Source organism: Oculina patagonica, chromosome 12 (assembly GCF_052425735.1).
Source record: "Oculina patagonica isolate OP01 chromosome 12, crgOcupat, whole genome shotgun sequence".
Taxonomy (NCBI): domain Eukaryota; kingdom Metazoa; phylum Cnidaria; class Anthozoa; order Scleractinia; family Oculinidae; genus Oculina; species Oculina patagonica.
The window spans coordinates 11,146,340-11,287,836 of NC_135769.1; the positions used below are offsets into that span (position 1 = coordinate 11,146,340).

Consider the following 141,497-nt stretch of genomic DNA (forward strand, 5'->3'; position numbering starts at 1 on the left):
GTTGCCATTGAAGACTCAGTTAGAACTAATTACCTCAGCAGATATCTTCTTCGGGATGCATGGAGCTGCTCATGCATTTTCCATTTTTATGACACCGGGCAGTGCAGTTATCGAAATGTTCAATTATCGTTCTCAGAATTGGCATATGAGAAAAATATCTAATCTTTCAGAACATTTCTACATTTCTTGGACGAATAGTAATTTGAAAGCATACAACATAAAAACAAGATCTACGACTATTCCTGCTGGGGTTCCCTCCATGCTGTTAAGAGAGGCAATTGAGAAAATTTGTACTCACAGAAACAACACCGCCGAAGGCGCGACTTGATCAATAAAGTTCAAATTTTCCAAGTTCTTTATAGACTATTCCATATCATTCTGCTACATTATTACCTCAAATTGATTCCTACTTAAGTTAACTATTATTATTATTAGGCTTCGTGTGATTTGAATCGAGGACAACGATGCTACATCAAACTGCAGTCAACTCTCTCTAAGACGGACACCTTCGAGACCTGCCCCAACTGTCCGTCTTTGAAAGGTGTCTGACTTATAGAGAATCGAATTAACGTGACACCAGTAATTCTGAGATAATAAAGCTGAGTGGCTGTAGACAATGAATAAACGTCTGTCAGTGTTTTAAGTTTCTTTAAAGTCGCTTATTTTAGCGAAACCTACAAACTGGGACAAAAATAATATTAGAAAAGTGACTCGTTTGTTCGTGCTTCTGAAAAGTGAGCAGTACATTTATGTTGCAAACTGTAACACGTGACTATGTGTTTGCTTATTTAAGCAAAAGTTCACGGCTTCTAGTCTAAAACCTTAACTGTGTACACTTTGCAAGCTGGAAAACGACTAAAAATTAGAAAGACCGTATTCGCTTGTTGAAGCAAAAGTTGAGAGCTTCTACAAATTGTAATACTCTAAGTAGATAACGACTAGTACTTTTTTGCACCCAAACACTTCAACAGAGAAGTAATCCGTTATAGCGGATTGTTTTTGGTGAGTAAGCATACACCCCTCTTTAACAAAACCAGTGAAATCTTTATCTTCACCGGGTTTTCTGAAAAAAGTCACTGGGTTGGCCAATTCCCCACTGGTCGGCTTTTGCGGTTCGTTTTTTTAAATAGGTTTATTCGGCAAATGTCACACCGCACAGTCACTGGGGAAGTATACAAATAGGCGGGTAAAATCAAAATAATCGCTGGGTACCGAGGAGACAAACTTTTCACTGGGTAGGGGAAAATAATCCACTGGATCGGGTTCCACTGGGTCTGTTACAGAGGGGTGTAAGCATGTTATTGGCTATGTCGATACGAAGTTTTGAAGTATTGTACCTTTCATAGTGGTTTGAAATTTTGAAGACACTGATTGCACGTCCATAGGTAGCCTCTTGTCTGCTTTTGAATAGAACTGACAGTTGTTGTCATTTCAGTATCGTTGGCTTAAAGCACTGGTAAACAAGTCAGTGTAGTTAAACAACCTTTTATCTTCGTTGGATTCTTTTCTTAAGTTAACGTGCTTGTAACTTCCCAGAAGATCTAAAGCAGATGATTAGAATAAGAAGAACAAAAAAAGTGCTGATCGATCAAGCGGCGCTACTTGAATTAGCCCCGCTTTCGAATAAGCGCCGCCCTTTTACCGAAAATAATTTAAAAAGCGGCGCTCTTAAAGGGACTATATCACGGAGATTTCGAGGATGTTTGTTTTTTAAATTTTGTGGAAGGATTTATCCCTTAAAAAATTTTTTTTTATATTTTAAAAAAATTTTTTTTTTTTTTAAAAAAAATGGTTTATATTTTTTTTTTACGCGCGGAAAAATTTTTTAATTTTTTTTTTAATTATTTCCCCATTTTTTTTTTTTTTTTAATATTTTTTTTTTTTATTATTTTTTTTTTTTTATAAAGCGCCGCGCCTAAGAGACTGTGAAACATGTGTTCATGTTACCTCTTGTTTTTCATTCCAAATATTTTTTTATTAAATTGTACATACCTAGTACGCGCCTCACTTCTTTCTCGCTATATTCCCCTCAGTGTTTTACCGGTAGTTGAAATAAGCGCCTCTCCCGAAGAAGTGCCGCACCTTTAACAGGGAAAATTAAATAAGTGCCCCGGTGCTTAATCAATCATTTACGGTAAGCTGTAACTTTGGACGAACAAGGGTCTGTCCACGGTTCTTGAAATAGTTTAGACATGCAGGTTTACACAAATTTCCAATTTGTGGATATAATTCTTTGATTTTTTGAGAATATTTTACTTACTTTGCAGTCTTAGTTCATTTAAGTTCACGTCATCATCCATTATTGTGTTGGAATATATTTTTAATCGATTTATGCTATTTACTGACGTCATGATAAGATAGAGAAATCCAAGATAGAGGATTTAATAGCATCATATGACGACATTACGAACAGATACCGATCTTTATATTGTAGAGCAAGCCCCATTCAATGTACTAGCAGCATGGCACATGTGATTTGAAGATGTCTTACAAAAACGAACGCAAGGGAAGTTTTATCAACTCGCCATTTCTCTACGTGATGGTTTGACTTTGCTTCCATGTTTGAGGGCTAACGTATTTATCATTATCGTGATTTTCGGAGCAAACTAAACAAAAATTGCGAATCACTGCGCCAAAACCCCAGCGGTAAATGTGTTCCGCTCGGCGACTCCTATGCGCACTTTCAGGTGAATCCGAGTATTGCTGATCACCCTACTATATAACTTTTCTGTGTTTGCCAAAACAAACATGAGCACAGATTGATACTTCTGTAATCCATGATTAGGAAGATAATGATAAAAAATTAATTATGATGGCAAAGCTAATGTTTGGCTTAAACGTACACGGAGTTCCCCTATTGCTTAACACGGTCGAGTATACACGAAACAACAGGCGGATAAATCTGTCTGCATAAGCAAGCTAAGCTAAATGTTTTATTATTATTATAATCTTCCGAGTAGGTAGCTAAAGAAAGGTTGAAGACAACGGCTTAATGAATTAAATAGGCCGTTGCAAACATGCAGCAAGCCTTGGCCTACATTTTTGTGTTCCAGGGGCTTTTGCGAAAATTCAATGACTGACCGGGAAGTGCCCTGCTCCCTTGCTTGAACTTTCTTTATATCAAGTGAACTAAAACCTCATCAAAAGGTTATCTTGACTCACTAGCTCACAGGTAGAGCTCAAAGTTATTATTGTAAGGAAAATTTTCATAAACGAGTTGTATGATGTAATAATATTTCGACAACTCAGGTTGACAGCAGTTTGACTTACGTCATCATTGTCGTCGTTGTCGTTGTTGTCGTCGTCGTCGACATCTTCATCATCATCGCTCTTCGCGTCTGCCGTAGGTCCTCGGTAGGCGCCGTAGACTTCTTCTTTTATTTTTCCAGTCATTTCGTATTTGAAGGCCTTGTTCAAAAAGAGGTAAAGGACACTGGCCTTTTACAATAAAAGAACACTGTACTGCTTCCAAGTTAACTGAAATCTACCAAAAAGTGTTCCGTAACGAAAGAATTCATTGCAGATACCACCTTGCGCAAGCGCAAACAATATGTAACCCTAGGAAAAAGACATGGCGACCGGCGCTTCGATTGTAGGCAAGTGCAAATGCAAGCGCAATAGAATGGAGAATTGTCAATTTTCTTGTACCTGGCTTGCGATTGCATTTGCCCTTGTTTAACGTGTAAACATTCTAACGCAAATGCACGCGCAACGGAAGCGAGTGAAGTATGGCTTGTTCGCCATCTTGGAAAAAAAAATACAACTGCGTCTGCGTATTTAACGTTCCTTGCGTTTGTGTTCTACGCATGGACATCGCTTGCATTTGCGTTTGTATTTGCGTCGCGCGCAGGCTTAAGTTCGAAAGTAATGACCCTCGTTACTAACGGATTCAGCAGCCTTTTCCAATCGCTACTAAGGAATCTGCCTTTGCTTTAAATATGGAGATGACAGGAACGATAGAACATGTTGAAGAGAACTTAAGACAGAATCCATCAAGAAATTGAGTAAAATTAATTTTAACTGGACAAAAATCGAGTACCAGGATAATTCAAATCCTACTGCATTATTTTTTTTTCTAAAGCTAAATATTTAAGTATTTATCCTTTATAACACCAACAACAATTTCTTATCAGAGACTGAGAAAATGAATTTCAAAGTTCACAAAAACAATGTAAAATATAGGTAAAATATCACGTGTAGTTATATTCTTTTTAGTGAAAACCCCTCCACCCCTTACAGACCATATTATTTCGGCCGGCCCTCCTTTGAGACCATACTTTTTGGCATATTCCCCTTCAAATCTCACCAGCCCCTCCCCAACCTAATAAAAAATGAACTGTCCCTAAGTCTTTTTCTGTATTTACAAAATGTAGAAAAAATGTAGAAAAAATAAACATGAGATAATAATAAACCAAACTGAGGTACAAATTATAAAGATTTTTTTTATTTGTGAAAATTGCATGAGACAGAAAAGAGGGGAACTTGGAACGTTTACTAGTCAAGTCGGAACACAAATTTTCTTATATGCCTTTGTTAACAGCATCGAGGGAACTCCAGCAGGAATTGTCGTCGATTTTGTTTCTCTGTTGTATGCTTTTGAATTTCTATTTGTCCAATTAACATAGTAATGTCCCGAGAGAGTAGCTATCTTTTTCATATGCCAGTTATCAGAATCCAAATTAAACATTTCAACTACTGCACCACCAGGCGACATAAAGATGGGAAATGCATGAGCAGCTCCGTGCATTCCAAAGAAAATGTCTGATGAGGCAACGAGTTCCAACTGACGTTTTAATGGCAACGAGTCTAACTGGACAGTAATAATGTTCACCTTTGACGAAAACTCGCTCTCCATTTCGCTTACGACATCTTTCTCGTTGGCAATTTTCCTGTCGATAATACCTTCTAAATTCCTCGGATGATTCTTGTAATCTCTTCTGAAGATGACAAGAACGTTAAGCTTGTGCCGAGTGCAGTTTCGCAAGCGTACACCAGATGAAATACCAAACCGCTTTAACACAAAAGATCTAAAAGGTTGGATGTATTTAAGTGACTGAAGGTTGATGTCCAATAATGGACAGTTGTCCCGCGGATATCTCCAGACTAAGTTTTCAAACACAACGTCGTTTGACTCTGTAAAAATTTGATCGGTGAGCTTTATTAGCTTCTGGAACAAGACACTCCAGAAAGGATCCAGAGAAGAAGCAGGATGAGCATCCATTAGAATTATGCTAAGCTTTTCTGGTTCTATTTCCATGCGTTGTGTTGTGATATAAATGTCCAACAGGTCAATAATTGTCCAGTACACGTTGGCATATTCCATCCTTTGAATTGCCAAGTACTGGCCTGTCTGAAATGTCCGACTTACTCGAAGTATTATAGGAAGCGAGGGCTTTGCAACTTCCAGGGACATGATCCAAGGGGCTAACGCGTCATACTCTTTGGCTACACGTAATAACTCCTTCGCCTTGTTCTTATCACCATCACAGTACAGTGTGAAGAAACCTTTCTCCAACGTAAAGAATTCATCTTCTTCTTCAGGGTGTTCCAAGTAGGTTTCAAGAACCCTAGCACGGCCAAGTTTTGATCGTATAGTAAAGTGTCTGAAAAACACTATTCCACCATCCATTTCACGTATTCTATGAGCACATGATCTATCCATTTTCACAGGGGTACGCGACGTAAAAGCGAGACTCCCTGCAACACCCTTCTTTGGCGGAGTTGTCGGGGCCGTAACATTCTTTCTTTGGATAAACGTGCTGGGCGTCATAAGATGGCTAGCGCTTGGTCGGATCGTCCTTACGTCCTTTGGCGCTTCCTTTGTCGTTGGAAATATTTTCAGAAAGTAAAGATTGGTGAAAAATATTATTAAACCCAAAAACAGTATTACTAGCAATTTGGTGCTTTTGATGAGTCGTGCTGAAATAAAGCTTGTGCCAAGACCAGCCATATCGATGTCCTCTTCCCTCGGATTACGAGTTCCAAGCTGGACAGATAGGAAATAAGAAAACAGTAAGAACAAATTGTTAGTCTCTTTTGAATTTTAATATTTATTCGCTGAAGTAAATAAAAAACTCATTGAATAATCGTTCTTTTCAGCTAGGCTGCATATTTAGTTTGCTGCAGCATTCCTTTGTCTAACTCAGCAAGGGTGCTGACATGCGCGTTTATTTACGATCGCAAGTATCAACATGCAGGCCATTGAAGGATGAGAATCGAGATTACCAATTATTCGATAGATATTGGGTCTACTGGATATTCTAAATAGCTTTTCTAATGCTTTTTTAGATTTGAATTCATGGTACATTCGATTGAACTTTATTATTGTCAGAAATAGCGAGTAAAATTGTACAGCGACTGCATAGTAAAAAATGTTAAAGGTGATTTGTTAACCATCGTTTTTCGTTTTCGAAATTCTGACTCTGATCTGTGTTTTTGCCCTCGTGAGGCCAAAATAAATAAGAGGACTACATAAACAAGACAGCGAGGTGTTTATATTCGATTTCGCGTCGCAGATTGTACTCTACGCAGTGTAGTTGGGTAAACAACCCAAGTGGCTGGACGGCAAAGTACTAGGCATAGCTTTGGTAAAAGAAAACTGAAATCTGAAAACAACTCAGCTTGGGCTACCGAGACCTATTCGCCTCATACATCTTGTTCTCAGAAACGTCGTTGACTTTGATTTTCATTTCAAATTATTATGTAGTAAAACAGGTCGAGGGATGTCAAGCTAATTCTATCTGACATCGGATCAACACTGTTATCATAGGCAATGAAAGTTTATGTAGGGTGCTCGACATTATTATGAGATACTTCAAAAAAAAATTTTCTATGTACTAACGGAAATATTGGCGTGCGTTTTCTGATAAAAATGAAAAAGTTTGCAAAGGAAAATAAAAATCTTACGTTAAACGCGCTTCGTTATAACTTTAGATATATTTATCAGATTTTCGCTCTCCGGTAGGCAAGACAACATTTTCTTCCACTGAAAATGTGTTAAATGACTCGAGAAAAAGCCATGTTAAAGTGGATGTTCAAGTCGAGCTAGCTACGTGCATGTAAATATACAAATCAGGTTGCAGAGAATTGGAAAGCTATTATAATTCCTTTGTTCGTTGCCGAGATAGCCGGCAGGTTATTCTTTTTACAACTTAAACTGTTATCGAGTTTGCCGAATAGACATTGTTTTTATCTGAATAAATCATGATATCAAACGGTGTCATAGTATAATCCACAACAATGAAATTCGGTAATCAAAATTATGTCATGAATCTTGTGTTCATCCAGCTAGCTAACTGTTTCGACAAGTTCAAATGTTAATCTTGTTTACGAACTCTACTCACTCACACTTCACTGCCTATGCAGGTAGTTTCGGCATTATATAATTTCAATCAACTTTTTTGACAGCAAGAGCAATATCGAAGGATTACGCTTCTGTAATGTATTAGGAAGAGGCGAAAGCCATCTGGCTCACGGCTCTCAGTAGGTCGGCTGACATTAGGACTAGCGGCAATTTTAGCTTAAATCCGTAGCAAGTTTAGTTTGTACCGGTAAAAAGATGTTTCACTTATATTTAAGGTGTAATAAGAAAATTTTAGGGACTGGCGGCAAAAGTTATGCGAAATTAATGGCAAGACCGAAGAAGCTTTGATAATAATTAAAGTAGGCCTTTAACTTGAAAAATACTATTATCGACTTCGACAAGATACTAACTTCCGCGTTAATTTTAGTTTGTAAATACATTGGACGAAATATATATATAAGCGGGTAATTTCCTCTGCATTTTGAATACAACTTACCAAAGTCTCGAAGACGGTTTGGTTAACTCAAGCTACCACAGACCTGTAATATTATTGTTTCAGCAACCTCAATGAAGCTCATCAATAAGTCATGATAAATTATCACGAGTATCCATATGTTTTTACTGTTTGCTGAAAGCGTTGTAAGATAATAAAATAACCCGGCTGTTTTCGAGTTGCATTTTGCCTCGTTTTCAGAATCAGCGAACAAGACCTGACACAAAAAACAATCTTATGAAAATAGCATTATTGACAAGTGTAGTCTTATTCAAGTCGAACTAATTTACACCTTGCTTGTGTCCGCTTGTTCGCTACCAATAAACCACAAAAGTATGATTGTTTTTTCTTTAAACCACTTCCGATTTAAGTCCAGCAACATCAACTCATCTATTTCGCCGTTAGCATAGTTATGCTCATAAGAATCAAGAAGTTGCGTGAAATCAGAAAAAAATGGCAATTTCTTGGTGCCGCTATGAGCGATACCGTAAAGCAAAAAGATCCAAAACAAAAGATCAGTATGCCGATATCATAACCGTGGGTGCCTACCAACCTCGTCTTTCGAAAAGATGTTATTTGCGTCACAGCATTTACAGTTGTTTTTTTACTGTTAAAACAAAAAATTGTGCAAATTTATGTCTTATGCCAGGACATCAATTTTAAAACTTTTTTGCATCACATCAAAGGGAAAGAAATCCATGTAAAACCCCATTGTGTGCTTTGATTACCAGTGATTCTACGTGTTTTTGAGTAAACAGTACGTCCTTTAATCGAATTTTAAAATCGTCGTGGGAAAGGTTTTAATTAATACCGTTTGGAAGGAAGTCCCTACCAGAATTTAAATATAAGTAATTGGAAGTTATTATGAATCAAAATTTAAAAGGAAGTACTTCTGTGCCAGAAGTATATAGATTGTTTAGTTTTACACACGTACACATTCTAACGAGAACTGTTTGTACTCTTAAGTGTTGCGTGTTTAAATAAAATTTGATTTTTTTTTACCAGTAACTTTAATAACAGTTTTCACACGATGAAAAATATTCACGATAGTCTATATTTCAAAAATAAACTCGTGCGTCTTGGCTAACTCTGTGGAAATGAGTTTTACCCACGTTTATCATTTTCACAAAAACGAAATGTATGTTCATCAAGAAAGTTCTGCAACAAGCCTTCTTTTAAAACAGAGGTAAAGGGCAGCATTGGAAGATACTCTCCTTGAAAAGGAGGGTCCAAAATCCCAGTAAAAGAGCATGCAAAAAAGGTTGTACTTTTTGTGCTTTTTATTTCATGTGAACCTTCCCGGGCGACCAACTCTGGTAAGCTTTTCAAAATACCAAATTTTTACTTGTCAAATCACTGAAACTCTCGTACGGGAACAAATCTTGTAGGCAACTGTCGCCACTTTTAGGGCTCATAGTTTCAAGTTTTATTTTGTTTTTAATTTGTCATATCCGATATTCGATGGTGACAATGGCTCACATTGATATTACTAGCTTATATGACAAGTTTGAATTTGCAATGACGCACTGAAATCTCTTCGAGTTTGTGCATGGATTACGCCTCGGAAATGACTACAGGCTATGACTTGACTCGAAATTCAGACCACCCACCCCCTTTTTGATGTCATGTATTGTAAAAATAATAATAATAGAAAACAAAATGCTTCTTGTTTCGTAACTGATTGATCATAACATTCATGACAAATTGTTACATAATTGTTGTGTGCTTCGCAAGAGTTAGGAGCCTGGTACTAGGTTGTCAAGTTGTTAAAACCAAAAGATCTTAGCTAGTTCTCATGTTTTCTCGGCCGTAATACATAATTGCGCTGTAAAGTCAATGAAACCACAGAGTAACAAAACGGTTTTGCAGTGTAATAAAAAATTAGTATGCCTCCCCAAAGTTTGACTTTAGCTAGGCCAGCAGAATAAAAGGTAACCTGGTATAAAAAGCGAAAGCTATATGTAGTCACTAAACATAAATGTAACCAGTTCCATTTTGATATTACATGTATATGTAAATCTGTCAAAGTTACAAGACAGGTGATTGTGTTCCACGAAGCTTAAATACATTTCTTTTTCAAAGGATTATCTTAGACTCTTATCTTTATGAAGATGAAATGCTTTGAATCTAATTTTTTAAGTCTTGCTTTACAAACATTTTTTGCAAGCAAAATTTGCAGCAGAAATGACTAAGTTTGGCCGTTGATGGCAGCGAGAATTATGCCTGTATGATGAAGCATTTCCACGATCAAAATAAGAGTTTATTAATAACTTTCTATTTCACTTAAAGCAATTTCGTTAGGATATCGTGCTATTAAGGACAAGGCCTTGTCTTGTTTTTATTTCAGAGATTAAGCCTTGGGCATGAGTGCAGCGAACAAAAGAGATGTCAAATTGAACACGACACATTTACAATATAACAATAATTTCACACTTTTCACCTTATTCAATGTGTTAGCATACGTGGACGCATCGATATTTTATAATGTCCAGTTGTATGTTCGTTTCATAATGAGAGGAATTCTTGTAATTCACTGTAGTTTGATTACATAGCAAGTGTCATTTTCGAACAATGCTTTCTAAAAACGTAGGGCTTGTAGTGATAATAAGCATTTTCAAAAAAAGGCCAATAATAGTTCGAATAACATAATTCGGAATAGGAATACAGAAGTACGATTTCTATCTTTTGAAAGACCACATGGTATAAAAGAGGTACAAAATTCGAGGCAACTTCGACCTACCTTGGCGATTAAAGTGTACAGTTTATAAAGGAAAGAAATCAACTAGTAGAGTATCTTCCATAGGCTATTAATGACGATGGCAGCTTACAGGAATGGCAAGAATAGCCCCACGTACTTTCTTCTAGTGAATGTAACAGGCGTAAAGTTGAAACTGGCATGAAAAGTCGTTTCGCGCTCGCCGCGATGTAAATTTCTCTACTGATTTAAATTTCAAATTTGTCGTGATGGAAGACTTATTATTATGCGCCTTCCGGAATTAACATGTTAAAGTATATTTCTAGTCTCTCGTGACGAAGCAGTCCGAGGACTGTCAAATTAAATCAGGGCGGCGTTATTTCATGATAAATCTTCTTAGTATAATCCCATTTTTACGACCTGTCACATTTGCAAATTATTCACAGTTCTTAAGTTTCATTAATTAATTCCGGGTTGGTTTAGAAATACTCACTTAACGCGGCCAAAACAATAAAACACGCTTTTACGATCTCATGTTAAAATAACTTTTGAGCCAATCAGCCGTGTGTACTCAAAATCCAAAGTTCCAAACCGTATTAGAATTAATGCTACAGCATTGTTTTACTCGCAGTGAAGGGACGATCAACGGCGTTAAACTGATTGTTTTGAAATGACCGCATGACAGCAAACAAGCCTTGGGCGATCGAAGACCGGGTAGAAGAATACAAAGAGAAAATTAAAATAATTATGCAATTTAATGTTTCTAAAAGGTTGGTAATCATGATGATTAGAAAAGGCTTATAAAAATGTTGTCATTGAGCTGTTACGCGAAAAGCTGGAAATAAATGCATTATGTAAATAGCATTAAATTTGTCAGTAAAACGTTCTATATCTATTGAGTGGCTCCCGCTTTTAAGACTTTTCGACTACAATATTATTTTTTCCAATTATTCATAGGTTCCATTTAAGTTAGGAAATATTCATGAAATCGCAGTAACGCGACGAGCAAAATAAAAACCTTTTTTGGGTATTTAGTTTTCCACACATTTTAATACAAATTGGAACCAATTTCTGACTTTTGCCCTTCTATTTTTCGGCGTTTTTTTACAGCTTTAAAACCACAACTTAAAGAATTCATTTTATCGCAGCGAAGGAGAAAATGGTATAAACCCTTTCATATACCTACAGTAAGGTACTGTATCTATTTTCTTAACTTTTTACTTTAACCACTTGGTGGGCCTGATTAAAACTACCCTGACAGTTTTGCCAACCCTTTTGTAGACTCCAACATACACACGCGAAACCCTACCCTTTTGTTTACCGCCAGCCTAAGAAAGGTACACCTTTCGCGCGAAGCCTTTCCGTTCACTTCAATAAGATTATTGTAATCCCTGGCTAACTTAAATTGCGTGACTCATGATAAGCTTCTTTATCTAAAGCTCTGTCTCAAAAGCTTCTATTTATGCTGCTGTCACGCGAAAGATGGCAATAAATTAAACTTCAATTTGTTTTTTTTACGTTATAGGTCCCTTTCATTTTATAGTTGTTCACGTATCGTGAAGTTTTGATTTTTAAGGCCCATTCTAGGACGAAAAACTTAAAAGTAATTGAACGGAACTCAACCAGGACTGATAACCTCATGTTGTTTTAGGTTGTTTTGTCAGCTCATAATCCTGAAAATGTTATACTGGCGTTTTATATTAGAAACACGCAATTTAACTGGACGAACGAAAACCTAGGCTAGCTGATGCTTGTGCGCCTGAATATGCTTCTCGGTATGTGCAAAGACTGGTCAACTGCCTCGCGAATCGAAAGCATGAGCAAAAACTCAGCTGAACTTGATCTTCTCGGCGGTTATGAAAATGCAAAGTCGAGCTGGTTCAAAAAGAGTGCACGACAGAAACAAGAGTGTGTGATCAACCCAGAGCGAGACTTTGAATTCTTATGAAACTTTGTCGACTCTAGTTCTATCTTAGATCCGACCAATACAGTGGCATCCCGTTTTGTCGATCCTCCAAGGACTCTCCAAGGTAAAAGAAAATTGATTGTGTAATCGGGAGCTCGAGATATCAGGAGCAAAATTGCAGTGCGACTGATTGAAGCAAATACAAGCGAAACGAGTTTCGGTTCGAGTACCCGGGAGGTCCGAGAAATCGAGGGCTCGAGAAATCTGGATTCCAATGTATTTAGCTCGTCCCATAGTCCGTCCCGAAAATAAAGCGATGAAACTGGAAGATGAAGATGTTAAGTTATATCTAAATAACACTGCAACTGAAGCGCATGCAATTTGACATAACACATAGAGCTAGAGACCCGCAATCGGTTGGATCGTGGTCCCTCTAATTCCTTCATCCCACCCATTAATTAAATAATAACGTTGTTTCCGAAAGCACTTACAAGACGAAATGTGCACTCAATCTAACAAACAACGGCAAAAATAAATCAACTATCTAAGAAATGAAGTAGTGAAACAAAAACATACCTACGGCATCTTGGCGAGCGAGAGATCAAAGGACAAGGAAATCAGTCAATCAGAACGAGATAGTGAATTCCACAGGCTAATTATGTCAATAATGGTGATCGCGGTCCAACAAATACATATACTTCGGGCTGATTTCTTAACTATCGTGTAACGTTTAGTAGCAGATCGGCCTGGGAGTTTGAAATGGAGGGATAATGAAAGTCCTTGTTATTGGCTAATAGATCAAAAGGTTAACAAATTCCCGCTTTTGCAGTTTGTAAGATAATTTAGTTGTGGTATAATAACCACGTTTAATCAAATGACTTACTTTATATACACAGCTAAAAAGGTCCATTACTAAATTAGCCAGCCAGAAAGCTTTATTGATTACCGGCTCAATATTTTCGAAGTATTGGACTGGGTAATATTTCTAACTCCCTGTTGAGGACAGGTCTTTCATGCTTACCTCTAAAGAAATCCGTCGAAAACATGTACACCCCAAAAGAAATCCATTGGAAATGTCTTAACCCTAATAAAATTCTTTGAAAATGTGCTAAGCCCTACATCTTATCCTGTAGGACATTTGCTTTTTTTTTCACTTCCTAAGGGAGTGGGGGAAGGGGGGGGGGGGGAGGGTGCCATATTAAATTACCGATATTGCGTTATGCTGTCGGTCGTTCAGAATTGGAGTGCTCTCTGCTCTTGCATTGATCCGTACCAATCCGTACCTAGTGCCGATTATTTGCCAGCTTTATTGCAACATATTTTAGCATCTTGCAGAAAGTGATCTTGTCTGTGATAGTGTTTTTTTAACTTTCAAACTGCCATACAGTCATCACAGTTACTGATTCCGTTACTGTATTTTTTTTGTGACACCCTGCAGGAATGGAATGTATCCATTAACCCGATAAAACCAAACATGTTAATGCTCACGCATAATATGTGTTATTTATAGATATGCCAAGGTTTATGTAAAATGTCATCCCAGAGGGTAGAAGGGGCGTTCCTTTAAGGATAAAAAGTATTTCTCTCGAGCTATTGGCCCTTTTCCCCCTGGTCCTTGTGCTGTCGGTATCTCTTAATACTCTCTTAAGGAAAACTCTATCTGCAGTATTTTTCAGGCAAGTAACTACAGTTGAATCCTGATAACTCGAACCTTTTCCGATTCCCCTCAAGGTCATTTTCTTACTATTTTTGCCCTCGATAACTCGAACTCCCGATAACTCGAACCTTTTTCGATTTCCCTTGAAGGTTCGAGTTATCGGGATTCAACTGTATCCCCTTTTCCCACCATTTAGTTTCGCCTTTTATCCTCCACAACATTGTGTTTGACAACAGTGAGTTTGAGCAGTTATTTTCGTATGTCTCTTTATGGGACGCTTCTTTTGAGGTATGATTTATTGATGACAGATTAAATTATATGGGGAATGGAGTGCAAAGGAATGCAGATTGATTTCGTAAGAAAGTACAAATTAGCAAAAGGAAAACGATAAGAGGAAATTCCACTCAAATGTTTTGTGCAAGTTGCAACTTAAGAGGGCATCAGTTCTGCTCAGTATTCCGTCTTATATATTCGCCTTAATGGCAGAAAAAAAAAGGAATGACAGACGTCACAAATAGGCCGTTCTAAGGGAGTGCAAACATCACAGCTGACAGCAACGGAGCCCGTGTTGGGGGTGGTGGTAGTGGGGGCGGGGGGGGGGGGGGGCATTTGGAAAAAGTTTGGGTAGGGTGGCTCCGCTTGTAGAACCACTTACCACCTTTCAGACCGAGAAAAACTCAAATGTGAATTGTATACGCCAGGAACCCATCTCAAGCCAGAGGTAAAAGATGTGGATGTTTTAATTTTTAAATCCGCTATTTGTTTTCTTACATAAGCAGAAAGAAATAAATTTGACGTAACTCGTCCCAATTTAGCGACCCCATCTCATACCGAAGCAGTGAAAACAGCCTTGCCTAAGGACAAGCGCACTAAGTTCGTGAGGCAAAACGAAAATGGAGACAGCACACCTCTTTAAGCGTCCTTGTTAGACACTCTCAAGGGGATCTATCATCATACGGTCCCTGTAGCTCAGTTGGTTAGAGCGCCCAACCGGTATCTTGGAGTCCATGGGTCGATTCCCGTCGGGGACTCACAATTTTTCTTTGTCCCATGCTCGTGTCATTGTTGAATAACAGTAAAAGTGAGTCCGCTATGCGAACATGTGTGGACTTTTTTTTTTTTTTTCATTTGAATAAAAGGCGACATTATGAATTAATCAATGAGTTACTGTAGCAGTCAACAACTTCAAGTTTCGAATCGAGTAATTCGAGATACAAGGCGAAAAAACAAAGAACTACTTATCAATCAATTTTTTTTACAAGACTGTTGGAAGAACAAAGTTTACTATTACTTGTCTTTAATATGTACTACGCTTCAAGAAACAGACGTTACCATTGCCGCTTGGGATGTCACGCAATGTGAAGAAGCGTGGTGTGACCCTTAGTCACGCCGTTCACGACAAATGCCTTTTTTTTTCATGCGAATAAAAACTTAGAATCCTACAAGAACAGCAGTTATTAGACCAAAAGCCTTTCCTTACCGCTAGCAAGATAGGATACTATTTTCATTAAAAAAAGAAATGTTGCGTGGAGCACGTGAACTGTCTCGCATCGTTTACACAACCCTTACTTTTTGTGTATGAGTTTTTTTTTTCAATGAGTTTTTTTTTAAACCTTTTTGGAATAAGAACGTTTCAATAAGCGTTTTCAAATAATTTCTTAGTAGCTTGCGTAGAAAGGCGGAGAAATATATTTTTTCTGTTCACGAAATATTCACTTGGAGTCGGTGTTATGAGAGGCGGCGAAGGACTTTGAACCGACAATTAAATTATTTTGTCGCACGGTTTGGATACATGCATATTCTACGGTTTGATGTTTTTTTTTATTCTTTTCATGACAATGTTTTAGTTCAGTTCTGAATTCGACATCGGTCTTTTGTTAAATATACTACTTGAGAGAAATGGAGCAGGTGAATTATATCCCGGAGTCCAAGACATGTATAAAACAACATGATCAGCGAACTTGTTTTGATACAACTCGTTGTGCATTCATTGTGTGTGGCAAAGCTGAAAGAAATAAATAACCAGACATTTGATTCGTTTTTATATGCGAATCAAAAATGCTCAAGCCGCACAGAAAAACAAACACTGCGGAAAGTGAGTCAAAAGTGTGAAAAAAAGGAATGTGACTTACGACCGCAGTTGTTCAGCTCATTTCAGCCGTCACGATTGTTATTTCACTTTTCATCTACGCAACCACTGCCTTTGAAGTTGTTCCTTGATGTATATTTTCCAGCCACCACACGCTCTTCGAATAATGTGTCAAAAAAGGCTTCTAGATTCAAGAATAAAGTGCGACTTACTCGATACTGATCGAATTTCTCGGTTTACTGCCTTGGCTGCCCATCTCACCGAAACTTCGGATTATCCGATCACTGTCGAAAACTTCCGAAAGCACTAACCCGAGTTATCACGGAAAGTGACCCCCAATCGGAAAAAAATGCATAACAACAATGTGTAGACTTTAAAGTCCACACAAAAATTCGTCTTCATTATTGATCACCGAGCTTAAAATTTATCATCTATATTATTTACTACATAAAAAAGTTTGTATTTTTTTAATCTCAGCCTCAACGTTCTTCTAAAAATGATTCTTATAAAAAGATGGTTCTTATAAAAAAGAGTGTACTCAGTTTTGCGAGGTGATTTTCTTCCCTTCTGCTTAAACCTCTTTTATGTATTCTGATCAGTGCCTCAGTTTAATACCGAGTTCCAACGCCGCCGCCTACAATTGCGCGTTCTGATTTCCTTTCTAAAGAAATTTATTCATGATTGAAATTTTTGTTCCTTTCACACGACTAGATTCGAAAACATACTATTTTCAAAGCCTGTGCAGATTGATTATCACAAAAGATTTGATAAGAGGCCGGACACACGATCTTGGACCCGTTTTGTCGAGTTCAGAGATTAAAACTTTTAAGGTGATCATGATTCGAGGCTGGCTTCTTGCAAGTGGCTGCGTCGTGGCTGCGTGCAAGTGTCCTAAATTAAAAATGTTCTGTATTCAGTGATAAGATTCCGCAAAGCTAATGCGTATGTCAGGGCTTAAATCCAGGTGCCATTATCACCGTTAGTTTGCAAGTTATTTAAGGGCAGAGAGGGGGTATTGTCATATTAATGTTACCTTCCGGTCACGGAATAAATGCGTATAAAGAAGATGTTGCCATCAGTATAGAAGATCCCATCTCGGACTCCTTGGATATCGCTTTTTGTATTTTATACCATACCGCCTTTTAACGGTATAATAATATGACGCAGACATATTGCTTTTTGTGCAACATGAATGGATATTCTGAGCTTATTTACTGAGTACTAGTTGAGGGCAAACGGAAAAATATATCTATTGCTCGAGGCTATGGCATGCGCTCGCATAATCCGTGCAAAATGAACAAGGGGAATCACTTTTCCGTCCGGTCGGAACTAACACAGTAAAACATTTTTTAAAATACGTCCTTACTTGAACGTGATTTTATTAGAAAGTGCCAACGTGTACGGGACGTGCATATCTTTTTCCGGAAGGGCTTTGACCTTCCGTCTCTACATACGTCAACTTGCTTTACGTCAGCAAGGATGTGCGTTGATAACGATATTACCGCTACTGATAACCAGACAATGTGTAGAAAATAATTAATTAGGAATATGGCCTTAAGGTAGTACTACCAACACAAAATGTCGCTCAAAAATGGTATTGTCGAAAAGTTCGTATTTTTGCGTGAGCTTTGTTTCCCAAAGACACACGCAAGCCTTGCATCTGTAAGTGTTCTCTAGCTTTTGCAGTCTTTATATTAAAACTAGTTGTACCTATCGGTAAGTGCCAACGAGCGAAATACTCATGTTTGTTCATAAGAACAGATATTGAATGGTTTTTGATAGAACTATATTAGAAATGACCACTGATACGGTAAATTGTATTTTAGGTAATATGCGAAAAAAGTGCTATTTCTCTGGTGTTCATAAATGACACAGGCTTGATAGCCGTAGTTTCCAGCGCGCGTATTCTCGCGATCGCGCACTCTTTTAAACACACTACAAAACGTACACAGACGTCTGCTACGCAGGCTACGGGTTTGACAGATTGATAACTCTTGACAAATCTTTATATTCTTTTCAACGTTAAAATGTCACAGCATTCAGCATTCTCATAAGTCAGGGAAACTCTATTTAAAGTCAACAGTCCGCTTTTGATTTTCATGTCTCTCTTCGATCGTAAATCAAAGGACTCCAAAGTCAAAATATTATTTCATCGCTTTGAAGACCTTGATGTTTATTTTTTCGGCGGTCGAATATTCTGTAGGGTATTCTCTTTCGATTTATAATTCCCTAAAGGTGTATTTATCGGTAAAGGGATGTAATGAATGACCACACTGAAAATTTTAACAGCGAGCCGCGTGGACGCCATTTTGGTCATTTGCTCTCTAGCAAGGAGTGAGAGACTGGGAACCAGTTGGGAAGAACAATACAACCCAAATATGGGGTTTACTTACACCCAAATATGGTCAAAAAAAAAGTCCCTTACGCAGAACTTAAGATTTTCTCTGCCTATACACTCATACGCACACGGCTCTATGATTCTGCCGCCTCGACAGCCTCGCCTCTTGGCTCGGCTGTCTCGTTGGCAATAAAGTTATTCCTTAAGTCTTTGGCGTGGGTTTCCAGTTTACCTTAATATCTGGCCGATATGTTGATTAAAATAAATACCAGGTTGGAACCAACAGACAGTAATATTACCTGGACGTTATAATGGTACTGAAAATAAACAAGAGTGAAGTCGGCTTTAGCAGTCCCTTGTCATAAGTAGTCTCCTTAGCTTTTCAATAAGCAGAAGTCTGTGAAAAATTTAAATAAAAATTAAGACGGAACACTTGCGAAGAAGCTTTCTTTCGGTCATTCAATATTTGAATCTAGCTAGAGGAACTAGATATTGTTTCATTGCTGTAGCCCACGTAATGTATGTCTTTGTTTTCGTTATTAATCATGTAGTGAACGTATTCATCGAATGCGTTTGTCCAATACTGACAAACCTGCCTGGCTTATCTCCCATTGATAAGAAACCCTAATTATCTTTCATATGATGCTTTTGATTGCAGGTTTACCAATATTGTATGTCATTTACCGATTTACTAAAGTCTTTATTAAAGAATAGTGTGGTCGAAAAGAAGAAATAGATATTGTGCTAGCACGTATGATGGCTGCTTCCAAACATAAGCTTTAGTGGTTCATTATAAAATATCTTAAGTTGAGAATTCTCCTTTTCTTGTTATCTTTCTGTCTGACAATGTAAAGAAGACTGGGACTTAAATGAAAAAGTTGAATTGAAGGACAAGGGGGGTTAGGGAAAATTTGAAGGGGCTTTTATTGGAATGAGGGCGCCACTGGAGTTCTGACAGTATGTGAATACAGAGAGAAAAAAGTCTCTTAAAACCACTTTAGCTCCGATAAAAACTGAAAAAACGTGCCAGATAGAAGTTTACATATTCTAAAACAATTTATCTTAGATGATCCGAGCCCAAGTGCATTATCACCTGCATATCTGCGCAGAATTACTGACAGACAGATTTTCCACTTATTTGCTTTGAGTACGACTTTGTCCCACAGATGAATTTCGCGAACTAAACGAATAGCTTAGTTTTGTGGTTCACAATACATTTTCCGGACTTGCTTTAGGCGCATTTAAATAGACTCAAGCCTCGCATCAATAGGAGGAAATCTGCTTTGGTTGCGATAGTCTGAAATACGCCTCCATATTCTGCTTCTATTGTGCAAATCTTATCATTGTTTATTATGACCTTGTTGTTTTTAACTATTGTATACTCCGTACCTGGAAGGTCATGCAAGGGTTTGCAAGATCATGAAACACAAACTTCAAAAAGGAAATCAATATTTTATAGATTAATATTACCCAATAACTACCGAACAAACTTTTTCAATAAAGTTATTTTGCCGCAAATTAATGGGTGCATCAATTCTTCGCAAATGCATGCGGCTATTTCAAACATACATGTATACTGTGTTTGCCGACTTTTCAAGCCCCTTTCCAAGTTAAAAGGTTTAAATCAGAATTTATACCATATTTCAAAAATTTAAGTAAAAAATTTCTTCAATGTTCATCAGTCCGTCAGCGTTGTTGAAAAATTATATATTTCAAGTACTATTAATGCTTTATTTTTAATTTGTCTCCGATCGAGCGAGCCTTTAAATTCATAAGAGGGCCGCTCATCATGTTTCATCGATGTATAGTTAAATTATTAAAAAAAGCTAAAAGAGAAGAAATGAACTTCTTTAACTTCTTCATTATACAATAAATTATCTTGGTCTTTATTAGTTTGGCTTGAAAAAAAAATATCGACGCAGTCTTACAATAAAGTAGCAAAGCTACTGTTGAGAACACACTATATTTTCTTATCTAAATATTCTGCTGGACAAAAACGGAAAAGATTGCTCCTCAAAAGAAACAGCTTTACTGTTGTTCAATATTTTCAACAAATGCAAATCGGCGATATTAATTCACGAGGGTTGTCGATCTGCAAAATTCGGACCGCTCAAAGAACCAATCAGAATGAATAAAATTACGTATTGACTGGGCGTCTTCATAAGATACCTTGAAATAATTGTAGTTATACTGACTCGCCATTTGGTTTTTATTCCATCAGAACCCAGATCAAATCTACATTTTGTCAAGACCTTATCAGTTTTTATGCATCCTGCCGAAATCACGTTTATTGTTTTTGGATTCCCTATCAAACTCTATTTATATCGTTGTAAAAACTTTCTGTCAATCAAAATTGTGCATGCGCACTGTACAGGACGTGCATATCTTTTTCCGGAAGGGCTTTATACGTTGGACCTTCCGTCTTTACATACGTCATGACGTGCTTAAAGACTGCGTCAGCAAGGATGTGCGTTGATAACGATATTACCGCTACTGATAACTAGACAATGTGTAGAAAATAATTAATTAGGAATATGGCCTTAAGGTAGTACTACCAACACAAAATGTCGCTCAAATATGGTATTGTCGAAAAGTTCGTATTTTTGCGTGAGCTTTGTTTCCCAAAGACACACGCAAGCCTTGCATCTGTAAGTGTTCTCTAGCTTTTGCAGTCTTTATATTAAAATAAAGTTATTCATTAACTTAGATATAACTATGAAGTCTTTGGCGTGGGTTTCCAGTTTACCTTAATATCTGGCCGATATGTTGATTAAAATAAATACCAGGTTGGAACCAACAGACAGTGATATTAACTGGACGTTATAATGGTACTGAGAATAAACAAGAGTAAAGTCGGCTTTAGCAGTCCCTTGTCATAAGAATTCTCCTTTTTAAATAAGAAGAAGTCTGTGAAAAATTTAAATAAAAATTAAGACGGAACACTGGCGAAGAAGCTTTCTTTCGGTCATTCAATATTTGAATCTAGCTAGAGGAACTAGATATTGTTTCATTGCTGTAGCCCACGTAATGTATGTCTTTGTTTTCGTTATTAATCATGAAGTGAACGTATTCATCGAATGCGTTTGTCCAATACTGACAAACCTGCCTGGCTTATCTCCCATTGACAAGAAACACTAATTCTCTTTCATATGATGCTTTTGATTGCAGGTTTACCAATATTGTATGTTATTTACCGATTTACTAAAGTCTTTATTAAAGAATAGTGTGGTCGAAATTAAAAGAAGAAATAGATATTGTGCTAGCAAGTATGATGGCTGCTTCCAAACATAAGCTTTAGTGGTTCATCATAAAATATCTTAAGTTGAGAATTCTCCTTTTTTTGTTATCTTTCTGTCTGATAATGCAAAGAGGTCTGGGACTTAAATGAAAAAGTTGTATTGAAGGACAAGGGGGGTTAGGTAGAATTTGAAGGGGCTTTTATTGGAATGAGGGCGCCAATGGAGTTCTGACAGAATGTGAATACAGAGAGAAAAAAATCTCTTAAAACCACTTTAGCTCCGATAAAAACTGAAAAAACGTGCCAGATAGAAGTTTACATATTCTAAAACAATTTATCTTAGATGATCCGAGCCCAAGTGCATTATCACCTGCATATCTGCGCAGAATTACTGACAGACAGATTTTCCACTTATTTGCTTTGAGTACGACTTTGTCCCACAGATGAATTTCGCGAACTAAACGAATAGCTTAGTTTTGTGGTTCACAATACATTTTCCGGACTTGCTTTAGGCGCATTTAAATAGACTCAAGCCTCGCATCAATAGGAGGAAATCTGCTTTGGTTGCGATAGTCTGAAATACGCCTCCATATTCTGCTTCTATTGTGCAAATCTTATCATTGTTTATTATGACCTTGTTGTTTTTAACTATTGTATACTCCGTACCTGGAAGGTCATGCAAGGTTTTGCAAGATTATGAAACACAAACTTCAAAAAGGAAATCAATATTTTATAGATTAATATTACCCAATAACTACCGAACAAACTTTTTCAATAAAGTTATTTTGCCGCAAATTAATGGGTGCATCAATTCTTCGCAAATGCATGCGGCTATTTCAAACATACATGTATACTGTATTTGCCGACTTTTCAAGCCCCTTTCCAAGTTAAAAGGTTTTAATCAGAATTTATACCATTTTTCAAAATTTAAGTAAAAAATTTCTTCAATGTTCATCAGTCCGTCAGCGTTGTTGAAAAATTATATATTTCAAGTACTATTTATGCTTTATTTTTAATTTGTCTCCGATCGAGCAAGCCTTTAAATTCATAAGAGGGCCGCTCATCATGTTTCATCGATGTATAGTTAAATTATAAAAAAAAACTAAAAGAAAAGAAATGAACTTCTTTAACTTCTTCATTATACAATAAATTATCTTGATCTTTATTAGTTTGGCTTGAAAAAAAAAATATCGACGCAGTCTCAATAAAGTAGCAAAGCTACTGTTGAGAACACACTATATTTTCTTATCTAAATATTCTGCTGGACAAAAACGGAAAAGATTGCTCCTCAAAAGAAACAGCTTTACTGTTGTACAATATTTTCAACAAATGCAAATCGGCGATATTAATTCACGAGGGTTGTCGATCTGCAAAATTCGGACCGCTCAAAGAACCAATCAGAATGAATAAAATTACGTATTGACTGAGCGTCTTCATAAGATACCTTGAAATAATTGTAGTTATACAGACTCGCCATTTGGTTTTTATTCCATCAGAACCCAGATCAAATCTACCTTTTGTCAAGACCTTATCAGTTTTTATGCATCCTGCCGAAATCACGTTTATTGTTTTTGGATTCCCTATCAAACTCTATTTATATCGTTGTAAAAACTTTCTGTCAATCAAAATTGTGCATGCGCACTGTATTCTGACAGTCCTTTTCAAATGAGAGGAATGAAAAAAAAAATCTTGTATGGAGGTAAATGCAAAATAAATTAAAATTAAGTTGCAATGGCAATAGCTTTGCCACACCTTGCATAAAAAATAACGAACGTAGTGGAACTGACGTTTTTTGGTCGGCATATCACGGCCGTAGCCATTCCGGTATTAGACCTTGCGGTATCAAGCAAATGTTCTTATAAATCAGATATAACTTTTTAAAATTTAAAATTTTCTAGTTTTTGTCAGTGTCTCTGTTGATAATATTTTTAATTTATAATTGTAAAACTGTAAGTAAAGGCTTTAATACTTCTACTGACCCGATTGCAGTTTATTATTGAAAAATATGGCAGCTGCTTACACCCTGTGAAAACGTATTTTTAATTTACACCTCAGGTATATTTAGCAAACCTTGCCTGTGTTTTATTTCAAGTTGGAAAACTGAATCGTGTTCCATAATGCAAGCTCAGTATCGTAAAGATTACTAACACGAGATTGATTTTGATCGTGAGATATGTTTGTTGGTCAAACGAATTATATATCTTCATGTTTTTCTTGTTGTAAAATTAAAAGTACACCTGTACTGTCTTTGGATCGAAAATTAACATCTGCGGAAACAGTACTTCTTTTTGGTTTTATGAGTTATCATGAACAAAAGGGCTTCGTCATTGTGCCGTTTTCAAATGTCCCCCAACCATCGACTATGATAATGCAAAATTTAAATTTCGCTGTTTCTGTTGACATGGGATTAAACTTTTAATATAAAATCATGAGTACCTGTTATGACAGTCGGGCAAATTTGGATCATTTTTCTACATCGACTATTTCCAAAAATCGTTTAGTGCTTGACAATATATGGAACTGAGAGGAAATACGGAAATTTATCAACTTGTGCGTATTATTTGTCGTGGGACGGGTATAATACAAGTATAATGTATGATTGACAGCTTTCATCGACCGGCTAATAACGCCCTCGAAAAGGTAATTGTCTTGATGATGCGTTGAAGGTTTCCTTTCCCCTTTTGACCAATAGAATGACAGTGCTTTTATGGTCAACTAACGCCTTTATATTTGAGTCCTGCCGTGTGGTTTTTGCCATTTCGTTGAGAAATCTTGAAAAAGGGAAACCGACCGGATCTTTTCGCTGCAACACAGACACGGCAACTTTTTAAGGTATTGAATTTTTCAGCCACACTAATCACACAACTAACTTTTTAGCTTTCCCCTGGTTTGTTTTTGAACCATTTTCTGTGTGGCTTATTTTTCAAATTTTGTTTTCGTGGGTATTTCAAAAATCAATTTTTTTTTCCTTCGAGTAGCACTCAAAAATTTCGATTATTCTCCTTCTGTGTGCAAAGTTGTAAAGTGCAATTTAATATCCAGTATAGATTTTTTTAAGGCTCAATTTTGGTAAAGTCGAAATATTTCAGTAACGCTTGATTTTAAATTTTGAGTAGTTTTCTTTTCACCCACAATAACATATAATGAGTCGTTTCGTCTACATGATTCACCAACACAAAATGAGAAATTAACACCTTTACCGAAAAATTAAATATAAAGGAGTCGAGTGTACTGCGTAGAGCTAATTCAAAATGAAAATTTCATCCTAGGAAGTCCAAAATCTTATTTTGAATGAGTTTTTTAAAAGCAAGTACTGCGACAAGAACTCGGTTTCTGTTCTGTTTTTGTGCAATGTCTGGTCGAGCAAAACAGCTGGAACACATGGAACAAGTTCCCACGATATTTAAAGCTTAAATATGTGTTTCATAATTCTGAACAACCCAGAACACAGCAGCCTTTAAACTTCGTGATTGTATCTCTCAATCTAATATCGCAATTTCATCACTAGGAAGATTGAGCTATAATGTTTTTAATGGTGTAAATTAAAAGACTTATTTCCCATTCAAACGCAATTGCAAGGCCTGCTTTTTGGAAATAATTTCGGTATCTTAATGTGAAATAACATACGGCCGCTTATGTTAACAGGATACCGCCTGTTATTGGCAAAATCCATTTTAAACATTCAAAGTTTAAAAGGTGTTTGTATTTGCCGAAACGTAGGTACTGTTTGTCTTTTTATTAGCGTCTTCAGATGGAAGTTCGATAAACGACAGGTCATTAATTCCCAAGTCAGCACTCATTTGTTTTGTTGTAAGGTTTTTCGAGTTGGCAAACTTCGAAAAACATAAAAAAGTTCTCAGTAGAAACATTCGCTTGAAGGAATTTCGTTTCCTTAGTAGGTAATTTTGTTTTATCTTTTGCAATAAGTAAAATAAAATGGCAGCGCGATTAAAAAATCGCATTCGTATTTTCAGCGCCTGTGCGGAAGAGAGTCCGAAATCCCGAATTTTGCGTGTTAAATACAGCTTAACTTTGTAGGAATAATTTGAATTTTTCTAGCCATCGTGTAATATTAATTTTATCGAGCCCTGTGCATGCTGACTAAGGCTGTTTTAGATATTTCAATGTGTTATCTTGTTTAAAGATTTCAACGGATGTTTTACATCTTGCGTATTAATCAATTTCCTTCCAAGAACAAACGCCATTTTCATTAAAATAAATGAAAAACAAGGAAAACTTTTCGTGTTGAAAGTAAAAAAGTTTTAAGGCAAAGTAATGATTATCTTTCGATAAATTTCAATATGTGCTTTAAAGGAAGTAGCAGATATTTTATTCATTGTTTTTCTTTCTACAGAGGTAGAGAGTAGAGTTGATGAAACAATAATTAACTGCAGGTTGAAACATTATCTTTCGTTGTCAATGTGATCTTAATCTTCCTAAAATAATTCATCAGGTAGTTATCGAACTTCAACGCTTAATTAAAAAGAATATCAGATCGGATAACTTCGATGCTTGTGAACTATAAGGACACATAACAAACGAGCATATTTAATTTTGTCAAGAACCTTTATAAAATGCTGAGACACGAGTTGAAGTAAATTTTAGTTCCCTTCTTTCAACGAAGCATTTGCAGTTCAAAAGAAATTCTTAACATTGGCACATTACTAATTAAAGCTTTTATTTTCTAATTAATTTCTATTCAGAGGAAATACAAATTGCTGCAAGGATTATCTTTTTTTAACTAAGAAATAAAGCTTCGCTTTGCCTAAATGTTTAAAATTGAACTGTGCTCCAAGCGGATATTTGGCGACTTAAATAAATGCTGAAGGATATAATAATTGTTCGGTTTCTTTGAAGATTTCGTTTGTTTCCTTCAAAACCACAGGGAATCGATTATTCTAAAAATTCGGCGGCAATATAACTGAGGCCTAATGGACGACTGTTATTCCTTATGCATTCAACAGAGGCACTGCTGACGTATGAAACAGCGGGACGATCTATTATTGACAATGAGCGCGTGTTGATCAACCTAGAACGCAGAATTTGAATCATTTTACCTTAATTCTTGATACAGAATTAAGCACTTATGAGGCAAGCTGGCCCTTTTATAAAAGGCTCTTCCTTTACATTTCCTGTTTATAAACAAGTTAAAAGCTACAAATATTAAACGAAATATCCCACATCTAGAATAAACCGGCAAGCCTTAGAGAAAGGTAGGCTATTTTTGGCTTTCATAAATGGCCTTCGTCTGAAAACAGGCGTGGAAGATTAAAACCTGTTTACCATATCTACAAAAAAGAGCAAAATGAAATAAAAAATTCTGAAAAAGGGTAAAAGCCAGAACCTATATAGGTCCCTGTTAAACAGTGTTATGCTTTAGGTTTTGCTATAGTAGTAATGAATTGATTGTAATGAAGGGGTATAGAAGGGTCACCTGAATTAGCTTAAGTCTCGGCAACTTTCTGGCAAGTCTAGAAATATCGGCTTTTAGAAACAAGGTCTCGAAATCTCGTATTGATTTGAATTGAAAAGGTCTCGGAATCTCCGTCCCTGAGAGTCTCAGAATTTTGCTAGCGTTTGTTATTAGTCTTGTGGAGTGGAAGCTGAACTGCTCATCTTATACTCAATCTGAACCGATCTATTACGAAGGACAATCAAGCGAGTTGTAAGTTAAAAGTGAAACGACTTGATCATGATAAGTAAAACAAAAATGCGCAATGGCGAGTTCCATTTGGTTTCCCATGTTTCTAAATATTTTGATCTCTTCTCTGTCTTGGAAAATATGGCTGAAGCGCATTAAGTTTTTAAGGTAGGCTACGGAAAAGTCTCGGTCTCGAGATTTTTTAAAAAAAAGGGTCTCGCCGTCTCGCAAAGTCTCGAATTTATTAAAGAGAAGATAGGATAACAAAGGAGAAATAAACTTTCAATTTAATACGTTTTCTGGCTGCTTTATGGTTAATTTTGATCTTCAATCAATTGTTCATTCTTTAGAAATGTATTATTTGCAAGGGGGTAAGGAGGCGGTTAAATTGTATGGACGCACACTCAGGCGAGACTCACGGGCGATTGCCATCGGCAAGCTGTCTTGATATCCTTGCCAATTCGGCTCCAACTCTGCTTGACTTCAAGATATTTGGGCTTAATTTTTCTGCTGCTGTTACAAATTTAATTTGGCATGGTTGTTTAATTTTCCAGCTTGTCCGTTTCGACGAGAAGTGTCCTTTGTTTGTAGTTCGTTAAGATTTTGGCAACGTCAAAACAAGTTAATGCCATACAGAGCCTTAATTAAATGCCATTTTGGTGATTGTTAACTTTCATGACCAACAAGTAGTTTCAAACATTTAACACCGAACCGAGTCAGCGTTTACAGAGTTAGCAGACCTAAACTTAACTTTTTTTTCCTTTTGTCCAATTTTGACTTTTAAATTTTTTTTAAAGTTAGACAAATTTTTGCCTTGAAATCGCTAACTCCTTTTTGTTATTTCAGATCCAACACAGAATGAAATCTACAGTTTTCGTACTCCTTTTTCTGTGTTTTGCAAGTCTAGGTAAGAAAGATTGCGAATCTTAACACTTTTCACCGTTAGGGGCTAATGCAAACAATATGACTTTAGACCCTGAGTCCAAAAGAAAGTTGAGGAGGCACGACCTTTAAGAACTGTGGCAGAAGTGTTGCTTAAGAAAACTGCCCTGGGGAAGGGGTTGGCTAACAAAATTATTTGCGGTTAGAAATTTTATTTTCGCGAATTCGCTTAATGTATTAGAACATTCTCTATCATTGGCACTGCTTCAATTTAACAAAATATTATCTGTTTGAGCATTTGATTTGCTTAATATTTTTGTGACTCGAAAATTTGAAAGGGCCTTCAATGCACCAAACATGGTGGCACAGCTTATATATCCAAACATATGTAAATGTCTCCCATCACAACGGAATATATTTTAAGGCCGTCCTGCTTTTTAAGTCGGGGGGGGGGGGGGGGGGGCAATTTTTCCATTCTGATGGCCAACGACAGAGAAGTGAGGAAGATGCAGTCAAGCATTCTAACCTCTTCTCTTCTGCTTTTTTTTTTCAATGCTATCTCGCTCTATTCATTCCTCCTCTCCTTTCCTTCATTCCTTCCTTCCTTCTGATTCTTAACGTTACATTTTGCTCCTCTTTTCAAAGGGCAAGCTCTCGTGTGTAACACGTGCTTCAGTAAAGTAAGTTCAGAAGACTGTGACGAGAATGCAGTTGAAGAGACCTGCCAGGAACCAAAACCGGTCTGCATGATGTACCAGACCACAGCCATAAGAAATGGGAAGTCAGATGAGCGTCACATAAGATATTGCACATCTGAGGGGCGACTTAAAATGCTGCAGAACCTATGTAACATGGAGCCGACTGTGATTCCGAATCTTGGCTTGGTCACGTGCCGTGCCTATACTGATTTTTGCACAACGAAAAACTGTTTAATACGTGCGTAAAACAGCGGATTTTCGTTTCTATATGCTTATTAACTGCCATTAACATCACATGCGTGACAGCACAAATCCATTGTAGAAAAATGTAAAACGCTTATCGCAAACTGTGTGAAGTTTGATCCAAAAAATAAAGTTGTTACTATCGAGTCCTGTTTGTGTCTGCTAAGTGGCCAATTGTGACATAGTAATATGAGAGAACGTAAGAAATGCTCCAAAAACAAACTGCCTTTAAATTGTTGGAATGTACTTTACACAGGAAATGAACTTAAATCAAATGAAAACTATTTTAATGCTAACGAAACAATTGGACACAAAAAGTCATTTTGAGCCCAGGGGTCCGTTTCTCGAAAGCCCCGAAAATTTTTCGAGCCCGTAAAGCCATTTTAAATTATCTGTATTTTACAAACAGAGAAGCGTATAGGCCTGAAACTTTGTATGAAGTAAACCTCTGTTCATATGAAAAATATCATGGAATTAGACAGCTCTGTAACTATAATGTCTGAGATTTTGCTATCGCTTTCCCGGTGCGAAAACTTTTCGGGACTTTCGAGAAACGGGCCCCAGGTGAATTTCGCCCGATCACATGGTTGCCCCTTTTGTTGCATAGCTACAGAGAACGATTGCTTTATATAATAATTTCTTCAGTCATATGACATCATGAAACTCAAACTGGTCGCCCACATTTAAAACTCGAAATGGCAAACGTTTGACTCCAGTTTTTCTCAACATCCATTACCATTCCACCGATTTCACATTTTTTCAGTTTGGGCAAATTTTCGAACATGTCAGTTTCAGCAGTGGTGGTTTTCTTTAAACAAATGAGAATAAAACATAAAAAGGATAGCCTGCTAAAATGCAGTTCTGCAGCGCAGGATAAAAGGAACTTCCTTCATACTCCAGAAACAAGTGAAATAGAGGATAATACATGGTTGCGCGGAGATATGAAATTTATCTTCGAGTGTTCAAATCGATAGCTCACGAGTGAGCGCAGCGAACGAGTGAGATATCGGATTTGAACACGAGAAGATAAATTTCATATCTCCAAGCAACCATGTATTATTCTGTTTATTATATAAACCTACTAATTACGATATTTTTGACGATTTTCCGAAGGTTTCCGACCATTTTCCGAAGATTTCCGAAAATTTTCAAAATGTTGTCCCAAGGTTGTACGAATGATTCCGAACATTTCCGAAGTTTTCCGAAGATTGCCGAAGATTGCCGAGGAAGATCCGAAGATGTTTCGACTTAATATCGATTTACTTTGGCTCATTGAGCATTGCAACATGGCAAACTCTGCGAGATGATTGGTCAAAAATGATATCACACATGTGCGGATATCATTTTTATCCACACATGTGTGATACCATTTTTCTCGATTTGCTACCACTCGCTAAAACACTGCAGTTTATATAATAAAATAAATTAAAACCCAGTTTTTTTACATGAGACAAGAAACACTTCAGTACTTTCCAGCTCTTATACCTTGAAGGGTCAGTGCTTCAAACATTAATCAGTTATTGCTACAATAAAGATATTGCCAAGATGTGAATATTGTTCATCTTGGTATAAGATAGGAATGAACGTTTAATCGTTTGTCTCACGATAGAATCGCTTGGAGATGTTGAAAGAGACATACAGCTTGCTCATACACAAACCTTCTCAGTTTCAGAGCATGCAAACGAAACGGGGCATATTTCTTTATGGAATCAAGTCAAGTTTATCAATCGTGACCCTCACCGATACACACGCAGGGTCAAACAGGCTATCCAAATAAGACTTTATCCTAATAACATCAGGGGCACCCATCGAGAATATAGTTCAAAATCACTTAAAGATAGCACCGTTGAACGTATTTTAGTATTTAAACGGTAGATATAGGCATATTTTTATCCCCTAAAATTTTTTTTATCTGTTCGGATTTTCTAGCTGAAAGTCTAGTGATCCGAAAGTTATAGGGATCAAAACTTACCTTTTCGAAAAAATTCCAGCCAGAGAAAGGCTCCCGAAAATTCTAGGTGACCTTTTTAGAGTAAAAATCCGTTAAAAATGAACAATTATACCACTTTTTAGATATTCGAAAATCCTAGGAAAGGCAGGCCAGCAAAAAAAATTTACAATGAATGTTCCGAAAATTCTAGATCTCAAATCGTCTTCCGAACAGATATTTTAACGAAATATTCCGTTGGGTGCCCCTGATAACATCAATTGAGACAGCGGAACTGAAATTGCTGAAGCATGGATACCTACGATCAGAAAACACAACAGCCGTTCAACTATAAAGTGGACCTCTGAGGGAACATCATCTGTTAGTCGGAATAATAATGAGGATGGAAATGCACCAATAGCAGCGAACCAACGTGGATAAATAGCGACGCGTAAACAATCGACCTCATCGCCTGATGAAGACTAGCAGTATTACAGTCGAAACGTCGCGATCAACATCTCAAAGCGATTCTATCGTGAGACAAACGAATAAACGTTCAATAATCAGTAGAAAAATTTTGGTTATTTTTGTGACGTCACTGATATCCATAGCAACAGTATCGCCCTTTAAAAAATACCCTTAATTTTAGCTTGGAGTGCCTATTTTTTTTAAAAAAAAACGAGTTCAATGCCTCCTCTCCCTTTTCATTATTGAAAAACAATCAGCCTTTTTGCAAATGTAAGAAACGATTCCTCGGAGCAAGAGAGATAAAAATTAACTGTAGTTTTTGGTTGTCGGACATATAGATCAGACATTTTTTGCGATTGGGTTGGTGTATACGACGAATATGTCCATATTAGGTTTGACTTTAAACTACTTTTCGTGTTTTTAGAACGAGGAATATAGTTAGTCGGAACAATAACGTTTTGTCGTTATTTGCGTTTAGGTTAGTGTATATATATGTTATTTGCCGGCCGGGAGGTCCGTATTGGGAAAAACTGTACCTGAGGTCTTGAGTACGGCCCGAGGCCGCAGGCCGAGGGCCGTGCTCAAGACCGAGGGTACAGTTTTCCCAATACGGACCGACCTAGGCCGGCAAATAACATTTTTATTTTTTTTTCTACGGTTTACTGATTATTTCTTCAAAAAAAATGTGCGCAAGCGGTGAAAGCCGTTCTCAAACTTGGCGCGCGAGTGGATTCCACATCTCGGCCATGAAAGAATTCTGTTTGCAGAATGTTTACCCAAGGAGATTAAGATTTCTGCTGATTTAACGTATCAAAATGAGAAATAAGCAATAAGCGGTTGTTTTTTACCTATGTGACAGAAAAAGGAATTATTGCAAAGAAAGGATAATCAGTAAAAACGGCACACATTCAGGAAAAAAAAAAATATAAATGGCTTTATTTATGGTCATACAAGCCAAAACGTTACCTACTCTGGTTAAAATCAATGAAGTGTGAAAACGCCACTCAAATGCTTTTAAATGCCTCTCAAATGCTAAAAATGTCACTCAAATGTCACTAAATGTCGCCCGAATCCATAAAAGGGAAAATCACCTGATCTGTTCATGACAGAAAGTTGTCAAAGCTTACAAATTTATTCATTTACAATCTGCCGAAAGTTTGCCGTGTTTTCGCAAAGCTAAGAAAATCTTTTCAAATACTAATGTATGTAAACTTTTTAAACACGTTTCAAAAGGAAAACTTTGTCCTCAATGATTTTTAATCCGAATCGGAATCATCGCTTATGATCGCGACGCGTTTCTTCTTTCTTGAGGGCCACGAGGTGCTGTCTTCTGAACTCACCGGCGCTGCAGAGGACATAAAATTGAAGGTACATCCTTCGAACTTGCCAATCGTGGCTCCTGAGAAAAAATCCTTCAGTCTTCGAGGAAGAGGCTTCTTGCTGGACTGACTGACACATCTTTTCTGTTTTCATCTCAGAGTTACCAGAGTAACTGGCGGAGGACCGGCTCAGCACCATTGACATTCGTCGCTGATGACCTTCAGATGCTGCCTTGTATGAATCTAAACTTTTCAGGTTTTTGTGTCCGCTGAGTTGGGCTACGTAGTTTTCCGGGAGGTCTGCATCCATTAAACGAGATATACATGTTTTTCTTACTGAGTGGTTACTGATTTTTCCGGATAGTCCTGCGGCTTTGGCTGCGTTTACGAGGAATTTACCGATCGCATTCTTACCGAGAGGACTGTTGCAGTACCATATCTGTGAATCTGGCTTCCTCTTGTGGTTAATGGCCAAAAAGAACGGAGAGTCCGGGTGTTTCATCTTTTCCGAGCGATGAGCGGCGAACATCTTGTAGAGCTTTACAGGGCAACGCTCGTTGTTTGTGGGCCGCGCGGTTGGATTAAATGCTCTTTGGTGCGTACCTTCGCCATGTCTTGTTTTTGAACCTCTCTCAGCTGCCCACACCAGAACTTCTTCATCACGTTCAGGATCTTTTTCAATGACAATGTCTCCCCATCTTAATTTCCGGGACTCGTCTCGAGCTCTGAAGCCAAAATGCAGGGATAAAACCCACCAAACGGTTCGCTGCAGTACCTCTGGGTCGTGGTCACCGAACTGTTTCGTACGAAACAACAAATCTTCTTCACTTTCGGTGATTGCCCTTGCCGCTTGTGGGCGATTTCCCTTGGCGTGTTTCTCAACCAGCTCTCTTCTCTTTGCAAGGAGGACTTCTCTTGACTTTGCAAACTCCATGTCTTGGAAGATATTAAAAGAGGAATGTTTGTCCTTTAGTTGCCGCTGAATACTTCTTTGGAAAGAGGTCAGGCAAGAGGGTTCGTAAACACCGCCATCTTTTTTTCACGTTCATGAAAAATTTGCACAGCAGTACGTTCAGTTCGTTGGCTGAGATATTTTCCAGATTTCTACGCTCACCGATTGACAACCAATATCTGTTCCAGACATTTATGTCATATCCTGTTTTCTTGGTCGTATTTTCCGGTCTCTGTTTTTCAATGTACTCTTGGATTGTGAGCATTTCATCTTCTTCGTTGTCGTTCCTCGCGTTTCCGTAATTTGTGTTGGCTGAAGGTATGTTTTCCTCATCTGGATAATAGAATTCACTTTCGCTATGATAGCTATCGCTGTCAGAAGCCATAACAGTTTTAGTTTTTCTCGTTAGTGTTTACATTTTTCTTTTTTTAGTGTAACAAAAACTTCTCGAAAAGTTGCAAAGCTGGAAAACTCGGAGCGGTCCGTAACCGGGGTCCGGTTGAGAAAAACCGGACCGCTGCGGCGCGCGCAATTAGCCAATCAGATCCAAGGATTCAAGATTCCGGACCGCTGAGATGCTTGAGAAAAAAATAAAGTTCGATATGTCCATGCAGTGTTAGGCGGTACACGTCCTTTGATGTGTCTAAAACGATGAATACAGATAATTCGAGAAAGGTTGTTGGAAAAAAGCACAAAAGTGCAAGTGACAAGACTGAAAGGTAATATGGGTAGAAGTAGACCGTCAGTGCACGTGCTGATTACTAATAATATGGCGACACGACAAACGTGAAACTGCACGTTTTCTTTTTCTTTAGACAGGTGGAAACAAGGTACTTTTAGCCTCGCTGAATTTTAGAAGAATTTTTTAAACCCAAAGACATGCGACAGTAAAAGTGAACTGTAGAAAAAGGCCTCCCGAGAGGAAAAACAAAATCTTCACGTGCAAAAATACAAAATACTACATTTCCTCTAGGCCAATATGCAAACTTCAAGTGAATATCTAGAACACCTTGCGTTCTTGTCGCATGCACTTTTGTGCTTTTTTCCGACAACCTTTCTCGAATTAGCTGTATACATGTACATGTATTTACGTCATTCAGTTTTCAGGTGACACGCATTTGTTGCCCTCGGATCAACACTTTGGTCTTGTCGGATCGTCCATTCACGCGAATGGAACCGAATTGGCCAATTTGTGTTGTCTTGTGTTTGTGTTGTGTTTACCAGCAGTTTTCAACATTGATTTGACGTCCCATTTAACTTGATTTCAAGTAAGACCAAGCAGATTCGCCTACACTAGCATAATTTAAAAGATATACTTTGGGAAGCTGCCTTCTTTGTTAATTATAGACTAGTTGCAAAGTATCCTTCTATCGTATCGTATCTTCTATAGTAATCAGCACATACGCTCTGCGTTACAGCAAAATCCAAAGAGAAAAAAAACATCATTTCAGAATTGAGGAGATCATACAAGAGGGACAGTACCTTTTTGAAGTAAATAGAACCTTGCCATATAAAAAAACTCTGTTTTTTCCTCTGCTGTATGGCCTAGTTGCATCCCTGTTTCATAACAACTCGTTTCTGGTGAAGAAGGTACAGTTGCAGTACAACAGTCAGCCCGATAGTGTAGCAGCGGCTCTCATAAGCTTGTAATTCGATATTTTACTGGTCCTCGAACGAAGCAGTTGCTATTATTTTCGGGGCTAGTGGCATTGTTCCTGTTGTTTGTTCTATTGTTTCTCGAAGGGTAGTGAGCCATTCATGTGAGACCTTTGGCGAATGCTGCTACATGTAGTCAGCTACCTTGCTCCCTAAGGTTAACGCTCTAGCTTTCGCCCCAGCAAAAAAAAAAAATGGGATCACACGAGGTAGAGAGAAATATTTGACCTCGGTGAGATTCTAGCCCACGACCTCCCGACTTGAACACTGTTGCTCTACTCACTGTACCGACCGAGCTACGAGGCCAGGTGGGAGCAGGTCAACCATAGTTTGTTAATTAAGTTAAGTTTATTTAATTAAGTTTTGCCAAGTACTCGCTGTGAATCTTAATGTTAGCGAAGAAATTACGTCTTTCGAATAAGAACGTCTCTCAGGCGGTTATAATTAAAAGTCACCTGAACAAATAAGATAGCTTTGAAAACGTGTCAGCCTATAACCGTTTTACAATAACCTATTTCGCAATCTGTTTTAATCAACTTCAATTTTTGTCCAGCCGTACCTTCTTTGTAATTTGCTGTAATGTTCCTCCTTTTTATATATATTTCACCTTGATTTCACCTCAGTTTTTTGTGGCCATTTTCTAATGTGTTTTAAAATTTTAATCTTAAAACCATGACACAGTTTCTTTAACATAGTAAATGGTTTCAACCCAGGAGTATCAGTAGATCGTATAGTGTAAAAAAAATAGTGTCATCGTCCGGGTGAGAGTACATCTAAAAAAAGAAATTTGGTTGATAACTGACGTTTTGACAACCTGAGAGGAAGTCAAGTCAAGTATCTTCCTTGACTCTGAAGACGTCGGCTTTCGCTCAGACTGTCGAAACGTCAGTCAACAACAACAGTTCTTTTCAGATCTAATCTCACCCAGACGATCACACTTTACGAAGTAAAGCTTCTTTGTGGTTGCTGTTGTTCTTTGTATTTACAATGTAGAATATATGTTATTACTTTTCGACGACCTGAGCGGAAGTCATCTTCAGAGTCAAGGAGGATACTTGACTTGACTCTGAAGATGACGTCATTCACCAACAACAGTTCTTTTCAGATCTACTATCATCCGGACGATCACACTATACGAACAACAGTTTTTTAAGGTTGCTGTTGTATGCTGTGCGAGAAGAGCATAAAAAGTGCGACAAATTCTTGCCTTGAAAGCACCAACTCTTTTTTGTCATTTCAGATCCAACACAGAATGAAATCTACAGTTTTCGTGGTCCTTCTTTTGTGTTTTGCAAGTCTAGGTAAGAAAAATTGTGAATCTTAACATTTTTCACCGTTAGGGGCAAATGCAAACAAGCCTGGCTTCTGGCCTTTAGCCCAATAAACAATAAAATTTAAGGAGGCCAACCCATAGCAACTTATACAGAATGTTGCCAAGAAAAGCGTGCCCTGGGGACGAGGTTGGCGAAGAAAAGTATTCAACTGAGGTTAGAAATTTTCGCAATGTCACGATACCTAACATGTGAAGAGTTATGAGTATAATTTAAACATCTAGTATGGAAATGGACATTATTTATGTGTAACTAGTGTCAGTCCTAAACAGCGGTTGAAATTGAAAAATCCCTAAAAGAAAAAGTGATATTTTTATTTTATTGAAGAATCGGGAACAATTTATTCTTCTTTGTTATCGAAAGTATAGGATTACCATTTTCATCAAAAATGCAAATTTATTAGATAAATTTTATTACAAAATTATTGCATCGCCACTATGACGTCGCTCCTTTCGCATAATGAAGTGTTATTTGAATTTCAAGAAATCCACGAGTCTCTTCATTCATTAGAACGTTCATTAAACACGGACACTGCTTCAGTTTCACAAAATCTAAGCTGTTTTAACTTAAAGGATTATTTTCTGTTTTGTTACTAAATATGTTTATGACTCGAAAGTATAAAGGAAACCGCTCAATGAAACAAAATTGTGGTACAGATTTGACCTGAAACTTAATTTTATCCTTGGTTCAAATTATATCTTCCTTGTTATCTTTTGATTTTGGTTATGGTAATGTATGACCAGGCATGAGTTTAAAACCAACGAAAGTAAAATTTGAGCCAAGAACAAAATTGAATCACAACATGTAGCTAAAGGCCTTTTTCACAACATAACAGCTGTTTAGGTCGTCCGGCCTTCAGTCGGGTGCAACCTTTCCTCCGTAGCCGTCGAGCATTCTAAAATCCCCCTCTTCTGCTTTCATTCCCTCATCTCTCCGACCCTTTTCATCATAACGTTAACCTTTCGTCCATCTTTCCTCAGGGCACGCTCTCATTTGCAGAAGTTGCTTCAGTACAGTAAGTTCAGAAGACTGTGACGAGAATGCGACTGAAATGACCTGCCAGGAACCCACACCGGTCTGCATGATGTACCAGACCACAGCCGTAAAAGATGGAGAGAAAACGTATCGTTACATCAGATATTGTACATCTCAGTGGCTATTTAAAACGCAGCAGGAAGTATGTAAGATGAAGCCGCAGGAGATTCCAGGTCTGGGCTTGGTCATGTGTCGTGCTCATAAAGATTTTTGCACAAAACCAAGCTGTTAAGTGCGTGCGTAAAACAGCAGTTTTTTGTTTGTATAAGCTTGTTAATTGTCATTAACATTACAGGCTTGGCAACACAAATGAATTGTAGAGAACTAGAAAACGCTTATCAGAAACTATGTGTAGTTTAATCGAAGAAAAAAAATTAAAGTCATAATATATACTAGAACTTACTAGCACTTTTTGATTGTGTCTACTAATAGTTATTTGTGATATAAAAATATACAGCTATTTCGAGAAACGTTGTCGGAAAAAAGCACAAAACTGCACAAGCCAATCCCTAAAGGTAGTATGGGTAGACGTATTGAGCTACTGCACGTGTTGAATACTAATGAGATATAAAAACAAAATAAGCGCAATTTTCAGGTTTTCTTTCTTTTCAGACATGTAGAAACAAGGTACGTTTAGACCCTCTGAAGTTCAGAAGAATTTTCCTCACTCAAAGACATGCGACAGTAAAAGTAAAGCTACAGATATAGGCCTCCTGAGAAGAAAAACAAATTCTCCACGTGCAAAAATACAAACTTGTAAATTTCCTCTAGGCCAATATGCAAAATTCCAGTGAATACCCAGACCACCTTTCGGTCTTGTCGCGTGCACTTTGATGTTTTTTTTTTTCGACAACCTTTCTCGAAATAGCTGTATATTAATTTGGGAGAACTTAAGAAATGCTCCAAAAACAAATTGCGTTGAAATTCTTGAAATTACTCAACACGGGAAAAACAAAGAAAAACTATTTTAGTGCTAACGAAAAAATTGGACACAAGAAAGTTATTTCATGTCTAGACGAATTTAGCGAGGTCACATGATTGCCCCTTTTTTGTTGCAAAACTAAAGATCATTTTTTTTATGATAATTTTGTCAGTCAGAGCTCATGAGAGTCAAAATGGTCAATTTAAAACTTGAAATGGCTAATGTTTTAGTCCAGTTTTTCCCAAATTTCACTGCCTTTTTTACTGATTTCACTAATGTTTTAATCTGAATTTAGTTCCAGTAGCAGTGGTTTCTTCTAAACAAATGCGCATAAAATATAAAAAAGTATAGCCTGCTTAACCGCCAGTTCTCCAGCGCAGACTAAAAAGAAACTTCCTTCGTGAACCATAAGCAATGACAAATACACCAGTAAAAGTCCTGTTTATTTTCATGAGGCAAAACAACATGAAAGGTGAAATCCCTTCAAAAAAGTAGGACGACTTTAACGAAAAAGTCACTCGAGGGCATAGCTTTGACCATCATGGCCCAATACGGATTGTACTTTGATCACATTAGGCAATGTCTTTAATCCCGGAGTTACACCCTTTGGTGGACTATACGGGGAGACTCGACCCCGGAATGGACTACCTTTTTCGGTTGTAGGTATATAAAGGGTAGGTTTTGTACGAGTTGGAGTATAGAACAGTATAGTGAAAACTGTCATTTAGATATTTTAAAGAGCCTCTTATAGTATCTCGAACAGACCCACCCAACAGCCGATTCATCTAAGTAATTAGGGGAGTTTTTCACGTAAAATTGAAAAGTGATGATGCAGTACCCCTTCTGTAGGTATGTGAAAAGGGCACTCCCCTCCCCCCGTCCTCAATAACCGGTCTTCAACAAAAATTACCACATATCCCAACACAAAGTCCCTATCTATCCTTGCTCGAGCGATTTTTTTTTTTATTTTAAAGCAAAACACTATCTTGTACTGAAGGGGTCTTCGACCAATTCTATTACACTACCCTGCCGGATTTATTAATATTGGCATACTTTTTTGTCAGCATTATTACTTCCACTCGTATTTTAATGTTTATACGGGAGCAGGAATGGCGCAGTCGTGAGAGCGCTCGCCTCCCACCAAATTGGCTCGGGTACGATTCAGGCCCGGTGTCATATATGACCCTATGTTGGTTCTCGCCCTTTCTCCGAGGGTATTTCTCCGGGTTCTCCGGTTTTTCCTCCCTCCACAAAAACTAACACTCCCAAATTCCAATTTGATCAGGAATACACGGCCCCCAAAGCTTATAGCTTTAATTCTCTCCGTGTCTATATACTAATCAGGCGAAAATAAGTTCACTCCAACTACCATGATTAATACCAGCCTTTATTAACTGAAAAGTAAATACTTATCTGACTTAAAGTGGTTGTCACTAAGTTACAGAAAATATACTTTTTTTTCAGCCATAGCAGTGACCGGAAATTGAATCTACACACACAACATCAAAAATAATATCACAACCCTTCACCTAAGATAAGATGCGCGTAACTTTGGAGAAAAAAAAAACGACCGAAAACAAAAGCAAAAATGCCATCAAAAATTATGGGCAACACGATCATACATGTCCGAATTTGAGCCCAAGAAAATAGTAGCATCAAATTCTTTCATCTCTCATTTGATAAACTGATGACTTAGTTCTCAAATGACCCGTGTCCTTGCCACTGATTGGTTAGATTAGATTCGGGTAATGCCCATCAGAGATAATACACGCATGACTGTATTGCTAAGTCATCAGAATGGAATTTTTGACTCGAGCTCAAAACAGAGTAATGAGAACAAAGAAAAAAATTATGTTTCTCAGCTTATGTGGAAGAAGAAAAAAAATCAATGCTTTAAAACTTTCTTTCAAGACAACATTTTAAAAAACAGTTAAGTTGAACTTTTCAGTTTGGAACACACCAAAGTAGAAATCACACTTATTTGAAACAAAAAAAAGGACTATTTTGAAGGTTATAAGTTTATTATTTAGAAGCTTCGTTCTCAATCTCCAGCAGTTTCTTCACTCCATTGTACATGTCTTGGACACACTGTACCTCTGACAGACCCAGTCGCCTGCGGTTGCTGATGTCAAAAACCCCGGCATCCTCTCCTGTGGACTCAGAATGTTCGCCATGGATTCCACGAGCCTGACGGAAAAAGAAAGAAAAATCGAATATTTTTTTCAATGCTTCAACTCTTACTTTAACCAGCAGTTAGCACACATTTCACAGGTACAAGTAGGACTCGTAACTGGGGCCCCTTTCTCGAAGGTCCCAAAACATTTTGCACCCTGAAAGCCAAAGCAAAATCTCAAACCTTACATAATTACAAAGCTGTTTTATTTACATATTTTAAACATGAAATGAAGTACCATTTATATAAAGTTCCACGCCTATACACTTCTCTGGTTTTAATAAAAATGGCTTTGCAGGCACAAAATTTTTCCAGGTCTTTGGTGAGTTGCAAGTGGCTTCACACATGTAAATCTGGCCCCCGTTGTTCAAAGGGTGGATAGCGCTATCCACAGGATAAATGACTATCCGGTCGGTAGTATTATTTTTGTTAAGACTTATTCACTGCCGGGATAGCGTTATCTCCCCTTTGAACATCTGGGCCCAGGGAGTTGAGTGGGTTCGAATCCTAGTCAAGCTTGAGTTATTTTCAGACTATTATTGCAACTGCCACACCTTTTCTTTTGCTCTACACCCATACACCAGCCTCCCCTGAATAACCTGTTTCTTTCAGCAACTCGATATCAGTGCTATTTAAATATCATTTTTTTTTTTATATACCTGAATGTGGAATTCATCACAGATCTTCTTGAAGTCTGCATGTTGACTGGCGTGCGGAATCTTCACGTGCACACTAGCTCGCATTCCAGTGCCCAGATTTGTAGGACACGAGGAGAGATTCCCACGACAGTCATCGTGTTGAAAGCCAATCTGTTTATCGAGCTCGTTGACGGCGTTACACAAGCGCTGAAACACGGATTTGATGTCGCTTCCTTGCTCCATGCTGATGATTCTCAGGTGATCTTCCTCGTTAACCCACACCAGGAATGTTTTCTTGTCGTTGTGGAAGATTCCTCGACCCTGAGGCCACATTTTGTTGATGCCGGCAGCCTCCAAGAAGCGGTCTCCCTTCTTGAACAGAAAGTGGTCTTCGACAAGCTGCTTCCGGGTCTCTTCGCTCATGCCGGACAGCGGATAGTACTTGCCCGCAAGGTCTCCAGTCAGTGACGTTAGAACATTTACAATCTGAAAATAGTAACAGATATCATTAATTTTTTTTTTGCTTTTGAAAAAAATATAGGGTTTTTACCAATAATATGCAATAAACCTCTGATTCTATGTCTTAAGTAGCGCGACAAGCAAGGGTTCTATCAGCGATTCGAGGAAGTGAATTGACATGGCTACATGTATGATAGATACAGTTATACAATGTTTGACAAAAGTAGTGGACACATTAACTTCGCATTGGAGTTTTTATGGTTTTTTATTCACAAGTTTTTAAATTTCACTCCGTCCAGTGCTGTGTGGTATGATTGCAGCAGTAGACTTCCAGAAACAAACAATATGTACAACGCTGATATGGGGGAGGGGGTGGTATATAGGGGAAGGGGGGGGGGGACAAAATATTGTATTACAATAAACTGGAGATAAAAATAAAGATCTGTCAACACTCTTGTCACTTATTGTAGAAATGGAGGAAAATATCGTCCCGTACTTTTTATTAGATATTAAAACACAAAGACATGGGTCACAATCCCATTCTTTTTATCCTTTCCGCTTTCCGCTTATATCTACTGCATAAGAGAACTTTTTCAGTTTTGTAATATATCTCTTATTAATCAAGCATGCTCGGGAACGTACCAGGAGAATAACGGCCTTCGGTCTTTTTTGTACAGACCTCGCGTGCCGTTAAGACCTCGGGCCAATATTTTCCCAGGAGCGGCCCTCGCTTTAGGTTAATAAGATGTATGAATTACCTTCTTTTCAATTTCCTGTCTCTCTTTGTTGTGAATACTGGGCGGCAAACCGTGGCCCTGTAGATTTCGCGCCACACGGATTCGCGTGGATCTAATGAACTTGTGATCGGGATCCAAATCTGGCGCTTCAACCTTGTCGGGATTCATGTCAGTGACATGCTTGTCTGCCAGTTTGTACGGAGCATGGTATTCTTCTATGATAGGGTCGAACAGCTTGCCAAACAGGGTATAGGCCTCTTGTTCTGAAGCATAAACGCCGGTGGAGGAATCAAGGTTAACCACACCCGAGTTGATCTGGTTCCAGAGAGTTGAGCCTCTGGCTGTCTTCTTGTCCTTGAGCTCATTGAAGCAGTCTTCGGTAAGGTGCTTTTTCAACAGGGATTTCACGTCTGGCTTGTTGAGTGCCTCTGGAAACTTGCCTTGTTCCTCACTGAAAGGACAAATAAAAGGATGTTATTGCAAACAAAGAAACCTTTGATTTTTTTTGGAATGAACAACGCTTAGCCTAAGAGATCTATTAAGAAACCGTCTCCCTTTTAAAGCCCTCTTTAACTTTCTGATCAACGTCTTCTCCATTTTATTTTTCATTAACGCAAAAAATCTCTTCCCTTCTTCTCTGAACTATAACTAACTCCCATCCAATATTCCTCACTGCATCGGGAAAGGTTTTCGGATGAATAACTTGTTGGCTATTAAGCTCATTTACTTCCGGCAGCGTACTCAAACCATTGATGGCGCAAAGTGTTTTGCGTTCACCCCGAAAATGTATTGATCATCGGTAACATGTCTCTGCACTAAGCTCTGATTTAATCGGTTGTTTACAAAGCAATTGTCGGTAAGTCAAAAAAGTTTAGCAATTACAACACTTCTGCCATGGATCATTACTTTTAACGATTTTTTTCTAGTGATAGCCGTGATCTATTGTCATTTAAAATAAACTACTGTTATGTTTGGTCCAGGTCGTTTTCTTTCGAAGATCAACCGTTTTTTTTTTTATCTGATTGGAGCCCTTCACGAATTAAAACAAGCTACGTGCACGAAAACAACATATCTCGAACTTTGGTAAAGTCTGAGAAATGAGATCCATGTAGTGCGATACTTTTCTGTGGTGCTGTTCATTTTTCAACTCTGAAGCAGATATATATATTCAATTCGTGTTTTGGCAGTTCGAAGATAAGGGATTAATAAGGTACTAATTTATTTCTAATTTCCCATAACTGTTTTCAAACAGTTTTAAGTTGACCATTTCACCGTCTCAGTAAAAGGCAAAGTAAAGTTTGAGTTCGATCCTAGTGGCCCGTCAGGTCGGAGCTTATCCTAGTTTCCGAAGCATAAAGCGACTAAGTGTATTTCTACTAACTCCTCCAACCCTAGGTGAGATGCTTGTCCATCGCAGAGTTACTTCCAGCATTAAATTCGCCGGTACTCATTTATAGACCTGGGTGGAGAAAGGCACTGTGCATGAAAGTGAAGTGTCTTGCCCAAGAACACAACGCAGTGCCTCGGCCAGGGCTCGAAACGGGACTGCTGGAACCAGAGTTCAGCAAACTAAGGGAAATCAGAGACAATGTATCGAAAAATAAACAATACATACGCAATGGCAGCTTTTTCAATCTCCAGCAGTTTCTTTACCCCCTCGTACATGTCCTTAACACATTGCACCTCTGACAGACCCAGGCGCCTACGGTTGCTGATGTCAAAAACCCCGGCATCCTCTCCTGTAGACTCAGAATGTTCGCCATGGATTCCACGAGGCTGAAGGAAAAAAGGGTTTAAAAAACACCTTCAAAAATAATAATTATAGTAAGAAAACGCTTTCCTCACTGCTAAAAGAATTTTCTCTGATGTACCCGGATTGACCATTGCATTGTAATATTGCAAAATGTAGAATGAAAAGAGTGAATTGCCATCCACAGAAGAAATGTGATAAGTTTAAGGTGCCTTACTACCCCTTGCATTTAGATACAGAAAATATGCTTATTTGAGACGATTACTCTACGTTTTGTGCGAGCAGAAACCATTGCGAAAAAAAAAAACTTAAAATATTGTTACAGATGGACTCATCAAATACAAGGAACAATTAAATGTACGTTTCATAATAAAGAAATAAAACTGTTGGAGCGATCTGTGTTCACAGTTAGAAATTGAACAACGTTTAAAACACATCTAAAAAGTGAAATTGTCTCAATTTTTGGTCTGTAAATAGAATACCGTACTTCCAAAAACAATTTTGCATGCGAGCGAAGCAACCGCGCGAGAACAAGCGCGAAACACGAGAGCCCAATACCCTTAGTTGCCTTCGAGCTCGTTCGATTCGCCGCATGATTTTGTTCACCCTCTTGACGATCTTAAGAGAAAATAGAAAGGCTGTGAACAAACTATATATAATTCGAAATGTTTCTGCTTGGGTAAACCTTATCCAGCTCACGCTTAGTAGATGAATCATTCATTGCCGTATTCATACCTGAATGTGATATTCATCACAGATCTTCTGGAAGTCCTTATGTTGACTGGCATGGGGAATCTTCACGTGCACACTAGCTCGCATTCCTGTGCCCAGATTAGTGGGACACGCGGAGAGATACCCATGTTCCTTAGTATGCTGAAAACCAAGCTGCTTGTCTATCTCATTGACTGCTTCACAGAGGCGATTGAGAACAGACTTAATGTCGCCTCCCATTTCCATGCTGATGATGCGAAGTTGATCTTCCTCATTTACCCAGACCAAGAACGTCTTGTTGGCGTTGTGGAAGATCCCTCGCCCTTCAGGCCATTCTTTATTGACGCCAGCCGCTTCCAAGAAGCGATCACCTTTCTTGAACAAGAAGTGATCGTTCACAAGCTGCTGACGTGTCTGTTCGTCCATTCCAGTAAGGGGATAGTACGTTCCAGCCAGGTCGCCCTTTAACGACTCCAACACGCCAACAATCTTCTTCTCCAGCTCCACCCTTTGTGCTTTGGAGATATTTGGTGTGAGTGGGTACCCCTTGAGATTGCGAGCAACACGAATACGAGTGGAACGGATGAAGGCTCCTTCTGGATCCAGATCAGGAGCGTCTACCTTCTCCGGGTTCATGTCGGATGTGTGACCGTCTGCGAGCTTGTACGGGCTGTGGTACTCTTCTATGATGGGACTCAACAACGGTGCAAAGAGGGTGTAGCATTCCTCATCTCCAGCGTAAACTCCGGTTCCTGAATCCAGATTCGTTAGGCCAGAGTTAATCACATCGGCAAGGGTGACTCCGCCTTGAGTTTTCTTGTCCTTCAAAGATTTGTACACCTCTGGGGTGAGATGTTTCTTCAGCAACATTTTGGGATTGCAGTCCGGACTCGAAAGCTGATTTGGGAAAGACATGTCGTCGGTAGCTCTGGATATAAAATTGAAAATCAAAATTTAGTGCGGTTTTGATTTGACTACATGGAGTTATGGTAATAAAGAGTGTTTTCCCTCACGTGGCCAGCATCTATGTAAATTTATTAGAACAAAGGGAAGCGTTTACATACGAAAAGACTGCAAATCCTTGGCACACCAACATGGCCGCCATGATGTCATGTGAAAACACTCTATATTAGTGTAACTTTTGCTACCGAGCTTCTCGTAATTTTATTGTCATTTTTTAACCAATTTTCCTGAGGGGTCCGCAACTGTTTCATACGTTTAAATTATGTTGTAAATCTATTGTTTGCGTTCTTGAATGTCAATGGTCCGTTGCTAGAAAAGGTCGCTATCCTTTGTTCTCAATTAACGTTGTGATTGGTTAACTTTGTTCGAACTGCCCCGGTTCGAGTATTCGCATTGTAAACCCTTTTCAAGAAGTTGTCAATACAATTGTGTTGTTTGTATTGTAGTTCAATAAAACCGGCAGCACTCAAAAGTTGAAATGGCCATATTCAACGGGTAGAAATTATTCAGAGTCAAAGCACTGGAGCGACAGTTAAAATTTTGTCTAAATCAGGAAAAATTCCAGGTTTTAGCTTTGATGATCAATCAGGTGTATACAATTTGGGCCCAATGCAACTCTAAATGGATTGTTTATATCATGCTCCCTATGCATGAATAATTCTAAGAGAAAAAAAAAACCATTAATATATTGCGCCTAAATCAAACAGAAAAAAATGTAACCGGCATTTAAAATTTATCGTTAGAAATATTGTCATTTTTATAGCTACTACGATTAATGTAACAATATATAGCAAAATTATCGAGGATAAAAAATATCCAATTGGCTTTGAGAGTAGCAAAGTACACTGTTTCACCTCGAAAATTCCGTCATGTCGAAATAGTTATTGTGTCACGGGTTCATTTTAAATAATGCATTGCGGAAGGCGTGACTTTTCCTGAGTTCGTGGCAGAACATGCACTACAGCAAATTTGTGAAATTTTAAGCAGTAGAGGGAACATTATTGATTTGTTTTCTTTCCATACACAAAATACATCTGTATAGTAATGATTTCGACGAGCTAAAAATAATCTCAGCAGTAAAATTATTGTTATGCAAATTGTACAAGTTCGTCGCAGATGTACATGTCTGTTGCTTTCATAACCCGGCTTAAACGCGAGAATATTGAAAATTTTATATTAGTAGCACAAATAAAGTGTTGGAAAAATGCATCAAATATAAGTTAAGTGGAATGAAAGGGATAATTATACTACTCTTTCGTTTTATGCGAGCAGTCTTCAAATCGCGATCCCACTTATAAAACTCGAGCTTTACTCCGAATTTGAACATTACCACACCGAATTTTTAAATAAAATAAATCTTTTTCTAACCACAATAATTATATTTGATCGAATTGAGAATCGACTATTCTTTCCGTTGGAATATACGATATATTTAAGGAGATGTGAAAAAATTTCCTTCTCAAACCGAAAACAATATTAATAATTACAATATTTACTTTTTGCAAATATATTAAGAAGAAACACGAGGAATAAAATATTCAAAATGATTCTGTCGGTGTAGAAACCACCCTTAATTTTGTATTCACAAAATTCTGAAACGTCGAACAACTCAAAACTCAATCGCTTTTGAACACCTCTAACAGTAATCCTAAAAAACTATGAACGTTATCGGACCGGACCGGTCACTTCGATTAACCCGACCGGCAGGTTGAATTTATAATGAACGCCTCGCGAACTTTATAAATCAATATAATAAGAGAAACTCATTAAATTCAACTCGCAATTTTCGATAAATTTGATCGTTGCGAGACAAAATTTGTTTGACTGTTGTTTGTTATGCTATGTGATAATTTCAAGTCTACAAATTTCCGGCGAACTAGAAAATATTTTAACCGAACAAATCAAGAGCCACACAAGACGCCGGCGGAAGGCAAAATGAACCGACCACAGATCATAAATTACAATTTTTTCAAGATAACCATGTGAGATGTGATAAAATCTCTTACAGCTTACCTGAAAGATTCAACCGATCGACCAAAATCGTACCAGTTTCGAAAAATAGTTACAGAGCAACGGTTTAAGGTTAGACTTCCTTATAGCGTTACGCGACAAGGAAAAAAATGCACATGCGTCTGGGCGAGTATATCTATTGTCTTTTATTTGCATCACCTGACTGGAATATTAAACAACCTGGCGAATATCGAGCTTGTTCGGTTCCGAACGTTTGGTTCGTATGTCCGAGAACCGTTATTCGGGAAACAAATGATTGTTACAGTTTGTTACCGTCTGCCTTTGTATAAGCATGGAAATATTCAGTAAGGCGACAACTTTCTGAAGACTGTAGATGGATTTGCAAATTTTTGTTCTCAATTTAGAGTAAAATACGCGTACATGCATACTTGCGTGACGCGTTACTCGGAATAATTGTCTTTTGTGCAGTGATTTGCCGACATTGTTTGATAAATTTTTCGACCTGTTTAATAGAATAATTGCCGTGAAACATGAATGTATTTTGGAATCCAAAATTACGCACCCTCGCATTACTCTTTTGTCAGGCCCGCTTTTTCTAACCTGTGGTTACCACTAGCATAATCTATATGGGAGGGTATGTGAGGCTCTAGGTGATGGTTTTCGAGGGCCCCGGTTTTGGTCTAAAAAGGGTATCAAATTTTGGGTCAGCCTTAAAATGGGGTAGGTTAAATTTGCATACACTCTCTTTTTCTCCATAAGAATAACAGTGGGTTTACTTTATAAGAATATCGAGGTTGAAATTTGCGAAATTTTAAGAATATTTTAAGAATTAATCCGAGGCTGGGATCTTGAAAAGGATACAATTTTGTGTCTTGAAACTTTGTAAATACAATTATATGTTTCAACTAAAAGATATAAAAATTCTTCCCTTCACTAAACGGCAAAACTAGCCAAAAAAAAACAATAACAGCAAAACAGCACTAGCCTTGACTGATATCCCAGTACATTCTAAAATGGAATGTCATACACTGTAATCTAAGAATATTCACAAGAATATTTTGAGCCTAAAATCGACAGAAAAACATAAGAATAATCAGCCTGGACTGGAAAAACAATATTTTTTATAGAAAAAAGAGTGTATTTTGGTCTAAAATGGGATACAAATGTTTTCTGAAGGCGCTCTGCACACCCTAACCCAAAATTTCGGAGAATAGCACAAAGAAGGGCAAACATAAACCATTTCCAACTCTGTAAATCGTTTCGTTTCCTTTTTCAGCGCTTTCCTGCTGTTATTTAATTTGTGAATCTTCAATCTTCAGTTGAGATTATAAAGGCCGGTTTACACATTACGAGTTGTCGGCCCGATTTGTCCCAGATTTGATAAATAAATGACTGCGCATTTATAAAATTGGCCCGATTTTTTAACAATCTGTTGCAGCGTCACAGATTTTAAAAATTGGGCCAATTTTGATTTTTCATCCTTTCAATTTAGGTCAATTTAAGAAGCAAAGAAAAGCCGGCCGACGAATCGCAGCGTGTAAATTTGCTTGGAACGTGGGAGTAGATGGGAAACCGGCCCTAACACTGAAGGCACTGTACGATCCGAACTTTTTAAATACAGGTTTTTCGTTGCACCTATCAATGTTAAGCCCGGGGGGGGGGGGGGGGGGGGGGGGGGGGGCCGCCCCCCCCCCCCCCCCCCCCTAACTTTCTCGCATTTCTGTCAACTGTGGACTCATTCATTGTGGTGCCGTGATGCGTGACATTTGTATTGAATTGTAATGAAATCGCCCTCTTGAATTCAATTTTCTCTTTGCTTCAAATGTACATGAAAACTGGCATGTTTTCTTTCTAAACACAGACACACGATCAACTTACATAACAGAGTCTACTGCTGGGTTTAAAATGAATTATTCAATATCCCTTTACGGTTTTAAACAAAATCCAATAGTCCTTCATGGCTTTAAGCCAGAACCCGATATTACTGCATGCCGTATATCACGACAGCCGTGTTCAATATTTCCTCGTTATCCTGAGTTATAATAGCTCGGTGCACTCAATATTACAGCGGAACCCTAACGATTATCGGTTAGATATAATCCTGGTTACTTAATAAATTGACTGCGGGATTACTTTTCATTCACTTGCAAAAAGTTTGTTATGTTTTTTAAATTAAACAAATCGAACTGGTCTCCAAGCCAACGCGTGTGACCTTAGCGACCGTGCAGAAACACATCTCGAATATGGACGACAAAAGTATACAGGGAATAAAATATCAATGCTCCCAACTTCGACATTTACCAAATATTTCGTGAATAAGAAGATAGAAAACTTACTTCTTGTACTGTTGTCGACTAAACTTCTCTTTAGAACGTTTCGATTAAAAAAACATGAGTTCGTAAGTTTGACAGATTACACAATGCGATCACGTTTCAAATGTTCGATCTATTTATCGAGTTAAAAAAACCTCGCAGACGCCGAGTTATGGTTGCTTGTAACTATCCCATCTTATAGCGACTGAAGTATTGATAGAATAAATGTTTTCAAGATCATGGATGACCATGGCCTTGCTTGATTTATACGACATTGCAAAACCGCAAGTTCGCTAAATAATATAGTTCCAAAGACCGAAGTTCGACCGTGAGTTTTTGTCCAAGAGCGTTTATAATTTCTTGTATATGTTTTCCATTGTTTGAAAAATTTGCCGCCTAAACAAATTACTTTACCTTTGATTATCTTTCAGACATTTAACGAACGAGCAGAAGCTTTAAAACGTAAATTAACACCGGGCAACTGAGACAAATTTTTACGCAATTTACAAACGAACAACACGAGCGTAAACTTACTGAGAAATGGTCTGTGGTTCTTGAGCTTGTTGTTGACTCGGCTCGTTTTCTGGATTAGCCGAAGCGGAGGTCGAAGGGTTTGCTGGTGAGCTAGCGGCTTGTTGCGCTGGTTGCGCTGGTTGCGCGGCTGGCTTCGCTTTCGATGGAAAAAGCCCCATTATGAAGTGGAAAAACGACGCTGTAAATTTGCATAAATTAAAATTCTGTCTGTCTCGTGTACAATCCCAACGCGGTCGAAATGTTATGAAAAGTAAATCCCTATATTTGTTGTTTCCATTCATGTGTCACACATTCTTTTGTTCCGCAATGAAAAAAAATATACGCGTCTAAACAGCTCGAGAAAATTAACGCCGATCGAGTTCAGCGTCGCAACATGACAATAATTTGCGACGAAAATATCTAAGGTTTTGAAGAAACTATCTAATGATCAGAAAAGGTCAATTGGTTGAGGCAAAACTCGATCTTGCAAACAAATACTCTGCATTGTAATCGTTTTATTATTTCAAAGTACAACACAGTACAAGAGAAGGCTAATTGGCTTTTACTCAGATGGATGTTTTTTTAGTACATGTATAGACCGTGACTTTCTTCTAAAAGGGTGCATCAAAATTTCAGTGCAGAAAGTATACTTCTCATACTATCAAAGGCGTGACATATTGCGGTAATGTTTAAAACAATGACTGCATTCTGTGGTTTTTCGGCATTTACATGCAGTACTGTCAAGTTTATGAATCAACAACGCAATGTTTAAAAAGAACAGGCGAAAAACATGTACAAAATTCGGATCCCAGCACTGACTTCCAAATAGCGGCTTCGTCAACATAAGCTATTCCTAACTGCGAACCGACCGAAAAAAGCAATAACGACAACTAGAGTTTGGTTTACAATACATTGTGTTACAAGCTTTAACCATGCAAAATAATGTTGAAAAGCATTATTGGAGTTATTCAAGCGATTTAGAATGTAAAGCAACCCTTTGTTAGCTTTTGTGTTTCGTTGAAAGGACATATCACATACCCGGCCAAACTTGAGAGGCTGTCAGGGTTATAAAAGGGTTATCAGGTACTGCAATCGTGAAAGTGTGCCGAATTCTTTAATTAAGCGCTCCTTTCCAAATACTGAACATGGATCGTATGAAATATATGTCGACGCGAAATGATTTTTTTTGTACTTTTAACTCTGAAATTCGAATTGAAAAGAATGATATACATGACAATAGAATCAAAGATTTAAAGTCACTGAGCAGAAGAGCTCATTTATTTCAGTCCATTTAAATGCCTTTATGAAATAAACAATCGGGTGTTTAACTCCTGAATCTTCGATTTCAATGAGTTTTTCGAGGGTTATCCCGAACATTTTGATACAGTACACACCCCTAAGACCCCCACACAAGGCTGATCGAGCCTTTAATTTATAACCATGAACCATTTGAATATTAATCAATTTAGAATAAATAAAATTGAAGCAGTAGAATCGAAAATGAACATCGAGGCACTATTTTGTACTTCATACATATCTTGCTTAAACTGAAGTAAAAGAAAGGTAGTCGAAAATAAACTACTCTATCGCTTGAAACATGTGGCGTAAGGCCCGTTTTGCAGCACAGCAAAAATTGATCCGGACCCGATAATTTTTGTAAGGACAACAGTCAATTTTTCACGGGGCCATAAAAGGCGCCTATGACCTGTGAAAACTTGACTGTTTTCAGTTAATTTTTTACAGGGCCCTTTCTTTACAAAAATAATCGGTTCCGGACGGATTTTTTTGACGGGTCCGGGCGAATAGTTTGATGGTTCCGGACGGAATTTTGGCTGCAGTGTGACTGGGTCTATTTAGTCACACATCACTGACGTGACTAAGTAAGGGTCAAAAAGTAATCCATTTGCATTTGAAGACCACTAGAAGCTTTTTGAAAGACCTGTTTCTAAACCTGCATCTTTCCGGCTCATTTTACCCCTTGAAAATTGCAAGTTTACTGAATTCTATCTTCTATCTTTAAACTAAGCTAAACAGCCCGGTGGAATTAGAGGAAAAACAATTTTTCTCTAACACGGTGAAACTGGTCAGCCAAAGATAAGAAAAATCTGAAAATTGAAACTAAAAAAATGTCTTCGTTTAAAACCGGCTCATGCTTTTCAAATCGTCCACTTATACAAATCTGTCACGTTATTGAGTCAGTAAAAAGCGCGAAAACTGAACGTACCTGAATTCCGCTACACTCTTGCAACCGTATTGTCCAGTGTGAAGTGACAAAGCAAGCTAAAATGTTTTTGATTGGGTTTTTATCTCCTGTAGAGCGAGATCTATGTTCGCTCCTTTGTTTTAAAATTCTGTTTTTATTCTACAGTGAATATTTAGCATGTAGCAAAAATCAGGTATTTAGCTTTTCGCAACATTAATGCCACTAATTTTAGCAGCCCAAAAGAGTCGCTTTGCATGCGGAATTATTCCTAGATGGAAAACAGACTACAAAATGTAATGACCGCTGCAATCGCTTTGTGTTATGCCCGCTATGTTAAAAATACAACATGGCGATTGTTTAATGAGGCGGCATCGCTGTTCATTGCAGCGGTCGCTTCAACTCGCTTTTGAGCAAAAGAATGACACGTGGATTAACCACTGCTGTTACAGCTAATACGCCTTTAGCTTATTTTCAGTGAGCGGATAGTTTTGAGTTAGATCCAAAAACATTATCCGGAAAGCGGCTGCTGAGATATAATCGAATATAATGGCTGAGATGTCAAAGTTCGCAAAAGACAACTAAAATAAGAATCGAGATAGGGGAGTCGTGGCGAGAGTGGGGATACAGGGGATTAACCGGCCCATTTCGCATTTCGCACTACCCCTACCCCCCCCCCCCCCCTACTCTGGTACTGAAGACTAGTGATGGGCTGAATTCTTAATATTAAAAGAGCCTATAACGGATTTCTGTTACACCTCAATCAGAGTTTAATTTCAAGCCAAAGAGCAGAATAAGGCTAGGTAGTGGACTGGGCACATGTAACTATTGTTTTTGTCTCCAGCGAACAGAAAAGAATAAAAGAAATATTTGCTAACAACTACCCTTTTCTCGCCTAAAATCCAGCATTCGTCCCTGTTACTCAGGGAAATCGATGCTCACACTTCTAGATGATACAATATACGCAATGTACTCGTATCTCAGTGGGCCAAATATCGATAATAATGTCAAGACCGTACTGCAGTCTGTTGTGGATCGTCACGCGATCATTATACCCGGAGTCATAAGGGGAATCCTTAGTCAAACCTCGCGTAAAAAAATCGACGTCAAAGCCTGTTGCAAAAAAGCCTTAGAGGTCTGGGAGAGACACTGGCCAGAGTAATTTACTGTTTCTTATTGCAATGTCAATACAGTGCGTCGGAACTATGAGTCTTAAGTCAAACGGAAACTGACATTGATTAGCGATGTGTCAATATGCGAGGTATATGAAGTCTATATGAAATAAATTTGAACACGTAAGGGAAGGACCATTTAATTTTGAGGGGAGGGGGTTGGGCAATTTCTTCCGAGTAAGGATTGTTTTAGCATTTGTATTTCCAACAAGTTTTTTGACAGCATAACCCTCTACAATAAATTTTTGCACTTTCCATGTTTACCAGGTGGAGCTTGCCTGAACTTTTTTTTCCCGTGCTATACTTGTGCACGATTTTTTTCTCCTACTTTTCTTGTGCAATATTTTTTGTCGTAATTGCCCAACCCTTCCCCCCATCCCCTAAAAAGTTAAATGGTCCGTCCTTCCCCTCAGGCGCAGAGTACATCTGTTTTGTTTAATTTTAGTCTTTTTCAGTCTTTTTTCTTTGCAATTTTTTCGATAACTTTTTAGTAATTTTTCCTTGACCTATCAGTGAAGTTCCACTGAGAAACAAAGTGACCAAAATCAATTATGAGTTTTAAAAAGGCCACTTGACGTTTTGCTGAAAAATTGTTTATGCAAAAGACCACCGAAACGGTTCCAATCATCATTTTAACTTTAATTTGAATATAAAGTATCACCGACTTGCATGGCCATTGGTCTGAAAAATGGGGCTCACCGAGAGAAATGTCACATTACCCTTTCATATACTGAGGTATGCAAATACAGACATCATTTGAAGTATCATTCGGCGCCGAGGAATAATCCAAACTCTACTGAGTATTGGCTTTGGTTTGACAACTGTCCGCTGGTTTAAAGGATTTCTAAAATAAGATAGTTTGGTAAGACTTGGAATACTACTACTAACAGTATCTTTTTTGTATACTGAATTTCGAAACCTTTGTATCGATCAAGTTGGCTACGTATAACTGGTTTAGTTTTTCGTTAAGCATTTATTTAGAAACGTGCTTTTTTATATGTGGGTGAAATTTCCATTCTGCGATGCTCCCTTTTTAACGCTTCCTAAACAAAAGAAGCATAATTCACACAAACGGTTCACGTAAACGCTCGGTTGATACATACTCTTTAGAAATAATCCGGGCTTGAGTTCAATTTGTTTTATGAAAGTTTCCTTTTACTCCTTTTCAACATTTTTTATTAAATTTTGATGGTGTTTTTTGTTAATTTTAGTTCGTGAAGGCTAATTTTCACGCAAGAAAAACATTTGACAAGAATATCAAACACCATTATTTCTTGTATACTATGTTATAGCTTAGAAAAAAGGCCATCTGTTTATTTAAATGTCACTTTAATGAAGCTACAACTGTTTGTTTCTTTTAAGCAAAACAACCGGAGCATTCAACACGAACTGGTATTGAACCAAAGAAACGGATAACAAAATAGCGTGGAAAACTGTAAGTATTTTTCAGAAAAGTGCCTAGAACTGCGTTATAACAACTGACGAGATATTTAGAATGTGAAATGCTGTGACATCGACTTATAAAGTTTTGACTAGAGCAGAAAAGATTTGGCCAGTGTTTAAGCCGCTAACGGATAAAGGGCGAAACTTTTCACGTAATGAGCTTGAGATTTATAAACTTCTGGAATCGCATTGTGTCTTTTAGTAAGCTTTAGTAGAGAGTAAGGCATGCAGGAAGAGGAGATTTATTGCAATTCACCACAAATTATTTTGTCGATGCTGAAAGCTCGTTTGAGATCAGAACAACGCAACAAGATACCTGAATTTCTGTGTTAATTTTTTATAGGGAAGTCCCCGTGGACTGAAAGCCAACGCAAAATAGCTACTAGAAGGTCACTTTTTAAACCTTTCAGTCTTGCGTGCAGTTAGCTGACAAAATACATTTCTGAAGAGGGGCTTGACATAAACAGGTGTCACTGATTAATTGAACCTCTTTGTATCCATCAGGTTAACCGATATCTGTCGCTGCGGGAACATAGTTGGCCAAGCACACTGCAACTCAATTATATTGATTTACGTCGAACGACAAGTTGCTTTCAAAGTTCTATCCCAAAATATAAATTTAAATACGTTGTATGTTTTTAGCTTTTACAGAAGATAAGATAACCGAAAATAAATATTTAAAGGACTTTCGAAATATATTTATATGGGGAATCGTTGAAACGTTTCTACAAAAAAAAATCCTAGAGGCTTAATATATTGCGTGCGAGGCTGGATCTATTTATACTGCACTTGATGAATATCTGATGCAAATGGGATCACTGGTATTAATCGTTAGTTTCTTCGTAATGCAAGTGTGTGTTGGGAGTACAGAAAGGGAAAAATGAGTTTTACTTTTTGTGACCCAAAGACTGTTTGATTCGATTTTAACAGTTTCATCTTTAGCCGATAAATTGGTGATATTAAACGTAGTAGAGCAAAGGTTTTTTTTTTGCTTTCGGTTAGCAAATGAGTTCTGTATAGTTAATATTCTTGCGGATATTAAAAGAAGGATCAAGAAAGAAGCACATTTTGTCATTGTTAGGAATATTTCTGTAGCTCTTCCCCATTCTAATTCAATTGAGAAATTTTTTGCTTCCTGGTTTACAGATTGGAAAAAGCGTCATGGATCGTGCGGCAGCAACCATTATAGTTATACTACTCATGGGCGTCTTAGGTAAATATGCAATAATGATAAAGAATTCATGATCCTAGCTTGTTTCAGGTGTTGTAGGATTAGTGCCAAGAATTCGAACGGCGAGTGGAAAAAATGATGAGAAGTTTGGTACGAGGGCCTAGGCGAGTCTCTCTTGGGTCGATTCCCTCTGCTCTCTCGAGTCTGGTCTTTGTTGAGCTTCCTGCAGTTTTCATTTGTAACATAAGTTTGTTTTCATGATCTACCATGTACGGAGGGAGGAGTCGAGTGGAGGGAGGGGAGATTAATAGAGAAGGGAGGGGGTTGGCTTATTGAAAATAACATGATCTACCTGAAGATAGGGGATTTAACGAGAGGTGGGGGTGGGGTGGGCTTTATAGAGCGTTTTAAGTCTCTTTTAACCTGGCGCTTGCCTCTCGGGCCTGTCTGCTATTACATGTGCTATTGCTGGTGTCTTAATTACATACACACTTAACTAAAACCAACCGGACACTACTCGGAAATGGAACCGCCATCGGTGTAAAATTCTTTAGCTTTCCTCTCTAATTAACGGTAGTTTATAATGTTTCTTCGGGGCAGTTTATTGAAATACACAATTGACAACCTACATTAAATTAATTTGTTTTATTCAGCAGCAAATACTGATGCTTTGAAGTGGCGGGAGGATTACTCTCTCGGTAGGTGAAGACGTCATTTAGTTCCATTTATTTTTAAACTAACCATTAGGGACGGCGGAGCCGGAGGGGGGGGGCTGGAACGCTTTAGCCCCCCCCCCCCACTACGTTTTCCGAAAAAAATAGACTTACTCAGAGAAGTGCCCCCCCCACCCCACTTCAAATCACTAGTCAGCCCCCCCCCCCCCATCTGGAAAAATGTTCCGCCATCCCTGGCCAGTGAAACAAAATATCGCGCATGATGCATGATGTGCTAACGGAGAAGAAGGTCGCTACTTATCATATGTTTCGAGAAGGGCAGCAGTGGGGGTTGCTGAATATACCGCAATACCGCAAAAAAAAATTCGAAAAATATTGCAATTTCATAGAAAGCCTGTACGACTGGCGGATTCTTTGACGCGGGGAAAGAAAAAGAGGCAAAAACGAGCGGCGGGACAGTGGAAACAAAGACACGGTGTTAAAATTTAAACGTGTGACAACATATACCGTTTATGTTTGCGAAACGACTAGAAACGGTTAAAAGTGGTCGGAAAAAGTGAAGATGCGTTTTTATACCGACAGATCGTCGACCAAAACGCTAAGAAAACGCATCCCGCAGATTTGGAGAATACCGCAACACCGCAATTCAAGATTAATACAGCATGAAAAAATTGGGCAATACAGCAATACTGCAAACCCCAATGTCCCCCTCCTCGAGTTTGCACTGAGCCTTGCACCTTGTGTCATTGTATCATGTTCCCTGGCAAATAATTTTACTTTCAAAGTACGCCTCCCCACCAGGAAGCCAGCAAATCATCAGGACGACTTGAAAAAAATGTTTAGAATAACTCGTGATTAAATAGCATCTCATCCAGGGTGGTAGTAGTCTTTTCAAATCCGTTATAACTTTATAAATCCTAGCTTTCCGTGTTCCAACTGACTCAATCTATTATTCGTTTTTATTACTATTCCAATTTTTTTTCTCTCCATTGGTGTTAAACTCAACAATGTGATCCTTTTTTAATTGTAGAATGTCCATTCAGTTGCCATTGCTCAAAGGCTACGACCGACCCATCCTTTTTGAAAACGGATTGCTCTGAGAATAATTACTGGCTTGTTCCTGTGGGTGTGTCGGAAGAAAGCACGCATGTGTAAGTAGCAAAGACAAAAATCTTCACTATTAGATAGTTCTAGCTGAAACAGAAAATCGCATCGAGGTCAAACGCCTTTTTAGACGTTCGTAACTCTCAGTAGACCAAGGGCTGACATTCTTGTGTAATATTTCAATTATCTACTATCTTAAGTGTTACACCTTTGCCTTTCTTCTAACTGCCAATTACTCGCCTGTAGCTTTTTTCTGGTCGTCCAATACAAGGGTTCGAGTTCAAGATTATTAATTGTCGAGTTACTTAATTTTAGTCTTATAGCATTCCCGGCCGTATAGTCTAAGAATAGGTATCGTTTATTGTAGATAAGGGTAGCCAGGCCTTTGCTGTAAGGCTTGTGTCTAGAGCATGCGTTTATGAAGCTGTGCGAGTCCATAGCGCGTCAGGGAATCCATTGCTATTTATGTTTTCTTGAAAGAAACCTGTACATAGACACACTGTCCAAACATTAATTAGCGCCAGCGATAAATTATGAATTGTTGTTGTGCATTGCCTAGTGAATGAAGTGTGAGAGTGATAGAATGATAGCTCACGTGTAGTTTTTGTAGAAATAATTCAGTCTAATAATTCTTGTCTGCCCTGATAACCCATTGATTATCTAAATTGCAGGAATTTTGCAGACAACAAAATTGTGGGCATATCAAGGAAATACATGACAGTGATAAAGAAAGTTAAAATCTTGTAAGCGTGTTTACACCATGAAGTTGGTTTTCTTAAGGAGCTCAAAAACACTGCCAAGTAAAACTGTAAAACTCTTAAGTCATTCATATACGGAATTCTTGTATCTCAAATTCTTCTCTGTGTGCTTTAGGGATCTCGCGAGAAACAACATTGACTACCTTCCAAACGGTGTCTTTAGTGATCTGATGCATTTGGAAGTCTTGTAAGTAGAAAACGAAGGGATTAATAAACAAAACTACCATCATCATCAGTTTCTTTTCATGTACTTAATATACCACCACCACCACTTACAACTCTAACAACAACAATAGCAACAACAACAACAACACCGTCTTTAACCATTTGCGAGACTAAAAACATTTTATACAAACAACTTCGCATGGTATTATATAGTTTCATTTGGGGAGTTGCGCGACGAGTCACATAACGACTACAATACAAAAAAAATTAATTAAGTGATTATTTTATCTGTGGCCACAAACAAGAACAGGATTGTTTTCTTTAAAGAGTACCAAGAGGACCTTTAAAGGGATTAACTATTTTTCTCCCCCAAGGGACTTATCAGGAAATCAAATTGGCTCCATCAAAGGAGGAGTTTTCAACGGATTGCCGAAACTGTCAACACTGTAAGAAGACATTTTTTGTATCTTTATTCATTTGCCAAGTCCATTCAGCTGGACGATTGCATCAGCTTAGCAAGTTTAACAAGAACGACAACAACAATAACTGTGACAAGTACTATCACTTTTAACCGTTCAGTTTTATTTTAACTTGACATGGTACCAGGTTCGGTACCAGGATGAAATCATAAAGTGTATCTTAAGTTACTCTTGTGGGAGGCACGGTGGCATAATGGTTAGTGCTCTGGATTCCGGATCGAGCGGTCCGGGTTCGAGCCCTGGCTTGGGCACTGCGTTGTGTTCTTTGGCAAGACGCTTTACTTATAGTGTCTCTCTCCATCCAGGGGTATAAATGGGTACCGTCAAATTTACTGCTGGGGGTAACCCTATGATGGACTAGCATCCCATCCTGGGGGAGTAGAAATACTCTTAGTCACTTCATGCTACAGAAACCAGGATAAGCTCCAGGCTGATGGGCCACTAGGATCAAACGCAGACTTTACCTACCTGCCTGCCTACCTACCTACCTACCTACCTACCTACCTACCTACCTACCTACCTACCTACTTACCTACCTACCTATCTACCTACCTACCTACCTACCTACCTACCTACCTACCTACCTACCTACCTACCTACCTACCTACCTACCTACCTACCTACCTACCTACTTACCTACCTACCTACCTACCTACCTACCTACCTACTTACCTACCTACCTACCTACCTACCTACTTACCTACCTACCTACCTACCTACCTACCTACCTACCTACCTACCTACCTACCTACCTGCCTGCCCTACCTACCTACCTACCTACCTACCTACCTACCTACCTACCTACCTACCTACCTACCTACCTACCTACCTACCTACCTACCTATCTACTTCTTAGAATAGTACGCAGTATGAGTTAAAAAAAAAAGATCTGAAAGTTAGATATACACTTTACAGGTACCTGGGCGAGAACAGGATTTCAAAGCTTGAAAGCAGTAGTTTCCATGGCATGCCAGGCCTCCAACATTTGTAAGGATGAAAGCATATTAGTAAAGTATTCTAACAAGAGACTGCATCCTCATCTCTCCTATTTATTTTTTATGGAACCGTTCCTAACACCGTAAAGAGAAAAATGCATGAATCTCGACATCAAGAATACACTACAGCCTCCCGAGAGTTTTCTTAGCGATGTTGCTAAGCTACACGCGTAGAGTTTGCTGTCTTTTGATCTCTTTTATTCATATTGATGGCTTCAAACATCACTTAGGAAACCATGTTAAACTAGCGAGCGCCAGAACTAAATCAGTCTGTCGAGGAATGACGCTTCCTCCCCCTCCCCTCCCCCCTCGAGCGAAAGGCGACCTCTGACCGGCTGATTTCAACAAAATTGCGTTGCAAGTTGCGCTTGGCATGTCACACCCTGTCTCGAAAAGTAGAGGACAGTTCTGCTTCTCTTGCAACTCGCAACGCAACATTTTGCTGTATTGCAGCTGGCCAAAATAGGGTGATACACGTAAAATTTTATTTGCAACTTGCAATGAAAAGTTTGTGGTGTTGTAAGTTGCAGGACAAATTACCTCGCCACCTTTAGAAATACTGTAAGTGCAGTAATGGGTATTTTACTATCACTATTTTCTCGTTTTCCAGGTGGCTGTCTACCAACAGGATCTGGGATCTTCCTCATAATATATTTCACGGTCTCATCCACCTTAAAGCGCTGTCTGTATCTTAGTTCAATTTGTTTTTACTCCGCTTTCTCGAGCAGTCATAAATGTAATTAATCTATTGTTAAGATTTATTCTAAAGAGTGATAAACAAGTATACATGTAACAAAAATAATAACTTAAATTAAACGGTCAAAAGGAGAATACGATATTTTATGAAATCTAGCTAAATTACGAAAACCAATACAAAATGTATCAGTGAACAACATAAAAAAATTTATGGAGGGTCAACAAAGATAAACTGTCGCCTTAATTAAAACAAACAGTGTAAGGCGTTTCTCGTTAAATTTGGACTTACAGTTAGCGATTGTCAATTTAGACGTGTCCAGTTAATTAAAGCATGTTAAAGGAGTTTCATTTGAGTGTCGAAAGTAATTCCTATTTGCTTTGGTTTTGCTTAACTACACTTAGAGATTGGTCGAAAAATACGTCAACCAGAGCACATCGAAAAACACGTTTACTCACGCTTTGCGCCGGCTACTTGTATATTTGCTTCAAGCTTTGATTGGTTCGATAGATTGTCTAGGTTCTTTGTGATTGGCTCAGTGATTATCTTAAGTTGCGTTTATGACACTCAAACAATTAAACAAAAAAACCTCTACGAGGCTCTCGAAGGTACACCAATTAGCGATGATTGTAATTTGTACTTGAAATTTTAAGTCAGTCCTAAATGCGCTTGAGTTAGCAGTCAGCAGGATCTTTGGGTCTATCCGTAAGAATAGACCATTCAAACATTCTCTCCAATATATTTAGTGGACTCAGCGTGAACAAACTGACCAAACTGAACGCGCACTTGCTAAAAGACGCAAAGAGCCTGGAGTTTATGTAAGTGAAATATTAAAGAAACAATGATTAATTATAGACCTATGGCTATATCGTAATCCAGCTTGTGATCGTAATGTATTAAGCCTATCTCATTATTTATGGCGGGAGGCGCGATGGCCTAATTGTTAGCGCGCTGGACCCCGGATCGAGTGGTCCGGCTTCGAGCTCTGGCCGGGGTCATCGTGTTGTGTTCTTGAGCAAGACACTTCACTCTCATAGTGCCTCTCTCCACCCAGGGGTATAAATGGGCACTGGCGAACTAATGCTGGGGGTAACCCTGCGATTATTGATGTAGCATCCCATCCAGGGGGAAGTAAAAATACTTCTAGACGCTTCATGCTAGCTACAGAAACCGGGTTAAGCTCCGGCCTGTATGGGCCACTAGGCTCGACGTAGACTTTACCTTACCTGTAGCCATCATTTATGGCAGAGTATCAAGTCAGAAATTAAATTGCACCCTAGTCAGGTTGGGTCTAATTGGATCTCCAGTATGTAGTTTTGTGTATAAGTTCATGACGTTGTGTTTTGGAACCATATTGTACCGTATCGTCATACATTTGTTTGAGCGGTGTTTGAGTGATCTCGAGAGGAGTGTATTGGAGTTAAATCACTTGAAAACCCGCGCAAACACCGGAAAACGTGTTTAAGCCAAATTGCTATAATCGTCCTGACTTGTTTAAAAATGTACGATCTTGGACAAGTTTTAAAAACAACAGAAAGCAAAACTAGCTAGATTAATACATACGTTCATGCATAAGGAAACCGATAACCTATTATTTTTTAAACTTGCAGATTTTTACAAAACAACGAAATCAAGGCTATACCTGATTACTTCTTCCAAAACGCTACAAGCTTGAGATACGTGTTAGTAATATTTCATCTTTAATGTACTCTTGTTTACTTTTAAGTTTAATAGTAAAAAATATCACGAGTACACTTGAATAGATTTGAAAACAGCCAGATAAGCTGAATGGGCGTAGGGAAGACCTGATGTTTTAGTTTCTCACATTGAAAAGGATTAAACTTTAAAGGACATCTCAATGAGGGAGATTGTTTGAAAAGAAAATCTCATTTAACCGTAATTCTGCTTTTTACTGTTTTAAAATCTGAATTGAAATCTAAATGAATTTAGAATTTTCACCTTCGTGGTCACGATCGGAAAAAAAACCTTTTTGAAATACTTCTATCATTCAGTTACCCTTTAGATGTTTTGGTAACTACATTGGGAAGTATAAAGACGCGAGCGTGGTGCGTTGTGTACTTTGGGTTGTGACAGGATCTGGTGATCATAACATTCTCTAATCGAGTGTTTTTTATTTTCTCACTTTTGCTATCTCAGGTTTCTTAATGACAACAACCTTACCAAGATTGGTTCGAAAGGTTTCAGAGGGGCATCAAAACTTGATATATTGTAAGTATAACGATTTTTCAAAATTGCAAAATTTGTTTTGAAGAGGGTTGACCACAAACGACGTTCTCTGTCGTTTTCCGCCTGGGATCAACCTATATAGGGGGGGGGGGGGGGGGGGGAGGGAGGATTCAGGGACGGACTAGGAAAAAGTTTACCTGGAAATATGCCATATGTTCCGCGCTTTTAAAAAATGTTTTTTTTTTATTATTAATAAAGGTGTTCCCAGCTTGATGTGCTACCTGCAAAACAATCAAACAAACAAACAGACAAAATGAGGCTCAATTTTTTTTTTGAAGTACCGATGATTCCAGGGAATCAAGTTTTCCACGAATTTTCCAAAGAAAAGCAATTAACTGTCCGCGAGTAATCGTTATTAGCGGCACTTATAGAATGAATGTATGTAGGGAAAATAAGGCCACTTTTTTCATTACTTGTCCTTAAGTCGTTTTAACTCGAAAACGCAGCTTTCGGACTGTTTGGTTTAAGAAACTAACACTCTGTTCCGTCAGCACATGGGGAGTTTATATGCAGTCGAAAAAGAATCATAATAGCTGAAACCGCAAAAAACCCAAGGAAATGTTTCAACATCCCCCTTTCCCCTCCCCCCCCCCCGCAATAAACAAGTGAATAAAGGGAAGAATTTCCTTTTGATGCAAGAGAAACCAAAGAACGTGATCGAAATTTGATTCACAAAACAGTTATAAGGTGAACAGTGGGTAGAACATGTAGGTTTATCTCGTATCAGCTCCTGCGAGGGAAGATTATGTTTTTCTGATGGAGGGAAAGCTTGTTAATGTCTTTGATGGAACGCCTTTAAGAAGTCGCACTGAAAAAAACCTTTCTTGTTTCTTTGAAGGACTCTCTCTAACAACTACGAGCTAACGGCAGTGGAGCCTGATTCCTTTAACTACGTTGACTTCGGCAACTTATCCCTTATGTGAGTATGAAACGATCACGCTTTATTGAACACGACATCTAAAAGAGGGTGGTATTTATGAGTCAAACACTTATTGGCTGTTTTTGCCAAAGCATAAAACTGGAGTTAATGTTAAGCTCAACTGAACCATACGCCCCCCGTGGATGTGTTTTTCCGGCAATCTGTACCCCGCTCTTTGAACCGTAGACACGTACTTGTATCCCCCTCTATTTATACTGGCCAATGAAAGATAAGCTTGCAAGTGTTCACAGATTGTCGGCCAATCAGATCCGCACAGCCTTCCACTGTTTACTCCCGAGATCGCAGTCGATCTTCATTCGCAATTCAGTTAAGCTGCTGGTCTCAAGCGTTTATTTATTAAGTGTTGCTGGCGACAACCCTTCAGTCCCACACTGAAGCGATGCCTGGGTTGCCTTAACTTGGGTGAGAAACGGTGGGCACATCCACTTCCCCTCGCTACCATCCCTCCAGGAGCTTGGCATAGGTACACGCCACCCTGCCTTTGTGCCCCGTGACACCCATCTCACGGTCTTATATGCCACTCGCTGACACTAGCCCCGAGTACTGGTCTCGCGCATGGCAGACAGCTCTCGGGTCCAGGACAACACTTATTTCCCCTACCTTCTCCCATATAAATGGTGTCCTTTCGATTGTGCGTGACATTAATGGGGTGTTGGTGGGTTGGTAGGTCGGACAGTAAGTCAGTCCATCGGTTGGACGATCAGTCGGTCAGTAAGTCTGTCAATCAGTCTGTCTGTTTGTCTGTCAGTCAATTGGTCAGTCCGTCCGTAGGTCAATGAACACAATTCAGCGATTCTAAGGTCAACGTTCAATTCGTTAATCAGGCGTTTAACACTCTATCAGTCAGTTAACTCGGCAAACTTCTCGGTCATTTCTCTTGTAAGCTATTCATTTAAGATCGTTGGTCATTTTTGGAATTAAGATAGATCACGTTATAAACCGTTTGAACAGCTGAGCGCAGTAAGTTAGTCTGTCACCCATTAGGTAAGAAGTTATCCAGTTGTGTCGTTTTTTTATAATAATTGTCCTTCCGTCTTCGTCCTCATTTTAGCTACATTTTACAGACAGCTCTTGTGCGAGTTGAAATGAAAACTTTCCGACAACAAAAACAAGTTGGACTTGTTATGTAAGTCGAGGCACTGGATGTACGACATACATATTCAATTTAACAAAAATAAATAAACTCCCCAAAACATTTTCCCTGGTTTAAACAGCAAAATCCTTCCAAAACAAAGCTGGAATTTCATTTAAAAAAATCAGAAGAGACAAAGATAGCTTTGAAAACGATTTCAAACAGATTTGAAGAGTAAGGATCCAAAATTGTGTAAAAAGCTTTAGAACTATTTATTTATTTATTTATTTATTTATTTATTGGTTCGTTCGTTCGCCTGTTTGTTTATTTTTTTATTAATTTATATGTACTCTGGACCTTTCTTTGCAGCGCCCCTACCGATAACGTATACACGTTCCAGGCCCCGGGTGACGATCGTGAGCGATTACGAGAGGGACTGGCACGCAATGGATTCACGTGTAACGATCACGTGTGTACTCCTTGTCATTTCGGAACTTACCAAAAAAGAGCTAGTGACGGCTCCTACGTCTGTGCAAAGTGTCCTCCAGGTATAGTTAGCAGAACATGACCAGGTCTTGAAGAAATATTTCTTAAACTCATTGATAATTCATCAAGTTAAAACAAAGGAAATCATAACCGTGAAGGAGGTTTTGCAAAATTTGGCTGCCGTGCAATGGCGCGAAATGACGTCATCGATATCCTTGCTAGTGAGATTTTGTATGAATTTTATCAGTAGTCTATATAAAAAAGCAGTTGATTTCGCACCGAGATACAAGGTAATCAAAGTACCTCGCACCATCTAACGAATATAGTATAATTTCATAACAAAAACCGTATGATATCTTTTTTTACGTTGAAACACGATAACCTCATTCATCAGGAGAAAAATGTTTACTGTGGTATTTATTGCAGGGGGATTCTATCAAAATACCCTTGGTCATCACGGAACTCTAGCAGGGCAGACGGGTTGTCTGCCATGTCCCAAGGGTACCTATGTGGAGATAGATAAGTTCCCTGGGACGCATCCGTATGTTTGCCGCGTGTGCCCCGCCGGTAAGTCAATTTTCTTTCATTTTTCGAAAGTTCTACGAGATTTTTTGTATGTTTTCGTTTGTAGTATACCTTTTTACGTTAAGGCTTGAAAGTAGCTCTTGATTGTTGACTTGGAACTTGCTTTTATTTATGAGAATTTGCGCAAATTTGTAAAGATGCACAAATAAAAAAAAACTGATAAAAATATATAAATTACGCTAGCTACTAATCTAACTTCCTACGTTACTTACTGACTAACTTGTGATTTGAAAGGATAATTTTAAAATAAATTGTAAATAATGCGCCAGATTGTAGGCGCAGTATTGAAAATTTAAAATTATCATTTAAAATCACTAATTGTATGAGCTACACGGTTGCACGGAATTTTTTATTATAGATTTCTATGTAACTAACTAAGTAACTAACTAACTAACTAAGTAACTTACTAACTAACTAACTAACTAACTAACTAACTAACTAACTAACTAACTAACTAACTAACTAACTAACTAACTAACTAACTAACTAACTAAGTAACTAACTAACTAACTAAGTAACTAACTAACTAACTAACTAACTAACTAACTAACTAACTAACTAACTAACTAACTAAAGGAATGAATGAACGAATGAAAAAATGAATGAATGAATGAATGAATGAATGAATGAATGAATGACAGTAACAGAAACAGTAAATCTTTATTGTGCCTTACACTGCAAAGGGAGTTACTGGTCTAGTTACAATTATAGCAACTATGCTAACAAATTACTTAATAACAAACAATGAAATTACAATGCAAACGTTTACGGCAATAATTGGATTATTAATTATACAACTTTTTATTGCTGTAACTTTCAATTTAAAATTTCTTTTCTTTTCTGAAACATGAGATAGATATATTTAGCTATGATTCTAGAGGTAGCATAACTATCTTATTTAAGAAGGTACATGATTTTTTCATGATCAGTTAAATCTACAAGATAGAATGAAGCTCTTTTCTTATATCATGAATGAATGTGAAGTGCATTTTTTTCTAACTTCAATACATCAGGTTCCAAGACCGATGAGTGGGCAAGCTACCGAGGTTGCTTCTGCATCGACTCGTTTTACCGGAAAGGCCGGTTTACCCGGTGTCAGGCGTGTCCCAAGGATATTCGTGGAGTCCTCTGCAACGAGACTTTGCTGCTCAAAGAAGGATTCTGGTGGCAGTTCAGAGATTACAATGAGAGCTGGGAGTACCAGCGGTTTGTTGACGCCGTGATGGTGCCTGACGAACATTACAATCACAAAGATGTTAATTTTACAGGGCTATTCCCCAGGCCACATCCTTGCCCAAAGGCTTCTTCCTGTTTAGGAGCGTTGAACTCTGTTCGACAACCGTGCAAAACAGGTTATGGGGGAATTTTATGCGAGGTAACAAAAATACTTAGTTAAGGAGCTTCGTGACGACATTTAGATAGTTATCTTCATATTACGGAATCCAATAATGTCCATGACATTTTTTATTGTAAAAATATCGTTGTGAATAGCGAATTTAATTCAATACCAAAACTCCTCACTAAAACGACGTTTATAAGTTGTTATAATTATCGAGAGAACATTCATCAAAGTTACAAGGGGTAGGAAAAAGGTAACTGTTTGTTGTAAGAATTGAATTGCCGTCAGCGCATTTCCTTTTTGTAGTCACCACTGGTCAAAGCATGGACCCCAGATCGAAAGGTCCATCTGTGAGCCTCTGTGTTTTGGGATGATAACGTTTTCACATAGTTTCTTCTAGCCTTTGTTCAGCTCCCTCTTCGCCCCCTCCCCCCTCCCTCAACACACGCATTCCTTAGGAAAAATCAGAGAGATAAGTGGCAATACACAGACGCTCTCTCCGATTAATCATGAAGAGACTTGGCGGCTGTATACAGGCTACCTCCTCCCACCCAGGGATGGAAATAGGTATCAGTAATTTTCTGGGGCAACCTGACAGAAACTAGTCTCACAAATCCCCACCTCGCTGCTCCTTCTACGACCTCCCAGTCAAGAGGATGCAGGGGCAATAATTTGTTATTAATGTTTTTCCTTGCTTCAGGTCTGCGTTAAAGGTTATTACAAGTCCATGTCGAGATGCGCCAAATGCCCCACCTTACCCGTACTGATAACACAAATGTTCTTCATCGCATGCGCCGTGCTCTTGCTTATTTTTATTCTTGTTCGTGACGAGAGAAAGGCCAAGTCCAAGGGACGGACGCTGTCCGATGTGGTGCTGGCGCGCTTAAAAATTGTCATAGCTTTCTATCAGGTATTTCAATATCAATAGTTACTATGCGTAACCATCATAAGAATAATTCATCAGCAAGAGGTAATTTGATTTCCTTGTGAGTGCCGTAGCGTCCAAAGGAAAGCGTTTACAATGACCTATCACAATAAACGAAAACAACACAACGAACCAATCATTTTACACCAATCAAAAATCGGCGCCTAAAACAACGGTGACTTAAAGGCGATTAGTGTTGGTTTGTTATCTAATTGGTTAAGTGGGTGTCGCAAGTTTTCTAATTCAGTCACAGGGTGAAATGTAATAAACCTAAAGTTAGAAATACTTAATAGTATACTGACCAAGCGGATTGGCTCATTGATGCCAAACCGACACCAAACTCAATGCAATTGGCAACTCATTGTTAGAAACTTTTATATCTAAAACAGAAGTTGTATTTTTGTCACATATTCTTTTAGGTCACAGCCGGTACTTTGGACGCGTTCTCGTACGTTCAGTGGCCCGAAACTCTTCTGCAACTCAGCAACTACGCCAAGTTTTTCCAGTTGAACCTGGTTCAAATGGCTCCTCTTCACTGCTTTAAAGACAGCTTGAAAATGAACGCGTACGTTGGATTGTTATTAACCGTGGCCCTGAATGGAGGAGTCATTGTTTTGGCGTTTGTATATTTTCAACGCAAGAAACTTTTCATAATGTAAGGATTCGACTGTGTTCTGATACAATATTTGTTACTTTTTGCCTTTCTCTGTCGAAACTAATAGTGTCACACGAGGCCAATACAATCTAATACAATCAGTGTTTAATTAAATCAAACACCACTTAACTGAAATCATCTTAATACCGATACCACGTTCATCATCATCATCATCATCATCATCATCAGTTCTTTTTACGCTCATGGGACGCATAAGGCTTGATACCATTTACTACATTACGGATAATTTTTCGATCCAGGTATGTTGAAAACGCAAGCGTTTTTCTAGCACACAACTAAACTGTTGATACATAATCCGTATTAAAAAATCGAGAATGTTAGAGTGTTTCGTTCCACTGACGCGCATGTCATTGGCAAATCTGACCGATCTATCCCACTTTGTTTATTGAATATGATTAAAGTAGGGCGGTGAGATTTAGCTGGATCTAGCAGGTACTCTCGTTGGATGTCTCTCAATGGAAAGTATTCGAAGTCCTATCATGATAACTGCCATAGAAACCACATCGATTTCTATGCGTTTGACTTTACAGTTTTTTCTCACTGTTCTACTTAATCCATATCAGAAACTAACATTTTTGTTTTTGTTGACGAAAGGCGTTCACGGGCTAAGGGCCCTTTGTAGTTACAGCCCTTTTATATTATGCATTGAAATTAGCTGTCTGTTAGGGCTAGTATTCTGATCGAGATGTTATTGCATTATTTTGCTGTATAATCTTAGGTGTAAGAAGGATATGACTTCGGAGGAAAAGAAAGAGGAAATCTCGCTGAGCAAAGAGCATTGCTACCGGAGCGCTTTTCTGGTCATGTTTGTTACATACCCAGAGGCCAGTTCCAGGATCCTCCGAATGCTCCCCCCTGCCTGTCAAAAAATCTGCCAGGTATGAGAACCACGCAAGAGTATAAAGAGTACGCAGTAGGCATTGCAATTAAATGCAAGCAGTGTTCGTGGGCAAGGTACTTAACTTTTATGGTCACCGTGTCCCTCTCACCTCAGGTGTATAAATGGGAACGACAAATTTAAACACTGGGTCTGGGGGCACCCTATGATGGAATAGCATCCCTTCCTGGAAGGAGTAAAAATAATCCTCGTCGCTTAATGCTACGTTAACCAGGAGTAAGCGCTAGCTCCGACAAGATGGGTCACTTTGGCTCGAAGCAGACTTTACTTACCATACCTCCGTGACACTACGATTCATTGTGTGTGTACTGAACAGTAGCATTGCTGTTCCTCAGCAGATTGAGGTGCTTGTCCATCTAAAATCACCGCAAGCTTCTACGTGCTCGCATGCAGTATCAACGTACTTTTAAGGGTAAAGCAGGGAAGAACCGCATGAGTCGACTTTTTCAAGGAAAATCAAATGACGATGATAGCCTTATATCCCCTCTGATCGATGATTCAAGAAGAGACCAGCACGCTAGTACTGATTGTAGCTATGTCAAAGCCTATGTCGTATCCTCTCATTACATGAATTAGAGGAAGGCTAGCAGAGAAACAAGCTCGAAGAGAAACACACCTAGTCGACAATATGCTCTTTTATTCCCCTCGAAAGGTATCTCGGTAATTACGTCATGCAATGTAAGACAACCTAGTACCCACTAGCGAGAAAAGCACCATGAGCATAATTTTAATCATAAAAAGAAACTGTTATGTTCTGGTGAGAACAGTAGTCTTAAGGAGCAACATCATCACAGTCAGAGACATAATGATAATCACAAGAAAATGATCAATCAATTCCTTATGACTAGGATTATGAAGATCATAGGCGCGCTTTGGAATATATTCCTAAGCCAGATAATGGCGTTATGTTGGAGCATATTTTTATGAACATTACGCTGCTGCTGGGTACAAGGCCTTAATATGTATTATGCACTAATCATAAATTGGCCAGAATGAATGCACGAATAAACTTTACTAGAGGGTCAAAACCACATATCTAGGGAATATTCCCATACTAATTGGGGACACATGATTAAGAAATACAAAAAGATGCCACCCCTGAATGGGTAAAAATGACCATGCGTTTCTGGCAGACTATTGTAGCCTAAGGGAATATATTGATCATGATCGAGCTGAGTAAACTACTGACATAAAATCAACGGATGTAATATAAGCTGTTTCCAAATGCTAAATTCCTGAATATGATTTCCCTCTTCTTTAGGATCTGGATAGGAAGGACTGTACTTACTACCTAAAGATGGATTACAGCTTGAAATGCTTCAGTAAGGACTACAACAAGTATGTGATCGCTGCCTACGTGGGCTCTATATACCCCGTACTGTTCCCCTTGTTCATTGTGACTGTGCTCTATCTACTCTACTACCGTCCTCACATCAAAAACCGCGACAGCAATCCTGACCCAAAGCGGTATGAGATTGTCGAAGGCATGCGCTTCATGTATGAAAACTACGACGAGCGCTGCTGGTATTGGGAAATAGTGGAGATGGTCCGCAAATTGATTCTGACTTCCGGCTTGGTTCTACTTGGCGCCGAGGGACGAATCTACATTGGCATGGTAGCGATGGCGTCCGGATTCTACGCTGTTGCGCATGCTCAGGCTCAGCCAATCCCTGATAAGTTTGAGCATCTGTTGCAACTGGCGTCTCTGTTGGCCACGTTCTTCAATTTGAGTGTTGGCGTCTTGTTGCGGATTCCGACAGAAATGCTCAACTTCTCCATCGAGAAGGATAGAGATTCCATCGGCGTCACAATACTGTTAGTGACGGCTAATGCTATGGTGATAGGGATGGTAGTCGGTAAGTAGCTCTTTCATTCAGCCGCGCGCGCCTTGCGTGCAAGATTCACTTCACGAATTAAAAGGAATGCGTGTTACAATCGGCACCACTCTATAGGGGACCAAATCTTTTTTTTTACAATATTTTCCTAATTAGCATAAGCGTTTCACTTTCAGATCGACCTAGACTGTCCACAGCCCTCTATTCTTTCGTGTTTTTTCGATCGATGAGCGCGCGGTGAGAACGGCGTGAGAACTGGACGCCAGCGCAAAACGGAAGAAGTAAGGGGGTGGGGGGCGGGGAGCGAAAAAAATAGACGGGCTGTAGACATCTTTGGAAATATTGAATTTCCCGTTTCTCCAGAAACGGAAAATTCCCATTGGTTGAGAGGCGGCAAAAGTGTCATCGCCTTAACAACGGCCGATCATGATTGCTTGCAGGCGGCGTCTTGCGGTTTGCTCGAGTTGTCATCATTGTTGACATGCTGTGATTTGTGATGAATCGATTATTGGAACGCTCGTTGGAGAAATTTCCAAACGTTTCGTCGCGCAAAGACGAGCAGAAAGAGGCTGTTCGCCACCTTTGTTCGAAGGACGTAGTTGGAATTTTACATACTGGCTTCGGAAAAGCCTTATCTACCAGCTGTGTATGCTACGGCGAAACAACTGCAAGAAGATGGGAATGTTGTTGTTCTTGTTGTTTCGCCGCTAAAAAGCATAGGCATAGCTTTTGCGGCATAACTTTTGGCAAATCACTTGGCCGGCATAACTTTTGCCTCGCCGAGGACGTGTGAGGCGAACGTGACATTCTTTTGAATCGCTCGTCACGATCAACTTGCCTTGTTGTAGGATCTACGCACTAGAGATTTCTTTATAAATTCAACATTGCTTGCTGCAAGTCTAGCTTAGCTTTATATGCACAAGATGAACAACACAGTACTTGAACGAAATTCGTCTTCTTGCACTGCAATTCCCAAATCGACCAAGACGTCTGCCAAGTTTCGCCGTAAAACACCTTCGCGTTTTGGCTCGACAAATAAATTATCCGTAGAGATGTACGATGTCTTGCCGAAGTTCCCCAAGTGAATCGCGAATGAACACCCGCGTATTCTGCAAAAATCGGAGGGACCGTTGATTTCGGCTTTCTGCCTCTTTTTGCAGGTTTTTGGGGGGTTTAAGAAGTCGTCTCAGACGACATCCTCAACACTGAAATAAAAACTCACGCGTGGTTGTCACCACACGTGTAGTTTTGTAAACTGTTGCTTAGTCAATTAAACAAGCACTTTACCGCTCAAATTTAATTGGTCCGATTAAATTGAAAGGTCAAGAGGCGGAGTTGTAAATTACAAGGCGATGACAAGGGGAGGAGTCTAATACTTCCACTTTTATTCAAAGATGTCTACAGCCTCTCTATTTTTCTTTTGCTCGCTTCGCTCGCTTCTCGCCCCCTCCCTCCGCGCGCTCGCGCTTCGCGCTCGCTTCCTTTTGCTTTTTTGCGTTGAAAAATCGAGAGGCTGTGGACAGTCTAGATCGACCTAAAAAAATATCATTTCCGAATATTGAAAGTAAATGTTGCGAATAACTTTCGCTGTAAATTTGAGCCCGATGTCACTTTTACTGTGACGCAGGTTTGAAAACTTTATATTTTACGAGGAATGTGTTGGCTCATGAGCACTCTTGCCACCCAGTAGTTTTGCATGCAGTTTTGTACGTTTATATATATCTCCTTGAATATTGCACGCAAAGAGCTGAAAATTTCGCCGTTAATCAAATATTACGAGTTCTGGAGGCACTTTGTGTATAGTATGATGCCTTCTCTACGCAAAGTCATATGCTAATGAGGCAAAATGTAAACAATGACGTCAGCAAAGATCGCCCAATACCTCATAAGACTAATCAAATTAAGGTACGACAATGATGATATAGCTGTCAAAAATATGGCAACATACATAAATATCAGCTTTATTTTGGGTTCGTTGTAAAATAAAAGTACAGGACGCTTACATGGAACGCCTCTCTTACTCTTATTTCTTGTATTCCGTCCATATTCACAACGAATATGCAGCTATTCGGCTTTTTCTTTATTCTGTGCTCAAGCTATTAGCAGCTACTAGGCTTTCCTCAGTTCCGTCTCTAATCAAACTAATTTTTTAAGGGCATCTAAATTTACTGCAGTTTATGTTGCCCACCTAAATGACAGACTATTTTGGAGTAATGATGGGTAATTTATAGAATTCAGACTCGAGGAATAAATACAAAGAATAATTTTCAGTAAAATAACAATTCAATTTGTTGGCAACAAAACGGTAGAGGATAACACATCGTCTGAACTCATCAGGTGCACTGATTCATTTAAACCTGCTGAATTTAGGTGATCAATAATTACTACAGTGTTTTAAGCCAGAGTTTCACATTATATCTGTAAAATGCAAGAACATATTTTTTTTAAATCGGAGAATAAACTGTTAATAACTTTATAACTGTAAAAAACCTAATAAGCAATTAAAGTAACGCCAATCCTTCTCCTTTTAACAGTCCGTTATCTCATGACACTGGGCCAGAGTTTGTACGCTGTTTACAAGAACCCACAATGCAGCTGGCAGTGCTTTCTGAGTGTAATCCTATCCGCGCAGGATTCAAGCCCGCAAACAGAAAACGGAGACGAATTTGCGGTAAGGGGTCTTACACGCATATTTTATGCATTGCAAGGGGAGAGAGTTGAGGTGAGGTTTGGCGGTGACCAGGGGGCAGGCTCAGTGTGCTCCTTTATTATATGGCTGGCTCCGCTAGCGGGCAAGATGAAGTAAACCCTACACAGCGGTCAAACGTCGCGCGCGTGCGCAATTCCTGCCAAAATTCCCCATACAAACTCTAAAATTTTCCAAAAGCTTTCGCTTAAAAGCCAAAAGTTAACGCCGTTCCTGCAAAGTTAAGGTTTGTACAATGGGAAATCTGATAATTGGTTTCCACTGAGTTTCCCAGCTTAAAATTTTCTTTCACCGTACTATTTCTATAACAATTTCCTACAAAAGTTTGCACACTTTCGATTCAAATTGTTAAGAAAAGTTCGAGGCGCCGAAAACCGGACCGCTGTGTAGGTAAACCCTGTGTTGTGATTGGCTACCCGAGACGAAGTCGAGGTCCATCAGTAAACTCACGCGTACGCTTTGTCAATAAACCATATATACTTGATTCTCACCTCCCAACGTACGTGTGTTGTAAGTCTTGTAGGACCATAACGGACAGTGCTTTTAAATTGTCCGGCAACTTGTACATGTTTACATTTCATCGTTTTGGAATGGCTAACTAATTGACAATAGCGAAATAATAACGAAACAGTCACTCTGTAGCCTGGTTTAAAGACGGTTTTGGTACAGATACTTTAATGATATTTTGAAATATAAACTGAAAATCGTCATAGTAGATATTATAAATATTGTCATCTTGCTAGATAACCTGTACTCCGCAGGCCGTTTAATGAAATGTGCAAGTGACGACACCAAAGCTTTCCTCTTAATTGCGCACGACTTACGGCTATAATAGTTCAAGGAATAAAATGGAAGAGAATGTGTTGTAGCATGAAACAGGTTTATAAATCAAGTCATTTTCCAGTTACAAGTACTTTTATAGGAAAATTCATTACCAGACGAGGGAATTCCACGTTAAATTTTACGCGAAAAAACTGATATCGCACGAATCGCGAAGCGATGAGTGCGATATCGGTTTTTCAAGTGAAATTTAACGTGGAACTCACGAGTCAGGTAATGGATTTTCCTTGAATCGCATAGCCTTTTTAGAATAAAAAGAAACCCAATTTCTTTTTTGTTTATGGCTGAATGTTGCAATTTTTAACGCGCGCTCAGGAAGCCATTCCAAATCAACTGTCATGAGCCAGCGAATCGGAGTCAAGCTAAAATCGAAAATCAAGCTAAAACTTTATTTGAACCTCGCGGTTGACGCTAAGCCATCGTTTTCAACGGTTCACACAAGCTTTTAACCATTTAAACAACGGAATAGTAGTATTTTACAGAACATTATTGTTTTTCGAACATCTATTTCAAGTTTTCGTCTCATCAGCACAAGACAAACTTATGAAATATTTTATCTCAGTTCGGCCTGTGAAAGAAGTAGACAACACTCATCCGTAGTGAAAAGCACTGAACATTCAACAACGTCAAGTAAAGGTTCGAAGGAGTCGTGGACCGATAAAGTAGGTACCTTGGAATAACTAAACAATTAAAATTCGACATTTATAAGTTAAAGGTCTAAGTCCATTGCAGACAATTTCTAGCAAAGAGCAGGGCTGCTTTTGAAAAACCCGCTATAAGCGGGTCAATTCGCAAGCACATGGTTCGCTGTGTGTACGTTTTGTTCATTTCCAGAAACCGCTTTTTCGTCGTGAGTATCAGTTAAAGAATGTAAGTAGTCATTCTTTATCGAAAGTTTGGAGCTTTTGACTGCAAAACAATTTCTATAAAACTGTCTTTTGTTTTAATCGAGTCTACAGCACGCACTGGGTCATTGTCACTGTTTTCTTTCGTTTCGTGTAGATTTTATTGTACGAACACGGTATTACTGTCTAACTATCGAAAGTATTTAATACTTTAACAAAATAAACAGCTGTTCTTTTACACGAGATTGTAGTTTTTCTTTCTTTTAACGTTTCTAACATGGTTGTGTAAGCGTAACTGCTATTTACTCACGAGTTTGTCCAAACGGCACGGGCATTTTTATTTTCCGTTTCACTCATGCGGTGAAAGAAAATGTTTAACTTCTGCTCGTAAGAAAGCCGAAATTTAAATTTAAACATGCTTCCTCACTTCGGTCAGGTTTTTTGCTTTGTAAACGGAGAAAATAGTTTTAAAAACATAAATCGATTCCAATTTTGCGTACGTTGCTATATGAAGCTAAGCGTTGCTACGGTGCAATATCGCTCAACCTCGCTCTCAAGTCGCAATTCCACTCTGAATACCCCGCCTCGATAACCAATCAGATGGCGAGAATTCTCCCTGCTATGCGATTCTAAACGTAATTGACGTTTCCCTTCTGATATCAGGTGACCACTATGGAGATGACCACAGATGAAAAGGTGATAAAGAACGTAGGCGCTGGAAGCATTGATGGCAAAGAAACAGACAACGACAGCGCCGTATCGTCTTCCGTATGTGATGGAAGCGAGTCCCCAAGAGGGTCCCTAAACTCTAGCGGAAGTAAGCAGCAGGCCTCGGAAGCGCCGAAAGATGATTCCACTAAAGTTCCGGAAGTGGAATTCAAGACAAGTGATTGTAAAACATCCGCAGATCATCCGACAGCCGCGACCAACATAGCGTTGGACAGCGATGATGTCGTCCCAGAAATAAATAAAACCGAAGCAGTTGTGCTTGATATTCCTGACCCGATGGGTACCGAAGCTGCCACGAAGAAACCCGAAAGTCCACCAAATGGGGACGGTGTCAAAGGGCGGTGCAACAGCGCTATGGATACCGAGGATGGTGTAGATACAGCGTTCTAGATAACTGCTAAAACCTGCTAAAACGCAACAAGTTTTTTCTCATTATATATTGAGATTGCAATTGCTTTTCTTAAACTTGGCTGTTAACGTTTCAACGTATAGTGTAGAGATAGAAGTATGTAACTTTTATTGTGCTGTTTCTGTTTGTTGAGTCTAATGCTTGCGTGCGCTTTGCGCATGCGCATTAGACTCTTTGTTATATGAAAAAAGCTGTTAGCAATCCCAAGGGAATGGTTCGGGATCGATAATCGTTCGCTGTAATGTAGAAAACAATGATCAGCTGCAAGAACGGACTCCGTACGGACACGCACGATTAGTTTCAATTAAAAACAGCCAATCAGCGACACGTGTTCCCACGCATAATTAAAAGTTCTTTCCCAAGTCACGATTATTCAACACTTGAACAGGACGTAATAATTTTCCAGTTAAGACATTGGTAAGCTTTTTGTGAAAATAAATCTTCGTTTTCAGTTCAGTTAAGCACTTGTGTTTTCGTCTTGCTTAAAAAGCAAGACGTCTTTGAGAAAAAATATTTCGACGGCGACTCGCGTTTATTTACACAATGCGACCAAATATTTATTTTGTTTTAAAAAATAGAAAACTTTACCTCGTATTTTGTATTTAAGTCATTCGAATTTTGACCAATTTTTTCTTTACAGTGCAAACAAAAACCTTCAAAAATAAAAGATGTACATGGATAAATGTAAATCAAGTTACGCGACTAAATCAAAATGCGTTTGTTTGGCCGCTTTGCAGTATTACACTGTCCCGGCCTTTGCCATACACTGAAATCGAATTTCATGCTTTTACGACTCTCAGAGATCTTAAGTTCTTCTTACAGCTAGAAAAATCATAAAATGGTTACATTGATATGGAAGTGATGATTCGCGAAATTTGTACATCATGATAAACAGTCTTCGCTCCTGTGTATGGTAGCTCGATAATAATTGCCTAGTTTCCAGCGTTCAAAAGGTCATCATTATATTGACGTGAGCATTTACACCCGTTTTTAGGAAAATCTGTCACTAAGTGCTTACAGTACAATGGAGTAACAGTCACTATTTCAAGTGCTTTTATTGCAAAATCTGTTTCAAGAGTCATCATCAAAATGGTGAAAAATCTGAAAGAAAACGATGTGAAGTTCTTCAACCCTTGTTGTAATGAACATGCTTTTTGTAAATCGTCACGCAATCTTGTCCAAATGTTTAATCGTTTCTGCTTTTACGGACAATACGGAAGAAGTAACATCAACTCCTGTTCATACTTTAAATTTTGTTAAGCATATAACATTTATGACTGTTTCGTTTTCATCCATAATCATCCACGATGCCCCTACCTTGCTATAAGCATTTTAAATTAAACTCCCGAACACAAACCTCTAACCAATTTTAACCGGCTTACGAAAACCGCGCAATCTGTATCACTATGCCATACGGCATTAGACTCATGTCACCCTTGGTGACCTATTTTTTTTCTTTATGGGAGAAGTAAGCAGTCGACAGCCGATTATTGCGAGCTGTTAGTCTTTATGCAAACTATAACCGTTATTTGAAGCGTGAAATAAATATATACTGTCAAGAACGCTTGGTTATACTGACTGAAATTTAATGCAACTTTTTGGTTGACATACCACGGTGGCCTTTTTGAAACTCGCACCTTTGTCACAGTCTGGGCATATCCGTACGTACATTAACTTTGCCCTGGTTTTGTTAGAGGTTCTGGTTGCTTTGTTTGCCATGTGATCGATGATGTAATGTTTGATTTTGCTCTGCTTAATTTGATCGGTATATTGTAAATCACGAGTACGTAATATTCACACATTCTTACAGAATATAAAGGCAGAAAAACTTAGAGTTGTTAATTTGTTTTGAAAGACTGTAAGCAGTCGACTTTGTCTTTAAACAGGCAATTTGCTTTGCTACCTCTCCCCCTACAATAGCTTCACAAGGAGTGTCTACACTCTACTTTTTTTTCAATGGATTATATTTGCACTCCTAAACGGCGATCTTGGCGCAGGTTATGTATTCCCAATTAGCATAATGACCAAATCACCCAAAACTGAAACGATCGAAAATCACGTTTAAGAAAAAACATTTTAAAAATGTCTAAATATTGTTTAACGCGGTGGTAAGTGTTCAAAATGTTAAGATACATCAGTTTAATATTTTCGTGCACATATACATAGGTACAATCTGTTTATGTAGCTAGGATGAAGCGTGGTCAAGTGGGTTAAAGCGCTGGTCTTGTAATCCGGAGGGATTCAGGTACTCCACCCTGTTACACTAGCTGGATTTGTTCTCGATCGTTCCAAGCTCGGTCACGCTTTGTAAATGGCCGACTGGTCTGCTTGCTGTCAGCTGGGATTTTTAACCGTGTTATGTTTATTTAAAGGTTTTTTTTTCTTATGTTTCTTAGCTGTCTTGAAGCTTAGTGCATGAACGACTGTTAATAATAACATGTTTACATTTTCAAAAGGGCCTATTCTAGAAATACATGTTTTTTTAGAGAGCAAATCTAAAACAAGTATTAATAATTACAATGTCATTTTCATCTTTCACATCAAGGGTAATCATCTAATAACCAAAAAGTCTTGAGTAGTTAAATTATGAACCTTATAACATCAAGGGAAAAATTACTTCGAATACTCTCAAAAACCATCCAGGGAACTCTGAATATTCCAAAGTTGAACTGAAGGGGTCCGACCATTTCCAAAGGTGATCTAAAGCCTTGCAAAGAGTACCGAATATGACCCGACGTTTTCCGTTGATGTTTAGTAGAGGGTTGTGAGCAGGAGGGCTTATAACCGACATTTTACGTACGGAATTTTCAAAACGGTCCTACGGCATGCAATTTAATCACTAGTGTCTAAAATCTATCCATGAGAGCACCTTTTGTGTTTTATACTGGCTTCTAATGTGATATTTATGTGTTCTTGAGTTGCATTCATACTGTGATTCATAAACCAACCGCCTTCGAGGGCTCATGAACGACATCAGAAGCAGCGAGCAGCATCGCCTCTGTTTGTGTCCCTTGATGACACTTTTTCTTTTTGTACCTCTTGTGTTTATGATTACTCCGGCCAAGATTGAAATCTACAGCCCCACTTTCCTCCACCGATGTAAGAATGGTGGGCATTTCCACATCTCCGGCATCGTGCTGACTTTTAACAGCGTTCGTTTCAACCAAACCACTAATATCGCCCTGTAACTCGTTGAAAGAGAGAAGTAAAGCCAGGCAGCAAGAAAGGGACCACTTTGGATTTTTGCGCCATTCTTGGAGGTATCGGTATTGAGACACCGCGTACTGAGCTGAAAGCAAACGAGACACAAAATTAGTTTTCGTATATAGCACGAGGCACCATACATGTAAATTATTTTAATTTGGATAATCGGAGTTAACATAAACAATTTCTGTAAACTTCGATAGTTTCCATATTTTTTGAGAATATCGTTATTTAATCCTCTTTTTTTCTTTGTTCGTACCCCAGCGTAGTGATAGGGTGGTTGGTGCACTGTCTCAGGATCGAGCGGTCCGGGTTTGAGCCCTGGTCGGGGTCAATGCTTGTGGTTCTTTGAAAATACACTTTACTCTCACAGTGCCTCTCTCCACCCAGGTGTATAAATGGGTACCGGCGAATTTAATACTGGGGATAACCCTGCGATGGACAAGCATCCCATCTAGGGGAAATAGAAATACTCCTAGTCACTTTATGCTTCGGAAACCAGGATACGCTTCGGCCTGATGGGTCGATTGGATCGAACGCAGACTTTTTACCACCTCGCAGCTTAGAACCCCAAGGGCATCAGCATGGCATTAGTCGAGGGTACTCATTCCCCATTTTTTACAATAATTTTTTTTTGTGTTTACAGCCCGGCTGTAGTGCATCACTGCAGTATTTTGTAGTTTTAACTTCGTATATCATATTCATGTAGTTTAGATACTTTCTTTCCTGCAAAATTGTCAATAATATGTCACTCAAAATATATCTTGGGCCTCGCTTCATAGCCTATAAAATGAGTTCGGGAATTTTCTTTTGAATTTGTTTTACAAATTGCTAGGCGATTTAATTTTAGGTATATTCATTTGTAAAGGTCAATAGATTAAAAGTTTTGTCATCAATTACCACACACGTTTTCCACACAATTAACCGTTACAAAATAGCCGGTTATTAACAACGCTTTTGATGCTGAATTGTGATCGGAGGGGACAGCTGAATGAACATTTTCTTGAGAAAAAGTGTTGAATTTTAATGTGCTTGTCAAGTTTGTTAAGGATTGACAAAAACTCAGGTTGCTTATGGCTGCTCCTGAAATAATGACTCCTTTAGCAGCCTCCCGCAGGCAAACGCGCGATCGCTACACACTGCCTTAAAATTTAGAAGCCTATTAATATGAACTATTAACATTATGACATAATCTTACCAACAATTAGGCTGAAGACCAAGGTATTTGCACCAATGACCAGTACGTTCCACAAGACTCTATCCATGTACGGATCGCTCAAATTTGGTATGTTCTCCGCGGGAATTCTACTTACAGCTCCAACCGCCAAGTTAACAACGGTAACAGCAAGAGAGGTAGACATCAATCTGTTCTCGAAGAAGTCTTGTATTGGTTTAATCCAGGAGAAAACCATTCCATACATCCCAGCAATGACCAATGCTAATCCAATATAAGACCTACTCTCTTTTCCTACCAGGATCAGACCAGATGTGAGGATTACTTTCCGAGACATCTCAACTAGTTCCCAATACCAAGACCGGGCTTTATAGTTTTCAAAGAGGAAACGCAGTCCTGTGGTAATTCCAATGCCAGATCCTGGATCTTGAGATGTCTCGGCGTCTTGTAAGGCTAACATTATTTTTCTTTGCCTCCAAATGGTGATGAATGCTGCGGCAGGGAGGGCAATGATATAGGCAACAGACAAGTATGCCACGATAAGCAGGCTGTTGTAATTCGGCCCTTGGCATCGTATGCTGTAGTCCGCCTTCAGATACTTGTTACACAGCTCTTCTCTATCATCTCGGCATAGTTCCTGGCAAGCAAGTGGTAGTACATTCACTGTCTTGGAACATGTGCTCAAATATGTCACGTAAAGGAAGAAAAACACATTTCTGTTCACCAACTCTTTTACCTGCGAGACTTGTCTGGACTTTTCAACTTCGTCAAGGCTTCGATTTCGTAAAATGAGTACTTTGCGCACTCCGTATGCGACACCAGAAAAGCCAATGACAGCTGCATTTATTGCCATAATCACAAACAAGTTTGTAAAGGCATCGACATGCAATCCGATAAAAAGGCAATTAACGGGTGCTATCTGAAGTATGTCCATCTGGAGTACGCTTGAATACTTGCCAATAACTTGCAGAGAATCTGGCCATTTTATATACGAGAACGCTTCCAGTAAACCATGAGTGACTTGATAAAAGCCAATAACGATTTTGAGTTTGGAGAAAAACACGTCTAGTAGAGGACGCGCTTTGTCCTTCTGGCTCTTTCTCTTTCTTCTCCACAAAAAAGCTGCCATAATTATGACAAAAAATGCCGCAATGATCACTAGCTGTGCCACCATCCATTTCTTTGTTGGACATCGTGTGCACGTCTGTAACTGTTTATAGTATCCTGAACTACAAACTGCACAGAGTGGACCTTCGTACCCACTCTCACACTGGGAGTCCAAACCACCTTTGCAAGGCTTTTCTGTTGGGCACATGTAAGGCGTTGGTATTGCATATGGAAATCGTATATCATCAGGACCTAATTCTGGTAAAGGTGCCATGAGATTTCTAATAAAATCCCTGTAGCGATGTTTGTACGTCTCATTTCGCCATTCCCACCAATAACCAGGTTTCAGAGAAGCATAGTCATCTTTACACTTTAGTCCACCTTGTCCACATTTTTGACACTTTTCAAACAGATGAGTTCGGTAAAACCCTTCAAGGCATTTGCAAGCACGGTATCCAGCAAAGAAATCGGTCTCTGTTCCTATTGCCGGAGTATTAAAAGAGTGTTATGACTTTTAGAGAAAAACGCCTCAAGACAGAAAATAGAGACCTCACAATCTCGTTCCTAGGGCCTACGTTCCTCTTGACCAGCGGTCGGGAAACTCAACGGCTCTGGACGAATCCAAACCGGATCAGAAAATCCTGGTTCCGGTTTTGATTGTGCGCGTGCGCCGGAGAATGTGGTGAAACGAACAAGTTTTCAGCAGCCAATCAGATTCAGACGCCTTGTGGGGGCTTTTCAGAAAAGCCCAGAGGTCTCGATTTCTGGCGCAGACCAGAAGGATCGCCGCCTCTGGGGACAAGATTGGAGACCTCAATTAAATCATAAGGGATATTTCGGGCAGAGTCTGTCAAAGAAAACAGAGAATAAATATGGAAATCACTATAGATAGAGGAACCATGTTTTATCCTTTTACCTCTGCGGATGGTCACATGTCAATAATGACTTCATACCTTGCGGCGAGGACGTCATAGCATCATTTAAGATAAAGATATATGCCTAAACTTATTTTTATGTACTTGGTTAAGAAATATTTTTCTCGGCACAAGCTACGGGGCCTGGAGCCCTGACTAAAAGCGAAGTAATCATTAGTCATTAAAACCAAAATTAATCGGAAAAATCTCGAAATTTGGGTAGGGAAACACAGTTGCCAGTTTGTCGCAAAGTTCGGTCATTATTGCCAGACTACGTTGAAGTCATTATTGTCAGACTACGTTGAAGTCACAAATAAGCAATTAAAATTAAAAATGACAGCGTGTTTAATTTTACCTAGCGGACAAGACTTGCAATCTTGAGCTTGAGTTCCTGGTGCTTCTTCAAATGAAACAAATGAACCATTTGGACATTTCTTACAACTTGTGGCCACGTGACCGACATCATCTGAATAGAATCCTCCTATGGAAAAAAAATAAAACAAAGGAAATTGCTCTTAACTAAAAAGGATATTTATTTTGCAAAAACAAATGAGTTTATGTAGCCTGTTACTTGCACCCGCTTCTAGTGTTACATGCATAGCGGCTTTCAGTCGACATCCATCTTTCGACGTGCTGAACAAACAACACGGATCAAAAGCCGCCAATCACAGCCCACTAGCATGATCTTCTGACCTTGCGGGCTCATTTGCATGAAACCAACAACGGTAGGTATCGGTTTTGATTGGATAATTTCAAACAGTACGTCGAAAGACGATGTCGAAAGATGATGTCGAAAGAAAGATGTGGAAGAATCGAAAGCTATGCACTGAAAGCGGGTGTAAGTCTTTCCTAGCTTCCGGTTAGTGTGTTTCCCGCGCAACTATCACTTTCCGTAAACATTTTTGGGGGCTTCTAGGTGGAGAAGGCGCGGTTAAATCCTTCTTTCGCTAATGACTCTCAACGAAGGAAGGAAATTTCCTCGCCCTCCGCTCCCTCCGTTCTGTTTTTTTTTTTTTTTTAACTGGATTGGTGGGTTCTCCCTCACCCTTGCTGGGATAAAACTTTTAGGTGTTTTGTATTTGAGCCTTCTAAAAGAAACGAAAATTAATTTTCATTATCCCATCAAAGAGACCTTTGCCAAAGCAACACATACATATTTATTTATATGCATGGTATTTAATCTAGGAGGAACAGGACAAAAAAATTTATTATGGCAAAATTTAATAAAAAGGCTATTATTAAGTATATCAAATACCTGGCGGGCATGATATACATCCGCGTATTCCTTTAGAGGAAGAATTAGAAAATGTTCCCACGGGACAAGGACGAAGGTCGAACTCCAAATCCGATTTATTATTAGCATGTATTTGAAATCCCGAAGCCATCATAGCGTCCACAAATTCAAACACATTTATATAACCAATAACTAAGTTGATTGTAATAGCTGCTGCGCTAGTATCGACAGGATTCCTAGAAAAACGAAAGAGAAAATAGATAGATAGAGATTATCCTTTTATGTGTGTTAGATGTATGAAATGATAAAACGTTACCACGAAACGTCATAAATTTTGTTAATTAATTGATGAAACATATCAAAACACTTTGTTATGTACTGTTTTTTCGTTACGCGAAAATGTAAAACCGCGGTTCATTTTGATTTATTTACTTACTTATTTATTTATTTATTTATTTATTTATTTATCTATTTATTTATTTATCTATCTTTTTACCTGCTATTATCTGGCACTTATTTACAGAACAAAAGTGGTCTGTTTCTTATGTATTTACTAAAATTACTAACAGATATATCGTGCAGCGACTCTGTCCGTAAGAGTAATATTCTAGTGTTCCAACCATTCTATTCTGTATGACGCTGAAAAAGGAACAGAGCAGCAAACAATAGTTTGTGTATTCCATATGTTATAAAGAAAGCTTTGTATTAGAATATCATACTACTCTCCAGTTTAGAGCACCAAGAATATTATTTTCAATAAAAATCTTTATTTTCATTGATAAGATATACAGTTTTACTGCCAAGGATAGTGCGTAAGAGCAAAGTGAAATGAAGTATTCTTCCCTGAATGTTCTTATTCGTAAATTGTAGATTGGGTGCTGGAAATCGCTCTGGCTTGGCACGAGCTTGAACCAGGCTCAGTAGATCGCCAGAAAGATCATGGAGTCTTCCAGACTGCTTCTTCGCAGGGAGGATGGGCGAGGTGCCAACCGCTCGATGTCGCGAACCAGAGTAATAGTGCACAAAGTGGAAGGAAGACGGTCACTAGACTCGGCACTTAGCAAATGAAACGAAGAACACTGCGCCGCAAAGCAGAAAACAATTGAAGAGAATTTCTTTACTAACTTTAAAATAGGACGCAGGTGACGATCACCAAAATCTTTCAAGTTATTTCTTGTAAGCTTTTTGAACGGAGTTTTATAGTTTGCCAATGAACATACATGTATAGAGTGCATCACAGTATATTATGTATACAATAAAAAGGATACGTCACAGTTGAGAATCTAGACCATGGAGGCCAATAAATGATACAGAACTCAATTTCTTTAGCTCCGTACGTAGCAAATAACTTTAAGAAGAAAGAATAAAAAAGAATCAGTTAAGAAAGTCATTGTCTTTGTCTGTCCACACAGAAAAAGTTCGCATGCCTTTGCATAGGTAAAGTGTACGTAATATCGCGCTCGAGCCGTGCCCCATCTTGCCGGAGATCTAGATTTTCGCAGTTTCTGTAGCATGGTGCGACAAAGAGTATTCCAAATCATCCCTGGATGGAATGCTAGTTATACACAGGGTTACCCCCTCCCCCTGAATTTAATTCACCGGTACTATTTTATACACCTGGTTGGTCAAAGGCATTGTGATAGTTAATGTTTTGCTCAAGAACACGACACATTGAAGCCAGCCAGGGCTTTACCCCGGATCGCATGATACAGAGTTAATATTTTTTTAGAGCAGTAACATACGTGAATGCGAACACTATTTTGTGGAGACCTTATAGGCTGTCACTATGTTAATAGAGTTAACTTACATTTCTAGTCTTGGACCGCCAATTCTAAATGCTCCCGGTTCAATTGATTTGATTGGATTATCCGTCAACATTCTTGAAAGATAACATGGAAAACTATAATTAGCAAACTATAGAAAGTTGCCAAACCACCCTCCCAAAAAATAAAATAAAACAAGTGAATAACAGTGAGATTGAAAATTCAAATCCGGCTCGGACAAACAAAATGGCGGACAAAACTGTGTCAGGATTCGGGCTAGGTTAGTTAACTTAAATGCAAAGACTTGAAAACAAGTCCAGGTAAAAAGGCACAAAGTTAACAATCGTCAAGAAAGGGTGAAAGATAAAGAACATGAAGCAGGTTGTCGTCGACATTACAAAATTTATTTATATACAAAATGTATTTATTTAGCACGATACTTTTTACATCGTCAACTTAACCACTTTTAGCCCCATACTTACATTATCTCATCGTGAAGTCCCACCTGCTTCAGATTAAAGAAGGTTCGGTTTGGAATATTGTCTAATCGGTTGAAACTTAAGAATCTGGGTAAAAATTAAGAGATGGAAACGCATCATACAGAAAAACGTATATTTTCAGGCGTTTTCGTAGGGTTGACTCGACATGTTATTATATTTTATTTTTTTTTATAGTTTACTCATAATTTTATCACTCAGAAGCATAGAAATTAAAAAAAAAATACTTGAACATAAATTATAACGAAACGTACGATCCAAAAAACTTTGTTTTCTGCTTGCCACGTTAGTATCGGTATTTAGTACAGTATTTCTACATAACAACATGTCTAATAAGATCTATAAATCACCTAATAATACATACATATAGAGAAGACTAGTACTCTTAGAAAAAGTCTCATTTGATATGGAGGAAATCGTGTTGTTCTGCAAATACCTAGAAATCGATAAATAAGACGTACACATTAATTAGTTTTTTTTTGATAACATTTCAGACGATGTACAATGCCTGAGCAAGGTTTTTGTGAAACATATTAAAAGCAGAATTTAACCAGTGACCAAACTTCTAACAACCCTCACGATTTTAGTTAGGAAAATTAGTGGCACGTGAAGCATTCAAAGACAGTGACAAACTTCGTATTTTTAAGCTTTTTTGGACTTTCCGTCCATCTATCGGGCATGGAAGTTAAAGAGACGTTGATATAGGTTTGCCCTTCCAAAAAAATAATAATAAAATAAAATAAAACAAACCTCCAGGAAAAAAATACAAAACAGCTTTTAATTGCTGATAAAGCAGCTTTTAATTGCTGCTTTGGTGAAAAGAATGGAAAATTAAAATAAAACCATGTGTTTGATCAAACGGCTTCAAAAACAGACTTTTATCCATACATTTGTCTAGCTATTTCTCCAAAAGTGTTAAGAAAATCCTGTAGGGGATCCACAACATGTACCTCCGTTTTTATCGTTATATAATCAGAACAACCAACGACCATGCTACGGAGCTACCCTTTAAAACTAAGATGTAATGAAAACCAGTTGTCAGTAAGGTACCTTTAAAACCAGTAGCCTCTCCGCCTCCAAAAAATAACTTCAATAAACAATACTGTTGTACTTACAAGTATTTTAACCTTTTTGTACAACAAAACAACTTTTCTGGTAAGTGTTGAATTTTGTTGTAGGATAGATCGCTGTAGATTGAAAAACCGTTTTAAGTACCTGAATTTATAACCAACTTATTTAGTCTTTTATCTAATTTAGTTGAACTTTTTAAGGGTGTTAGTGTTAGATTACAACTCTGATCCCTCAAGAACCTTCTAAAACTCCATTCCAAAATAAAAGCTTGTATGAAGCAAACAATTGTACAAGCTCATTATCAGTATCAATATATTACGAAATAAAAAATGATCTATCTTAAAGACGGCGAATGCTATCAAACTAAAAACCTTCAACAAGATATATATTAAGGACGTCTAATAGCCAGTGAAGGAAAAAAAACTCAGTGGTTTTGCGATTCTGGGTTTTAGAATTTTGATAACGTCATGTGAAAAGCAAGAATTAAGAATGTCGAAACATACAGAGTGTGTAACTTTTGAAGAGTGGAAAATACATCCGCGGCAAGGCTTTGAATACCGTTTGAACCAAGATCCCTAAAAACGTTAAAATAGTAAGAACGACAAGAAATAGAAAACAGTTGATGGCACGTATTACAAAATAATCATTCTTAAGTCCCGTTTAAAAAAAAATGATAGCGGGTCAAAAGTATAACAGGACAGAAGTACTCAAGAGGTGACAAAGTCACTTATGTGACTAATATACTTGGCGCAAATATTAATGTTAAGCTAATATTCGTGACCAAACAATATTCCTTCCTTACTTTTTTAAACGTCTTGCCAATAAGTGTTACCTGCGCGTGGGTGAATTTACAGCCATGTGCAAATACTTAACTCTTTTCGGTTTTCCTGGGAATTTGGCAGACTTGGAAAGCATACGTTTTGCTTCTGGGTGAAATAAGCTTTCTTTATGGACAGGCCGATTATATTGTGCCTCAAACAGGCTATTTTACATTACTAAAAGTGAAATAATTAAATGTTTTATATGTTTTAATTTGTTTGACAAGATCACATACGTACAGAACATATAAATTTGAAAGGGTGGAAAATACATCGTTGGTAAGATGTTCAATATTGTTCGAGCTCAAATAACTGCAAAAATTAAGAAAAATTATATCGCCGGAGTTTAGTAGAAGACTTATCCAGCCTTATGCGTATAAGTTTACCATTATAAAAAGACCCTGGACTCATCATGCCTTATTTTCTCGTCATGACCGCTGTTATTAGCGAAAGCGCTCCCTAAATACGTACCCGTTTCACCGCCTCTGGTACTTTTTTTTCAGAACAATAGTTATTTTTAGTGTTACCTTCTCTAACATTGCGGAAATTTTTATCAACCTCCGCAATAAAAATTGCTCCTCGATATCTTTTATTTCTTAAAACTTGGGGCCGTGGAAGCAAATACATGCAATTTTTTTTAATGGTAGAAGCATACTTTCTGGTTTATTCCAGAACACCCAGATGGCTCTGTCAACTTGAGAGTTTTAACGCTGACAGAGATGAATGCACTCTCTGATCAATAGCTAAATAACCACAAATAGTATCAATTCTTGCCATAGCGGCTTACCAGACTTATATGTCATTATTAAATAGATTTAGCCAAGCCTAAACACGAAGCTCCCCGGTTATTTACATATAGCACTTGAGCTCGCGATCCAATGTAAACCGTTACTTGATCAGCGTTAAAATTAAAAAAAACATTCGACTTCGATGAGTTCTATATGTGAGCCCGCGATAAGGTATACCTTGTTTTGACAGCTGTCGATTGATAATGAAATGGATGTCCAATATCAAAGATGTAAGCTGACGTTAACCATAACCTTAAACCTATTTCTGGAGTATGGCCGCCATGTTGGGGCGACGTTGTCGTCGCTAGGGTGTACGTGCCCGCGAACCATGCCGCTAGCAATGATGACCATAAAAATCCAAAAGCATGGGTCTGTTAATTTTCTATGGGTATGGGGCTCTGCTCTGCGGTCCTTCGGGCCGCTGGGAACTCCGCTATAAAATTATTTACATGCTATGTCACTACCATTTCCATATGGAGTTTTGTTCATCTGGGTGAAAGTTCCAATACAGTTATTGCAGGAAGATTAAGTTATAATTTGGTTAAAATTAAAGTTAAAATAATAGCGCCAAACGTACAGATATTCTAAGCTCGGAATGGACAATACATCCGCACTAACGTTCGGAAGATTGTTGAAAGACAGATTCCTGTAGAAGAAGATAAATTTTAAAAGCGAGCACTATGAAATGAGATTACTTGCCTTGGTTGGCCAAATGAAATAACACATTTACTCGCAGGCGGGTGCAAGTTGCAAAAAGCCATTAAAATTAAGGTTTATAACTTAGTCCCGCATGGTCGGTCGTGCAGTCGGTTTCGTATGGCTTGCTTTCAATGTGCGTTGCCTAGAGTTGACTGGTCAAACGGTGAAAAAGCAAATCAAAAAAAAAAAAAACAATAACGGAGGAGAATAAGAAGGAGGGGGTTAAAATAGAACTATGGAGGAGAAGGTGGAGGAGGAGATGTAGGTTGAAGGTTGCGAGAAAAAAAAAGCATGACGCAAACAACTGAATTGTGGAGGAGGAGGAGGAGGAGGAGGAGGAGGAGGAGGAGGAGGAGGAGAAGGAGGAGGAAGAGGAGGGAGAGGAGGAAAACATGGAATTGTGAAACAGAATCAGGAGGAACAGGTAAACAATAGAACTGAAGAGGAGGAGGTGAAGGAAGAGAAGGCATTAAATTGTGGTGGTGAAAACAAAGAATTGTAGTGGTGGAGGTAAACAACAGCATTGCAAAGAAAGAGAAGAAGGAAGAAGCAATAGAATTGTGGGGGAGGGGAAGGAGGAAGAAATCATAGAATTGTGGGGGAGGAGGAAGACGATGAGGCGTTAACAATTAAATTCCTGAATACCTTCAAAAGAGGGTCAAACCGCTCCTTTTCTATTTACATACAAATGCATATAAATGGAATAATTTAGCATGACCTGTTTTAACGAGCGTCGTAAAACCAAAACCAAAGGAATTGAACCATCAAAGCTTGAAGCATAGCATATACAAGTACTTACAGTTTTGAACAATAGCGATGACCAATATCTTTTAAGTTTCAAAGTGTTTGAAAAGTATCGTCTCATGCAAATCGCACTAATTAATTTCAGCGTAGTGGATGCATACTCTTTACTTACAGAACACGCAACTTTCTCATTTTCCTAAAAACTCCCTTGGGTAGATGTGTCAAAACGTTTACACCCAATTCTCTGTAAAATGGTTTTATAATGTAGATAAGTATCTTCAATAAGTCTCGAAATAGGGCAGGTATGTTTACTGTGAAGTCAGGTTGAAGCCGCAACGCGAAAGCTCTTGAGTAGTAACTGAAAGGTTCGATTAGCCAAAAAAAAAAAAAAAAACAGTTTGAAATGTTCTTACATTAACACAAATTTTACTCTTTGTTGTTCCAAGGGACTTTGTCGCTGATTTAAACAGATTTTTGAACAGCCAAAAATTTATATTTGTGCACGTGTCTTTTTTATTGCTTCTAATTAACAATTAGACTACGAGCCCAAGTTTTCTATGAGCAAATAGTCAACGAGGCGCAGCCGAGTTGACTATCGCTCATAGAAAACGAGGGCGAGTAGTCTAATTGTTTTAGTAGAAACTCTAAAGGATTGCAGTCCAAAACCTACAATATTGTGCACTTTGAAGACAAAAATCATGAAAATTTACCGCTTAAAGAGCTACGCGAGCGCGCGACTGTTTTCTATCGGCGAATAGAAATCAGTGGGAGAACCAATCAGATTCGCGGATTTCCATTAGAACACAGCTGAGTTTCTACTAATAGAAGTTAAAGATAGCTGTGAAAACATTACACGATATCCTCAACATACGATGGATGTAACCAGTCATTCACGAAAAATGTATTATTCGCCATGACGAATGAGGTCCGTGCTGTAAGATATACAACATTAGTAGAATAAAATGTATGTAGGTATGAGGCTTGTAACATAAAACCGATTGCTAATTCTTGACTAACATACTTCGACCAAAGAAATAACTCAATTTATTTTTGTTGTGTGTTTTTATTAATGTTATTATTTATTGTGTTATTATTCACTTACAAATATCCCAGACTTGTCAGATCGTTAAACACTCCGTAGGGTAGAAATTTAATAGCGTTCGATGTCAAAAACCTGTGCAGGGATTTGTAATTTATTTTAATTGCTCATTATTATATACATGTTTTTTTTTATTTACAAAAAAAACAACATTAAAACTGCTCAAACGTACAGACGTAATATTGTTTGACATTAATTTCAATGACATGCAACCTTCTGAATCAAAACTTCCTTGGTTCGGTCGTTCATTCATAGCATATATCGGAGGCATTTGCGTTTGCCGAGAAGGTGAAACGGAATTATCACCAACCATTCCCTCGAGATTAAATTTCGCCTTCGCGGTGAAACCTACTGACCTACTTGCAGGAAAAAAATGGGGCTTCTTTCTTACTTAAAATATTTGAAAAATGTGTAAAAAGTCCATTATGATTTTCTTTTAGAATGGACTTTAAAGAACGCATATTTAGGTATATCGGAAAATGATAAGGTATTATCTCACAGGGTTTGTAGATTCTTCAGGTTGGCAAACACTTCATCTGGTAAAAATGTTATATTATTTGAAGATAAATCCCTGTAAAGATAATTATCCGATATGTAAAACTTTACAATTTCAAACTAAGTTCTATTATTCACAGAGATACAAAACGAACAAAAATCATTTATTAAAATTTCACGGTTTGGTTGACGTACTATGGAGCTATTCCAAATTTATCAGTGCTTAAAAAGATCTTCATCATATCGGAGCTCCCAGCGGCCCGAAGGGCCGCAGAGCGGAGCCCCATACCCATAGAAAATTAACAGACCCATGCTTTTGGTTTTTCATGGTCATCATGGCTAGCGGCATGGCTCGCGGGCGCGTGCGACGACGACGACAAAGTTGCCACAACATGGCGGCCATACTCCATAAAATCGGTTTTGAGCTTTTTCAAAAAATGTTTCGCATTTCACTTTATCTAAGCGAGGTCTTTCAGAATAATGTACTTTTTGTGCCATAACAATAAAATGAAAATTTTCCTTCAGAATTGTGACGTCATTTTCCCGCCAAAAACCTTTAAATTCAAAAAAACCTTGGTAAATTTGAGCTCAATCGGATAAAACAGCAAAAAGTTTTTCCGAGAGTGCCGCTTCAAGCGCTCTGCTGGCCCGGCGTGATGGGTGGGACATCTAAGCGTGGCATATTTGAACCTGTTATTACTGAGCTTTCTTGAAATTTGGGATAAACGTGCCCTACCCTCTACTATTTATCTTTAAAATTACTTTTATCTATAGTAGTGAAATGATTGTGACGTGTAAAACATCTAAATTTATTTAGGTTATGATCATCCTTCAATTATGACGTCACGCCAGATCGGGATGACGTCATAACTTCAGCAAATCCGTTAAATCGATTCTGTCAAATAAGGTTTGTGGAAAAAATTGGGAGAAAAAGCTTAGGAAGCGAAAGCTTTATCATGGCTTACAGATTTCTGAGAATTTTAAGATTGGCAAACACGTCATCTAGTAGAAATCTAAGATTGTTGTTATCCAAATACCTGAAAAAATCAAATTAGTTTGTTAATAACATTAATCCCTAAATCAAAGAAATTACGTTTCGCTTTTCATATGTACTTTATACAGATTATTGTCAAGTGTTTGATTTTAGTTTTATGTTTTAGATTCCGCAAAAAAACGCCAGTTAAGACGCCATCTTGAATCTGTCATTTAAGGTTTTAGGTTAGTACAAAATTGTAAAAAAACCCTCTTAAAATGATTTTTGGAATCAAATGAGGAAAGAAAGCTCACGATACAAAAGCGTTGTCATGACTTACAGAGATCTAAGATTTTTTAAGTTGGCAAAGACGCCATCTGGTAGGTTTCCAATATTGTTGTAAGACAAATCTCTAAAAAAATTAAAACAGTTCGTTGATAACAATTGTCACTTGTTCGAGAAAACCGTTTCACTTGTCATATGTATCTTATACAGACTATTTTCAAGATTTAATTTTATGTTTAGAAACGGCACAAACAAAAATGTAAATAATTTGTCTACTGCAGTACGGTGAGCGTGCTTTGTTTCATAGCTCTTAGGCCATCCCCTTTTTTTTCCCTGTTTAGCGTCGTCCGACCGACCCAGATTTTCGCGTTTTCAAAAACAAAGTTCTACACAAGGTTATGAAGATAATGACACATTATTTCAAATAATGGTTCATCCTTTTTACGCTGTTCTCGTTTGAGTTAAACCACGGCGTCGATTTTTCCTTCCTACTATGCTGCCATATATGTTGACTTTGTAGCCATGTCTTCTTGTTTCCAGGCTTCACGGATATTATGCTGAGATACCGGGCCTCCTGGTTCCAGACTCCTTATCCATTTTTTTTGTCTTTTTTTTTTAATTCCGACCGACCGATAACGATAACGAAAAAATAACGAAAAAAATGATAACGAAAAAAAAGGGGGATGGCCTTATTACACATTTACAATTGCCTCTTCAGATACTTTGGGCGTCATAAATCTTAGTATCTACTACCTTGAGTACGTGATTAAGGATTTGTTCAAAACTGCCATGTTTGTCAGGGATCACACAAACAGATTTTTAAAGTTGATACAAATGCGAGTATATCAACACCACAATTTTTAAAAATACAATGTTTTCACTTACAGATATTTCAGATTTGTCAAGTTTGCAAATGCCTCATTTGGTAGGAATGTTATATTGTTTAACGACAAATAGCTGTGAAAGAAGTAAATAGAATTTATCATTAAATTTTGTCATTTATGACGGTTTAAGTCCTCGAAATTGCGCATTTAATCAATATTCGACTTTTTCGATCATTCCTTCTCGAATTCTTTAAAACCCTCACAAAATAAGAAATTGTTTTAAAAAACAGCCAATTACTACATCTAGTAACTCATACAAAATAGCTTGTTCAGCAACAAATTTGGTAGATGAGGACGAATAATAAGAAAAGTAACAAAATGCCAAGTCTTACATGTTGTCAGTGATCGTTGGAACACAGCTAATTATTTCCATAAGTGAAACCACATCCTTGCACTCGAAAGTATTTCCAAAAGAAACGTCCCATTTGGATAAACACCGAGGTAGACAATCTAAATTTAAGGCAAACAGTAATTAGAATACTTGAAAATAGAGTATTTCTTGTTTAAACTGTTTCTCCATGAGCGTGCATGGAGATAAGGGGAGGAGAGGGATGGGCGTGCACTTGATCGAAGCCCCTTGACATATACCCGCATGGTTGTCCCCCTGCTACGTTTTTTTGAGGTCCTTAGAATGTCTTAATTCTAGTAAAAGTTAAAGTTTAAACTGTTGCTTGGACAGCGTACCACTCTCTGCGTATGGTTGAGGCTCGTTTACAGGAGCAATTTTTTAGTGATAATTTTTATTTGCTCGTGTATATGAAAAAAAAAAACCCGCCAATTTTCATGTGACAAATATATTTGTTGAAAAGCTGGCGTGTCCGTTTTACTGTGACAAATAAAAATTGTCACATAGGGAACGTTGCTTGTGTAGACAAGTCGTCAAACAAAATGTAGCAAAAATTGTGACAGCATTTGTGGTCCTCATTCTCACATCTTCCTTTTGAGCACTTTGCGCGTGTATCTATGTGCGTATCACTGATGTCCAAGGTCATTAATTGCGTGCTAATCTTTGAGCTGTCAAAAAATAATTGTTGTGTCATCCACACGATCAAATATGTTAGCCACAAAAAAGGCACATAAAAATTGCTCGTATATATAAACTCGACTTTAGCCTGAAATGATTCCAGCTTTTCTCAAAATGAAAGTTAACATCATGCTCTGTAAAAAGAAAACGTCTCTCACCGTCAAGAATTACAGAGAACTCTCTTCGGTCACTTCCATACTTGTTAGTGGCCACGCAGGTGTAGTTTCCCTTCTCAGTGATAGTTGGGACGATTTGTGTTGTATTTACTAGTGTTGTAGTGTTTCTTATCAGTGCTATGTATATAGGAGGAGTTCCAGCGACTGAACAGGATAGCCTGAAGCCCGGTAACGCTCGCACAACAGAAGCTGGGAACATAATCGTGGGTGGCGCTGTTGAATTTCAATAAAACATACATATTGCTTTTTAGGTATTCGTTGAAGGTAATATCAAAATATAATGAAGCAAAGTGGTCTGTGAGCAAACAGAAAGTTGATGGCCATTCATGTCCATACCCTTAACTTGGAAATATTGGATTGTTGGAATTGACAATTGGTTAGTGTTTGCCCTAAAAGGTCGATTTTCTATTCAGAACCGAAACATTTGCCAAGGTTAATCGTTTCATCAAGAAACTGCGATACCAAAATAACGTATCTTTGACTGTTGTAGTTCTGTCAAGAACGATACGGCTTTAATTACTGATTTTACTCACCAGGCTGGAAGGAAGTCAACAATAATAGAAATCCTCTCTTTTGAACGACGCTGTCTGAGTGGAATGTCATCACTACGTACTTTCCAGTTACAACTACCGTCTTCCCAGTTTTCCTTCCACAGTACACACCAAATGGCTCGTTGTTCTCATTAACAATCTTCAAATAATCATGGCTACAAAGAAGAGTGTCCATTCTTTCAGATTCGATAAGCCAACTCACAGTCCCAAAAAAAAAGTAAATTATTTTTTATAACACCTTACAGTGCTGCGCGTCGTACGGTTGCTTCTTGGCAACGTTTGATATTTTTTACATTTTTTGTGACATTTTTCTGCTGGGTGCACGTTTTTTAAGGCATTTCTCCCAGCTGGCAGCCTCTTCCTTACAACTGACTAAGCTCGTGACTAAACTGTAGTCATCACCATCAAAATTGAACACTCAATGATTCAACCGTAACCATTTCAAAGTCAAACACACACCCTTTCTTGGTCTCGTGCTTTTAGCAGCTAGTCGCAAGCCAGCCAGCAGCAGTTGGCCCAGTTTCTCACCTGGCCAACGTCTTGACAGTAATTGTCTACCGTGTGAGGTTGAGTAACGTCGTTTTCCGAACCCAAAAATGTATGTTTTATATTTGGTCTTACCTGATGCATGATAAATGATCTTCCAGGTAAAAGTCGTGGAAGACAATTTTCATTACCATGCCTCGTGGAATAGGAACCGTGTAATTACAATCCATATTGGCGGCGTAGTTGTGTGCATACCCTGGACTTTTTAGAGTGTTGTTCACCACTGAACCGCATTCTATTAGGTAAAAAACGTTAAGAGACAGACGTAAATGTAAATTAACAATGAAGTGTTACTGCCAGAGTCAATCAGTCAGTGTGTCAGTCAGTCGGTCAGTCAGTCAGACAGTCACGCCAGTCAGTCAATCAGTCAGTCAGTCACTTTAGACACGCCAGTCAGTCAGTTAGTCAGTTAGTCAAGGAGCCACTCAGTAAGTCACTCACTCTTGGTCAGTCAGTCAGTCAGTCAGTCAGTCAGTCAGTCAGTCAGTCAGTCAGTCAGTCAGTCAGTCAGTCAGCAAGCCAGTCAGTCACGTCAGTCTGTCAGTCAGTCAGTCAGTCAGCCAGTCAGTCAGTGAGTCTGTGAAGTCAGTGACGTCAGTCAGTCAGTCAGTCAGTCACTCAGTCAGCCACTCAGTCAGTCCGTCACGTCAGTCAAGACGAGTCAGTTACGTCAGTCACGTCAGTCAGTAAGTCGGTGAGTAAAACAGTCAGTCAATCATCAGTAAGTTACGTCAGTCATGTCAGTTACTTCAGTTTTAAATCAGTCAGTCAGTCACGTCAGTCGCGTCAGTCAGTCAGTCTGTCGCATCAGTCGGTCAGTCAAGCAGTCAATCAATCAGTCCGTCACGCCAGCCACGTCAGTCACGTCATTACAAAAGTCCGTCAAGCAGTCAGTCAAGCAGTCAGTCAGTCACGCCAGTCTTGTCAGTCAGCCAGTCAAGCAGTCAGCCAGTCTTGTCAGTAAGTCAGTTTGTCAGTCAATCAGTTATTATAAAGTCAGTCAATCCATCAACTAGTTAAAGATGGAACAGAAATTTTCACAAGCTGTGGTTTTTTGAAGTATAACAGCCCAACTTCCTTTGCGGAACCTCCATTCAGTACAATAATTAAATTTTGTTTCCCGGTTGACCCAATAAACATAAAATATATAACGAAATTATTTCTGGCCATGTAATAAAGCCTTACCGACGAAAACGATTAAATGTTTCCTCACGTCAGTACCATACTTGTTTGTTGCCACACAAGTGTAGTTGTATTCCACGTACAACCTGACACCTACTGCGCGTGTCATATTCACCAGTAGTCTATTGTTCCTTAGTAGTGCCGTGTATAAGGGAGGAGTTCCAGTCGCTAAACACCACAGTATGTTGCCTGGTATGGCTGACACAACAGGATCCCGCAACGTCAACTTGGGCGCAGCTAATGAGGCAACAGCAAAAAACAGTTTTTGCTAACCCAGCATCCAACACGTCAGTTGTACAAAAAAAAACAATGAACAAAATAAAAACCAAGCCTTTTTACTTGATTTATTTTTAAGAACTGATAACAACTTTTGGGAACCTTTTTGTGACGTTTGATTCTCTCCTTTGTTCGGAAGACACTCTCGTCACTTCACAAAAGCATACTTACAAGGTAAAAGCACACAGTTTGTCTGAGACAAGGAAAAGTTAACATAAATTATGATTAAAGATTGAAGCGCAGCCAGGATCAGACATAATAGAAACAAACGTTCACTGGCTAAAAATATTAAAAACAATGAGCTTTCGGCTGTCGCTCTACAGCGAAACATGCGTGGTCATTCGACCATCGCATAGACTTTGAAAACTCTAGTGTTATTGACAAAGGCTCTTTTCGTATTAGAAAAACTTTGGAAGCTTAACACACCTCTGCTACTAAGCATGCTGACAATAACTCTAAGCCCATTCCAAGCCAATATTATATTCTTTTTAAAAAATAGCCTCTTAATTAGCACTTTTTTACTTCGCTTTTGTTTTTCATTATTTTCTTTTTATCACACCTTTCTTGTATATATTTTATCCATTTTGTATTCAATTTTTTTTTTATCCGTCGAAGGCTGTAGAGCGACAGCCGAAAGCTCATTGTTTTTAATATTTTTAGCCAGTGAACGTTTGTTTTTATTAATTATGATGTCACTCAAAAGAGGTAAATTGCTTTGATGGTGTCTCTTCTTTCGCTGTTTGTCGTTTGAGTCAAAGAAAGTGGGTTTCCATCCGATCCTACCTTTCTTAAAACGTCTGCCAGTCGAATCTTTTCTTGACCATTAACTATCAAACTTCATCGTTATTGCACCTACCAAGTGGAATAGCAGTTAAAGATAAAAGAAAACCTCTCTTTTCAGTACTTTCGTCCGAGTGGAATATCATCATGACAAAGTTTCCAGTTACAATTACTGTCCTCCCGGTTCTTTCACCGCAATACACGCCAAACGTCTCGTTGATCTCATTGGTAATCTTCATATAGTCGTAGCTAGGAAGATATATAAGTTTGTTAGGTACTTTATTGGCCAAATGCAACTGTTGGTTTATTTTTTATTTTATTTATTTTATTTTATTTTGCCAAGGAAGCTCTTGTTTAGCTTATCATTAATCATAACTAATATATAGATTTAGGCAAGCCTAAAAGCGGGGCTACCCATTTATTTAATTTTCACTGAAGCTTACAATGTTTCATTCTAGTGAAAAAGCGGCCAAGGTACTAATGTTTACGGAGGCTGATAGGTGCAAGACAAATTTAAATCGCTCACGGTTAAACTGAATGTCTGCGGTACGACAAAAATATTAATCTTAAAGCAGGGCAAATGTTATAAGTCATTTCACGAAAAATTACTATAGGGTACAGTAAATTATCTGCTTTCTAGCAATAGAAAATAGTCTCACGATACTGTTATAGTTTCCCAGCAGTTTAGTAGACCCAACAATATCTATTACATTGATATAGGATATATTCGTCTTGCAGCACTCAGCCTGTTGGATTAGCTCAATCGAGAAGGTGCCAATATGCGGCGCCGAAGGTCGTGAATTCCATTCCCAGAGGGGTCAGCCGCTTTTTTTTTTACCCCGTAGCAATAAATTGGTTTGTTTATTATATCAACCCGATTTAGCTTTTGAATGCTCCTTAATGTACGACGCTGGCTTTACAGATAGACACGAAAGTCATCGATCGATTATGGCTCTCAATGTCCACTTTTTTGGCGGTCGATTACTTTCTGCACGTAATTGTCAGCCACATTTTGTTTCTTTGCTTCTGGTTTTTCTTTTCAAACCCCTTTAAATTTTAAAGGCAGCCTTTATACGGCCTTCTTGCTTTACTCTTCCCTGTCTTTCTACCATTAAACTGTGGCCGCCATGTTGCACGACGTACGTTGTTCGTTGTTCGTCGTACGGCGCACGCGCCCGCGAACCATGCCGCTAGCCATGATGACCATGAAAACTCAAATCGACAGTGTTCCTTCTTCTTCCTTCTTTCTTTCATGGGTATGGTGCTCTGCTCTGCGGCCTTTCGGGCCGCTGGAGAGCTCCGCTATAACAAAATTCTAAAATTTGAATGCTTCTTTTAGTGTGACAATTTTTAAGCAAATACTGGAGTTCTAGCAGCTCAGTTGAAGAACGTACACTGGTGTACATATTGTAGGTTAACAAATGATAAATATCGAAATATTGATATCGTTATTTTAAAGATCGAATGTATATGGAATCATGGTGTCCTTTAAGGGTGTACATGAAAACATAGCAGCTGCTTGAGGCGATAAATAATCACCGGTCCCTTCTTTGATCCATTCTTGTGACCGAGTACTTCTTCTTTATATTTCTAAAATTACTCCGCTCGGGTAAAGCGCAATTTTTAATAGAGATGATAAATCGTTAACAGGCTTCGGTTTTTTTTATTTCCTCGAATTTTGCTATAGTTACCGGTATGTTTAATTGGTGACAGGACTTCGTGTCCTCCAACTCGGTCTGTGTAATCATACGTTTGATGCTCTTTTAAGCACTCCGTCGTATATATGAGAACAGGCCATCATTAATCCGATATTCAACCATCCAAAACCGGTTTGGAGCGATGTTTTCCTTAGCTGGGTAATGGGATAGTTATTTTTAACTCCGTGAACTCTATTCAGACCGGACATTTTTCGACCTTCTCTGGGCCGAATTCAACTGATGCATGTAATATGTATTCATTTAGTCTGAGCTATATTTGCTAGCAGCTTTGTCTTTACTTACCCGCATTTAAAACCTAACTCCACATCAAAGTAATCAAAGCTAATTTTCATTGCCATGCCTTGTGGTATTGGAACTGAGTAATAACAGTCAATATTACTTGGGTAGTCGTTTGGATATCCAGGGCTTGTCAATGTGTTGTTTACCACTGAACCACATTGCACTAAAGCAAAAAAAAAAAAATTATATAAATCCATCTTAAAAATAATGAATAAATGCAAAGTGTAATTTCGAGCATAACTAATAAACACTAACATACTACTACCCTGTGCGAAAACATTTTCCATCTCCTCTGGGAGGCGGACCTGTGGGACCTATAAATGCCACCGTGCCAGGGATGAAAAAGTAACGGGAAAATACTGGTCTATGGCTAGTTTTATTCAATCAACCGTACTGAGAAACATGGCGAATGGCACATGTACTCACAGTTCTTAGCGCATGGAAACCCGGCCTAAAACTGCGCTCAGATAATCGCACAGAAAATTCTTAAACCTACCATACACAATGCAAAAAAGTTATACAGGGACGAATTTTGCAAAAAAATACATGGTCTTCTATGGTCCTTATTGGTTTTGTTAGATTCGCATGGTATTGTCAGTGATGAAATGTACAGCTGCAGTATTTTTCCCTATATTTTTCCCCAGGTGCGAGGTAAGATAAACACATTTACTGTATTCGAAAACATTTCCAAAAGACTCTGGCTCAAGAAACGAGCAAAGAATGTTAAAAAAAGAAAACAAAAGCGTAAAACAGGTTTTTTTGATGCTTGGTTTTGATCTAAACTTTTTTTGAGGACACTAAAGGTAATTGAACTGCTACGTTAAAGTTGCCACGTCCCTTTGATTGTCACCGAGAGCATCATTACTCTTTGTGACAAGCATTGGAATTGTAATTCAGTGCGGCTGAAGGGTCTGATTGTGTGGTCACCTTTCATAGCGAGGACCCCTTCTCTTTCCTTCCATTGTAAAACGAACAATAAGAAAATAATTTTCATGGTGTCCATAATCACTCAAATGGTCCACCTTAACTGAGGAACATCATTCCTGTAAATAAAGACCAGGATGTTAAAAATAGTGTTAGTGTCACAATAAGCATAGGTAAAATAAGCACAAGAAAAGTATTTTCATGATATTTATAATCTCTGGAATGGTCTACCATAACTGAGGCCTTTATATTTAAAACAGTACTATAGTATCACAATAAGCACAAGTACTGTAACCTTATTATTCTGATAAGAGTTTGCTTCAGTACAAAGCGTAGAGAAAAAGCTTTAAAACTACAAACAAAGCATAACATTGCAAGATATGAAAAGGCTTCACTCAAGATACAAGTGTCAAAGGTAAGCAGGTTCTTTGATATCACCTTTGACAGAAAATTTACGCGCGTCAAAGGTATCATTGACGCTAGTTTAAGACACATTTCACTATACCTTTGTCAAACCTTTGATAAACGTCAAAGGTGTACCATAAAGAGAGTTATCATTTATCTAAAGTTTTCTGGTGACCACGTGAAAAAAAGAACAACGTAAAACAAATGATTCAAAACACAATAACCGATGCCCAAATCGCAGGACAGTTCTAACCAACAATAATTAATTTTGACCAAGATATACCTCATTCATCACGCTGCTGGCATTCCGTTTATATTTCCATAACAGCCTTAGCAATATTTCTTTCTTGGTTGTTCTATTGTTTAAGCTTAAAATTACCAACAGAGGTGTAGATTGAAAGAAATCGAACTGATCAAGCATACACAGCATGGCTCTGACTCGACCTTCACAAAAACCTCGCCTCGTTGAAACTTTACCGATTTCATTTATTCACACCTGTTCTGTGAAAGCCTAGTGCAGTATTTAAACACCGAACCACAACGCGCATTCGTCTTTTAAAGCTATTCTTTACTTTAGTTGAAAACCTAATAATTTAAAAACAGATGAAAAATAGACTTCATATAACACAGCTACACCCCCGTCCCTTTATCAGGTGAATCTTTTACCTAAAAAAATTGAAAACGTCACAGAATTTAAATTTTGAATTTCGATTTTTTTTTTTACATGTTAGCTATTTCGCTAAAACTTCCCATACTGGCAGTGTGAAATGATATTGGAAAGCAATAGCGCAAGAAAAAATTGAGCCGCAGATCAAGACAGGGCAATGCAGTTGTCTGTGATACACCGTCTTCGCATGCCTTAAGATGGAACTTGCAGGGAAAGCGAAAGAGACAGCTGGCGACTGACAGTGAAACGAGATTGGCAGTCTTCAACTGGTACCAGCTACACAGAGAAGCACTAAACAGATGAAAGGGAGAGAGAGGTGTCTTGAAAGATATATGCCCCATGTGGGATGATTCCATAGGGTTTACAGAAAGAAGAAGTGCATTATATGCCACACTATCTTTGTACATTTGGAAATCTGGGAATAAGCGAAAATGAAAATGAAAACAAAACAAAAACTATAAGGTAGACCTTGTGTAATCTTATTATCCTTACCTCATCTACAGTAGGTAGCTTTTGGTCTACAGCAAATCTTCCTGTTCCATGTACGGTAGTCAATACTTTGAAGAATGGCAAACAATGCAGAAAGCTTTGAAAATTGCTTTGACCTACATATATTATTAAGCAGTACTTATACCAAATACTTTCTCATTCTTTAGCGCTTTATTAATACTTTTCTCCCTTTTCTACTAATTATAGTGGCAATATATTGTTAAAAGGAAAACAGAGGTGTTGGTCTAAAGGTGGTGATTGAAAAACGCACAGCACGACTCAACTTAACCTTGGCTCAACTTAACCTTGAGAAAAAAAAAATAGTTTGATTTTACATCCACCTGTTTTCAGAAGACCGAAATGCATTTCTTTCATACTCTTTTTCAAGCTATTAATAATAGAAACAAAGTACATATTTCTCTTAAAATCTCACCGAATTGTTGATCATAAACTAGTTCCTCATGTAGCTCATTGGAAGAAAATAATAGAATATTGACCTTTCTCTGTATGTGGCTGCTTATGAATATGATTTGTCTCTTCTGTGTTTTCTTTGGGTTAATTTGAATATAAAGAAAACTGTTCATGGTACAGTTTCTTGACAATTGGAAAACACAAAATAAGTTCTTTTTTTGGAAAAGAAAAAAGTCTCTTTTGACAGACAAAAATCTAATGGGCTTCTTTATTAGAGGAAACTTTAAACTGCGCGCAAGAAATCAGCAACAGGTTAAGTTTGCATATTAAAACTGTCAAGCATATACGGCGTTTTGTAGACTGAACATAAAACCGGCCGTGCATCCTAGAAGATAAACAACGGCAGAGAACCTAAAACCCTGTAGAACTTGTGATGTCATGTTTGCATCTGCCGAAAAAAAACTTCTTCAAGAGTATTGTAAGCTATCAAGTCATGTTAACTTACCTCGCATATTCAGCAGTCATATGCCGTCTTTTGCATGCAAAACCTTCCCGATCGCTCAACGGTAGGCGATATTTTTTAGAGGAATTTACACTGTATAAGTATTGCAGTAACATCTGCTTTAAGCAGCAGGTATTTAATAACATATTTTGGGTGCTTTACCTCTCGGGGTGGGGGGGGGACTCCCATACGAAAGGGACAAGATACTCGTCGTATTGTGTAGGGATGTAAATTAAAGATTTTGGGCCCGCCGTCATACTGTGTTGAAGGTCAAGACTGCTCAGACAAAAAAAAAATGGTATCAACAAAGGCTTGAGCCACGCCCAGATTGGTCTCCTTTAGAATTTAATTGAAATTTTCTGACCAACATCCCGATTACTTTCCTTTGCGAGTCCCCCGGGTGCTTTATCACTTTATTGTGCGGTTTTCTTTCTAACTAATTATACTAGAAACATAAGAGACCATAAGGCTTTAGATACAAACGAAGATATCTTTTTAAAGGACTGATTGAAAAATGACAGCAGGGACCGACCTAGCCTCAACTCCGTTTTACCAACACGTTTTAAAACATCTTGTGCAGGTTTGCAAAACGCTGTCCTTTAAACCAACAATCGCATGAACATTCAATGTTTTAATCTTTAGTTTTCTGCTAAATAAGTCCATAGTAACACAAATGTTCAAAAAAATAATAACTTCTGCGAGCCTCTTGCCTATTTTCTTTCCTTTTACAACTAGTGTCCATATTATGTCAGTGTAGAAAAGTTATTATGCCATAGACAACTAAAAAGGGCTACTGTTTGGAAACTTTTATCGTCTTTTTTGCCAATATTCTTACGCGCAACGTAATAACAATAATGGAGGTCCCAAATTAGACACATTATTCGTACTCATCCTCGGGAATCTGCTATTTCATTAAAAAATAGCTAGCGCTTATGCCAAGGGACCTATCTGTGGGTTATTCGCATTGCTGTAATCGAACTGATGCATAACGTCCAAACCTTGCTTTCATTATTTTTTAATGCTTAGGTGTATGATGAAAAGGTTTAACACGCAATATGCCTGTTTAGTGCAGATGTAGCGACTGTATTTTACGCCTCCAGTTCAGATATAAAGCAGAGACTAAGGGATGAAGCCTCAATTTTTTTGACCAAGTGAGACCAGTGTAATCGTCACTTCGGGACCCCAACCCTTAACTTAACCATCTCCCACTTCTTATAAATACATATAAAAGAGTCGATGACATAAATTAATCTTTCATCATCAATGTTAATGCCTTAACTAGCTAAGCGCAAGACTATGCTATAGAGGATAACTGAGATTAATGTTCCATTTCGGTGCAACAGTGGCTCAATGTGGACGCGTACGGTTGCTACTTATTTGCATAAAGTAGGATTTATTCAAATGACAGAAATGTGCAGACGCAAAATAATTGGAGTGAATATTACAACTGACACAGCTAGCCAGAGTTTCGATTTAAACTGACGTCAACTTCTCCTCCGTTTGTTTGTTGCCGTTGTTATCGGGATAAAACGAAGGACTGATGAGGTCATTTTGAAGAGATTTAAGCACTTGTCTGACATCTTGAACAACCTTTTCTTCCAATTCCTGAAGTAAAGCTTTCGTTTCCAGTGTTCTTCGATATTCATGAGAAGTATTAGAAGTCAGCAGCAAACAATCCAACTTTTTAGTATCTGTAATAAGATGAGCATTAATAAATGTCCATCAGGAAGGTGGAAATATTAAATCAGTTACTTACTCACTCATGCGATCATTTACTAAATCAATGAATCGATCAATTAAGCAATATTTCATAAAAAAATATTTTCCTGCGATAAATGGTTACTTTTTTTATTTTGTTTGCACTGCTTTTAAGCTTGTAGCTTAAATAGATCTATAAACATTCATAAAAATAAGGTATACAAGCACCTTTTAACTGTTTGGAAAAAGGTTTAAGCAACTTTTTCTAGAATACAGAACAACTTGTGGAAAGCCTGAGGTAAAAAACCTGCAAACTCTACTGTAAGGCAAGGCTTTGTAAAACAAATCATGTTACAGGTTACCTGATCGCTGGGTCGTGCACATGCGCGACCTACGGCAGATTTCCCAGGTTGCACCGGACAGAACAAAGAATGCGAGAATTCCCAGACAGGTAAAGAGAGCTGGGTAAAACAGCAGGCCTTCAGGATCAAGTTGAAAGGACCTTTCATCTCCCTCCTTTGAATCACTCATGCCAGTCTGAAAAGAAAAAAAAAATGGCACAAGATATCTCGTAAGCTCTCCAACTTTTGTGTTTTTTTTTTGGGTCACAAGTATTCTCTAAGCATTATTGTAACGGCATATAATACAAAATAACCTCTAAAGAATAATAAAGCACTAACAATCTAAAGAAGTCCTCTTTTTTGAGAAACCTAAAGGGGTCTAAATACCAACCCGTGGGCTTACATTCGGAGGGTAGAGAAGTAGGGGGGGCGGGCATTTTTAAGTCCGGAACAAAGATCTTGCTACATTTGCTACATGATATCGGAAGGAATTTCGAGTCTGAAATTGGGTTGGGAGAGGGGCGTTTTTATGAAGAGGTGTTTTCAAGGGAATTTTACTGTTCTTCTTTGAAAATTTTTACCTTGTTGTAGTTTTCCAGCATGTACAGTTCAGCGTATTCATACAACTCGGACTCTTCGGAGAAACGTAAATTCTTCAAACAGCTGGCCAAAGAAGAGTTTTCAACGCGGGCACCATACTCAAGGTACTCTTGGGAAATGACTTCTTGTACTTTAAATTCATCCGCTGGAAAAAGCTTTCGGTAATGTGTCAAGGTGAAACTGTCCATGAGAGCGCCTGAAGTGACAAACACAGACAGGCTACTTTAGGCAATGATTATATCAAAATCAAATATCACAAATGATCTGGAAGTTGGAAATTCTATTTAGTAGAAAACAATTTAATGAAGTTGTACCTACGGCTTCCCCTTGTGCAATTTTTTCTTTAATTTGTTCGATGGTCGAGACTCCTGCAAAAAAACAGATGCGTAAATGATGGTAGCTACTCGATCAAACATAAAAAGTTATATGCCCTAGAGGTATTAAGATACGACCAATAAACAGATTTCTTAATAATAATTTGATAAATAAGTTTTAGTTATTATTCGTTTTCATTAATACTCACTTATGACATCTGCTTGGCGTTGAAAGCCAGTTGTAGCTTCAATGGAGCTGAAAAGAGCAGCCACCTACGAGACAGCATTAGATTTTCAACTTCAGCCAAAGCTGCCGTAAGCTTCCACCTCGGGAATTCGAAAAGGTGAAATAATAGAGACTAGTTGCTTACTAGAGGGTCTGAATGGGGGTACCTCGATAACACTAAACACTTTAAGTTAATTGTTTGGGGCTGTAACACGAAACAGTTAAATTTTAGGCATTTTAACACTAACAGTAAAAAATTCACTGTAACAGTAAAATAATTTTCTCCAAAATGAAAAAAAAAAACGTCTCCAAATAGACCAATATTATTTTGTTTAATATATGAAGAAGCTTTCGGCCAATTTCCGACGATTTCCGATCACTTCGGAAGATTTCAGAAGACTACCGAATATTCCCGAAGGCTCCTGCAAAAAATAATATTAAGAAGATGTCCGAAGATTACCGAAGATTTCCGAGGAGAAATCCGAAAATTTTCTCCAAGTTCATAATTGATCTTATCCGATTTTTGAAGAGCAGATAAGAATGTACAATGCTAGAATTTTTCACGAAAAAACGTCCAAAACTTCACAGTATTTTCTCCGATAACAGTAAACATTAAAAAAAAACAGCAAACACTAAAAATTTAGTGAACTTGATATATTTATCCACGAATATTTATAAGCTATATTGTATCACGGTAATTGTGATCAGGCTCTACATACTTTATTTAAGTGTTGACTAATACAAGTCAGAATCTTTGCGTTGTCAGCAAAAACCAGTTAAAAAAAAACACAGATGGTCGCGGTCGCTTATAAAAATTACCGCTTGCGGGGTGAAAGGGGAACTGGACTTGGGCAGATTTTCAATGGGAAAATGGGATTTGGGTCACTGGGAATGGGAATCACAGACAGAAAACCAATAGAACTGGGACTGGGATTTGGAAAATTTGGGAAAACAATAGTTTAGGAAATGAGATTTGGGCAAAGTTTAAGCTGGGAAAATGGGATTTAATCACACGAGTCTGAGTGACAATTCAAACCGGGTTTCATAATGGTGGATATTTCGTTATGCCCCTATTCTATTGAGTTCTTAATTTGCAACATCATTTTTAGCACTGCTTGGCTTAGAATTTAGTATCGTACACTCGCAATCCAAAACGATATTCATATGTTAGTCAGTGGCTTATTATAATATATTGAGTATTAATTAAAGGACTACCTTTGCTTGAGGTAGAGGGATCTCGGTATCGAGGCTGATTGCTGTTAGTGAGGCTGTCAGCATTGCGGTAAAGATAGAGCACATACAAATACCAGTTAGGATCCAGACTATCGCAAACAGTCTCCCTGAAACAGACTTTGGGCAGCGGTCACCGTAGCTGAAAAAAAATTAACTAGTAATGTTAGGACGATCTTTGAGTCTATTTCCGAGTTGTCTTCTGCTCCTGTTTCGAAGTAAAGCCTGGCGCAAGAAACTTCAAGTTTAATTTACATCGAACATAATTATAACTCGTTTTCTGATTGATTTTAATTGATTGAAAGATTCAGGCCCTCTTTTGTTCAATGGGCGAATAACGCCATCTACCGGATAAAAAGCAGTAGACAAATGTTAACAAAACATACTACGCTATCCACAGGATAGCGATTAATCCGGGGGATAGCGTTATCAAACTTTTGAGCAAATGGGTCCAAATTGATTGTTTGAGTGACTGACTGACTGACTGACTGACTGACTGACTGACTGACTGTCTACTACTACTGATTACTGACTGACTGACTGACTGACGGACTGACTGACGACTACCGACCGAGCGAGCGAGCGCGCGGGCGACCGATCGACCGACCGACTGATTGGCTTTTTGGTTGGTTGACTGATTGATCGATTGATGATTGTTGATTGAATGGTTCATTGATTTAACTCTCAGCTAGAAAAAATATAATGTTCTCATGAAAATTTTAATACGCAGTCATTTTTAATTGTAGCTTAACTTAATTTATACACTCCTAATGAAGTTTTTATTTTCCAATTTGTATTTTTATTTTGTGGCACCACTGCAAACTAGCTTTTTAGCTAAGCATGCTGACCAGAACGTTAATAAAGATTGATTGATTGCATGGCTGGTTAGTTAGTTATTTTAGTGAAACAGTTTAAGTGGCATACCCAACTGTTGTCATGGATACAAAAGCCCACCAAAAACCTTCCCATGAACCTTGCACGAAGTTCATTGGAAATTCCTCTTTGTTCTTTCTGGTGTCCTGTGTGAATGATTACAAACATCAATTTTAGTCACATGTTTAAAGATGGAATAGCTGTAGTCAGGAGATTATATCGTTAAGGAAAGGGCAATGTTTGACACTGAATCATACTTAGACGTTTGAGGTAACTCTTAAACGAGGTTATTAATGGAGTAGTGGCTTAAAAAGGGCGTTTGGCTGAAACCCGCGCCCCCCCCCCTTTAAGGTCAACGGTTAATATTTTGGATATTTTACGGCTAACGTTTAATTTCTTTTCGTTATGGTTAACATAATTTTTTTTAATTAATTTCCATTGTTTTAAGAAAGTTAAAACTGATTTCCACTGCTGAAAAAAAAAACGTATTCTGGAATGAAGGTCGCTCTTAATTCTCATCTGATGTAATTTTTCTTGCCTCCTCCACAAGCCTTTTCTAACAAAAGAACGATTGAGCTCAGATTCTGTTTGGTAGTCTGGAGGGAGGAATTGGAAGCAAGCGCCCTCGCTTTTATATGCCCAGCAATCGCGAGCAACTGGAAACGAGGCAGGATTTTTTTTTCCATTTTGCCCTAGTAGTCAGACTTCTGCCCAGAGCGTCTTTGACTTCTTTTGAATTAGTTGAACTTGAGTTGTAATTGAGTTTGAAATAAGTTGTCCGTAGAAAAAGGTGACAGTCTAGGAAAAAGAAGAATCAAATTTGCTTAAAAACTATTTTAAAATTATTGAAAAAGAAACATTTACCAATATCCAGGCGACAATTCCCGCCAATACAGAGAGTAATAGCGTCAATACCAACACTGGCCAAGAGCTGAAAATGGAAGACAGAGTTTTGATGGGGAAGTTTTTCCTGTCCTCTCTCTTAACAACGAACGCCACTCCTGTATAAGGAAGAATGGGAACAACTTTTTTCTGCGAGTGTAGTCCGCTTTCCTTGTAATTCAGGATCACGGGGAGTTTAATGTCAGAATCGCCCTCGACATACTTGATCTCAAACACTTCGGCACAGCAGGCAGTTAGCATATTGTCCAAAAATTCTAAAACACAACAACACAACATTATTAAGAGTAAGTATAGAGGTTCTTAATCATTTTGCTGCCTGATACATTCTTTAAAGAGATATGCATTTTTGTCTTACCTGGTGCTCCTCGAGCCGTCAGGGGCATCACCAGGGAATAAATTAGCGAGGATCCGGGAAGAAACACCACCAACAGAAAATGATACCCAAATCGAACCAGAAAGAAAAGCACATAATATAGCGAGAGTTCCTTTTTTCTACCCATATGTTGTAGCATTTCTATCCCTAATTAGCCATCTTTCGATAACATTTTTCGCTCTGAGACTTAAAAAATACACTCCAGTCCAATTAACCGTGTACAATCGTGGACAACCGCTGGTTTGGGTAAAGACGTTGAAAATGTAAAATAAAACAACATTTCTTTCTATTTAAAATTTATGTATGAATTTTTAATAGGACACAGGCGAAATTCCGCCTGCTTGCACTGGCTCGATGCTAACGAATTACTGATGGATAAAAATACACTAACGCGATCTTTCTCGTGCGATAAAAAATGTTCAGACTATTGTTTGTTTTGTTTTTTGAGGTATGCATATAACTTTAGCTGGCTAAGTTACTAAAGAGTACAAATAAACTTAGGGAAAGTATATAAATAATTAATCGCTGTAACTCCGAAGTTAAACTGTTCCATATTATTTTATTTCCTTTTCGTTTTTCCACTTTTAATTAGTAGCTTGCGAGCACTTTCGCGGTTCTTTTAATCCATATCTATGTGTGTATGTATGAAATGTAACTCCTTTCGAAAATCTAATAAAAACTAATAAAAAGAAATATGTATGTATTCAGTGCCTTGTAAGCTTACTGATATTATATATTAGTAAAAAGAAATCGATTTTTATTTTTTTGAGTCAAAACTTACGCGGAAACAATCCGTCGTAGAAAATCTCTGTTCCATTGCTGTTTTTAATAACATGAGGTTCTCTGCAAAGTGGCTCGTTCCACTCGACTTTAATTACATTTGGGCACGCGACAAAGTTGGCTTCGTAATCTTCTTCGAGGATTTCTGCCTCGTCTGTGAAATTTTCTGCTGTGGCTGATTTTAATTGTAATATCATCCATAAATGAATTACTGTGACTAACCAAGAGACCATGGTTTTACCTGAAACACAAGAGACATGATGTAAATGTTATTCTAGATCAAATATAAAGATAAAAATGTTAATTGTTATTTGAAGTACAAGCGTATACCTTATTTTAAAACTTGGTACGTTTAACTTCCACCTAGGAGGAAGCTCGTATTCGCCCAAATTGTCGCAAGATCTGGAAAACGTAACTGATGACGCTTATTCACTGCTGTTAATTCTAAAATCCATTGCTAATCACCCGTTCCATATCGGACAAGCATTCTTTGATTTTTGGCGTTCCTAAAATCTGAGCCTTTTTGCGTAAATGAAGATGAAAGCAATGGCAGGGTGTCTTGACACTTTTATATTATCTCGAATATCAAATAATAACAAAGGCTCAATAAAGCTGTATTCCGGCCCTTATTTCCTAAGAGGAAAAAGTAGAAAGCCCCAGCATGGTAAAAAAGATAACGAATAGCATATTTGGCTAGGAGATGTTTAATACATGACTGCTCTTGTTCCTATTTAATATATTTCTTGCATGATTTATTTAGCTCATATTATTTTTGCCTACTAAAACCGACCCGGCCGAAAGGACTCACTCGAATTTGCAGGAATGCATTTAAAAGAAGCACTGTTTTCATTCCATCCTGATCACCTGATAAATTTAATGGCCGATCCATTTGAATTGAACGTTATCTTTAGTTAAAATCTCGCTTTTAGTAAAATTAAAAGATGTGACAGGGCTATTTGCGACTTGTAGTATAAACAAGATAAAGCGAGGGCCAAACCCATTAAAGAGCTAAGGCGAGCAACGTCTCAGTTCGAACAAGTGACTGAGGACAAGAATGATTTTAAACCTGGCGAAGGGTGTTACTCAATTTTAAGCAACGACCAAAAGTACTCTGAAAACCATCTACATTTAAAATAACCGATCCCTAAGCGTAAAAAGAACTCTGAACAATAATTTTATTGGAAAGCGCTATTTCAGTTATTCGGCTTGTAACCAAAAAAACGATCAACAATGGGAGTGCTCAGACATCAGAATTTTTACAACCATTGTCGATGTCTGCGATATTGTCAAGCTGAGATTTGACTTGCTTTCTTTGACCATTGAAAAACAAACTAGACGCTTTAAGTACAGAAGCCACAAACAAATCGCTTCAAAAACTTTGAAGTCTTTTGGATACCTTTACTGTAGGTTCTTTTTCATTACGACTATTTCCATTTCATTTTTAATTTTATTTTGTCTATTCCCCTGTGTGTAAATATGCGTCAATTTAGTAGTTAAATTGTTCACCCTCGCTTTAAAACTTGTTAACGATGTACAGAAATAAGCATAAATTCTTCTCAAAATGAAATGTAGCGCAGTGCAGCGTAAACCGTAGCGTGATGTAGTTTGTCTTCATGTCCCAAACATTTTGTGAAAGAAGCGTTTGAAATTTTCCTAGTTGAAAACTTGCAGTTTAGATGCAGATTTGTCGCTACTTCGAGAACTGTCAGTGTGAAGGGAACCGCAAAGGCAGCAAGGGGGTGAAACTTACCAAGTAACGAATAACCCAGCGTGTACACATGAGCAAATGGCGAAAACTCAAGTAACCAATTAATGCTGCCAGTATTGACAACTTGGAACCCAGTGGGCAAAAATTAAAGAAATCGAACGAGGGAAAAACAACTGTAAACCAAGCGACAGAAATTAGTAATTCTGAATCAAGCGGACAAGAATATAGATTATGTTCTATAACGCATTAGTCGTCCAATAAGTATTGGGGTGTCCAGGTCGTAATTGTAATCATTGTGGACACAATTGTCATGAATAGACAAAGGACACAAATTAAAAAAAGAACAAATTCAACACGACCTTTGTAGACCTTTAAGCCTAGCCGGTTTATTCACTGGACGATCTGCTTCAGTCTGGACTTCACCTCAGAGGTTATATGTCTTCAAGGTCCAGTAAGTCTTTCAAGTAGACCTGCGAGAACTTGCTATTTGAGTGATGCTTTTTTGGAGAAAAAAAAAACTGGACTGCTCGCTGAAAAAGATGTAATTCTTGAATTTTGTATTTTTTTCCGTTTGCAACATTGAACTTTCTTTACAAGGAAGTTAAATTTAAAGAAATTCGTGTGTTTTCCAACAGTAGTGTAGCTCAATTGTGATGCAGAATAAGAACAAATATTCGCACAGTTAATGCGAATGCAATTACTTGGCTCTCAGTTATGTTTTTAATTAAATTTTAATTATTAACAATTCGGTTTTCTTTGAAATTACACCCAAGAAGTATGACGTTACTTCAAAATTTCAATTAGTGACACTAAGATTAAAAGTTGTCCGATTACTTATGTCCAGTATGTTGCAGGTGAGTATTCAGCTAATGTAAACAAAACACAGGGGCATAGCACTCTTTTACGCTGAAAGCATTTCTAATTGTTTATAAATTGGAGTTCTAATTTTAATTGTATAGTATTGAAATATTCCACAAGCAGACTGAACAATGTTGTCTCTTTTTTGACAATGATACAAAAATACTGATTGCATCGAGTTTATGTTTTGGGGAAGGCAGATATTAAAAACAGGAATCTTTTAATAATTGATCAAAGCCGAAGAAGGCAAAGGGATTGTTAAAAGTAAATTATATGTAGTACTTCATTTCTACAAGAGACGTGTAACGTAAAGTGAATAAAGACAGTACAGGCTAAGGTTATCTTATTTCTTCAAAGGCCGAAAATGGGCCGAACAATTTTTAATTTTTGCTTTAATGTTTTTTTTAAGCTCCATGGATGTCAAATGGATATTGAGGTTGATATAGAACATGATAAATTTTGCCGGAAGTAAGGTGTGAGATCTTCTCGCGCTGTTTTCCTCGAACTATATTGGGGGACAATCGAGAAGTGTGAAAAGAATAACAACTAAATTGGAATTTATTCATTTTTTTGTCAAATTTGGAGACGTGTTGTACGCGTAGACTAACACATTACCAAAATGCATCGGAAAATTCTAAAATTTGCAAAACTTCACTTTTTCTGCGGCACGCCGGTTCCGATCATTTGGTTTACTCTTAATTCAGAAAAGAATGTATGAAAAATATGTTTTCTTTGGACTTGAAAATCAAGAAGCGATTGCCTTGGCCTGCCATTTATGGCGGCTTTCTGAAAAATATCAGATCGCGGATATATTAAGATCCCTTTGAGTTAGAGCTTAAAGGAGCAACGTAACGATATTTTAATTCATTTTTCTGATTACTTCCAAATTGAAGGAACCTCAAAATAATAGTTGTGTAATGTAGAAAGTAATCAAAATGCGAAAATAACCAAGGATGGTTTCCAATAATGAAAATTAAGACGGATAACGAACAACAAACCTGAAAAACTTGCCATTTTTTCAAAATACGTTGTCCATGACGTATTATAGCTCCTTTAAGACATGCGATTGAGGCTGTCGCGTACAGTTTTCAAGCAAAACTCGCAGATTTTTGAAAATAAAATATCAATATCTTCTTTTTTTACAAGAAAATATCAAATTAAAATTTACCATCTTCATTATTTATTAGTATCTTTTTGGAGCCAATTTTATAACTTTTAATCTGATGTTGGGTTTAAGTTGTCATCTATGTAATCCGGACAAGCTACCAATATTAAACTGGAAACAACTTGTAATGTATATATTAAACAGTCTGTAACATCAGCATAGTGTCCCAATCCACAAATCCTTCATTTTTATCCTAGTGCCCTCTAATACTTGTAAAATTTATGCGCAATAAAATAATGTCTTCGTTAAAATATATACATATAGAAACACAGTTATGTAAATTTGACGATTGATGATTTGTAGTAGTTCCACTCTTTGACGAATTATCTAAATGAGATTCAGAAGCTTTTATATTTATCTATTTGCATCCAAAACAAACACCTGTCATTTTTCAACGCCCTGGACTGTCTCGCTTGAACGGATTTGATATTTTTCTTTCCGATTTTGTGTATATGGGTAGCGCTTTTGAACAATTTCTGGTCAAGATAGCTACTTTGCATTAAATAACGCTGAGACAACTCAGCTCAATACACGGTAAATGATGCAATAAAAAAGTAATAGTTATAAATTCGGTAAAACTGATCTTTATTTTAATTCGATGTTTTAAACAGTCCGACGTTAAGTCTACCTAGAATTGGGCTTTTTTTCTTCTTCGTAAGGTTATCCTTGACTAACATTACTGGTGTGGGACACGGTAGTTTGAAAATTAAAAGTAAAGCGTCATCTTGGACTTTTTCGCATATAAAATTGCACATAAACGTTTATCTGCCGCGTTAACACACGCACAAGGTGGCAACTTACCTTTTGTAAAGCTTTTCATAGTCAGACTTCAATGAAGATTTGAATCAAGAACGGTACTGTGTGTAGAAACCCTCACATCAAGTCCTACTCCACACGCGGGCCAGACTGAATTACAATACACCGCCTCCTTCAATGAAGATTGCAGACAAGAACTCAGCAGTACGTTAAGCATCTTATAAGTTCTGAGCAATAATTATAATTAATTCAGCGGACTCATTTTACTGGCAAAAATGGGACATTTAACACGCTGAAAGCGGCTTTCATTTCAGTATAGGCGCATCCAATAATAATAGTAAAAAAGCTAACTGCCTGCATGGAAACCAGAGGATGTCGATTTCGATGCGCTTTTTCGATAGAATCGTCGATTTTTCGAAGAAATCGTCGTTTTTACTATCAATGACTATCAATAATAATTTTGCAGCCTGCGCGCAGATGTGTTCTATTTCCTTTGTTGCACTTGAAAAAAGGGACGTCTTGGAGACGGCTGCCTGCAGGCTATAATTTTGCATGATAGCGTTTTTGAATTATTCGGTTTAAAAATAATATTTTCATTTCAGATTAAGTGACTTTTTAACAACGAAAGACTATAGTAAATTGCAATTTCAAAAAGAATTTTGTCTATGCAACCCACTGATGTCAATCATTCAGATCAGTTTCGGGAACCTTCTCTATCAGATGACAGATGATTTACTAAATTTGACATCCTTTTTCGCACTACAAACTTACGAAAATTTTACGAAAAAGTTTGGTTAGTTAATGGCACAAGAGTGAAAAAATCATTTGGTCAAATGATGACTGAAAAACATTACACATTCACTGGTTTTAAGCAACATGGGCACCGGGTTACAACTGTTTATTTCATTTGTGGGGGACATGCCATCACTATGGTGATAAAAATTAACAATAACGATACTTTATTTAGAGTGTTCGGAACACTAAAAATCTATTTGCAGGTTCGCCCCTAAAATAAGAATAGAATAGAAAAAATAAAAACTTTTAAAAGTGTTTAAATAAAATAACTATATATAACTTAAAATTTACCTCTTTTTAAAATACATTTTTTTAGGCACAAGAGGAAAAAACATTTGGTCAAATGATGACTGAAAAACATTACACATTCACTGGTTTTAAGCAACATGGGCACCGGGTTACAACTGTTTATTTCATTATGTAGGTGCGGATCATGCCATCACTATGGTGATAAAAATTAACAATAACGATACTTTATTTAGAGTGTTCGGAACACTAAAAATCTAGTTTGCAGGTTCGCCCCTAAAATAAGAATAGAATAGAAAAAATAAAAACTTCTTAGAAGTGTTTAAATAAGATAAGCTATATATAAGCTAAAAATGTTAACCTCATTTTAAAATACATTAGTTATATCAGTGGTGAATCTATTGAATGTAAACGAAAATGAATAAAGTTTAACTACTTACTTCCAGCATACCTTAAATGATTTTAGCTTAATGGGACCGAAGTAAATTAATCCGACATTCAAGCAGCTGAAGCAATCAATGTCTCAGTTTATTGTAGCTTATTGTCGACAAGCGAAAAACATTTCGCAACAGGCTTTCATGCCTAACTACACATTAACTTTTTTTTTTCTGAGAAACAAATAATTTGTGGCTAGGAAAATAAATCTTCCTTTGTGTGTTTAATTTAATATCAATAGATTTTGCAGAAAAAAGCACAGCGGTAAGTTTGGCACCTTGACAATTTGTAAGCAATTACCTGTTCCACAAGTGTAATAAAATTTTAAAGAAGGACACCTCAATGAAAATTGCAAATAAGATCACAGCGGTATGAAAATAAACTTTATAAGCTCTTAGCAATGAATATTGTATGCACAGACTAAACAATATTGAAAGAAAGCCTTCAATAAAATTAGAAAAAAAAAACATGGTGGTTAGGAAGATATCCATAATACGTTCGTAGCAAAGAAATTACTTGCAATTTTTTCGACTAGTACTGATGGAAACTTTGCTTTTTGTCTGGGTACCTTTCAAATCATAAATTCAAAGACCTCTCTTAGCTTGCTGTTTGGTAATCACATGACATATTATTCAGGCAGATAACCTACATCCTGAGAACCTAAGATCCTTGAGAACGCTTTTTTCATTTACTTTCACTTTATCCAAGTTGCCATTTCACTTTACATTTAACCTCCATCCTATCGGATTGTTTCCTTGCTTACGTAGTATGGTGTTTCTGATCGATTTGTGCCCTTACCTTATTCTTTTCACATCTTACTGAAATTATTCTTGAGTGGTATTAGAAATATACACATGTCTTTATCTCCAGTTAATAAAAGCGGCAAATTTTCTTCTATGTTACTTGAACTGTAGCTCAATAAACAAAGCTCAGGCCCAACATGCTGGGTACTTAATTCTGGTTTGAAGGAGGATTGTTTTTTCATTCATTGAAAAGAAAAACACATCTACCAATGCAATAAAATAGTCATACAGAATAATATAAAACAGCCTTTACACTGCGCGTGGAGTCAAAACTCAGTTGGTGGATCATCGCTCAGGTATCGCGGAGGTCACGCGCTCGAATCCCGTTCAAGCAAGCAAAGTTCGTTTCTCACTTACTTTTACATATGAATCATTCCATGACTTCTGTGCAATTACTACCAGCAATTAACACTCTGTAAACTGGTTCTGGTTTGAAGAAAAAGATATAATTAATGTTCTGCACGCAAGCAGACAAATTTCCAAATTAATAGCGAAAAGCAAATTACTTTTGCTAAGATTTTTTTTTGAAATCAGATAACAAAACAGGAGTGGAAGATTTATAAGATATAAAAACCGCAGAAGACAAAGATGCGTTTCTACTTCAGTTATACTGAATACATGGACTGAAACAGTATTTCTTTATTGTTGACATTGACGTACATTGAAGCCAGACAGTGCAAGATATTTCATTATAGTCTAACTAGTTTTAAAGCATACACGCAATTAAACCAATCGTAATTTTTTTTCAGTCAATTTTGCCGGAACAAGTTTTGATACTTTTGATGTTATAACGCTTTGTATTAGTTTTTGGCCGTTATTTTACCAGAGGCCAATGTTACATAAAAAAAAACTGACGCGTGCAACTAAATTCATATACGCTATTCATCGCATACTCAAACAAAACAAGTAAGAGCCATGTAAACTGTAATTTTACAGTTAGACAAGAAAGTCGCGGCCATTTTGCTATAATTTTGCATGTAACAATTTTGCTTCAGGGTCCTTGCTACCAATTAGATGTTAAAAAGTTTCAATTCTTTTAACTTGTGAAAATATCAAGAAGGCTTATTTTGAGTGACATCGGCGGGCCGCCAATATGGCTCAGCTCGTCCTTGCGTACGTAGGTATACGTACGTACGTACGGTCGCTCGGTCAGACGGACAATCACGTGAGAACCAAAATTATTTTTGTTTGGCTTTAGTGGTTTTACTAAGTTTTCTTTGGTAGGTATTTGTTATTGGGCTCTGTTCGTGCACGCTTTCGCGGGAGCTTCGCTATTAAAAACTATCCTTCTTCTTTATGTTAATCAAAATAATCCAACGAATCGGCTAAGTTTGAACGACCAAGAAGTCTGAAGGCTAAAGGTATTCAGACGGAATCTGCCAGGACTTCGAGTATTTGGCCAAAATTATGTTCCAAAATTATTTACATCTTATTGCAACTTCTGTGTTACTGTTTCAAATACATTATCAAAAGAATTCATTTCTAACATCACCAAACATCGAAAACAAATTTTGCAGTTCGACTGATTTCCACTGAATCCCTTAAAAGACGGCTGGATTTTACGAAATAGCTACACGTAATATTTTACCTATAGATCACATGGTTCTTGTAAACTTTAAAATTGATATTCTAAGTCTCTGATATCGATAAGCAACTTGCGTCATACAAAATGAAATGTGGATACCTCCATTCCATTTTTAAGTCTCTTTAATTAATTTTTTTTTTTTATTAAAAAAAAAAAAAAAAAGAGGTTTACTCGTGAATGCGTTAGATATATTTGAATCGTTCCTTTGAACAGTATAGTATCGATGGAAAATATTCATTATAGGGATTAATAATAATATAATAATCAACTTTATTTAAAGAGGGTGAACATATAACAGGACGCTTAGGTATAAGAATTAATTTGTTTATTGTTTAGCAAACCGATTGCGCAGTGGTACAGCTCTGCGTTCTAAAGCGTGTGACCCTGGATCGACTCTCATACCCTGAGGCCAAAATTATTTTCTTCTTCTTATTTTTTTCCACGGATATTTTATACATATCTGTCTTGTATAGAGTTTCGTTACTCTTTTACTGATTATCCTTTAATAAATCGTGCCGTGCTCTAACCTTCCCAGTCTTTTTAATAACACATACATAAAGTCACTGGTCATCGTTTCCGAATGTTCGCGATTATTATATAAGAAAAGGCAATATTTCATCGTTTCGGAAACGATTGTTTCTCATTTAAAGGGGTGAAGTATTTTCTACACTTATTTCTTTGAAATGATACCTTTGTAAAAGCTGTATTTTTTTCACAGCCGAGGGAAACGAAATTTCGAAAGAGCCCGTGAGCATACCTAATTTGCATAATGTCAACAACGATGGAAGGATGCTTTGCATGATGTATAAAATTCATGAAGGCTTGATTGCCATGGACGCCCAAGAGTTCATGACGCCACTTCAAAGGAGATCGCGGCACGTAAATTCAAATGCGTACACAATTCCTCGCTCAAAGACGGACTACCACAGTACTCATTTTTCCCGAGAACGATACGAGAATGGAACCGCCTGGCCAATGAAACAGTAAATGCACCAAACTTGACGGCCTTCGGTAAGAAATGCCTGCCGTCTGACCAAGCGCTAAGCAAACGATGCTGACTTTGACTTTTTTTGTATCTATTTTTATTCATAGCATTTAAGCCTTTCTTTAATTTGAATAGAATTTTAATTTTGTTAAGAATTTAATTTGAATTCAGAGAATCTTCACTATTGAAGGAGGTGAGTTGCGTGGAAGAAGAAGAAGGATGGAAGGACGGATGGCTCAACTTCCCCACTATACTCGTTCATTATGCATTCACGAGTAAAAATGGAGGAAATGTAATAGTGTACATAAAAAAATAAATAATATAGAACCTTTAATACTTTAGCCATTTGAGCGAACCAGCTCATTAAACATATATTTATCGAGAAAAAAACTTTTTCTGTCGCCTATAAGTGAAGAAATTTATATGGCTTAAAATAATACAAATTATCTGCTTTTTAACTCGGAAAAGAGTTGTAGTGGGCGAAGTGAATTCACTCCATCACTCCTTCACTCGTTTCCTGTTATACATATGCACGCAATGCGTGCAAGTGTTTTAAGGCCTCTAGAGAATTAGACCTTTTCTCTGATACCTACATTTCTTGTTAAATTACATAAAATTAACATGCTTAGTCACCAACCGAAATATTGTATTCATGTCAGTTTTCTTGAAATAACATTATGATATTTATTCAGCTATAAGCTGAGACCGTAAACCTTTGGTTTTTTTTAAAACCAGTTGGAATAAACTAACCCAAAACACTCAGCTAAAGATGAATTTATTTCAGTACGATTTGGTGAAAAAAAATCGCTCGACTTATAGCCAATGATATTATTATTATTATTTGTATTAGCAAACCTTTATTTGTCAGTTTGCTGTTTTCGATTCTTGTTTCATAATAACTTTTCCGAGTTTAGCGGCTTATAGCCACTTTTAGTTATTAAGACTATTGTTATGCGATTTTGTTGAATTGTAAACATTCTTATTGACGTAACTTTCAGACGAGTTATATCGGACTCATCAGATTTGGAAATCGCTCTGAACAGTAAACATAAAAATTATTTTAATTTATAATGATAAAATCTGACTATTTTCTTCAGTGTATGTAGTGACAAACTTTCGCAGAAATACTGACCAGAGATAATTTAGACTTCTTGTCACACGCTTGTTGATATAAATGCAAATTACGCCGTAGTCTCGAGGAAACGATTTTAGTTCCGGTTAGGCTATTAAATTCGTCATATTTGGAATGGTGTATTAAAACCACCTACCTTCTGTCGTGTAAAGATGTGAATCTATATTATAAACAATGAGCGTCTTTCAGAGAAACGGATGATGACCGACTGACAAACTGCTACAAAAATAACAACCCTTTGCGTTCGCCGAACTTGAAGCGCGCGCATTTAGTAATTAAGCCTATTCGCTTCAACTGAACAGCTGAAATTGGGCGTATTGTTATTGAATTGCAGAGTATTTCCAATACGGTGCAATGAATGAAGGTAACAGTTTTTTTACTTCGCAATGTCGCCTATACCGACCATGTAATTTCAAGAAGTCCCAAATTGGTACATGTAACTAAAGTTGAGCTAAAACTGACAATATAGGATACCTAAACTTCGAATCCTGGCTCGAATCTTGGCTCGAATCCTGGCTTTATCATTAGTTTATCTCACAATATTTCTCGTAGAAACACGTGAAAGTCGTAACTCCTGATAAAAGCATTTCTGCATTGCTCGTCAATTTTCAGTTCTGTTCAATTTTCAGTTCTGTTTCAGTTTCAGTTCTCACACTGTGTGGCGTGAAAAAAACGAAAAAGTCCTGTGACAGTCATAAAGAGGCTTAATGTTAAAAATTTAACTGTAACCAGGATAAGACATATTAAAAGTGTAAACGGGCGTTCTCTGGTTTAAAAAGTTAAGAAAAATATGAGCTTTCGGCTATTTTACTATAGCCTTTAACAAATGTAAAAAAAAAGAAAGCGCGTGGTTGGAAATATATGCAAGGGAGGGTGTGAAAATATTAAAAACTAAAATACAATAGAATTGTAAAAAGCTAAAAAAAGACAAAACAGACAAATTAAGAATTACAATAAGATAGAATATTGTCTTGGTAACGGTTTGGAATTCTTGTCTGCGCCGACGGTTTTGGCAGTGTGCCAAGATTCTAGTGTTCTTCGAATACGGTAATTGCCTTTGTCTATCACGGTAGCGCCATCAAAGTAAATTGAGTAATTATTTTGCCAAGCATGGTTAGAACTTAGGAGAAGGGAATTCTTGTTGCAGGGTTTTAGCTGGTTTGCTTACTACACGGATGTCATTTTTACGAAGTAACCTGGTGAGAGGTTCAGTCAATCCGCGGATATAGGGAAGACATGCGAAGTCAGCCCCGACTACTCCCCGCCCCCCCCCCCCCAAAAAAAAAGAATTAGTGTCCATGTTCTTCAAATGGGCCGAACCATTTGACACATCCCTGGGTTTCGAACACTGCCAATAATTCCAAACCGTTACCAAGACAATATTCTATCTTATTGTAATTCTTAATTTGTCTGTTTTTGTCCTTTTTTAGCTTATTACACTTCTATTGTATTTTAGTTTTTAATCTTTTCACACCCCGGCCTTGCATATATTTCCAACCACGCGCTTTCTCTTTTATACATTCGTTAAAGGCTATAGTAAAATAGCCGAAAGCTCATATTTTTCTTAACTTTTTAAACCAGAGAACGCCCGTTTACACTTTTAATAGGCTTAATGTTGTTAGCTTCAGAAAACAAGGGCTTGGCAATTTCCTTACAATGTGCGAAGTATCCCCAGTAAGGACAGAGGACATGGGCTTCTCGACAACAACATAGCGTACCAGGCGAAATTGAAACATTTTAGAAGCTATGCATGTGAAGTTATGGTTGTAATTTTGCAGACTTCGTCTCCAAGCCACCCTAGTGAATTATGAAAAGAATTAAACGTTATGAAATAAAATATGTAAAAACTTGAGCGACTTTCATTGCTGATAACGCGCATTCTGCCTGGAGACACAAAACTTCGTTTGGCCAAAAGGTAGGCGAAAAGATTTAGAGAAATCTTTAAGCGTGAAATTGTTTAAGATAGGCACTTTTAGAATTCCTTAATTTGCACATTTGTGAATTTTTTATGTAAAAACTTGAGCGAATCTAATAGCGCAAAGAAAGAAAGCGGCATGAAATATCACATTGTTCTTTCAGTATCCTATAGCAACGATACAAGTGGAATTTGAAATGTGAGGAAACAAATTTTCTTTATTATGGCTGATCTTACAAATTGTAAGAAATTCGCCTCTTTATACCAGGGTTAGCAAAATGTATTAAACGAGGCATGGAAGCATCGCTAAGTTTTTGTTATTGATGGGCATAAATATTAAACTACTCTTTTTGAAGAAGTACATAGTGTTCGCATAAATTTACATGTAAAAAAAAAAACTTGAGCTAAATAGTGACCAAATGAATACATTTTACCCCGAAACTTATACTTTTGTGGTTAACTCTTGTCCGCCTTTCTCGCCTTTTTATGTTTGTGGAGAAGTATTAAAATTGTGCCAAAGTGACAAGCTAATAAAAAAGTTGTGGCAGTATCTAAACATAACGACAGAAGGGTGTCCACATTGTAGACGCAAGCAAACACAGAATACCAGATGAAGCAAAAACCTGGAAATAACTTACTAACCTTACAAACACCAACAAGAACTGTAAAGTTGTTTTGAAACCATCATTACTCAAGAGTTGAATTACACACGAAAGCAGTTCTGTATTGACGGACGAACTCGAGCAGTTAGCCTGCACCACGTTACAAGCTCTCTTTTCATTCGTTCATTTCGTGTTTTATGTGCACCTCAATGGTTGTTAGGGCTAGCGCCGTTGTTTCTCTCCTTTGTCTATTGTTTTGTTTGGCCAGTGCTGAAGCACCTTGAAAATGGTGCAGGTCGCCCCAACGGGACAGAAGAAGTACCCATTTCTCCAGCTTTGACCAGGACTTTGGATTATCCGAACACCAGCGAAGGCCTCCGAGTTAACACGGAAATTGACCCCTCAATTAGAAGAACTACATTGAAAGCCCAGACACATGAAATAGCATAGAATTCGCGACAGCCCCTTTCACGCTCGCTTATAAGAGATGGAGATATGAAATCGCGCTTTAGTGAGTTGGAAGCGTAAATGGAAAGGGCAAGGGTGGGAGGGAGGGAAAAGTTCAAACAAGATCAAGTTATGGCCATAGCTTGTCGTTGTTTGTGTAATAGCACTGATTGACACGCCATTACGGTTATCAAACCGACACTCTTTACTATCTACCCATTTATTTGTTATCATTCAAAAGCATGATATGCTTTAATAAACAACAGGTACTTAATAAGTATATGTCTGGGCTTTCATCGAACATTACTTGGACGTATAAGTATATGTCTGGGCTTTCATCGAACATTACAGGACGTGCACGTACGACTCGAGACCTCGGTGTGAACGCGAAGCAATGTCGAAGTTGTGGAAAAACGCTAAACTCTTATTCATTGTTTTGTTGGTATTCGGGAGTCAACATTTGAATTATAACAATTATTTGTACGCGCAAAAATTTCGTTTGACTCAAAGAAGAATATATCTCGACCCTCAATGTTAAGCGTCTCGGGGAAATAAAACCCACTGTTTCCAATGGGATGGTAGAAGAAAACTCCAGTGTCAAGAAAATCATCTAAGATCATCCAAAAGGTCTTCAAACCGAGACTAGCTAGCAAGAAATTCATTTGGATGATTTTACACGCCTAATGTAACTTATCTGCGGAGTCGTTGAATAATAAGGTCTGTAAAAGATTTAGCGTAAGAACATAAATAAGAACAACAAGACCGGCGATTCATAAACACTCTGCGTCGGAAACCATATATTTGGAAACTGACAAAAATGTAAAACATTTGATTATAGAAATTGAGGACTTAACCAAATCGAAAAATTCTTGCGAAGAAAAACTCAAAATACGATAACTTTTATTAACCAAGAACGTTTTTGGGGCTAGCTGCACTTTAAAGTCGACGTGTAATAGCCTTCGGCTATTACAGAAATTTTTATTTGAATTTGAACTTGTCATGTAAAGTTTCAAAAATGTCACACGCTTGCGACTGTAAAAGTAACGAAATGTATTTTTTTTAACTAGCAAAGATTGAAGTAATTTTGTACCAATGGAAAGCTTCGATTACATAAATCACTGACTGTTTTGCTACCCAAACGCGGGCTTATATCAATTTTTTTCCAGTTTCGTGCATATACAGCAAGATTAAGCTAATGGATGTTTACTTACCCCATTTAAAAAGAATGGAAGCATTGATGTTTTCTAAGTCATTGAGCTGAAACATGTATTTTATTTCACATTGAACGAACTCTTGAATGTCAATTCCATTATTTGGCGAACAGATATCCGCATATTTCATTCTATGAACGGTCGACGATGGTCGTGGGTTTAACCCGTTGAAGAAGTACATTGTGATCGCATAAATTTACATGTAAAAAAAGCTTGAGTTAAATACTGACAAAATGAATAAATTTCAACCCCAAAACATAAACTTTTACGGGAAAATCTTGTCCGTTCCTTGCGCTATTTTTGTTAATGTTTGTAGCGAAATATTACAACTTAACCAAACTGACACGCCTATATTTAAAAGTGGTACCAGTATCTAAAGACACAACAACAGGAGGGCTGCACAGATTGTAAACGCAGGCAAATACAGAATACCAGATGAGATGATCATGAAAACCTGGAAAAGACTGACTTACCTTAGAAACACCAACAAGAGCTGTAATATTATTTCAAAACTATCACCACCATGAGACGAATTACACACGAAAGCAGTTCTGTATTGGTGGACGAACGCGACCAGTTAACCCTCTCCACTTAAAAAGCTCAATTTGTATTCGTTCGTGTTTAACCTGTACCTTAGTCTATGGTTATTAGGGCTAGCGGCGTTGTTTCTGTTCTTTGTCTATTGTCTTCTTTGGCCAATGCTGAAGAGTCTTGTAAATAGTGCAGGTCGCCCGAAGGCGACGAAACAACTTGTACCCACTTTTCCAGCCTAGACCAAAACTTCGGATTGTCCGAACACCAGCGAAACTTCCGAAGGTGCTAATACAGGTTAACAAGCAAATTGACCACTTAATCGGGAAAACTGCACTGAAAGCCCAGACATGAAACAGTCAAAGTAATCCTCGCAATATTGTGCCATACTCAGGCGACCAACCTACACATTTCGGTCAGTATCACTTTAATTCCCAAACTGTTTATCAATATACAATGCTGTGAGCGCAGAGGTTATTAATTTAATAACAAATCTATGAAATGTGTATAGCTAGAGAAGGTATCTTGTAACTGCTTTTTAGTCAGAGAAGTAGGCTTGAGTACGGTTTTTTGCCTGATTTTTATGCTCTGTTGTGGTGCTAGATTTATGCTATTTTTATTATTTCAGATCTTTCTTTTTTGCTCTTTTTGCTAAACCATTCCATGAATATTCCGCGGGACCTCTTTACCGAATGAATGGCCTCCCCCTTCACCTTCCATTCAACAATCTACAGGGGATCTTTATTTTCTACTTTGTTGAATTCGGTTAGGTCTCCTAGGTCTGGGTTTCAGAGACATCCACTAAGCGCTATTCCTACCCCTAGTGAGGCAAGCAGGAGATCTTTTTCTTTTTGTGCTGGTGATCATAGCTCTGATTCCGAGGAAGAATTAGTTTATGAGAACGTCGTGCCGAGAGTAAGCCAGTCTAGTCAAAATCGTGAAAGTCTGGAATCTCGCGGTGGAAATCGTGAAGGTCTTAAGAATAGTGAAGATAGTGAAGATCGCGAAAGTTCAGACGAGGAGTTCAGTAGATTGTCCTCAGAAAGTATTAATTCAGAGAGTGAAGACAATTCTTTTGTGCCTGTTTTTACTCCGAAGGAAGACGAAGTTGGCCAGTTGCGCAGCCAAGCAGAACTTGCAATATTAAGTCGTCAGTTACTTTTCCGATTTCCCGAGGAGATGAGTGCGAGGATGTACATGAATTCATTAGCAATTACAAGGGAGCTGCTCTATTAAATGGCTGGACTGAAGAAAATTTGGCGTTAGGGCTTCCTCTTTATTTGAAGTCTAAGACTTTGCCTACACCGGAAGAAATGAATTTTAATGAGTTATCGCAGCAGATGATAACGCATTTCGCCTCTGGTGCTAGCGAGAGGCGCATTAGCCGGACTCTCACTCAACGCCGCCAGTTAGAAAAATAAACCGTTGCTGACTATTCTTACAGTCTTCGGACACATCGCGCGAAGTTAAATTTACCTGAGAGTGAGTGGACCCATTATTTCGTGCAGGGTTTCCTCCTTGAAATTCGCGAGTATGTAGTTTTGCAACAACCAGAGAATTTAGAGTCAGCAGAAAATTTTGCAAAGCTTAAAGAGCCAGTATTGATTAGTTTGGGGAAACGAGCGGAGGTTGACCCTAAGAAAGTTTCGGCTAAGATTTTAGATGAACTCTCGAGAGCTGTTAACTGAAAAGACAAAGACCGAGGAGGCTCTTATGTCAACAAATCTGACATGAAGCAAATTATCAGAGAAGAGTTTCAGGAATTAATGGGAAATTCCGCTTCTAGACCAAGGCAAGTCAGCGTTTTGGTCAAGGTTTTCCGACGAGAGGTTTTCGTACTCGTTCTGGAAATCCTCTTTGCTTTAATTGCGGTAAACAAGGCCACATATCACAGTACTATAATTGTCGTGCAGAACCATTCAAAGGGGTCTGGGCCTAGTACAATTATTCGTGACGTCATTCAATGACCTCAGTCGCATTCGTAATCTCACGTAAGCATTCAGTTGATGTTACTCCGTTCATGTGAAATGCATGTGATCGTGAAATTAGGAGTCCGTCAAGTGTTCTGCGGTCTGCTCTAATCCTGACTCAGGGATCAACATTTCGCAGTAAGGTGTCCTGGCTTGCTGGCGAGTGCTTAAGAAACTGGTGAGTAACTACATGATGAAAATAGAGAAGGGACTTCGCAAAGTTTCGATCGGTTTAACGGTTTTGTTTGTTTTTGAAAACGAATTCTCGGTTCAAAGTTTCGGTTTCTAAAGTTGCTGATATCCATTGCGGTTTTCGGTTTTAGTTTTCGGTTTCGATCTTTATAGCACTGTTATGGTTCCCGCAGTTACATTTTTTTCTTGCTCCCGACTTCGTCTCGTGAACCACTTTTTTTCTTGTTTTTACCGCATTTTGACTTTATCTGTGATCCATATCTGAACAGACGCAAGGCAAAATGTTTGTTAAATATTGATTTCTCTGTCACGGGGTAGGGTGGGGTTGGGTGTTGTTAAGCAAGTGAAATTGTGGTTTGGATCATTAGCGAGCGTTAGATCGGAGTACGAGTACGAAATTAAATACCAGTAAGACGTTTCAAGCCATGTGCTGATATTTTTTTATTACGTTTCACGCCAATCTTGCGCCATTCAACTGAACAACAACAAGAGGAGAAAAAAGACGCCCTCATTAGAGTTTCTAGACTTCGATTTGCTATTTAAAGGGGGTTTGGGAATTGTTAATGAGAGCTGCTGGGAGTTAACGAGAGTCGCCTAAAGCGCACGAGTGTTACCGAGACTCCGAGAGCGCATGAGAATCGCCGAGAGCGCACGAGCGTTGCCAAAAGCGCACGACAGTCACAGAGAGCGTGCGAGAGTTTTCAGATCAAACGAGAGCCAAAGTTTGAACTCTTTGATTCTCTCATTCTCTTTGGCTAAGGCTATATACTAGTTAAGTGTATATATATATATATTGTGGTTCCATTTTACACTTAGTACAACGTGGTTCTGATAATTAATATAAAAACACCAAATTGTACAAGAGTGAAAATTGTATCATAACATATACATAGACTGAGCAAATGCTAAATCATATCAACAGCGCTTACTAGATATTGCTTAGTACTTTTAAACCAACAGACAATATCTTCAATTGCCAAGACATTGAAATTGCACATCCAGTATTTCTCCGCAGCTTTCCAAAACGCAAGTTCAAAATGATGGGATGACGTCACTAGCCTCAGCTTCCTCTACCCTAAGCGATGGGAAACATCACTACCTGAACTTAAACTTTTACGACCCGTAAAAAATCGTCACAGTAGTTTAAGTAGCAGTAGTTTATTCATGGAATGGTTTAGCAAAAAAAGCAAAAAAGAAAGATCTGAAATAAACAAAAATATAATATAATATAATATGTAAGGGTTATTTTTAGGCAACGAGGGAATATGCGATTTATTCACCGAGGGCGCAGCCCGAGGTGAATAAATCACATATTCCCGAGGTGCCTAAAAATAACCGGCTTATTTTTTCACATGGGCGAGGTATTAATAGTGGCTTAAAACAATAAGAATACGCTGAAGAAAAACAAATGTTTTTTTCTAGACACACACTTAACAACAGGAGAAAGGTCCCGAAAAGACGCACTGGGGTTTCCACTTTGTTAAATTTTATAATAAACAGGTTATTTTTTCGTTTTTGATATGCCGATCAAAACAATCAATATGCGTGCCAAACTAGCTTTACAAAAGATTAAAGATTCCGAAAGTACGCATTGGGATTTTGAAATTGCCTAATAGTACCGACAACTTTGTAACCACCTTTTTTCACTATTTAACTGCAATGTTTAGGATTCCGGTTTTAATTCGATTCAAGACCATGTCACACGTAAAAATGTTTCGTTCAGTGAACAAGCGAAATAATGAAAAAAGGTGTACATTAATGAATGTTGGCCCGTTATCAATACGTGACTGCGGCCAGAAACGCTCCGGGAAGCCAAATCCACTAGCCGGGGGCCCAGACATGCAGCCAAAGTGCAACCCGGGAGTTGGGGGCACCAGTCGGTAGCTTTAGGGCCCCCAATATCTGTTCGATTTTCCAAGAACCTGGCGCCCAAGGTCCAAAACAGCCCGGGGCTAGTAAAATTCCCCAGGCCTCCCCCCAGGCTAGAAGGTTGTCACCCCAGGAGCCCAGCTGGCAGCTGCAACACCGGCCGGGTGCCTTCTACACAGGGAAGCCTGCACCGGTGTCATTCAAAATATTCACAGACTACACAGGTGCATTCCAAGTTCACACAAAATTTCTCAAAGGGGCCTGAACCAAGCTAGGCCCAGCGGTCGAAAGTGACACCCTCCCCTCCCCCAGCTTTTGACGGCTACCCCCCAGCTGGACACCAGCAGAAAGCCCAAGGCCTAGGCAAGGTCCCCATACCACGGTTGACGTCAAGCCCCCTCAAGTTAAGGTTGCTGGCTAGGCTTGAACTCGGGCTGCGCCCGAGTTCAAGCGAAAACCTGGCAGCCAGGTTTCTGCGAATTCTCTGAGATATCTGTACACAGTAACATTTAAGCTTCTCAGTTCAGTTCAAGATTTCACCTCGAGCGGAACCACATGTTGAATGGGTCGTCGTAATCGTTGAATTGAACTGCTATTTGTGCCCGTAACTTTAACTGAAACTGCTCGCACTTTTCCATCTCGGCCAGGGTGCAATTCCTCTATTTTCGCCAGCTTCCAGAAACTTCGACGAACGCTGTCATTTTTGAGAATAACAATGTCCCCAACTTTGACTCCTGTAACGCTATTGTCTCCATTTAGCCGTGCGTTCTTGATAGCATGTTCTCTTAAACTCGTTAAATATTCATTTCTCCACTGGCGAGTGAATTGTCCCAGCAAATGTCTATGATGTTTAAGTCTCTTCGTCAGGGAATCGTAGGTACTGGTGATTTCGAAGTGTTGACTATTCGGGGTTGTTGTAACTCTTCGACCATAAATCAAATCCGATGGCGTTAAGTGATATGAGATGGAATCCTCGTCGTCGTACACATACGTCAACGGTCTTGCGTTGATCAGCCCTTCTATTTCAGTTAACAGCGTACTCAGCTCATCGTAGGTGAGGGTAGACCTTCCAATGGTCTTTTGAATAGGAGACTTTACGCTGCGAACGAGCCTTTCCCAGTAGCCTCCCCACCACGGCGCCTTTTCCACGATAAAAGTTCCACGTGATTTGATTGTTGGTCAAATATCGCCAAACTTCCGGTGATCGTACTAATTTTCGAATGTCCTTGCTGCGGACTTGAACGTTTTAGCGTTGTCAGATTGAAGATTAGCTGGAAGTCCCTTTCTGCTGGTGAATTTTCTGAAAGACAGAAGGAAATCTTGGACTCCAAGTCCGCGGGTCAACTCTAAGTGCACTGCACGCGTTGAAGCGCATGTAAATAAACATACGTGAACCTTGATACATTCAGCGTTATGGGCATTTTCCTTTACGTAGAATGGCCCAGCGAAGTCGAGTCCAACATGAGTAAAAGGTGGGTCGTCTGAGACTCGGGTGTTTGGAAGGTCAGCGAACGGTGGTGGTTTGCATGGAGCTGCATCGAAACGTCGGCAGACGACGCAGTGACGACTGTCTCCCGACCGAGTAGAACCCAAAACCGTTCTCGTAGGGTTGTAAGCGTGTTCCTTATCCCAAAATGCTTGACTAAATCGTGAATGTGTTTTACAGTGAGATTGGTGAAGGCATGCTTGGGTGGTAAAAGTATCGCAGTTTTTGTAGAAACCGATAGAGGAGCATTTGTGATCCGTCCCTTGCACTTGATAATTCCATCGTCGTCGAGAAACAGTCCAAACTGTGAAACACGTGTAGGTGGCGTTAATTTCGGATCCTTTCGCGTTAAGAAAGCAAGTTCATTAGCGAATGACGAAGCTTGAACCGATTGTAACCACAGATTCTTGGCGTTCTTCAATTCGGCGGTTGTTAAATCTTCGAACTTTTCTCTCCAGTTTTCAAGTGTTCGGTTCTTGAGTTTGTTGATGAACTTGATTACATATGCGGTTACTCGAAATAATTTTGTTACGTTGCTGAACCGCCCAATGTCGATTATCTGGTCAACCTTCGGGTTGAGTTTATCGCAGGCAGTGGTAACAAGCAAATGTGTTACATCTGGTACGTTTTTGACTGCTTCCTGTAAAATTTCTTCGTTCAATGGTTCCGTCTGAGAGATTTCGGGCCATTCAGTCTCGGGTCGATAAAGAAAACTCGGACCGTTCCACCATGTATTGCTGTCAGAAAGTTCTTTCGCTGATAGTCCTCGTGAGGGTAGATCGGCAGGATTTAATTCTCCTGGACAGTGCCTCCATAAATCTTTGGGAGTTAAACGTCGAATTTCTTCTACTCTTTGACCGATGTACTGCTTCCATACTCTTTCATTTTTGATCCAGCAAAGAGCGGTTGCAGAATCACTCCAGAGAACGGTAGGGTATTCAGCTCCAACAGACTTTAACTTGTTAACAAGCCGGGCCAAAATTAATGCCCTAGTAACTCCAATCGAGGAATTGTCTGCCTTTTGATAGGAGAAACTCTCGATTTTGAAGCGACCAATTTAACTTCGACTCGACCATCGCTGTACGTGTTTCGAATGTAAACCACCGCGGCGTAGGCGCGTTCTGAAGCATCACTGAAGCCATGTATCTGAATGGTTACAGGTTGTCGCGAGAAATAGCATCGAGGAATACGATAGCTGTCAATGCACTTCAGATCTTGGAGAAACGATTTCCATCGGTTAAGCAAAGTTCCTTGTAATTCCTCGTCCCAATTTGTTTTGTTGATACAAAGTTCTTGAAACAAGATCTTCATCTCTATTGTCAGAGGCGTCAAAAAGCCCATGGGGTCGAAGATCTTGGCCGTAACCTTGAGAACAGATTGCTTGGTGAGAGGAAGTGAACTCGCAAATGAGCAAAGGTCGGAAAAACTGAAGAACATTTCGTCAGTGAGAGTGTTCCAGTTCATACCTAGAATTTTAGGCCTCGTTTACACGGGTCCGGACAAATTTTTGCACGGACAAAAACTTGCACGGTTCCACCTTGCGTTTACACGGGACCGGCGGAACTGGACGAATTTTTGAACGGCTAAGTGTGCAAGTTTGGGACTTGAAAAAAGCAGGTCAAATTTTTGACCGGCACGGTTCCATATTTCGTACGGACTCGTGTAAACACCCGAACCGTGCAACTGTTTTCACAGATAGCGCGGTTAAGGCCTGGAATCTAGTTATATTTTGCCTGGTTGCTTAGCAAAAATGAAACATTTTGTTGCATTATGCCCCTATTTTGTAACATTTTGTTTTAAAAATTTAAAAATTTGAGGCAAAAGAAAACCAGAAAGCAGTTCACAGATATGAGAAGACGAGCGGCGGCAGCCTGCATCGCTATTTTGGCGGGATTAGCTGGGCTTTTGTCGAACACGTTGCTGCAAATGGCCATTGTTTCCCATCTTCATCGATCGAGGCAACGTAAACGATTGAATTTCTTGGTCAGTATGTATAGCTTACGACAAACAAGGAAACTCCTTCCCCTGCTTTTCTTGCTTTGTAGTCTATATTAATTTCTTCATCAGACCACGTTAAGTTCTTGTCTGCCGCTTCTGCCGCCATGTTTGATTTGCCGCGTGCTGCATTAGCTGCAACATGATTGGCTTAAAACATTAGCGATAACCAATCACAACAGACACGTAAAAAAGCCATTCAAATGCCGCGACTGGTCTAAAATTTGCACGGTTCCGTGTAAATACCACTGCAATCTGTAACAAAATTTGCACGGATCCATGTAAACAGGCGGTCCAGGTACAAAATTCGTCCGTGCAAAAATTTGTCCGGACCCGTGCTAATGTTTTAAGCCAATCATGTTGCAGCTGATGCAGTACGCGATAAATAAAACAAGGCGGCAGACAAAAACTTTGGCTTTGGCTTTCTGGCCCGTGACTTTTTCCTCGGTTGGTTGTTTCGTAAGCTGTACATGCTTACCAAGAAATTCAAATGTGTAAGATGCCTCGATTGATGAAGAAGATCGGAAACAATAGCCATTTGCAGCAACGTGTACTGCAAAAGCCTAGCTAATCCGGCCAAAATAGCGATGCATGCTGCTGCCGCTCGTCTCCTCCTATCTGCAATCTACGTTTTTGCTTCTTTTATCTTAAATTTACCAAAATGGAACAAAATCTTTCATTTTCGATAAGCAACCAGGCAAAACATAACTAGATTTCAGGCCTTAACAGCGCTAACTGAGCAAAAAGTTGCACGGTTCGGGTGTTTACACGAGTCCGTACGAAATATGGAACCGTGCCGGTCAAAAAGTTGACCTTCTTTTTTCAGGTCCCAAACTTGCACACTTAGCCGTTCAAAAATTCGTCCAGTTCCGCCGGTCCCGTGTAAACGCAAGGTGGAACCGTGCAAGTTTTTGTCCGTGCAAAAATTTGTCCGGACCCGTGTAAACGGGGCCTTAATCACTGTATCATCGTTGTCAGAAGTCGCTGCGTCACAACCAACACTCGATTTAGCGAATGATTCGTCATCTTCTTTGTTGACATTCATGACTTCCTGTTGTGTGTTTGACGATCCTTGTGAACTTTAAAATTTCGCAATTTCCATTTGTAATTTTCTCGAATTGGATCGCCACTTTCTGAGATTGAATCCTCCACTTGACATAACTTTCTTGCATCTCTTGTAAACAGCGAGACCTCTTTCTTCGTCTGACTCCCCCGTTAACAGGTCGTCCACGTACAGAGATTTCGGGGTCACTTTGTTTGTTGAGCTGCAAGTGATGCAAGATTGTCGCACCTAAAATAGCAGGCGAGGGGCGTAACCCAAACACCAGTCGTGTGAACTTGTATTGTACAATCTGCGACTTATCGGAAGTTGGGTTTCCAAACCATAAAAATCGAAGAAATTCTCGATGATCCTCTTGCATTCCCACCATAAGGAAGGCCTTTTCAATGTCAGCTGTGATACCGACAGGGTTTTTCCGAAAGTTCGCTAGCATATTGAAAACATGTGGAATGTGATTTGGCCCAGTTTCAAGGCAATCGTTGAGTGACTTCTCTTGTTTACCAGATTTCGCTGACCCATCGTACACAATTCGAACCTTCGTAGTTTCACGATCCTTTCTTACGACTGCATGATGAGGCAAATAATGACTTTGCGCAGCATTTTTCTCGTTTGAATCTTCGTTCGGCACTTTCTCGATTATCCCCTTGGATAACTGGTCCTGAATGATTTTGTCATATTCTGCTAATAACTCCGGGTCTTTGCGCGGCTTGTGATGTAAAGATCTTAGTCGAGATTCGCACAACAGATAGTTGTCGGAGGATAGCGGCAAACAATCTTCTTTCCACGGTAATTTGACTTCGTATCGGTCTCCGCTCCATGCAACATCGATTTTGAATGATTCGTCGGTTTCGGTTTCAGGTTGAGCCAAATCCTTAATGCCAACTGCTTCAGTCTCCCAAAAGTCCTTTAGAGTGTTCGTGAGAACGTCGTCTTCGTTTCGGGCAAATAGAGCGTCATGGCCTTCGATTATTAAATTTGAATGCGAAACATAACTTCGATCGAGTGTTCCATTGACTGGACCGGACAGCAGCCAACCGAGTTTGCTTTTTGCGGCAATAGGACCTTCGTCTCCTCGTCTTGTCTCCCCCGTTACAAAATCCCAGTAATAATCGCAGCCGATCAGCATATCAATCGAACCTTCGGCATCATACGGCTCATCCGCTAGCTCCAATCCATCCAAATGCGGGTAGTTTACCGAGACCTTGCCAGGTAGAGGCGAACAAATAACGGGGAAACGGGGAATGTCAGAGCAGAAATGTTAATGGCATCATCGCTTCCTGAAGACTTTCGTATTTGTAAATTCACCACATCACAATTCCGCTTCTTGTACCTTGCTTTTCCAAATGTGTTAAGGTTGAGCGTTACCTTTTGTAGAGGCTTCAGTTGTAACCTTGATCGCAGATTATCTGTAACGTACGACCGCTGGCTGCCATTGTCGAATAATACACGGATTGTGGTCGATTTTGTTCCCTCGTCGTTTGTGGCGATCGCAGTGGCCGTTTGCAACAAAACACTTCCCTTGTTACTGGACGTCGAAGTTGTTAACTCAGTCAGAGTTGTTGGGGTTTCTGCATTAGCCGTGTTGACTCGTGTGGCGTTACTATGATTTTGAACTTGTGTCTCCGGTTCGCTTTGAGGCGAATTTTCCTTGGGAGTTGGTGGCTGAGAATTCAGTGGTTCACCGGGTGATTGGGCTTGACAAATCGATTGATGATGTCTTCGCTTGCAATTTCTACAACTCTTGTCGCACTGATCAACTAAATGTCCCTTCTTCAAACACATAAAACACCTTTTGTCGCGTCTAAGAATGTCTCTTCTGGCGTTGATATGTGTTACCTTGTTGCAAGACGCTGAGAAATGTCTTTCAGTGCAGTAAACGCATTTGGGAACAGTCGATTCTGGCTTTGAAGTGGCACCAAAAAAGGCTCCAGCTGTCGGTAACGGAGGTTTGGGGGGCGGTGGACGCTTAACTTGCTCGGTCGCGGCCTTTATCTTCTCGCTAATCTCTCTCGCTTCAATTTCACTTTGTATATGATCAAGCAAGGACTCGATTTCCCAAACGTCTTGAGACGTATTTCTCGCCATTTGTACGCGAATTTCGGCAGGAAGTTTCGCCATAATGATTGGAATAAGCAAGCTGCCATACTGATCCGACTTGACTCCCAGAGCTTCAAGTCCCCTGATGTTTACGCTTATTTTGTCGTACAGAAAACGAAGTTGGCCTGGTTTATCCACCGTACAGATGTTCAGTTTAAGAAGCTCTTCCATATGAGCGGAAATAAGCTGTTGCGGTTTGCCGAATCTCTTTTTCAAGATGTCCACTGCTGACTCGTAGTTTTCCTCTGTTACTGGCAAACCTTCAATCGCGCGTGATGCACTACCTTCTAATGATGAAACAAGATTGAAATAGTACATATTCGAAGGTTTAATTCTTGAATCAAGGCAACATGGCCGCCATGTTTAGCTACATGTGTACAAGACTCGGTCCAGTCCTCTGCGGCTAGTACAACAAGAGCGGGTACTATGACATCCCCCTCCTTGAAAACTAATCAAAACTAGGATTACAAAATGTGATGAGATAGTAACATAACTAACTGTACATAAAAGTAGACAGTTTCGGTTCAATGCATAATAAATGTCCTGCCAGCCTTATGCAATAATGTCATTTTAACCATAACAACAACAAATAAAGAGCAAACAAGTGCTCCTAAGCCTACTTAGCCAATTAATGGCTACTAGGATCATTACTGAATGTTACTTCAAGAGAACAGAATTAAGTGTCATTTCAACAAAGTGTTCTCCGTCCTTAAATTTGGCTGGGACCTGCGTCTGCCGCCCAGATCTCGTCACTTGGCTTTTTGGCTGGAAGGAAATGTTTCCACCTCGAACAACGATGACTTCATCTTCTGGTTTTGGTTTAGCTGGACTCTCTGAGGTCTTTTCTGTTGAAGTAGGAATGACTGGGTTGGCGTCCTCCATTAGAGTTGCCGGTGTCACAGGATTGCTACTCACACTAGTCGGTGTTGTAGCTGCTTGTTTGGTGAGTGACTCTTGACCAAGCGCTGCCCCAGAGGTAGGTCTGGGAAATGTAGGCGCTGGATTCTTTTCCAATCTACATGTAGGTATGGGTGGTCCCTCGTTGGTACCCTTCGGTCGCAGGTGCTCTCTTGTTCTCTGGAACAGTTTGCCATTCATTTCAATGATATATGTTCTTGGTTCTCTTTGGGGGTTCGGGCGGTTGAAGACTCTGCCCTGTTCCCAGATGTGCTTTCTTGAGTTCCATACGTACACTGGTTCAGAGCTGTTAAGAACACGTTTGTCGCAATTGGCTCTCTTATCAAGGCAACATGTCCGCCATGTTTAGCTACATGTGTACAAGACTCGGTCCAGACCTCTGCGGCTAGTACAACAAGAGCGGGTACTATGACAAAGATAGCTTAAGTGCTACCGACTGGAATTTTCGAGATAAAAAATTCAAAACTCCTAATTCGCATTTCTTTATATTCAGTCAAAAGAAACCCTTTGGTGAACTATTTACGAAAATGACATTTAAAATTTTCAAAGGGTTTTGATATTTGAGAAAATTGGCAAAAGGTTAAAAGGCCGTTTTCGCGTCTCCGCCGCTATAAAATTTTGTCGAATTTTTGTGGGTATTCAAAACACTCGTACGGAAAGAAGGTTAAACGTATGAAATTTATCTTTGGCAGGTATACGGGGCATCCAATATACTACACAGAAACCTAAAAATATTGCAAAACGATGCAAATAAACAGATCTTTTTTAAAGCCCGAAAATTGGTATTTTGAGCACTTTGGTAAACACTTGAAACAAGGGTAACTTTGGTGGCAAAAATCGTGTCCTGGTACATCGAAATTTGGAATAAAAAATAGATCGGCGTCAAGTACTATTATGGTACTGTAACATATAAAAAATCCAGCCCGGGCAATTGAAAAACCAACCGTTGAGAGAAGTAAACGCATAGTGAATATTTCATGTATTGACTACAAAAGTTGTCACGGTCACGCAACACTAGTAAACACATTTCGATCTGACTTATTCAATGTGTTTTAGTTTTGCTCACTTTGGCTACAGTTTATGCTCGAAAAAATCTACCTATCTTATGTATTATTTACTGTTTTGTATTCATATAAAAATTAATTTTAGAGGATGGGATAATTGATCTGAACGCAAAAATACAAAGGTCAAGTTTCGTGTCATATTTACCGACTAATTGCCGCTCACACTCGCACTGTGAAGGTTTATTTTGTCATTGATCTTAATTCCCACGAAGTGACTGACCAGATTACCTGGTGTAATCAGTTACCT

General features: G+C 38.4%; 11 protein-coding genes across 25 annotated transcripts in view; 4 read left to right on the forward strand and 7 right to left on the reverse strand.

Moving 5' to 3' along the window:
- Positions 1-625, forward strand: part of LOC144633813 (uncharacterized) — a 2,785-nt gene extending 2,160 nt beyond the window's left edge. Inside the window, exon 2 of the mRNA XM_078492686.1 lies at positions 1-625. This exon is cut by the window's left edge and continues 1,080 nt beyond it. Coding sequence (XP_078348812.1) covers positions 1-328 — 328 coding nt within the window. The 3' untranslated portion in view covers positions 329-625.
- A 3,717-nt stretch (positions 626-4,342) lies between these two features.
- LOC144631952 (uncharacterized) lies at positions 4,343-13,000 on the reverse strand. Of its 3 annotated transcripts, none has more exons than XM_078490538.1 (2): positions 12,974-13,000; positions 4,343-5,986 (listed from the first exon to the last, which is right to left on the reverse strand). In XM_078490538.1, exon 2 carries the CDS (start codon positions 5,948-5,950, stop codon positions 4,499-4,501), a length of 1,452 nt encoding a protein of 483 aa, XP_078346664.1. In that variant the 5' UTR covers positions 5,951-5,986; positions 12,974-13,000; the 3' UTR covers positions 4,343-4,498. The 3 variants fall into 3 exon arrangements, with proteins under 3 accessions (XP_078346664.1, XP_078346666.1, XP_078346665.1); XM_078490540.1 differs by lacking the exon at positions 12,974-13,000 and adding an exon at positions 10,537-10,639; XM_078490539.1 differs by lacking the exon at positions 12,974-13,000 and adding an exon at positions 7,800-7,847.
- Positions 13,001-28,066: 15,066 nt separating this feature from the next.
- Positions 28,067-29,329, forward strand: LOC144632122 (uncharacterized). The gene is made up of 3 exons (XM_078490721.1): positions 28,067-28,090; positions 28,207-28,267; positions 28,888-29,329. The coding sequence occupies exons 2-3, from the start codon at positions 28,219-28,221 to the stop codon at positions 29,184-29,186; spliced, it is 348 nt and encodes a 115-aa protein (XP_078346847.1). The 5' UTR covers positions 28,067-28,090; positions 28,207-28,218; the 3' UTR covers positions 29,187-29,329.
- Positions 29,330-36,611: 7,282 nt separating this feature from the next.
- LOC144633017 (uncharacterized) lies at positions 36,612-38,263 on the forward strand. The gene is made up of 3 exons (XM_078491793.1): positions 36,612-36,659; positions 36,746-36,806; positions 37,817-38,263. The coding sequence occupies exons 2-3, from the start codon at positions 36,758-36,760 to the stop codon at positions 38,101-38,103; spliced, it is 336 nt and encodes a 111-aa protein (XP_078347919.1). The 5' UTR covers positions 36,612-36,659; positions 36,746-36,757; the 3' UTR covers positions 38,104-38,263.
- Positions 38,264-40,162: 1,899 nt separating this feature from the next.
- On the reverse strand, positions 40,163-53,370 carry LOC144631328 (arginine kinase-like). 3 transcript variants are annotated; one of them, XM_078489737.1, is made up of 6 exons: positions 53,245-53,370; positions 45,286-46,189; positions 44,416-44,576; positions 42,822-43,251; positions 41,626-42,090; positions 40,163-40,980 (listed from the first exon to the last, which is right to left on the reverse strand). In XM_078489737.1, the coding sequence occupies exons 2-6, from the start codon at positions 46,174-46,176 to the stop codon at positions 40,816-40,818; spliced, it is 2,112 nt and encodes a 703-aa protein (XP_078345863.1). In that variant the 5' UTR covers positions 46,177-46,189; positions 53,245-53,370; the 3' UTR covers positions 40,163-40,815. The 3 variants fall into 3 exon arrangements, with proteins under 3 accessions (XP_078345863.1, XP_078345862.1, XP_078345864.1); XM_078489736.1 differs by lacking the exon at positions 53,245-53,370 and adding an exon at positions 51,042-51,279; XM_078489738.1 differs by lacking the exon at positions 53,245-53,370 and adding an exon at positions 48,238-48,362.
- Positions 53,371-55,134: 1,764 nt separating this feature from the next.
- Positions 55,135-78,795, forward strand: LOC144631589 (uncharacterized). 6 transcript variants are annotated; one of them, XM_078490051.1, is made up of 25 exons: positions 55,135-55,254; positions 55,755-55,827; positions 56,179-56,224; positions 56,982-57,048; positions 57,663-57,704; positions 58,711-58,831; positions 59,456-59,527; positions 59,658-59,729; positions 60,082-60,153; positions 61,102-61,173; positions 61,792-61,863; positions 62,622-62,693; positions 63,486-63,557; positions 64,033-64,104; positions 64,961-65,041; positions 66,114-66,188; positions 66,504-66,682; positions 67,047-67,187; positions 68,219-68,580; positions 69,245-69,454; positions 69,889-70,124; positions 70,864-71,023; positions 72,305-72,899; positions 75,413-75,549; positions 77,934-78,795. In XM_078490051.1, the coding sequence occupies exons 4-25, from the start codon at positions 56,997-56,999 to the stop codon at positions 78,387-78,389; spliced, it is 3,423 nt and encodes a 1,140-aa protein (XP_078346177.1). In that variant the 5' UTR covers positions 55,135-55,254; positions 55,755-55,827; positions 56,179-56,224; positions 56,982-56,996; the 3' UTR covers positions 78,390-78,795. The 6 variants fall into 6 exon arrangements, with proteins under 6 accessions (XP_078346177.1, XP_078346175.1, XP_078346174.1 ...); XM_078490049.1 differs by having other exon boundaries at positions 57,660-57,704; positions 77,934-78,794; XM_078490048.1 differs by lacking the exon at positions 56,179-56,224 and having other exon boundaries at positions 57,660-57,704; positions 77,934-78,794.
- Positions 78,796-80,128: 1,333 nt separating this feature from the next.
- Positions 80,129-106,775, reverse strand: LOC144631587 (uncharacterized). 2 transcript variants are annotated; one of them, XM_078490046.1, is made up of 28 exons: positions 106,091-106,775; positions 103,617-103,732; positions 102,693-102,852; positions 100,769-100,941; positions 99,640-99,873; positions 98,530-98,689; positions 97,891-98,063; positions 97,340-97,570; positions 96,490-96,607; positions 96,159-96,230; positions 95,329-95,400; positions 94,981-95,052; positions 94,020-94,091; positions 93,524-93,595; positions 92,594-92,665; positions 91,556-91,624; positions 90,431-90,502; positions 89,876-89,947; positions 89,417-89,488; positions 88,666-88,737; positions 88,287-88,370; positions 87,849-87,920; positions 87,315-87,389; positions 86,609-86,680; positions 86,063-86,277; positions 85,163-85,288; positions 82,811-84,373; positions 80,129-81,697 (listed from the first exon to the last, which is right to left on the reverse strand). In XM_078490046.1, exons 2-28 carry the CDS (start codon positions 103,690-103,692, stop codon positions 81,345-81,347), a joined length of 4,674 nt encoding a protein of 1,557 aa, XP_078346172.1. In that variant the 5' UTR covers positions 103,693-103,732; positions 106,091-106,775; the 3' UTR covers positions 80,129-81,344. The 2 variants fall into 2 exon arrangements, with proteins under 2 accessions (XP_078346172.1, XP_078346171.1); XM_078490045.1 differs by lacking the exon at positions 106,091-106,775 and adding an exon at positions 105,178-105,270.
- Positions 106,776-107,324: 549 nt separating this feature from the next.
- Positions 107,325-120,297, reverse strand: LOC144631597 (uncharacterized). 3 transcript variants are annotated; one of them, XM_078490068.1, is made up of 11 exons: positions 120,187-120,297; positions 117,958-118,084; positions 113,427-113,666; positions 112,234-112,526; positions 111,421-111,515; positions 110,482-110,638; positions 109,250-109,313; positions 109,041-109,094; positions 108,708-108,922; positions 108,148-108,322; positions 107,325-107,778 (listed from the first exon to the last, which is right to left on the reverse strand). In XM_078490068.1, the coding sequence occupies exons 2-11, from the start codon at positions 117,974-117,976 to the stop codon at positions 107,561-107,563; spliced, it is 1,530 nt and encodes a 509-aa protein (XP_078346194.1). In that variant the 5' UTR covers positions 117,977-118,084; positions 120,187-120,297; the 3' UTR covers positions 107,325-107,560. The 3 variants fall into 3 exon arrangements, with proteins under 3 accessions (XP_078346194.1, XP_078346198.1, XP_078346195.1); XM_078490072.1 differs by lacking the exon at positions 117,958-118,084 and having other exon boundaries at positions 120,187-120,268; XM_078490069.1 differs by lacking the exons at positions 117,958-118,084; positions 120,187-120,297 and adding an exon at positions 113,756-114,032.
- A 12,861-nt stretch (positions 120,298-133,158) lies between these two features.
- LOC144633405 (uncharacterized) lies at positions 133,159-136,220 on the reverse strand. Its single transcript, XM_078492282.1, has 3 exons — positions 136,119-136,220; positions 134,295-135,134; positions 133,159-133,770 (listed from the first exon to the last, which is right to left on the reverse strand). The coding sequence occupies exons 1-3, from the start codon at positions 136,218-136,220 to the stop codon at positions 133,159-133,161; spliced, it is 1,554 nt and encodes a 517-aa protein (XP_078348408.1).
- The window catches only part of LOC144632354 (uncharacterized), a 9,245-nt gene continuing 3,616 nt past the window's right edge, over positions 135,869-141,497 (reverse strand). The window contains exons 1-2 of one of the 3 annotated variants that reach the window (XM_078490983.1): positions 140,564-140,612; positions 135,869-139,663 (exon numbers count right to left, since the gene is read on the reverse strand). In XM_078490983.1, the coding sequence (XP_078347109.1) occupies positions 138,363-139,586 (1,224 nt within the window). In that variant the 5' untranslated portion in view covers positions 139,587-139,663; positions 140,564-140,612 and the 3' untranslated portion in view covers positions 135,869-138,362. Of the gene's footprint in view, positions 139,709-140,563; positions 140,613-141,497 lie in introns of those variants that run through there. The other 2 variants (XR_013566890.1, XM_078490982.1) reach the window with 2 other exon arrangements.
- On the reverse strand, positions 137,134-138,297 carry LOC144633406 (uncharacterized). The gene has a single exon (XM_078492283.1). The coding sequence runs from the start codon at positions 138,295-138,297 to the stop codon at positions 137,134-137,136; it is 1,164 nt and encodes a 387-aa protein (XP_078348409.1).

What these genes read in the sequence shown, in the direction of transcription:
- LOC144631952 (XM_078490538.1), bottom strand. Translation starts at nt 5,950, where the DNA reads ATGGCTGGTCTTGGCACAAGCTTTATTTCAGCACGACTCATCAAAAGC.
- LOC144632122 (XM_078490721.1), top strand. Translation starts at nt 28,219, where the DNA reads ATGAAATCTACAGTTTTCGTACTCCTTTTTCTGTGTTTTGCAAGTCTA. An exon ending in TCTGTGTTTTGCAAGTCTAG is followed by an intron (nt 28,268 to 28,887) that starts GTAAGAAAGATT and finishes CTCTTTTCAAAG; the next exon opens with GGCAAGCTCTCGTGTGTAAC.
- LOC144633017 (XM_078491793.1), top strand. Translation starts at nt 36,758, where the DNA reads ATGAAATCTACAGTTTTCGTGGTCCTTCTTTTGTGTTTTGCAAGTCTA. An exon ending in TTTGTGTTTTGCAAGTCTAG is followed by an intron (nt 36,807 to 37,816) that starts GTAAGAAAAATT and finishes ATCTTTCCTCAG; the next exon opens with GGCACGCTCTCATTTGCAGA.
- LOC144631328 (XM_078489736.1), bottom strand. Translation starts at nt 51,199, where the DNA reads ATGGGGCTTTTTCCATCGAAAGCGAAGCCAGCCGCGCAACCAGCGCAA. An exon ending in ATTGAAAAAGCTGCCATTGC is followed by an intron (nt 43,252 to 44,415) that starts GTATGTATTGTT and finishes TTGTCCTTTCAG; the next exon opens with TGAGGAACAAGGCAAGTTTC. An exon ending in GTGATGAATTCCACATTCAG is followed by an intron (nt 40,981 to 41,625) that starts GTATATAAAAAA and finishes TTTTTCCGTCAG; the next exon opens with GCTCGTGGAATCCATGGCGA.
- LOC144631589 (XM_078490049.1), top strand. Translation starts at nt 56,997, where the DNA reads ATGGATCGTGCGGCAGCAACCATTATAGTTATACTACTCATGGGCGTC. An exon ending in TCGGAAGAAAGCACGCATGT is followed by an intron (nt 58,832 to 59,455) that starts GTAAGTAGCAAA and finishes TCTAAATTGCAG; the next exon opens with GAATTTTGCAGACAACAAAA. An exon ending in CGCAAGAAACTTTTCATAAT is followed by an intron (nt 70,125 to 70,863) that starts GTAAGGATTCGA and finishes GTATAATCTTAG; the next exon opens with GTGTAAGAAGGATATGACTT.
- LOC144631587 (XM_078490046.1), bottom strand. Translation starts at nt 103,692, where the DNA reads ATGGACACCATGAAAATTATTTTCTTATTGTTCGTTTTACAATGGAAG. An exon ending in TTTAACTGCTATTCCACTTG is followed by an intron (nt 99,874 to 100,768) that starts GTAGGTGCAATA and finishes TTGCCTCATTAG; the next exon opens with CTGCGCCCAAGTTGACGTTG. An exon ending in CTGACAAGTCTGGGATATTT is followed by an intron (nt 92,666 to 93,523) that starts GTAAGTGAATAA and finishes ACCATTTTACAG; the next exon opens with AGAATTGGGTGTAAACGTTT.
- LOC144631597 (XM_078490068.1), bottom strand. An exon ending in GTATCCATGACAACAGTTGG is followed by an intron (nt 110,639 to 111,420) that starts GTATGCCACTTA and finishes ATTTTTTTTCAG; the next exon opens with CTACGGTGACCGCTGCCCAA. An exon ending in GTGCACGACCCAGCGATCAG is followed by an intron (nt 107,779 to 108,147) that starts GTAACCTGTAAC and finishes ATCTTATTACAG; the next exon opens with ATACTAAAAAGTTGGATTGT.
- LOC144633405 (XM_078492282.1), bottom strand. Translation starts at nt 136,220, where the DNA reads ATGGCGGCAGAAGCGGCAGACAAGAACTTAACGTGGTCTGATGAAGAA. An exon ending in AAGGAGTTTCCTTGTTTGTC is followed by an intron (nt 135,135 to 136,118) that starts GTAAGCTATACA and finishes TCCTATCAAAAG; the next exon opens with GCAGACAATTCCTCGATTGG. An exon ending in ATGCCTTCACCAATCTCACT is followed by an intron (nt 133,771 to 134,294) that starts GTAAAACACATT and finishes ATCGTGGAAAAG; the next exon opens with GCGCCGTGGTGGGGAGGCTA.
- LOC144633406 (XM_078492283.1), bottom strand. Translation starts at nt 138,297, where the DNA reads ATGCTGATCGGCTGCGATTATTACTGGGATTTTGTAACGGGGGAGACA.